General features: G+C 37.8%; 2 protein-coding genes across 10 annotated transcripts; one reads left to right on the forward strand and one right to left on the reverse strand.

Moving 5' to 3' along the window:
* Positions 1-385: 385 nt before the first annotated feature.
* IDE (insulin degrading enzyme) lies at positions 386-66,671 on the reverse strand. 9 transcript variants are annotated; one of them, XM_060682928.2, is made up of 27 exons: positions 65,600-65,691; positions 63,146-63,280; positions 60,454-60,621; positions 49,576-49,760; positions 49,122-49,329; positions 47,320-47,489; positions 42,731-42,853; positions 41,299-41,411; positions 40,908-41,070; positions 36,970-37,062; positions 35,644-35,735; positions 33,666-33,746; positions 32,538-32,641; positions 28,943-29,045; positions 27,870-27,992; positions 27,235-27,317; positions 20,625-20,769; positions 16,907-17,017; positions 16,066-16,186; positions 13,711-13,802; positions 12,423-12,534; positions 11,544-11,711; positions 9,376-9,648; positions 8,482-8,543; positions 3,906-3,978; positions 2,913-2,980; positions 386-1,240 (listed from the first exon to the last, which is right to left on the reverse strand). In XM_060682928.2, exons 4-27 carry the CDS (start codon positions 49,733-49,735, stop codon positions 1,145-1,147), a joined length of 2,937 nt encoding a protein of 978 aa, XP_060538911.1. In that variant the 5' UTR covers positions 49,736-49,760; positions 60,454-60,621; positions 63,146-63,280; positions 65,600-65,691; the 3' UTR covers positions 386-1,144. The 9 variants fall into 9 exon arrangements, with proteins under 9 accessions (XP_060538911.1, XP_087727821.1, XP_034286331.1 ...); XM_087871695.1 differs by lacking the exon at positions 65,600-65,691 and adding an exon at positions 65,406-65,523; XM_034430440.3 differs by lacking the exons at positions 63,146-63,280; positions 65,600-65,691 and adding an exon at positions 65,858-66,671.
* Positions 66,672-78,732: 12,061 nt separating this feature from the next.
* KIF11 (kinesin family member 11) lies at positions 78,733-102,501 on the forward strand. The gene is made up of 22 exons (XM_087871704.1): positions 78,733-79,526; positions 83,162-83,291; positions 86,662-86,759; positions 86,835-86,913; positions 87,091-87,276; positions 87,368-87,492; positions 87,702-87,792; positions 88,347-88,589; positions 89,363-89,458; positions 89,642-89,730; positions 91,660-91,747; positions 92,894-93,082; positions 93,669-93,876; positions 94,051-94,223; positions 94,810-94,932; positions 95,960-96,118; positions 97,711-97,850; positions 98,607-98,886; positions 99,996-100,218; positions 100,388-100,542; positions 100,721-100,831; positions 102,180-102,501. The coding sequence occupies exons 1-22, from the start codon at positions 79,459-79,461 to the stop codon at positions 102,303-102,305; spliced, it is 3,180 nt and encodes a 1,059-aa protein (XP_087727830.1). The 5' UTR covers positions 78,733-79,458; the 3' UTR covers positions 102,306-102,501.
* The last annotated feature ends 18,436 nt before the right edge of the window (positions 102,502-120,937 follow it).

Here is a 120,937-nt window from a genome sequence, read left to right on the forward strand (position 1 = left end):
GCAGATGAATGATTGGGGGAAGTTCAGCTTCTGCATCATTAGACTGATAGTTACTGCTGACATGCATGAACTCTGTAATTGTGTATTAGTTCCCACTTTCTATTCCTAGAAAGAGTTCTGTGTGGCAGGAGAATTTGCAACAAGTCTTAATGGAGAAAGGTGCAGACTGAGTGTAAGGCTGATTGTGCTAGATGATCACATTTGATGTTCACACAGTGTGCAGGGGATCTAGGCAAATGTAAAATTGTGAGTTTCTGATAAAGGAGGAGTGTTTGCCTACAACTTAAATAACTACCAAGAATTATTGATGGCCTTTTAAGAAGATACAGTACACCCAAATCTCATTAGATTTGTCCTAAAACAGTACATGACAACTGGAAGGAAAAAAATTGCCATAGTAATTTTATTTATAAGTCAAAGAAACATTATCAGTGCAACCCTAAGAAAACGTAAAGTTTATAAACATAAACTAACACTCTTGGCAAGAAAAACATGGCTACCCAAGTGTTTCCAGCATTTTACTAGTCTGTATATAAAATCTTCTCAAACAGATATAAAGATTAAAACTATTTTGACTTTTCTAATAACTCTTCAAAGATATTTGTTATTTTTTTTCCTCCCCCTTTCCACTGATTTTTACATAGAATCTAAATGGCTGCTTCCAAGAATCTATTTTTTTTAAAAAATGGTATCACTCCATGCTTCCCTTAAAAACATCAATATGGCCTTTTAATAATATTTTCTTTCTTGTCCAGTAAAATATGCTTCCAAAACAGTTGATCTTTTAAAAAAAGCAATGATTTGCAAGTGAAGATCAGACTGGTATGGAAACTTCTTCACAATCCATGCAAACTAAACTTTTAAAGGGTCACATTATTGTAAAATATACCATTTACCTACACATATCTTCATATATACCACTTAATTTTAGTTTCTGGTAGTGGCTCTATGACAAACATATAACACATAACTAGAGCATACTTGCTTAACTTGCTGTATCCCTATTGCAGCATTGATGCTGGATGAACCTAGAAGGAATCAGGAATCCTGGATCACTTATCCTAAAGGATAAGGTTTTTGTCCATTATGAAAAGCCACTGAAGGCATATTAATCCTCTTCCAGTTCTTCATCCAGCAAGATTCTTCACAGTTTTGCGGCCATGAAATTGATATGAGGTTTCACCAGAGGGAAAAGTGGTAGGCTGCGTTTGAACTCAGTCATGTTTTCAATCACAATCGGCTGTAAACAAAGCATTTTACAAAGATAGCCATTGAGAACCAAGCATGCTCCTTGTGATATGCTGCACAAGAAAGGCAGAATCATTGAAAGCTGAAAAAGGCACAGGTTTTAACTGCAAAACTGTCATTAAAAAACAAACCCAGAAATCAGACTTGGACCCAATTCTTCTTAAATAAGATTGTGTATTCTATTGTATAAAAGTTCAATGCAACAATAAGGTGAAAGCTGCAGACAAAAACACTCTATGTGCCAATGTGAGTGAAATTAAGCTCTATGTAAAATGTGCAATATTACTATCAAAAGATGGATTTGAGTCAACCAGGAAATCAGCTCAGGAAAAATTGCTGACAGCTTAGAATGGCCAACTAAGAAGCTGACTATCAGCATTTGAATGAATTAACAAGCAGATGCTAAAAAAGGGATTTTAGACAAGCTGAAATCTGAACAAGTGCTCAATTAAGGCAAACATGCCTTAATGATAAATGATAAATTATCTATTGCATTAAACTAACTGTACTGTCATACACTTAGTTACCTAATCAGTATAAATATGTGGATTGGTTGTGCTTGTTTTTTGTTGTTTCTACATTTGGATGACCCGATTAACTTTTTGTCAAGATTGTCTGGTAGGAACTGCTTCTTGTGCTTTTTGTAAGTTCATGCTTCTGTTGTTTAGTGATATCATCTAATCAACTTATTTTCTATCATCCTCTTTTTTGATTATTTCCATTTTTCAATGGTTCTCTCCAATGATTCTTGCCTGCCCGAGTGAAGTGGTCACTTCATCTGATACTGAAGTGAAGTGGTCACTTCATCTGATACTGAATACTGAGTCTTTCGGGGCCTCAAAATTCTAACTGCTTCTCTTGGTCATCATAAATATTCTTTCGTAGGCACTTGGCATGGTGCATTTTTCTAAGGTCTATTCACAATTTGTAATGGTCTATGTAATCAAAAGCTTATATATCCATGATGGCGAACCTGTGGCACCCAGAGCCATATCTGTGGACACGCGAGCATTGCCCTAGCTCAGCTCCAGTGCAAATGCGTGTGGCAGTCAGCTAATTTTCTGGCCTTCCGGGCCCACCGGAAGTTGGAAAACAGGCCGTTTCCAGCCTCTGGAGAGCCTCCGGGGGGCTGGGGAAGGCCATTTTCATCCTCCCCAGGCTCCAAGAAAGCCTCTGGAGCCTGAGGAGGGCAAAAAACAGGCCTACTGGGCCCACCGTACCATCGCGTGCCAAAAGCGTGGGGAGCGTGGGGGGGTCACACACGTAGGCGCGGGATGCATTGAATTATGGGTGTGGGCACCCCCGCACTCCCCCTGCTTTTGGCACGCGATGGCAAAAAGGTTAGCCATCAGTGCTCTATATAATCCATTAAGCAAAACTGGGTGTTCTTTTGGAATTCTCTTGCCTTTTCCAGAATCCACTGGGGATAAATATGATCTTGGGTGCCTTGTTTTCTTTGAACCCAAGTATACATCTCATAATTCCTGTTTCATACATTGTTGAAATCTGGATTGCAAAATCTTAATCATTAATTTATTAGCATGTCAGATAAATGTAACTGTTTAATAATTCAAACATTATTTAGAACTGTACAAACCAGATGGCATTTTGAGCATTTCTCTTTTAGAAATAGTTATGAAAGTATCCTTTTTTTTTTTTTTTACCTGTGGCAGTGGTGGTGCTGGTGTTAGACTTATATCATTTTGGCTTGGAAACTCTCCTACAACAGGACCTATTTAATAATAATAATAATAATAATAATAATAATAATAATAATAATAATAATAATAATAATAATAAATATTTTAAAGACTAATAAAGAACTCTATGACATATATTAAAAAGATAAAAGATATGCATTGCTTCCGTGTACTTAGTAATCCTTGCTTCCTTGTACTTGGAAATTTGCAGATTTTTATCAAAATAACAGTCACAAAGGATTGTTGCCTGCTTAAACTCATATGCAAGGCAATGTGTAATATAGCAGAATATCTTTCAAAAGGAGACAAACACAAGTCTTTCACTATTGAACCTGTTGGTAACAGGATACTGTTGACAAAACGGTACATAGATATTCCCTCAGCTGTTTCTAGTTCTGAATTGTGACCAGATTGTGGCAGAATTTAAGGAAAGGATTTTGCAATCAAATTCCAAACTGAATTTCTAGTTAGAGCTGGAAACTTCAAGAAAACTGTTTTCTGCCAGCAACTCACAGTTCAGAGATATGCTAGGGCATTCACCCTAATGTAATTTCACCATGAGCACTTTACAACAGTACTGTTGAATCACTATTTCCTATTCTGACTTCTACAGAAAGTCTTGCATCAGCACTCTACAGCATTCACTGATTACAACAGCTACAACAGATCACAGCTGATCTAATTTGGGCAGTACCAATTCTACAAAATATGGTTACTACTTTCATCTGATAATTATTTCCATGTACATAAATGGATTGTAAATGGTGTATTTCAATGCAATTGGTTCCTTCACTATCACATTTATAATTTAAGTGTCATTCATGTAAGTCAATGAATATATTTCTATTCATCCATTAAAGGTCACATGACAGCATGTTTGCTCTACAGTACAACAATCTTTAGGGGCCAACTTGAATAGAGGTCATTTGTGAGAAGGTATATGCATTTGGTACTTACAGGAATTCATTTCCCTTGCTAGTACATGGACCGATATTTTGTGTCTTCTTTGGGCACCTACTGCCAACAATTCCTAAGTATAAATAAATTAGGGTTAATTATTCCTGTAAAAACCAAGAAAAAAATCCATCTTTGCAATGGTAAGAAATCATGCAAATGAGCTAAACAAACTACACCCTGAAGCAAAGGGTTTTCGAGAAATATTAATGCTAAATCAAATAAAATCAAATTTATCTAACTATGGTAAATGACCAACCAGGTAAAAAAGAAAAAGGAAACAATGACTAAATATAATTAAAGCAGTATAATAGTAATATAAAACATTAAAAAAATAGACTTAAAACCAGAGAATGAATAAAATAATAATGTGTAAAACGTAATATAAAACAATGGGATAAAATAAAAATACAATAATATAACAGAGTAAAGATGGTTCATTATATCATCGCTCCAAAATTAGGACATATTATGTCTTCCTATAGAAATTCCTGCAGAAAGAAATTTAGCAATTCTACTGCTAATGGTGGGGTTCCGGTCTGTGAGTAGGACCCAGACAGCCTCTCCCTCATTGAAAAATCCTAGGCTTTTGTCAAAGAATGGCAAAGGTATTTCTGCATGTATATTGATGTTAAAAAAAGATGACAGAAAAGTACATGTGAAGGGGTCTCAGGTTCATTCTGATCTCAAGGACAGCATCTCTTGGTGAATGGAGTCCTATGGTACTTTTCCTCAAGTCCTGCCAAGTGAGGTGAGATAAGAAATGGCTCTACAAATGAGTGAACTTGTCAAATAAGGCTAAGTAAATAGTTTGCCAGTATAACATTAGGATAAGTATGAGAATACAGTCAACCAAATTAGATGCAATTGATTTGGTCACTTTACTGCAGACATCATGAACTGAAACAGGTTGCATTGTAGCCCCTATCTATTATCAAGGCCAGTTCAATGGGAGCTGCTTTAACCAAAAATAATTTTGAACCTCTGAAACAGAGTGACAGGTATTCAGCAGCAATACAATGATGGGAAAGCAATTATTTTGCTCACAAGAAAAGTCTGCAGGTCATAATGGAATTCTATAAGGAGGTAGAACTTACGATAAATGGGTCTTAAAGCCAAAATTCTGGTTTTTTAGGAAGGCCTAGTCACCTAAACACCAATGGCTAATTTAGAGCCATAAAATTCAACATGTTTTTATCTTTCAAACTGGCATAAGATTGAGCGGGAACAAATTAGTAGCATTTCTAAAAAGCCAATAGCAGGGCCCAGGCAAGCTTTGGCTTTTTTTTTCCCCCACTCCAAAAGGGGTAGATGCATACTTGCCACCATTAAGTTCTTTAAGGCCAAAAACAAATGCTGCATGGTGAATAGATTGTATGCACTACAATTTAAAGCCCTTAGACACTGTACGGATTAGGTTCTTACACGCACTGTTCCACAACTCGTGCTGTGTTTAAAATACTTTAAATCTTCACGGACTGATGATGATTCCACTGGAGTCTGTGTTTGCAGACTCTCTTAGTGTCTTAAACTCCTGTTTTCTATCAGTTCACTGATTCCATTAATTCCCCTTCATAGGTTTTCATCAAAGTGGAAAGAAAAAAAACTTAGCTGACCTCCATAATGGTATTTTTCCCCACCTACCTCTTTGCTGGCCCTAGGTTTAGAAGAGCTAAAGCTGAAATCTACCAAGGAGCCTTTAATATTGCATGACGAGTGATCTGGGTGCTACCATGAATACTAACAGGAAGAGGTAGCTATGTACAAGGCACAAGATCATCACTGCATCTGATTTCGCTGTACAAGTTATATTATTTAACCTCATGATGTAGCTTTATTTTTCCTAACTAAGGCCAATCCTTCCTACTTTCTTCAGTACAGCTCCTCTACTAGGAAGATGTTCAGATTCAACACACATTACATGAATACATGAAATTCAGAACAAAGTTAGTAAATGACCTACAAGACAAAATATTATAAGAACTAATAATTCTTCTCATCTTACTTCCAAAAACATGTACCAATGCTTAGAAGTACTAAATACATGGTAAAAAATAAATCTAGCTTGCATCTCATCAAAAGCCTCATTAAGTGTTTTAGCTGGGAAAGGAGTAAATCAGAATTATTCACAACTGTAAATAGACAATCTAACTAAACACACATTTTAATTATTTTTTTAATTCTCTGGCAATTAAACGTCTACTATAAATAATAGTAGTTGGCATCTTCACATTTTGTTATCACTACTTCAAATAAAATGAGCATTCATAATTTAAAGCAATTATTGCAAGGTTTCTCTATTCCTAAGGCTAGAAAGAAAAATTCATTACAAGCTCCTTTTAACTGCAGTCCCCCTAAATTACATAGCCAGAGCTTCAGTAATACAACTGAATAACAATGGTCTATAAAAACAAGGCACACATTATCTTGAACTTCCACGACAACTTCCCCGGCACCTGGATGAAGCTATCTATCTGGACCCGTACCAGTCGGGCTTCAGGCAGGGGTACAGCACAGAAACGACATTGGTCGCGTTGGTGGATGATCTCTGGAGGGCTCGGGACAGGGGTTGCTCCTCTGTCCTAGTCCTATTAGACCTCTCAGCGGCTTTTGATACCATCGACCATGGTATCATGCTGCAGCGGTTGAGGGGGTTAGGAATAGGGGGCACCATTCTGCGGTGGTTCTCCTCCTTCCTCTCCGACCGCTCGCAGTTTGTGTTGGCAGGGGGACAGAGGTCGACCTCGAGGCATCTCGCATGGGGAGTGCCGCAAGGGTCAGTCCTCTCGCCTCTCCTGTTCAACATTTATGTGAAGCCGCTGGGTGAGATCATCCGTGGTTTTGGGGTGAAGTGTCATCTGTACGCTGACGATACTCAGCTGTACATCTCCACCCCAGACCACCCCAACGATGCCCTTGATGTGATGTCCCGCTGCCTGGAGGCCGTGCGGGCCTGGATGGGGAGGAACAGGCTCAGACTCAACCCCTCCAAGACCGAGTGGCTGTGGCTTCCGGCGCCCCGATATAGTCAGCAGGTGCCATCGCTGACTATTGGGGGTGAATCCTTGCCCCCCACAGAGAGGGCTCGCAATCTGGGTGTCCTCCTGGACGCACGGCTGTCTTTAGAAGAGCATATGACGGCCGTGGCCAGGGGGGCCTTTTATCAGGTCTGCCTGATTCGCCAGTTGCAGCCCTTTCTGGATCGGGACGCCTTGTGCACGGTCACTCACGCCCTTGTCACCTCCCGGTTGGACTATTGTAATGCTCTCTACATGGGGCTCCCCTTGAAGAGCATTCGGAGGCTCCAACTGGTCCAGAATGCGGCCGCGCGGGTGGTTATGGGTGCAACTCATTGCGCCCACGTGACACCCCTCCTGCGCGAGCTGCACTGGCTCCCAGTGGTCTTCCGGGTGCGATTCAAGGTGTTGGTTACCACCTTTAAAGCGCTCCATGGCATAGGACCCGGGTACCTTCGAGACCGACTTCTGCCACCAATAGCCTCCCACCGACCAGTCCGCTCCCACAGAGAGGGTCTCCTCAGGGTGCCATCGGCCAAGTTATGTCGGCTGGCGACACCCAGGGGGAGGGCCTTCTCTGTGGGAGCCCCAGCCCTGTGGAATGAACTGCCCCCGGAAATACGTAAGATCTCCGACCTCCGGGTGTTTCGCTGCGCTCTGAAGACCCTGTTGTTCCGCCAGGCCGGGCTATTAACATAACATTTTAAATTGGGGTATTTTAAATTTCTGGGATTTTAATTGGAGCCTAATTATTTAATGATTTTAAATCTTAACTGTTGTTTTGTTTCTGTGTTTTTAAATAGGCTGTACACCACCCTGAGTCCTTCGGGAGAAGGGCGGTATAGAAATAAAATTATTATTATTATTATTATTATTATTATTATTATTATTATTATTATTATTATTGTTATTGTTATTATTATTGTTATTGTTATTATTATTATCTTGATTCTGTTTAGAACATTAACCTACAATTAATTATTACACTGATAACTATTTTTATTTTCACAGGATAGATGCTATAGCACCTCTGCAAATCACAAAAATGAACACGCAAAATAAAAATAATGTCACCTTCAGATCAAAATATTCTGTCAAGTCTTCGTTTAGAAAATGCATTCTGAATATACCAACACATTGTCATCCAATATTGATTTCTTTGCTGAATAGTTAACCTTTTACTAGAATCTGCATAGCTTGCTAAAGCTCTTGAAAGAAGCAGTATAATAAAGCATTTATTAAGAACCTTATCTATTAACATCTAAATGGCAATTATTAGATAATTAAAAATGTGGAATTAATTGTTTGGTATTCAATGTTTCCTATATATCTATTTACAAGCCATTGTATGTTTCCTTTATATAATGATGATAATCAATGAAATAACTGTTAATAGGCTATGTTATGTGGAGTATAGAGAAGAATTTGCATGCCAATATTTAATATTTCATCCATATGATCTTAAATTACCACAATCTTTATAAAACTGTCAAGTACATTATATCTTAGTATTACAAATATGTCTTTTAATAATAATTTAACCAGAACCTGGATCAACTTACCTTATAAAACTGCACTATATTATCCTTAGTAAGGGTTTTGAGATATGCCACTTCAATGTTATCTGGACAACAAAATTAATAAATTTAGTATGTAAAAAATACGCAAGTTTGATGAGTGCAATACATATCCATGGCTAACAAATCTTTTAAAATAATCCAATTTGGCTCCTATTGCCATAACTGCTGGCAGAGAATGTAATGTTTTAAATGGATAACCTTGCATTTTAACACTTTAGTCTAGATGATGTTACCTAATTTGGCAATAAAACATTTGCAAGAAAATCACTAAATTCAGACAGCACCAAGGACCCCAAAGTTAAGCCCTGTTATACAAGTATTCCATCGGTAATACTTTATCCATATTATCTATGTCCTGCATGATTTTATAAACCTCAATCCTGTCACTCTTTATCCTTCATTCCATCCTAAACAACCCCAATTGCAGTATGGAAGCTGTAGGCCACTAAGTATTTACAATCCTCTCTTGCATAATTTTTGTAATAATTCAGAATTGTACAAAATGTTCAAAGCGTAAAATAGCAATAGCACTTAGACTTATATACCACTTTACAGTACTTTACAGCGCTCTCTAAGCAGTTTACAGAGTCAGCATATTGCCCCAACAATCTGGGTCCTCATTTTGTCCACCTCGGAAGGATGGAAGGATGAGTCAACCTTGAGCCGGTGAGAATTGAACTGCTGAACTGCAGCCAGCAGAAGTAGCTTGCAGTACTGCATTCTAACCACTGCATCACCACGGCTCATATTCCAGTATTGAGACTGTCACTAATTTTAAAACTATAATAGGAATTATCATGGAAGGTGGGATTTCAGTTGATCTCTAATATTTTTGTTTCCAATTGGCTCATGGTAAGATTAGTTTTTTATTCTTACCTCTATCAAAGTTATATTGCTGGGAAATGATTTCATCCCAATATTTTGCACACTCGGCAGATAGTTTCTTTGGTTTGTCAAGGCGGCGAATTGCTAAAGCCTGGATATGTTTCTGGAACGCTTCTTCGGACATATCTTCTATAGATTTCTCCATGGTTTTTAAAAAGGCTTCCACCCTGCTTTCTAAGTAGTGTGGGGGCTTTTCTGATTGGATGATGAACCGCAGACCTTGGACACCATTAGCCCTCCGTGGACCACTGAACACAATGTAACCTGGGGGGGGGGGGGAGTCAGCATATCAGCAATTGTAATCTCTTGCAGTTGTAATCTCTTACCATTTTTTTGTCAAGAAAATAAGGCTTCAATTTCTTTTCTTGCATCCTGACCTTTAATTAAAATTTTAATTTAACATTGAATTTTAGCATAACTTTTTAAAATAGTTATTAAATTCAAACTGTTAACTGGACTTCTGGTGAGATGGCGACACGGGAGATTGCATTTATGTGAGCTCCAACTGATAATTTTAAATTTTATTCTATAAATATTAGTAGGAATTGGGTTTTTTTAATGAAGCACACAGCATCATTATCAACTGTGGCTTGACTGTGACAAGCTAAATTTACTGTTGAATTTGGAGGCAAAACAATATGGTACTTCTAGATTGTTTTCCAGAACAACCATTGATAATAGAAGGATCTTCTGATTTATAATTTATGTTAAAAAAATAAAATGTTGTGGAGGAGGAAGGAGTATTTTGTAAGTTTGTTGCTTTGACAAAGTAATAAAGGCAGGATTTAAAAAAAACTTTAATAATAAACTATTTCCACAAACACCTTTTTCTAATTCAACTTTCTGTTTCATACTAGAGTTTAATTTTTTGAGAAAGACCCAACCTCCATACCCTTCACAACCCATCCTACGTTGCCAGGTAAGATTTCCCACTGGATACAACCAGTATTTGTGTTATTTCAAGCAATTAATGTTTGATATTACGTTAAAGATTCATTAACAAAGAGGAGAGCCACTGCACTACAAGGAGTAGAATTTTGATCACTGAGCAAAGCATTTGTTAAGCAAGATATCCATGGGACTGCTTCACTCAACCACTGTAATCCCAGCACTCCTGGTTGTGGCCATTAAGTGATCACCTCAGTCATTAAGCAAACAGGGCAAAAGAGCTACCTGCTGAGTTCAGCTCCCTACCATGTGTGGAAGTAAACTGCTCTGGCAGGCTGTAGGAACAGAGCTTAGAGCTGCAGGATCTGAGCTCCGTTTTTCCACCCTACTGAAAATGTTCATCTCCCCTCCATGTGTAGCCTCTTTTGGAGTTATATACTGTAATATTCTTCAATTTAATTAGTCTCTAATTTTGATAATAAATATGACATAAGTGATAAATCTTGGTTTGAATGAGAGCTTCTCAATGGTATTGCCTAGTTTGTAGAGAAGTTGTCCCTAAAGATTTGGTTAGTCCCAAATTGATTGCCTTCTAGTTAAGAGGAAGTTGTAATTTTTACAGAGATTACTTGCGGTTCAATTATTATGCTTTTGGTATGTTTTATTTTTATTTCAAAGCCAGGAAATTGTGAGTTCTAGTCTTGTCTTATGCATGAAAGCCAGCTGGGTGACTTTGGGCCAGTCACTCTTAGCCCAACCCATCTCATGATTGTTATGGGGAAAATAGGTGGAGAAAGGAGTACTGAGTGCGTTTGCCACCTTGAGTTATTGATAAAAATAATAAAAGCAGAATATAAATAAATATTACTTTACCATTGATATTTTAATATACATTGGCTTACAATTTATTTTTAATGTAAACTATTGCAAGACTGCTATGAATCTGGCAATATGAGAATCTGATTAAAAAAGCATCCATTGCAGAAGAATCTGCTTCACGCTATTTCTTTCAGTTTTATTGAGAACCAAACACGATCACATTTTAGTTTACAGTGTTTTGTGAGACCTTGTGTTATACAAATGCAGCAAAATCAGTTAAGTGAATAAACCACACAGCCCTAAATAGCTGATTATAAATCATTTGTTCTTTAATCACCTTTTGTGCTATAGGTGGAATTTTTAATGAAAAGTTACAACAGTAAATTAGCTTATAATAATTGATTTAAAATATATAGTGATTTTAACGGAGACACACATAAACAAAAGCTCACCTAACTGTTCCTTAGTGCGCAGGGTATTAAAGCAAGGCTCTGAGACAATTTGACAGAAGAGCTCCAAAAACATATTCTCCGAAGTGCTTTGCATATCTGTTTGATAATATATTTCTATCCCACAATTATTATGAACTTCATTTCTCTGTTGATAGACGAACCATCCTCCTAAGAAAAAATGATGCATGTGCAAAAGAAATGGAATTTAGGCTGAAGGAGAATCTTATGTTCTATTTAGTGTAGGCTAGCAAAGTAAGCACTGTAGAATATTATTTAATATAAATATCCAAGTCCAATATATTTATTTGTTTTGTGCAACCTGGCATCTCCTAAATATATAATCAGTTTTAGAATTCCCAGGCACCTTGGGAAAAGACAGGCTGATTGCAATTCTAGCATCAATGGTTTAAACCCATCTCAAGGTGCCAGATTTAAAAATGTTCCTTTATTCTATTTGTGGAATAAAAGCACATAACCACAGTACTTTTAGTAGAATCAATTGATAAGATGCACAAACATTCTAAACAAATGCCAAGGAAGCTCTAGATATACAACAGTTTCAATCTGCACATCATCAAAACAAGTGTGACTGCCCTACTACAGTATACACCACTATCAGTTTAAGTAAGCTGAATGGTACCCATGTCATTCCCCTCTTATACCACACTGAAAGAGATAAGTCTCATGATTAAGTTTTTTTTAAGGAAGCAAATCATGGTGTTGATTCTCACATATCTGCAGCACAAATTTGAAATTAAATAAATTTTGAAAAACAAAACTAGCTGAAGACATAATTGTCCTTCTTTATTGCAAGCTATAGTATATGCACTATGAAACTTTAAATGAAGCATTTTATAGCTGATAAGCTAAACCACTTACTATCAGGCAGCTGTACTTCCCTATATCTTACTAGCTGGCTGGGAAGCAGAGGTTTTGTATGAGCATGCTCAATGAGTGTGTCTTCAACCATTTGCATAACTCCTAATGCAGCCTGGAAAAAGAAGAAATTCATTGCAGATTTTATTCACTGCATGATCGTTCTTCATCTGTCTGTGACAACAGCAGAAGGGTAACAGATTTGACCGCAACAGCAAAATTAGGAAGGAGAAAGGAGAAGTTCTCTTGTAAATATTAAATCTGAAAGCTGAAACCATACATATGAATGCTACTCAGCATTCAGAAATAAAAGGGAGAATTCTTCATTATATCTGCATTATATTTAAAAATGTAAAAAGTTTAAAATATTTACACACATTCATTGCATACTTAATTTCTGTTTTCAGTTTCTTAATAATTTAAGATGAAATTGTTCTTTGGTTCATCATCCTTTTCATTTATGATAAACCTGCCAATGTTTTCCTGCTTCACCCTCCTTGACTTGCATGAGCTGTATCATTTTATACTGCTCTGTTTCTCCCAGTTTTGTGCACAGAGCACTTTGCAGATTAAATTTGAATTAACAATTCCTTAAGGTGCTGGCATTGCTTAAGCCTCATGCCTGGATCCTATTTGCTTCATGTGAATGGGATAGTGTAATACAGACAGATGAATGCCAAAATGCCTTTTATTTCACCATGCAGAAAAGCTAACAACAAAATGGTTATATAAATTCAGAATCAAAAGTACTTATAAGAGAAACAAGGTATCTTAAAAGTTACAAAATAAAATGAAGATATAATAAGATGCATGCTAAGATTATATAGCACCAATCTGAGAAACAGTAAATAGTCTGACATTACAATTTTATTATAAAAAAGATGAAACACCTCACATTTCAATTGTGTGTTTATTTGGAAATAAATCCTATTAAATGTAATAAGCTTTAATCCAAATGAATGGATTTTGCAGAAATATTAGAAAAACTAATTATCGCATATCCAAATTGTCGTAAAAGATGAAAGCATATGTAAGATGCAAAACAAAAATAATTGAAGTTAGCTACCCTCAGCATGAAACATATAATACCCATTTTGCAAAATATGTATCCTGTGCCAATACTATATAACTATCCTCCAATTTATTGATATGATAAATTTACTGTTAATATTGCAATATTGAACATTAAGATAATACACTAATAAGGTTATTATTTAAAATTAGAACAAAAAGCTAAGATTTGGGGAATAAATAGGTAATAAATATCCATTAAAAGCACATTAAAACCAACCTGTTTTGTTATATTGCCATGGAGAAGTGCTTCAATATGTAACCGTGACAACAGTTGTGAAATAAAGGCCTTGAGGCGAGGAAGAGTGACATCTACAATAGATATGTAGGTATTTAAAATCAAATGCATTTTCCATTTGAAGGAGAGAGAAAAACGCATTATCTTAAAATACAATGTATTTCATAGCTTAGTAAGTAGAAAGAAAAAAATTTAATAATAAAAAAAAAACAGCGAGTGTTTTCTTCACATATATTCATATTTGGGAAATGTTCCAACTCTCTCTTGCTGTGCTCACAGTATGCCTTGTTCAGAATTCATATCTGGTTTGACCCAGATTTCAATATGGAAATGGCAAAAAAGGCAGCTTTCTGTGCAATCAAACTAAACACACATCCATCTTCAAAATTAGTCATTCACATGATGCTCGAAGACAAAGTCTAAGCTGTTACTGACTAAAGAATGTAGCACTCTTGAAAGGTACATAACTGCCCTGACATCTTCATAATAGTGATTAAAAATGGTGGTTATTTTGATATATTTTTTAACTCACATCTGTATGCTACAAGTATCTTTCTACATCTGAGAGTATCTCATTTATTTTGGGTATCAAATGCCAAAATTGAGAATTATCAGAATGGTAGTATAATGTGTCTAGAAGGCACGAAAATGAACAATGCTATGTTACAGCTATTACCTTTAATTCTGGCACATTCATGCCTACACAGGTATACACCTACACACCTTTGAATCTATCTATCTTTCAGACAGACGCAGACAAACATTTGGTGTAGAGATTAAGGCATTAGACTGGAAATCTACAGACCATGGGTTCTAGTGCTTCCTGAAGTATGAAGGTCATCTGGTGACTTTAGTTCAGTCATTTTCATTCAGCCCAACTCATTAGACTGAGTTGTTGTGGGAAAAATAGTAGGCCAGAGCATAATGCCTTGAGTGATACTAATATATGCCTAGAGCACCACTTGAACACAATCAGCATTGACAAAATCACCATCATACAATTGCAAAAGGCAGCTTTACTTAGAACAGCTTACATCCTGAGGCCATATCTTTAATATGATTAAATGACATCTTCCTATCCCAGGTCCCTAAGAAGGATTCAGTAGGTGGACAAAAATGCCAAATCCAGTGAGGCTGACTGTGTAACCAATCATATACATTTCTATCTGGATGCTATTTACTATATACTGCAATGCATTTAGTGGGATATGCATTTTAATACCAATCTTTTCACACATTTTGAGAGAACCTGTTTTATGTTAGACCTCTAACTACAGATTAAGTTACCCAAAGTAATCAGCCATCAATAAACAGACAAAAGATGGTATGCATAGTCCAGATTCACCAACTTCCTATTTATAATAGACATGCATAGTGGGAAAGGTAGAAAAACTAAACTAAACACAAGCTAGGTAGAGAAAAGAAAAGAAAGGAAAGCTATCAACTCTTTTACTAAGGAAATCCTGTCTTTCTTTCTCATAGAACTCTAATACTAAGATGAATATGGGATGCGATAGCAAGAGAAAATTGTTGCATTTTGTAAATCATGTTTATCATGTAGATTCTATACTCTTTTCCTATACATAGTAAGGGGACAACTATACATCAATCCCAATTGTAAAGGAAAACTGTATTTAAATAATAGCTAAAAAAGCAAATGGGCACCAATATCCAAAATTAATTTTAAATTTTGAATTTGAATTTGTATTGTTGAAATACATAAATTGTTTTCTATAGACTTATTGTCACAGCCATGAAATCATCACAAAATTTGCCATTGTTTAGTACTTTGTACCTTGCCACTATATACATAATTTACACTGTGCACTTTATGTAAACACTGTTCTTTACAAAAGGATGCTTCATGTTAAGTGGTAAATATAAGACAGAGAGAGAGGTGGGGGGAAGGAAGGAGGGAGAGAGAGGGGGGGAGGGGGAGGGAGAAAGAGAACTTGTTTCCTCGCAACTACATGTATCAGACGTGAAGTCTGCCAGAACCTTCTTCCTGAAGCTGCACATACAATATTTGACTTGTAATTAGAACTCTATTTCGATAATTTTGCTAAACTTCCCCATCTATTTATTCTAGATACTTAATTGCTACGTTAACCTCCAGGAATAATGACTTTAATAATTAAGAGTCATCTAAAATTTAAATTTGGAACTTAAAATCCTCAGTGAGAAAACAGAAAATTCTCCATATTTGTTTCAACTTCCTCACAACAATCACAATGTCCAAATACTCCACAGGACCTTAGGGCATATTTTCTTTAAAGTAAACCAAATTAACTTACCAAATAACCGAAAACATGCAATTTAGTTTTGGCAAAACCTTACCATCTAAAGCTTCTTTTAATTCATTTTTGGTCCATGCAACTTCTGTCATTAAGAGCCGAAGGTAATACATTGCATGCTCATGTGGCTGTTCAGCTCGAAAGTTGTTAAGTGATCGCATATACTATTAAAAACAAAAGCCAAGGCAAAATTATGTAGTTTTTCAATAACCTCACTGATTTAATCACTTTTATACTCAAAATAAGCATTTAAATAAAATATAGAAGGAACTATGGTTCCTTCTTCTTCAAGACATAAAATCAGAAAGTGAGATTAGTTAATAAAACAGCCTTAAAATTGGACAAAGGCTAGCATTTAATACTGGGGCTCAATAATTGTAAGCAAATACTTGCATGACTAAGCAGGTAGAGCTTGGGGAATGGGAAATGAATACCGGTACATTGTTTCCCAGTCTTTCCACCCACTCTCTGAATCAGAGTAAAAACCAAACCAACGCAGAACATTTTTAATGGTCAAAAAGGTGTGGCTGGAGAATCAGGATATCACTGCAATGAGTGAAAAATCCATCCCTAATAAACGGGATGGTGAGCATTTATTTATACTATGGATTCCTAGCCTTTTGCAAACTGAAGGGTTAAGGATCACAGCTTACATTGTCTACTCATAAACAAGTCACTGATTAGTGAAGATCACTCCCTATTAAATGTTCAGGATTCTAACTTTAATTTAGAATTATGCATTGTGCCCACCCATTGTCTTACCCTTTTCTACAAATGTTCATTTTTATGGCAAAGAAATAGAACAATTCATGTTTAATGCTTTTCTTTTTTTTTATATAGGGCGTTTCTCATTCTAATAGGATCAAACTTTTCAGACAGCTTACCGCCTCCTTGATAATTTCAAATCGCTTTTCATCAACCTCGAAGGTAGCCATTTTCTCAATGATCTTCTTCAGCAGAATATGTTGCTTATCATTATAACCTTTTACAGAAAGCTACACAAAGAGAATACATAAGTAGTTGTATACTTTAAGCAGCCCTTCCATCCATTAAAAGAAAAGATCTCCAATGAGAGCAATAGGCACCAACCAACATTGGGGAATTCTCTCCCTCCAATCAATAGAAATCCAGTTTAATCTTTAATTGCACAGCATTACATTTATGATATTATAATGATCTGTTTCTTTCTCTGAACTCTGAACAAGTTGAGTTAAACATAGTGAGATTTATATTACAATGGAAAATATATTGTACCATGTTGCAAAGCAAAGTTTAATGTGGTGGTATGCAATTGGTTTGTGGGGAAAAAACAGTATTTTTAAAAAACTACCTTGTTTCCCTCAAAATAAGACATCCCGTAATAATAAGCCCAATCGGGCTTTTGAGCGCATAGCAATAAGGCCAAGTGCTTATTTCAGGATTCAGAAAAATATAAGACAGAGTCTTATTTTCAGGGAAACACAGTATATTGATATGGTCTGAGAGAAGAGTAAACAAACTTAGCTTTTTTCTCTTCATGTAAAGACTAAAAGTACTCTCTTATTATTACAGAAAAACATGGAAGAAAAACTTTCCACTCAATGTTTCTAACACAGAACAGTTCACAAGGTTCTTATTAAGGTAAAGCAGAGTATCAGAATGCTTAATTCATGAATATGACGGATTACTAAACTACAGTACTTCATAAAGTAGTTAATTGCAAACCATATAAATGTTTTAACACTGTCATTTAAAGTTATGTTAATAATATATATTATCATTACTCATCACTCTGAATAATGCAGTGTTTGCATACATAAGTGAAGAATGGATGTTTCCTTCTTCTAGTATGCTATATTATGTTATTATATTGTAATACAGAAATAATTAAGCATAAAAACTGAAGTATAACTTTTAATAGAACACAGCTCCAGTCTCTGAATATAACATTTTAAAATGAATAATTATGATACAAGAAAAATGAAAATGTCATGGTAGATGAATTAAGAATCAATTTTATCTTTATTGATCCCAGTTTGTGATCCAAAAATATAAGATACAGTAACACTGAAGAAGCAAAGTAGTTGCCTTACTGGGTACAACCTTTCAAGTTTAAATTGAAACTAAAATGTTGTTTAAACTGTTTTTTAGTTACAAAAGAAGAGACTATTATAGCTCAAGGTCAAATTGTTAGTTTTTTGGGGCTAAGGTGGTTTTTTTTCTTGCAGATATTTCATTGCCAGGCTAGGGAACACCACTAGCCGGGGATAGGTTTGCTGGCTGTTTATATACATTGTAGCTTGCCCTACAGTGGATGCTTCCACTTTGATTGTTCTTTAATTAAGGTAATCTTGGAAGCTAAGTATTCAGCCATCTCAGCCTTCAACAGACACAAACAGCCTAAAACACATGCCGTCTAACAACCAACACGCAGATAAAGCAGAAAATAGCACCACATAAATAGTAAAGGAGGAAATAATATCCCATTCAAGAAACCATCAAAGAAAAAATCACACACACTAGCAAAAGTGCCTGAGCAAGCTACAAACAGCCAGCATACTCCATTCTTCTTTGCACTGCTTTCTAGCCCAGTAATAAAACGTCTGCAAGAAAATAACTAAGCTCAAAGAGCATTGAGAACCCAATTTTTTACTCAATTTTTAACATTCCATATTATACAATATTTATACAATACACACTTCTTTCGAAACATCTTTTCTTCAGATAATAACATTAAACTCTTTAAAGTGACAATTAAAATATTAAAAACAGATATTTTATATTTAACCAAAAATCTCAGGAATTGATGATATATAAGAAATTGTTATTTGTAAAAATAAATAAGCTCAATTTATAATACTCAAGTTGACCCTTACAAGCAATTTTTCTACAGCCAATAATGCAGTTAGTGGTATTTAGTTCAGTGAAATGTTTAACAAAGTAGACTCTACTCTGCAAAAGCTCATGCCTCAATGAACATGTTAGACCAGGGGTCCTCAAACTTTTTAAACAGGGGGCCAATTCCCTGAGACTGTTGGGGGGGGCGGACCAACTGGGTGGGCAAGGCTAGGTAATCATGTGACTGTGACTAGGTGGGCATGGCCAATTTAGCAGTCCATTAAACAATGCACACAAATTAAATTTTAATTTGTTTTGCTCCTGGGGGTGTTTTATTTGCTTTTGTTTGCATGTTGCTCTTTTGGTTGACTTTTCTTTTTACTAGATCGTTTTTTTCAGTTGTTTAGGAGTCTAGTGGTCCACTCCAGGAAACTCAGTTTTGCAGCAATTCTTCTCAGCCTCAAGGAGCTTACAATCAACGTCTCTCTCTCTCTCTCTCTTTCTGTCTCTCTTTCTCTGTCTCTCTCTCTCTCTATCTTCTGGAGGCGGGGAAGGTCACAAATGGGGCGTGCAGATGCCCTGAGAAATCTCCGCGCACCCCGTTTTTGACCTCCTCCACCTCCAGAAGCACTCTGCAGGCCAAAAAGCTTGGCCTTACCTTCCAGTTCCAGCCTGAGGGGTTTGCGAAAGTAAGTTCTCCGCTTGGGCAAAGGGTGGGGGCCGGCGGGCGGGTGGGCCGATGTGGGTAGGGCAGCCTTGTGGTCCTGCGTGGGCTGGTTTAATGGCTTTGGTGGGCTGTATCTGCCCTGCGGGCCATAGTTTGAGGACACCTGTGTTAGACTACCACCCCTGTTCATTTTTAGTATCTAAAGTATCTAAAGTATCTAAAAGACTGATAATCTAAAAAAGTCAAAGTAATACTTTCTAGGATATGAAATACATAAAGATGCAAATTAGAAATGTATTACAAAGCTCTATATGGCCACAAAAAAGCACTCCAATCATAGCTAAATCAAGTGTCTTTTTCCAGACACTTCCAGACAAGAGAGATGCAAGAGAATACTCAACTGGTAACTGGTATGCAAAAAATATTGAAAAAAGCAAGCATTTTCCAAGTGCATAACTCTCAAGCCATCTCACTTCTTTCTGTTCCTCCATCTTACTTACAAGTATTGCATTCATTGCTGATGCAATGAAATAGCTCAAACCTGAGAGGCGTGCTGCATATGTATACTCTTTTAAATCATCCTTCAACAACCTCATTAATAGGTATGTCATGTTGCAATGGAGAGGGTCAACATAAAGATAGCGACTAACAAAAAGAAAAAAAGGATGCTTTGATACTTTGTGACATGATAATGGATGAAGAAACATGACTGAAGAGTATGTATATGCAGCCTCATAACCAATATTTCTGGGAATGAAATACTAAGGTAAAATAAGGAAGTTGTTTCCTCGTTAACATTAATGATTTAACTTCTGGAAGAAAGAAGTAGAATCTGAACTCCAATTTGGGCTAAATTTCATTTAATTTCATTAATTTAATGAATGATATAAAATGAAATGAAAAATCTGAATATGAATGGGAATCTTGAAGACTAAGAATACTTCATGTAAAATCCAAATTATAAGAAATTAGAAATCAAGGTTGAAAAAGGAATTTTAAAATTAGATCCGCAATTGGGAAAATCATTTTAAAAATGCTTCCAGCAAATCAAATTGTTTCTTGATTCCTGGAAGTAAATTTAAGACTCTTAAAAGAGTCTTCTTGATGTTGGTACTTACATACATCCCATAGATGGTATTTTGGAGCTCATAGTTCAAGTCAGCTAGTTCTGCTGCATATGCATACTCGTTGAGGGAGTCTTTGAGTAGTTCAAGGTACAAATAGGCCATGTTACAATGTAAGGGATCCACGTAAGCAAATGGGCTGGAAGAAAATGTTAGAAGTAAAATATTTGATATAAATAATTCTACAGAACCTCAATACTGGGTCTCAAGGTACAATGTTAAAAAAAAAAGTTGGCACTTCCTGTTATGAGTACCATTAAGACAATACATGAATAGAAAAATACAAAAATGGAGGATTGGTAGCATTGCTACTCTAGATGTGTAAGGGTGAAACTGGACTTTCATCTATTCTGAACATGTTTCAAATTAGACTTCAGTTAATTCTATACTATTCTATTCAGTTAATAGTATGTTTTTACAACCATTGATCATGGTTTTTTGTTTTTGCTATTTTTTGTAATGTACTGAGTTTGGTCATGTCCAAAAGATGTTTGTTAAATACTAATTTGAAACTATATTTTATTTTCTACACTATTTATTAGCTATATGAAACAGTTAAAATAGGTCATTTTAGATTTTGGAAAACAGTATCACTAATAGACAGACTTTTGTCATTCAATACTAAGGAAACAAACAATATTCCTGAACTTGACAACTGGCTGAATGTGGATGAAACAATCCAAGGTCATAAATAAACAAGATGGAGGTGATGCTGGTCAAGTACTTAGAATAGAAAACTGAATCTGTTCCAGAAGCAAATAAATTTCCTTTGAAACATCCATGTTGTGATGTTGAAAGAGATGCACTATGTGCTAATTATTCATCTGATCTCAAATCAAACTATTGATCTGACTTCAAAGGTCCAACTCCTGAATGGCTTAAGAACTCTCCCATCTAAGAAATTATTGGTGTTGTGCAATTGCATGCTGCAATTCTTCATGATCCAATGGACTAATCTGCCAGGATGGCCTGCAAATGTGCTGAGTTCTTCTAAATTCATGCTTGTGATAAACAGATTAAAAGTCTCATTTTATATTTGTCCTTGCAAAGACTAATTTGCTGGGCATGCATGAAATAGCTTTAAATGCACAAATAATACAAAACTGTGGAAAGCATTTTAAAGTTATGATTTATGTATTTATTAATTTTATATACCGCCCATATCGGTGTTTGGGGCAACTCTAGGACGCTTTTGTAAAAGTATGTATATTTTAATGTTACAATTATCAATATTTTGCAGATTTTATAAAATGTATTAATCTGCTTTTCTAAATCTGGCTTTTGAAAGCTGCTTTAGCAGCTCATTATTTAATTGCTCTTTTTTAATTGGTTGTTCTACACTTCAATGGTTTTTTCCAAAAAGAAATATAAATTTACATTTAACTTATATATCACCTCAGTAAAACCTCAGTAATTGGATTCGAAGTGTAAGAAAAATACTTGTTGTGGATTATTACTAAAATACAACCATCTTCTATTTTAAGCATACAAGATATGTCTTTTGTTCATCTGTAGTACTTAAAAAGTTTCCAATATATTTTTGCAATAACCAGAGAGATAAAATAGTCTGCACAGATAGTATTATGATAAAGACAACTCAAAGACTCAAGTCATGTTTCAAGCAACAATACTTCTAAATACCAAGAACTTGATGTGGATTGAGACAGTTTATTGTACAGAGAAGTCTAATTTCTACTTCTTATTTGCATAGGTAGCAGTTAAGAGAATACAAAGTTGTCATATTGAAATTGTTATAAAAAGTTTACGGAATAATTTCTCTATCACAAATAAACAAACAAATAAAAGAAACAAGATGCACAATTTAATACTTATTAAAAATAACCGAGGGCTGGTAATATGCTTCAAATTTAAAACATTGTAACATTTTAACATTTTTAAACATTTCAAATCGTTTATCTAGTATGTTTTTTTCATTTTTAAGAAAAAATGGAAATGCCTTGAAAGTCATAGGAATGTTGCCTCACTCACAAATGTCTAATGGACAAAACTATTCTACGTTTAATAAAAATTAATCATCTTGTACATAATGGGACTTCCTTTCAGAAAAGCTTGAATAGTGTTACAGCTGTGTTTCTCAAATTTACGTTGTCATGCACCAAGTAAATGACAGAACATGCACTCAATTAAACACTCATTCTTAACTGTCAGCCCAGAATAAGAAACCAATGCCACATAGGTCAGTACTACTTTTATTGTAACAGGGATAGAGGAAGAAACTTGCAAGTCTGAATGTGCTTCTCCCCTTCATCACTTTATGCCAGTGTGAAACAGGGAGGGGCTTGTATGAGACAATTTATAAAATTACTTTCTTGGCCCAGACTCTGACTGATAAGAGCAGTCAGAGCTCTTATCTGATCATTGTTTTGGAAGGATTTCTTTTTAATCTATACACATTTGGAAGTTGGACTATACATGCATTCTAATCCAGAAGAAGAATTCCTTGCTTTTGAATAATTGATTGTGATCACAGGCTATTCACATTTACTAAATCTGTAATATATCTAATTAGGTAAAGGTTTCCCCTGTCGTGTTTGACTCTAGGTGATGGTGCTCATCTCCAGTTTCTTAGCCAAGGGAGTCAGAGTTGTCCAAATACACTTCCGTGATCACATGGCCAGCATGACTATATGCCAAGACGCATGGAATGTTGTTATGTTCCCACAGAGGTGGTACCTATTTATCTACCTGCATTGGCATGCTTTCAATCTGCTAGGTTGGCAGACACTGGGGCAAGAACAGGAGCTCATTCCATCACATGGTATTTGCGCCTTGAATTGCCAATCTTCCAATCAACAAGCCCAGGTCTTAACTACTAGGCCACTGCACCTCCTTATTATACTTAATTAGCAGCTTTAAATAGACAAAATGTATGTTTAGTAAATGTAGAGCTTTACTGTGCCTAACTAAGTGGACCTAGGCAGGTTACACATTAGTTGATGTGGGCAATCTGAAATCCCAAAATAGCTCTTTGAAGTTTTGTATTAATCTGATTGATGAAATAAAAAAAACATGTTCCTTTTCCTAACAGCAGATGAGATCTTGTTCAATGGTTCAATATATGGAAGTCAACAAGACATTGATGCTCAATGTGGAAAGTCAAGAGAGAGACAGGTTACAATCACAGAACCTATTACAGACAGGTAACCCATGGAAAGGAGGCACACCTACCTTTAAACCTGTCATATCAATAGAAGCTGGAAAAAACTCAGTAGATTGAATGGACAGTAGTTTTGTGGGTTTTGCAACCATATGATGACTACTTAATGGTTACCACTTAGTAGTAATGTATAGGCAGTACTCAACTTACTGCCCCAATTGCGACCAGAATTTTTATAGTAAATCGGTGCAGTCATAAAGCAAGTCATCAAGTGACTAAACCCAATTTAAAATCATTTTTACCCTATTTCTTGCCAGCTGGATGAATTTTGGCCAGACACTCTCTCTCAGTCTAACCCCCCTCACAGGGTTGTTGTTGTGGGGAAACTAGGAAGAAGAAGGTGTATTGGATATGTTTGTCGCCTTGAATTGTTTAAAGGCAGGATATAAACAAACAAAGTGGTCATTAAGCAAGCCAGCTTTGACATTTTCCATCAGAAACCAGCCGGGAAGACTGCAAATTGTAACTATCTGTCTGCAGGATGCTGCAATTGGTAAGTTAATGTGAGCCGGTTCCCAAGTGCCTAGATTGCAATCCCATGATTATGGGTAGTGCAATAATTGTAAGTGTGAAGATAGGTTGTAAATCACTTTTTTCGAGGCCGTCGTAACTTTGAACTGTGATTAAACTAACAGTTGTAAGTAAGGATTACCTGTATTAAACCATGATATTCTTTGTTCAAGTTCCAGTTAAAGCTGCAACTATCTCATCTTCTAATATATTTTTCATCTTGCCCATTCCCGCACTACATTTCACACAGAGATCCATGACTTACAACCACAATTGGAACCAGGATTTTGGTGGTAAGTTGTGATGATTGTAAGTCAAGGCATCCATGTGATCGGACACAATTTTATGACCATTTTTACAGCACTCATAAATCTGAATCACATAGTTGTCAAGCAAATCGTGCAGTCATAAGTGACAACCTATGCCAACTGGCAAAAAAAAAAAAAACACGGGAAACTGGCAGAAAAGTTGCAAGCTGAGTTGCGTGACAATGGGACACTGCAAGCAATTATAAATGTGAATGGGTTGCCAAGTGGCCAAAATGACATAATTTGACTATGGGGGGCGGGGGGGGACCACAACATTTCACAATGCCCAGAAGCACCCTTTTGAAGGCAGTTGTAACTCTGTATGGTCATTAAATGACCAATTGTAAGTCAAGGGCTACCTGTAGAAATACTATTTTCTCTTTGAAAAAAGATATTGTGGACAAATTGATTATACTATATAAATACACAAATACATGCATTCACTTTTACACGAGCTGTTCATCAGTCCAATTCTATCTTTCTTATTTAGTCAATTCTCATTTAAACTACTGAGGTTCTTATAATCTTAACATTTTTCTTCTTTTGTAAAACCACAAATATTGGGAACAATAAAAAGACTACTCAGCAAAAACTTACTCTCAGTTTAAGGAATAGTTTCTATTTCTGTTTTATGTCTTATTCGAAAGACAATATATTGTAATACAGAAATTACCATTTCAGGATGTTAAATCATCTAGATTTCTTTTCTAAATTTCTTCAAAAGCAAAGATCTTAAAAATGGGCAATATCAACTTTTTTGAAAGTTAATAATTTTTCTAATTTTTCCTGGGAGACAAAGTAAGCTTATATTAATAAATTCTGAATTTAGTATTCAATCACTATATAAATGAGGCAATGTATTAGAAGATTGGTTTGCTACATCTATGTGTTGGGAACTATAAAACAATTCAAGTATACCCAGCAGGGAGATAGAACAGAGTTATTTGTTCTTAAAAAAGTTCACTGGAAGGAGGTAATTTCAAAAAAGTAGATAATGCAGATACACAGGAGGAACTGGACATTCAAAGCAGGGTGAATTTGATTTAAATCAAGTCGATTTAAATCATGATTTAAATCAGTAGTAAAAAGGCTTGATTTAAATTAACTCAATTTAAATCATAACTTTTAAAGAGCAACTGTCATCTCTGTCCCACAGCGGCTCCTCCTCTGACCTGCTGTTGACTCACTGACAGTCCTAATATTGCAGAATGTACAGCCTCATGCTACATAACTAAGCTCCATTTCATGCTGAATAAACTAAATTATTAATGTATCTTAAATAGAAAACTATTTAAATAGAAAAATCTATATTTAGATTTTTACTCCAAAAGCATTTTATTAAAATAAATTTGATAAAAATAAAATCCAATTTAAATTTAAAAAATCCATTTTTTTATTTTTTAAAAAAATCATCTATTTTTATCCACCCTGATTCAGAGACTTTCAAAATATTGTAGCATTTTCTACCATCCAATGAGCAATTTTCTTGCAAGCAACCTGCAATTTTTGAAGTATTCCAAAACCTCTTATTCCCAAAGACAGCACAAAAATATATTTTCTTCTCTCTGAAAAATGATTGTCTATATTAATGATGTCCAAATCTGAAGCAGAACTTTGTTCATTTTTCCAATGTTATTTTACTGATTTTGTCAAGTTGTTTTTTTTTAATCTATGCATTTGTTGTATGCAAATTTTTCTATCGCAATATGTTTTTCCACCAGGAATGCATTTTATATAAACTTTTCCCTAATGTAAACAGTTTAGCAGAAAAGATCAAGTACAAATATTTAAGTATAATTGTCTTTCAATTTACATATTGGTATAGGCAATAAAGTTAGAATTTCTTCTCTATGCCTCCCCTTTACACACCAGTAATAAACCAAATGGAATTATTATATTAATTATTAAATCCAGTAGTTTCATATTATTACTCTTTAATGAATGCATGCGTATGTATGTATGTATCTATGTACGTTTGTGAAAGATGGAAGCATTACTCTTCTGGACAAAGAACAGCTAACATAACAATAAATTATTACACATTATTAATTTGTAAATTAATGCTTTTACATTTGCATAATAAGGTCAATCAAGATGTCATTGTTAAGTAATTAAGATCCCTTGAAAAAATCTTTCAATAATCTCTGAGGATGAAAAAATTCTAAACAATAAACCAAATTAAGGCAGCAATTACAGTGGCTGCACATCTATCCTGTTGTTAAGAAATCTAACAAAAGATATATCTATTTGCAAGCAAGTTCATATACACATTTCCAGGATGAATTTTTCATCTGCAGAAAAGCTCTAGCTGGGTATTACTTACTGTGACCTGTTTTGAAGGGAGAGAAGAATAGAGAGGTCTGAATTCAGACCTCTGCTTTCAAGTAAAAGCTCTTGGATCATGTTTTCATCCTCTGGGAAAAGCTACACAAAATTAGGCCAAGACTGCAGATATCAAATTCTGATTTGAGGCAGAAGGTAGGGATAAGCAATGTTGGTTATACAAAGAAAGCAATTCCATGGGGGTTCCAAATTACATAAATTCTGCTATATGTATATCTTACCATATTTAATGTGAAGAAATATAAACATAAACATGTTTGCCTACCTGAAAAATTCGAAGTTGAGACAAGCTTTAGGAAGGAAAAATTTGTCATCCTGCTTGAACCATAGTTTGCACATAGCAGTATCCTGCATTTAAGAAAACAGCACATTTTCTATTAAAAGAATTTTCCAGCCTGTGGGGCTCCCACTGCTCTGCTCACTGTGGCTGCCAATAAAGATAAGGCCGATGGCAGGGGAGAGAGACCCATTCTGGGCCTGCCGCGCTTGGCCAAAGGGCACGTGCCCCTGTCCCTTTTCCTCCCGACAGCCAGACAAACTTAGGCAAAAAGCCAACCAGTGGCTGGGAGGAAAGAGGCGAAGGGCGGGGCCAGCTAATGATGGGATCAGCCGGTTCACTGAACTGCAGAAAAAGTTAGCTACCAGTTTACGACTAGAATTCAGGATTTCCTGTTCCTATTTCAGTACCATTATCACTAGACCAAACTGGCTATCTGCATTGTATAATGGGATTGTGCAATTTGACCTGGAACTAAATTTTAAAATTACATTAGAAATTCAAATTAAACAATTTAATGAATATGAATGGGAGCTGATGATTCACTACTAGCCTACAACTAGCCTACAGAGCACTAGTGTAAAATCGCATTCACTATTATTAATTATAGAACACAAATATACCTTAATTAGAGTTGGGTACTGTGGTGCTTCCTTCTCCAAAGATACAATTTCAAAGTTAGTAGGAATAAATTCATTTTTCATTGGAAGCTTGAATTTCCCATTAAGGTCAGCATTTTGCCATTTCTATGTAAAAGAAATGTAAATAAGGGAAGTATTTAAAAAAAAGAAAAGAAACTGCAATGAAACCATGCTTATTATCACCTTTAGATATTTGTGTTCCTCAAAATTGTAACCAAAATTAAAACTGGTAAGTAACATAGTGCAATATTTGATATATGATTGTTACTGTCCACAGTCCATTGTTTTGATTTTTTTGTAATCATAATACGGAATATGACATGCATAAGCTGAGGATTGTTTCCATACTATAACCATTACATTGGATTACTAGACTGTTCCATACAAATATTACCATGAAAATAGTTGTCTTTTGTCAGCTTCAATTACACAAATTCTTTTGGGTGGTTAAAGACATTAAAGGTATATAAGTTTATATTTTATTTGTATCCCACCTTTATTTTATAAATAATTCAAATGGCGAACATATCCAACACAGCTTCATCCTCCTATTTTCCGTACAAGAACAACCCTATGAGATGGGTTGGGCTAAGAGAAAATGACTGGCACGGTTGCGCACACGCACACACACACACGCTAGATGGGTAATGCAAGCTCAAACAACAACATGGATTTAAAATCACCTTTTAAATAATGGATACAATTGTAGTGAAATTTGTACTTTCAGTTCTTTGCATTGGACTACATAAGATCAAAATAAGCAAATAACGTTTTTGATAGACCAGTTTAGGAAAATAAATATTTTACATTTTTATATTCAAATATCTAATTTTTAAAGAAAGAAACTCTAGTAAATATACAGAACAAGATCAACATAATGCCATAAAACTAGATAAAGTTGGTAGAGAAAAACTTCAAATTATTCATTGCACTTATACAAGCGACAGCTAATATTTATATTCAAAATAGTTTCCTTTGCAGTAGTGTAAATATTTTTTAAACGCATATTTGGGTCTGTTACCACTAACAAGACACTATCACTGCTCTTAGCATACCTTAATGACTTCATCAGAAATCTTTTCTTGCTTGTACTGGGTTCCATACCACCGTTCTTTTTTATCAGTTTTTCCTTCAAATGTCTTAGAGACAATTGCAACCCTATAAATAAAAATATATGTAACTATATAATCTATGTAACTAACCTGATCAAAATTTACTGCTTTGTCACAATGAAATTTGCATTAGGACAGTTTAATATTCCTGTTGAAATGTATTGTCTGTTCACATTCATTTTAAAAGAATTATGTTAATTCTTAGTGTTATATTAATACTCTGATATTTGAGTGAGCAAATTAAATTATAATAGAACAGTGGCTCATACATTGTTTGACTACTCCTTTTCCAGTTTCAGATATCACTGCTCTCACAAAAAACCCACTCAGTTATTTTATACAACAGTATATTGTATCTTTGATTCACAAATAAGTAATTACAACTTGCTCCAATATCCAGGATATGCCCAAATTACTTCTTAGAGATAATAACCACCATTTTAAAAACCACTGTTCTAGAGCATTTAGTAGAGACTTACGATTTTTTGTCAATTCAAGGGAATAACAATTCATAATTTTATACCTGAATTGAATTATAAAAATGGAATAAAATCCCTAAGCTATAACTATAGCCTGAAATTCTATTTTCTTAGGTGAAAATCTGCTAAGAGGAACAATATTAGAATTTGTATAAAGGAGAGAAGATCAAGACAAAAAAAACTGCACAAAAGAGGGGATTGAACTAGATGGCATCTGAGAATATTCTATAAAAGAACCCTTCCCACCCCTAAAAATATCTGAGCATTGGCTTAAATTAAAGGGTGATTTCTGAATTTTATCCTCAGCTGATATAAGCTTATGCAACGTTCAAGTTTCAATTCAATTTCCAGCCGTTTTAAATAAAATACTTGGGGGGGTGGGGGGGAAGCTTCAGGCCTTCCATGGTAGAATCTCTCTCTGCCATATTCCAAACCGCTTTAATAAGTAAGTATCTCACCAAGTAAAATGAGGAGATTCTATTTTTCTTTCCAGTTAAAATAAAGAGGCAATTATCAATTATCACTATCTTTGCAGCATATTACACGCAAGAGAAATTATTTACTATCAACATTGTTCTGCATTTCAGAGACAAATAGTTCTTAATTGGAAAACTATAAGGCACTTTGATGGACAAAATATTATCAATTTAAACATTAAATACAAATTAAATCTTATAATAATGGCCAGAACTACACAAATAGTGGAACAATTGTTTGATTTAGACTTGTTCTTTCTTGCCAAATAAAATATCAACATGCATCTTCTGTGCCATAAATGAAACAGTTCACATAGCTTTTTTGTACTTTATGTATGAATACAAAGCACAATAGAGTAACATGAGAAGCTTTACTTCCCTTTGAAATTAGTTTCCATGGTAACAGCTCCATTACTGACATTGATAGAATGCTGCTTATCTAAATGTTTCTAGTGCACTCCCCCCCCCAATCAAGATTTTAGCAATAAAAGAGAGAATAAATTATTTACACAACAGCTGGAAGTCTATCTTTATAATATAGATGGCTGTTCTACAAAGACTGTGAATGTTAAGATAACACAACTATCATCATTCCCTATATAAATTTATTCATTGCCAATGAAAAAAAATTGTTGCCAGTAAGCAATTGCTGGTTTTTTGTTTTTTTTTTTGGGGGGGGGGGTTGACCTTCATTCAGTTAATTATCGAAACTGTAGGACAAATTTAGAACAACATGTTCTATTAGTAATGCTAATGTAACTGAAGCTAAGCAAACATCAAATCAGTTGATAGCAGTGGTGAAATTGAGCCGGTTCTATCTGGCTCAAGCGAACCGGTATTGCCGGCGGCATTTTTGACCCTCTGCACATGTGCTGCAGGCTCTGCACATGCGTGGAGGAGGCACGAACGCTCACATTTGTGAACCGGTAGCGAAGGTAAGTAAATTTCACCCCTGGTTGATAGGGGTATTTTTCTTCTTGTATTACAAACTGGAAAGAACCTCAACGCCACAAAGGAACAGACCATTTTTTTCTTGTTTTCTGTTCCTTCATAAATCATTTGTTGGAGGCAGCAAAATGAGCAGACTGCACAAATACCGGTAGAAGTAAAGATCAATAGGCACTCTATCTTCACACTTTTTTTTTTCTTTCCAATACCTGTTTCTTTCAAGAAGCGGGCTGTAGGAAGGAACAAATACTTCTTACCAGGGACAAACAAGTAGGGGTTTTTTGTACTGGGATATTTTAAACAGCAAAATTAGTGTTTTAAGAGTTGTTAAGGTACCAATTTCACCTTTTAACGCTTCTTACAAACACACACACACAAACCAGAAACATTTTGGAATGTGTCCCTTGACATGCTACACAGAACTTGGAGGAGACTCAAGCTGGAAGAAGTGATGTACTTCAGCTCTAGAGCAACTGTGTGAAAAAGGAACTCATAGTTCTCCTTTGTCAAAGAGATGTGATGACTCAGTTCAGATGATCCTCAAACGAAATCTGGTGTAATGCTTAAAAGAAGGAGCTCCTGGGGAGACTTTGGAGCTCTCTTCCAACCCAATCTACCTCAAGGTTTGCTCTTGTGAAAAAAAATAGAAGAAGGGAGCAAGAAATTAAATTCCCAACCAAATTGGAAATCGACTTCCAATTATATTCCCTGGTTCTGACTTGGAAGACAAACACTAATCATAATAAAAACAAGAAAAGCAGATTCATAAAAGAGGAAGGCAGGTGCTGCTTATTTTGAGTCTTCTCAGGGTTTATTCAGACACACCTCCTAATCATACCTAACAGTGAAAGCATTATGACTGAATGCAAATTAGTATTATGCGGAAGGCGGGAGGGATGCCTTTGAGTCAGTTTTGACTCCTGCTGACTATCTAGACAAGTGTGTGCAGTTTTCTTCGCAATGTTTTTGGATATGGTTTGCTTTTGCCTTTTCTCTATGGCTGAGAGAAAGTGAGCCAATTGGCTTCCATGTCTCAGCCAGGACTCGTTTTCAGATCGTCCTCACTCCTAGTCCAGTGTCATAACTACTAGGTTGAATTCCCTCTCCATAAGTGCATAAATAGTGATGAATTTATTTAGAAAGGCAATGCAATGCTCTCAAAAGGTGCTTCAAAGCCTGCAGGAGTGGAAATGCATGCAGCACCTGTAGGCATTTCATTAAAGCAGTTATATCTGCTTCCTGGAGCTCTTGCCAGTTGACAGGCACTGCATTTGTGATCACTTGTGTTTTAGAAGCATCTGTCTGAAATCAGACTCAAAGCATCATACAGCCCTACTATTAAAACTGAATGACAATCCCTCCCTTTAAAAAAAATCACATTTGAAAAGCATGTAATTCTCATTACAATATAAAAATTACTACTAAATTTTGCTCCTAATTTATTATTCCATGCAATGTCTTCACAAAGACATCTAAAGATATTTTAAAATGAGGCAAACTTCACGTATTAGTTTAGAAAGTATTTGCTAATCCTTGTTATTTAGGGAAGAAGTATAATCCGTATCTTTCAATAAGCAACACAATGTACCATTTATGAATCACAGTAATACATCAGAATATGGCAATACATCTTACCGGACATTTTCAGGTTTCAGTTTGTTCAATACCATTTCTATTAAATCTGGCCTAAATTCTTCAAGTAAATATTCAGCAGCAAGAACTTCTTCAATAGGATAGTACTAAAATAAAATGTTACACTTTTAGTTTAGACTGAAAATGATTTTAAAAGTGCTCAATAACAGTTAAACAAGGAATTGGTGCCACTTAGAAGATCTATTAACAGAGCTATTAACAGATCAGAAGGAAAAACATCCATTCTAATATAAGCTTGACATTGAATAAAAAGAAGTAAATGCTGACCCCTAGAGGATATCTCTGCAATTGCAATCGCACACCCACCCCAGCTCCGTGAATGGGGAAAACATCGCAAAAGTCACGTGACAGCAACATGATGCTGTGAATTTGACACCCATGCTCTAGACCTTCAGGCATTAGACTCACATTGAGAGTACTAAAATAATATAAAACCCAATACATAATGCAAAGAATAATGAAAAAATGTAACCTTTTAACATCAAACTGTTTAAGCAACAAATATTTCAGTTCACAGTAAAACTATGCTATTTATTAAGCTGGTAAACGTATAAAATCAAATCACCTCTGATTGGAAAAGGAATGTTGTAAAATTGTTCAGCAATAACAAGCCAGTTCTCTTAATCTTATTTCATGATCCTCCATGTGAGGACATTGGTCACTGTACCATCAACAACTACCACTTTTTATAATAGCAACCCTGATTTAGTCCTGTACTTAGCTGAACAAAGAGAGGGTTGAAGCCATGTGAAGAACCACACATTGCCACTGGCTCTTCCTCTCTCTCACCTCTACTTCAAAACATATACTCAGAGAACCCAGATACAACACAGTCCATTGACCCCAACTTTTATTACTGGAGCCCTGAATCCTGCAGAGATGGATAAGCATTCAGAGTAACACACAGCCTGCTATTGTCTCGCCTGCTGCCAATCTTAGCAACCTTTGTCTACTTGAGGTACAAAAGCAAAGCTTTGCTTACAAGTCCCATTGTTACTAATAACTTTTTCTCAAAAGTCCCAGAAATATTAGGAAGCAATACAATATTAGATACAATATTCTAAACTATATACTAACATAAATAGTTCTATACTACAAGTTGCAACTTACATGAAGCATCCCTGCAAGTTTTGATGTATAACCTCGGGGTCTTTCTTTATCTTTAAATCTGAATGCTACAGCATTTAGATCCTAGCAAAAGAAAGAAAATAAAATACTCTTGCAGATACAGATTAATATTTTAAACAACAGAAAATTCTTCTTAAACATAGATTTACGGTAGTTTGATTTCTAATATTCAGAATTAATCACATGAATGGAGCTGGAAGACTGCTTACGTTATTATGAATGTTCCAGAGTGCATAAAAATATGATTCTTGCATTATATGGATACAAAGAAAACATCTCATCAATAATAATGATAAATAAATACGAGGTTTGAAGTGCAAGTTATTTTAAAGCTGAAATAAACACATGGAACCAATTCTCTGAATCACCTAAAAAAGTACTATTTTTCAGAATTAAAATAGGATCATTAACAGTTTGATAAACTATATATATATTTATATAAATACCATTTTCTTGAAAAATATTATTTCATTATTATTTTTGTCTTCCTCAATTCTGGGCACTTCTGAGAACTATGGCCATTGCTAAAAATTCTTGGATTTTAAATCCAAACATCTGGAAGGCATTTAGGTTGGAGAAGGCTGTATTAGTTTATTAATACAGAACAGCTACCTAAAATAGTTACATAAAATATTACTTGGGAAAATGTTTCAAAATAGTTATGTCTATATATGACAGAGTCACTCGTTCAGACTATGTTTATAGGAATATCCAAACTAATGTATGGGTAACCACCATTGAATTCAGTAGGGTTTACTATATATTTGCTTAGGTTATACTTACTGAGCTCAGATTTTCACAAATAAATTCTTTCTCTGGATATATGAGCATTTTTTAATATGAGATAATAGTAATAGTTATTCAGTTAATTTTTTTTTGCCCTGGCTGTGATCTCTGGCCAGATCTCTGACAATCCTTATTGACAAAGATAGTATTCTTGGGCAACATGTTGACAAGTTGCCTTGTCTTAACTGCTGCCACAATAAATGTGGTTATCAGATAGTGGCTTCAAGATTTGAGGCTAAAAGTAAAAACAGGGTATATAATACATCTGTTCTACTAGGGAAACTTAATAAAAGGGGAAAATCTAATGCCCTGTTGAAGATCCTTATACTGTAAGAGTTACAATAGTAAACGACATGTTAGATTGATCAATTTCCCTGGAATCGCCAGTCAAAAGTGCTGACACAGGAAAGTTGGCATTGCTGATAAATAATGTTGTGAATAGGAGGAGGCTGTTGTTGGCCCTGAAAAGGTCCTTCCTCAAGCTAGAAGAAGATACTTGCAGATTCCCATTTCTGGGCTGCTTTCAGGGCTCAAGAGAGGTAATTAAGTTTGGAATGACACTCCATGTCATCCAACTTTTGTATTACCAGTTTTTTTTAGCTGAGCATTGTCTGAATTTGTAAGGAATCTAGAGGCACTCCAGATGTTCTTAAATTTTTGCTCTATTACTTTTTTTCACAGTGAAATTTAATTTTTAATAAGGATTGGCTGTAGCAACACTGTAGGGGGGGAAATCGGATCTTTAACCAGTATGCCACCAATCTCCATGCTCCAGTACAATTTTGGACACTGCAGACTCAAGCCTGATACTATCTTGGGGATATCACATGGTGCCATAAAAACCTTTAAAAACTTAGTGTGTATTGTCTCTAAGTGTCTTTTTCTTCATATATAAGCCCTCTGAGCTGTGTAGAATATTTGGGCTAATGTTTTAGCTTCAAAAAGCTTTAATACTGGACATGACATATCAACTCACCTCCTTGGGAATAAAAAAAAACTTTTAATAGCCCTTGTAGATTTTGATGTTACTTGATTAATATTCTATTCATGATAGGTTTTCTAAGATTCACTATCATGAAATGCCAAACCAAAATGTTTAAGGTACCTGTTCAAATGACAGACTTTTATTATTCTCCTTAAGCCAATAGAAAATAATTTCGTAAAGATATCTTACCTTACATTCTTGAAAAACCCATTCTTGAGGTCCTTCTGTGCGTAACTTTTGAATATATTGAAACATATGCAAAATAATATCTTCCACATGTACTGTACAAGAAAAGAATACAGGATTTTTAGTTTTGTCAGGTTAAAGCAAAAGTGGTACCAAAGTTCTAGAATTACAACTCCCATATGATGTTGTTACTGTACAGGCAATCCACAATTTACAACCACAACTAGGACCAGAATTTCCATCATAAAATAATGCAGTTCGAAAATGTAATGTCACATTATTGTATTACTCAGTGTTGGAAATCCTGGCAGTTGTCATAACCTCAGATGCGCAAATCTGGAAGTGGAGAGAGTCCAAGTAAGGAAGACAGGTGTGCAGCAGTGGGATTGGGGAGGCCTTGGGTGGCCTGATGCAGTTTATGTGCGAATTGGGGGGTGCTGTAGTGTAGCACAAGCTCAGGAAGGCTAGGGAAAGAAGGTGTATGCATGCATGCATAGCTTCAGATAGTTTTCAAACCAATTTGATTATCAGGAGCTGTTTTACTTTATAACTGCCAGCAGTATTTAGAACAGGGGTGTCCAATCTTCTGGATTTCAACTCACAAAATTGAATGGCTGGCTGGGTCATTCTGGGAGTTGAAGTTCAGAGGTCTTAAGGTTGCCAGGTTTGGATACTGCTGATTTAGAACATGAGGAATTATCACATTTGTAAGATCAGGAAAAAGCACACAGAACTGTTAGCAGCATTCTGAGAAATAAGAAAATCCTTCTTGCTATAGTACAGGTAGTCCACAACTTATGACCACAATTGAGCCCCAAATTTCCACTGTTAAGGAAGGCAGTTGTTAAGTGAATTTTGCCCCATTTTATGACCTATATGCTACATTTGTTAACAATTGAATCACTGCAATTATTAAGTGAATCAAGCGGTCATTAAATGAATCTTGTTTTCCCTGTTGATTTTGCTTGTTGGATGATCACATGAACCTGGGACAATGCAACTGTCATAAATACATTGCCAGTTGCCAAGCACTCAAATTTTGATTATGTGACCATGAGGATGATACAGCAGATGTGAATGTGAAAACCAGTCATGTCACTTTTTTCACTGCTGTCATTAACTTTGAACAGTCACTAAATGAATGGTTGTAAGTCAAGGACTACCTGTCTCTATGAAACTGAATGTGAGTAAAGCCTTTTAAATGTTTACATTTTACTACACTACAGAATATTTTTCACAGTGGGATACACAAAAGGTCTTACAAAAGAAGTGACATTTAAATGATATTTAAGCCCTAGCATAGCAAAATGATTGAAGGGATCTACTTACACAGTCCTTCTTCAGTAAGATCAACATTAATGATAAAAAACATAAAGCCTCGAGCACCTTCTTTCTGTCCACCAACCAGTGTGCTTACCCAGCCTATGATAAAAGCATATAATACATACAATATTGTTTGCATTTTTAAAAAAGTTATATTATTTTTAAGCAAACACTGATAATTTATGTATTTTTGGTTAACAGCCTTCACACATTATGACAGAATATCATAAATGGAACTCATAAAATGTGACCGTTAGAGATAATGAATTTCCAGAAATTTTGTTAGCAATAACACTTCTATAATGACAGATGAGCCAATTTTGTCACTGCGTTTTTTGTATTTGTCAGCTGGGCTCCCATTCTGAGACTTACGGTAGACTGACTCTTATCTCTGAAGCTACTGCGCATGTCCACATTCTTTCACTTTCTTCTAACTTTCTTTGTTCGCCTGCCAAGAGGTAAGGCAGGAACGCTGCCAAGATGTAATTAATTAGCTAGTAAGACTGTTTTTTACTTCTTTATAATAAAATGTGTTTTATTAGAATATATCTCGGGTTTTATTTTCTTTAAAAGTATTCTCCAAGGAAAAGCCACGATCCGTCTCTAATTAAGGTGCAATTACCCCAAAGCGGAATGGGATTAATTGCCACCCTGACAAATTTTGAATATGAAACATATGTTCTGAAGTTAAGGCAAATCCAAACATGAACATTAAGACACTTAGTTTTTAAAAAATATTATGTGCAGTATTCCTTTGGCATATATAGAGTTAAAATGTCCACCACATTTAAACAAATAGAAATCTGATTTAATATACTTTAAAATGTTTTAAACTATTTCACAAACAAAAACTTGAAAGAAAGAAATCAGCTTGGTTGTAGTGTAATTCAAGAAGCTCTACAGCATATTGTATGTTTAGTCTTCTACTAATATATCAAAAAAAAAAAAATTAAGAGGGAATCAAGGCATAGAAATTTTGCTACATGAAATTTTGACAAACTTAATTTGAAGCAGAAGCATCAACCACTCATCCTTCCGAGATTGGATGGAATCAATTGTTGGAGACAATATGCTGACATTTGTAAACCGCTCTAAGAGTGCTGTAAAGCACTATGGAGCAATATATACCGTAAGTCTAAATGCTATTGCAATTAGTTTAAGACTTCTATCGTGTTCATGGGATTTTAGAGAATCAGCATTTGCCTGAACTGGGACAAGCTTGCTCCTTTTCAGATGTTCATTTCTTTTTTTGAACCATTGCATTTCCCAAAAAATAACCAATTGCTTTCACAATACTTTGTGAATTACTTTAAATCAAAATATTACAAAATACTTTATTATCCTTTTCCCCCACCTTCTGCCATTTTAAAAAATACACAAAAGTTTTCTTTAGATATAGACACATTTAACTATGCTATACATGTATTAGATTATGTGATCTGCAACAATAACCACTGCATAGATGCATAAAATTTTACAATTGATTTGTTGTTTATAATTTTTCATTTGACAGATAAAATAATATATATAATTGTGTCTTATAACACAGTAAAGAAAGACTTCAAACAACGTAAGGCTCCAAGAATCCATTCTTAACAGTGAGTGAGAACAGCTTGTTTTACCAAATGTTTTTTAAACAACCATCTGTGGATTCCCATATTTGTCCTACACCTGCACAAAAATTTAATTGGAAATTTTAAACCAAAAGTCTATCCTTCTGAGTACACTTTAAGAAGAAATGTTGGCTTTCCTCTCGGTTACCTAGGATAACATAGCCCTGCAATCAGGGATTAACTGAGATATGTGTGTGCACAGGAAGAAATAATATTTTCTAGGAACGTTGTTTAAAAATAAATAACTGAAGATATATGTTGTGAATGGTTTGAAGAATTCTGTGCTTTGAAGGAAATACATTACATAGTAGCAGGTTATGTTATCAAATCCATTCAGGAAATATTTCATCATTGGATAAGAAAACATGGAATGGTGTCTACTATTTTGTGCACAGCAAAAAAAAAAAAAATGCTTTTACAGAAGAAAATTCTAAGTTGCTAAGAGACAGCAACATTTGTATGTACATCTGTAAAATGTACGAAACAGCCAGCTATGGAAAAAGCAAAGCTGAAAAAATAAATACTTATTATGATACCATGCTATAATGTCAAATATGGTTTATATGACGTGGCACTAAAGGATGAACTCAAAAATTTAAGGTGCCTTTATTACAGTTTGAAGTTGAAGACAACTGATATGCATGTTCCTCAGAAATATGATGATTTTACTTTACCCTTAGGAACCAAGGATATCATGGCATTTGTATATTTTTGTCTGATCAACTTGTCTGATCCTGGTCCCTTCTAAATCATATAACTTTGCACGTAGTTTCTTCAGTCTTGGCAGATCTTATCTATGGAGAATTGATTTTTCTATTTTTAAATTGTAGAAACCTACAGAGTTCCTGGATATGGATGATTTAGAAGCTCCTTAAATTTTTTTTCTTTCACTGTTCTCCTTATAACAATAGAAGTCAAAGATATTATCAGATATTATCAATTTAAAAAGTGTTATCATCAATAGGTGGTATATATGTTTTTGTCAGTACTTTCATAAGCTAAAATCCATTTTTAGTCCTCTTTTCCTTGATTATTTTAATTCTGTTACTTTCATCCAATACATTTCCATAACTAAATCAGCCAGATTTAAATTGGCCTCATTTCCAGAATTCAATGACATTAGAAAGTTTCTGAAAGAGTCCTGTATTATAAAACTCAACATGGTGTTAAGTGTGATGCCACTGATGAGGGAGCCAAAACTGCAACTAGTCATATGATATTTGATCAGTGTTCTTCAAGCTGCAGGCCATCGCAAAGATGTTATTGCCAGTTCTTTATATTCAAGAAGATGGGGAAGGAGCATTAATACTTTCCTAGAAGAAAAGCTGACTGTCCCCTAATCAAGATTGTTGAACTACAATGCAGAAAAAGGGCAGAAGGCTAGGACGACGTTATCTCGCTGCATTCAATATTAGATATATTTATCATTACATCTATTTCCTTTTGGTCCTGTGAAGCTCCAAGAATGGAACTCAGCAAATTCTCTATCTTGATATTAAAATATAAATGAATATCTTATTTTGCTCTAAAAGGGAGAGCCACAACACCACATTTTAGCTATAGGCAGATTTTGAAAAAGCCAGGGTTCTTAGTATTAGGAAAAGTAAAATCAAAACCAGACTAGGAAGGCAGATACAATAATAGTAGGAAAATCAAAGTGTTGATGATGGATGACTAAAGTACTTCTGCATTTTTCTTTTAGAAATATCAAACCCATGTGGAGGAAGAACCTTTTGCTTCTTCAGTTTGTTTTCTGGTAAGGCAAAGCACCTACTGATCAACTTACTATAGGCAAGCAAAGTCCTACAGAGGGAGTGAGAACCATCTAAATGATTCTGCACGAATCTGTTGATATACAGGATGCCTCTAATAACTGGGCCACAATTAATGGAAGTCTGGAGCGAATCAAGATAAGCGTAAGAATATTTGCTGAGGAATGTGATTATTCAATAATCATAAATAACATTTCCCAAGGAAGTGCTCTCAGAAGAAGATTGATTGCATCAGGCTTGATTAATTCATTTTTGAGAGCGGACGCAAATTTAATATTCTGACAGCCAGTCAAACATATTAAGCATAGAAATTTGCCTATTTGTGGACAAGGAATGTCAATTAGAAAGATACAGGTAAGCTTTTGAAAGCTTTTTTTGGTGGATCCTAGTCTCTTCTTTTAATACTTCTAGACCTCTGTTAATACTTCTCAAACCATAGACCCTACCCAAGGGCAAGAGTGATAAAATGTGTTTAGATCATGAAGGCAGAATGCAGAAGCATTTTCACAATAACAAGTTTAATGCAAGTAGCACATCAGCTAATTTTGAATGACCTTACCTTTAGCTTTCAGTTCTGATAAAAGACTTCCTGGACCTTCATGCCCAATAAGGTGACCAAGATAGTGGCCAGGATTTGATTTGTAGTACTTTTGAAGATCTGGTATTGGAAATGTAACATAAAGATTTCTAAAATCTTTAATAGGTACCACCTTGTAAAGTTGCTGTAAAATTTCAAAAAGAAAACAGGAAAGCCTTATTTAATTTTTTTAATCATTGTAAGATAAAGATTAAAGATAACTTTAGGAACAGTTCCTATAATTTCCAGAAGTAGATGGTTAAACTTGCACACAACCATCTCTGAAAATCATAAGATTTTCAGAGAATATCCAGTACTATCTTGTTCCATCTACTGTTTAATAAAAGTGTAATCTTGAAAGTTTCAACCCCACCCGGAGATGTTCTTCCTGGAAGGGATGCTCAGGGAATTCCGGTATTGGAACATTTTTATTCTTCACTTCAGAAAATAACTTCACCACCAGTTTGGTTAGTTCATCTAAAGTTTCTGCAAAAAAGAATGAAAAGAAATCACTAATAGCACTAACAGCAGCATTACTTACTCCAGGTCCTTTAAGTGCGTTGGATTTTAATTTCCAGAATTCTCGCCTGTTGGGAATTCTGATAATATAACTGTTATACATTAGAAGATATCTTATTGGAAAAATATACAAAATAAGATCATTTATATATGTTTTCAACGAGCCATAGGAGGCTATCTTTTAACCACACATCTAAAAACGTATTGTACATATTTCTTATTGCAGAAATTCTATATCCAGAATCCAGTCAGTGTATTTTACAGTGCATAATAAAAATAAAATCAGATCTCAAGAAGGAAGGAGGGATGTTAAGGAAAAAAACCCACAGAATTTAAAATGTTCATATAACACCAAGACCACCTATTAAGAGTACATATACAAACTCTTAGAATGACACAGAGACAGAACAAACCAAAAACTGTATGACAAAATGGAGGCCAAACTTCCAAACACACTACACAGGATGGTGAACACTTTATAGTTTCACTTTTAAAGGGGTCTGAATGTCTATAAATATTGCAATGATTAACGAATGTAAAAAAAGGTGCAAATGAAAAACCAATAGTAATAGATTTTATTATTATTATCCTTTTTCTTTTCTTTTTTTACTTTTCAGATATTTTATCTTTATTAAATTTGATTTGCCTATCTTTTTTCCTTTTATTAATCTATATCTATAATATAGCAATACAACAGAAATTTTAATAAGTAATTTGTTTAAATGACTAGATTAAAACTATTACATTAGATTAATAATCACAATAACAATACTTTGATGTGAGTGCAGTGGTTCTTGATTAACATGAAAAACCGAATAGTTTTACACTTATAATGTTGATATTCTAAATTTTACTGAATATTGACAGAATTGTTTCTTTCCTTTCCCTATTTTCAATACTTTAAGCTACCCAATTAATACAATGTTAATAATCTCATATAAACATCGCTGTATTGAAACAATACAATGAATCATGATTGATAATCATACACTAAAATTGGTTTTTTTTAAAAAAATGGTGATGTGACATGAACTTAGAGAAAGAGCAGTAATGGTAATAGCCACAGAAGGCAGAAAAGAATAAATCTGCAAAATAATAGAGTGCTTTGCATCCGTGTTCTAATATTTTTATGTTATAACCAGGATGTGATCAAAAATGTGATTTTTATTTTACTCCTGAACATGAAGATTGCCTTTCTTTAATTTCCTAAATGTTTTATTATTATATAAAATATTAATAACATTTAAATATTTCAAAATAATTCTCTCAATGCTTGCCATTCTTACCCCGTCCTAAAACACAAACAGCCATTAAATTTGATGAATAGTAAGTGGAGTGAAACTTCAAAAGCTCTTGCCTTACATCTATTCCGTCTTGGTTTGGTCTAGTTTCCAAAGTGTACTTGTTCCCTATAAAGCGAGAGTAAAATAAAAGATGCATTAAGAGAAAAAAAGTTCTAGCAGAGAAAGAGGCATATATTCTCATAAACTGTACAATCATATGGGAAGTTGATGAGTATATTTTTCAGCAGATCATCCCATAAACCTGGGTATCTCATGGTCAATAGGCATGGAGTTCCTATGCAAGTTTCCCCTAAAATCGTGGTGGTTCTGTTAGGTGCATTAAATTTATGTGATATGAATTGGGAAAAATAATTTGTAACTCAAAATGTAGCACTCAATTTTTCACCAACAGAAAATAATAGAGATCTTGCAGTGATCACTACATTACTCATAGAGATCATTAATTAGCATCCTCAAACCCAGATGGAAGAAAAAGTATGATGCACGTATCATGTCAATCAGTCTTCCTAATTCAAAAAAAACATGGTTTATTACAGCAAACAAGAAGAAATTGGCTAATGTTTCCTTTTTACGTAGGCAAACCCTAGTTTGTTAAGCATATTTATCAGGGTATATGAACTGTGAACCTATTGTTAAGCGTTCACTAAAAATCGAGATCAAGCTATGCTTTGTGATCCTAATGTGTTGAGAAAATTTGTACCTATAATTTGGTAATTTCAATATTTATTTATTGGATTTTGATACTGCCTGACTCCAAAAGCACTCTGAATGGTTTAGGCTTTTTAAAAAAAAAACACTTAAAAGATATAGGACCACCTGGACAAAGCCGTGTAACTTTAAAAAAATGGATAAGGCTCCCCAAATTCCTAGATCTGGGAATATCTTTAAAAAACTTTGTTATTATGAATGAGTCTTTTCTTAAGCCAACTAAGTGAAATTCCTTCCCAATCCAATGCACTGTAATCTCTTGGTTAAGAAATAGTGGAGGTTAAAATTAAAGGTTCTTCTGCACTGGTGCCATAACCTGTTTGTCTCCTATGTTGCAATCCACTGGAAATGGAATTAGCTTTAGAATCAGTATTTATCTGGATCCATTCTTCAGCTTTGTCCGCAATGTATGGTAAGAAGGGAAAAAAAAGCCCTGAAAACACTACAGTTTCTATTTTTATTTCTGTCTGCTAGACCAGAAGGATAAACTGGGAGAACTGTTGCCAATGTCATGCAGTTTGTCAGGAAAAAGTCCACTATTGCTGGAAAAATCTTCACTTAAAAAGTCTTAATATTGTACAGTAGTTTTCAACTGATGAATGTAATTTTTTTTTTAAAAAAGTCTGCTTTTTATGATCCTCTGTGGGAAGGTCCCTTCTGATTAGCCCCTAGGATGAAATGGAAGGCAATGACTAGAGAAGGATGGCTGGGGAATAAACTGTGGTGGGATATCCTTGCAGCTCACTCACTTATTTTTGAGCAATGATTATTTTAATTCTTCTGTACTAATGCAGGGAGAACTATTTCTAGAATTTGGTTTAAAAACATATATTGTCTAAATGTGAAACTCTGTAATATTTCCAATTTTCTGGCAGTGAAAAAGAGAAACCAAGGCTACAAGAGCCTTAGTGGCGCAGCAGACTAAAGTGCTGTTAAGTAGCACCAGCTGCCTGCAATTACTGCAAGTTCAAATCTCACCAGGCTCAAGATTGACTCAGCCTTCCATCCTTTCGAGGTAGGTAAAATGAGGACCCGGATTGTGGGGGCAATAAGCTGACTTTGTATAAAAAGAACACCGCTTGGGGGGGGACGAACCTACTAAGCAGGTATATTCAAAAGTATGAAGGCTATTGCTTAACGCATTGTAAGCCACCCTGAGTCTCTGGAGAAGGGCGGCATATAAATCGAACAAACAAACAAACAAACAAACAAACAAATAAATAAATAAATAAATAAATAAATAAATAAATAAATGTCTATTTCCAACATGTTGTCTTAAACATTACTACTATATACAAAATAAACCTATCACTCCTAGATGATATACTATAATAATGGTAAAGCTAAAACAAGAATAAAATAAATAATGTGGAGACAACTTTCTAAAATAATGACAACACAGAAATATAAAACAATTAACTTTGTTTATGAACAGTTGTATTTATATTCAAGTATGAATATAATTAAGAACAGTTATTAAACATAACTCATCAAGCCTTCACACACTTTGATTACAGACTGCCATTATAATAACAATATAATGACCTGCAATACAGGTATTTAGCATTGCTTTGTTTTTGAAAATGCAAATATTAAGAAATAAAATTAAAAATAACTTAAGAGTTTTCCAAATAGCATGCACAACAAAAATGAACTTTTAACCAATAATACTGAATGTAGGCAGTGTAATTCTTGACCTGGTATCTAAAGATTACAAGGGCTGGATGTGGAAAACCAGGATGACTTAACCCAAGAAGGATACAGTGGCAATAGATTCAGACTTTCTTGACTCCAAGATAGTACCAACCTTAAGCCCAGAAGGAGCTCATCCATAACTTTGGGGGACTCCTAAATTAATAGCTCCTACCAAAAGAGCATGTGGAAATCATAGCCAAGAGAACCTTTTACTTAATTTTGGCTAATGTCCCAATTAAATCTATTATTGGAGCAAGCACTAAAAGCAAGTCACTCATGCCCTTCTCACTTCATGTTTAGCTATGGTAATATAAGGGGTTGTAGTGGAAGACTATCTGGAAACTGCAACTGGTACAGAATGCAGTTGCCTACTTGTTAATGAGAACAATTCAATGTTATCACATCACACTAGTGTTTGGGTCACTACCCTGATTGCCAGTTTGTTTTCAGGTCAAACTCAAGATGCTAATCATAACCTATGAATCCCTAAACTTACTCCCACCAGAATCTGCACACTCAAGACATGATGGCAGAGGATGCATATCAGAAACTTAGACTATGGTTTAGATCAGTGGTGAAATGTAAAATTTGTTACTACCAGTTCTGTGGGCGTGGCTTGGGGGGATAATGTGACTGGGTGGACGTGGCCAACAGTTTTTTTTTTTAACTTTTAAAAGCATTTTTCTACAAACTCTTTGGCCGAAAAGGCTGTAAAAAAATGCTTTTAAAAGTCTCTGACAATCAGACAATTCAGCTGGGCATTGGGGGGGCACGGATTTTTGCTACCGGTTCTCTGAACCGCCTGCTACCATCGCTACCAGATCAGGCGATCCGGTCTAAACCAGGAGCATTTCACCTCTGGTTTAGATCCTTTGATTTTGATGGTTTAGTAGTTTGTCCTGATATAATAAATAATGCTGATGAATAGATGAATATCACTTACTACATGTTATTAAAATTACATATAGCTAGATATTCCTTCCATTTCTCATTCTCTTCCTTTTTTTTCTTACTTTCATTGTCAGTGAATCAGCAAGAAAATGGTAAGAGAATCTGATCTTGATGAATATAGCCAGCATGGGTTTGTTAAAAACAGATCATGCCAAACCAATCTTATTTCATTCTTTGACAAAGTGACTAAATTAGTAGACCTCAAAATGCTGCGGACAGAGTATATTTAGTCTTCAATAAGGCATTTGACAAACTAGACCACTATCTACTTCTTGGTACGCGAGAAAATTGTGGGATAGACATCACCACCAGATGGATTTATAATTGGCTGACAAACTGTACTCAATCAGTAGTGCTTAATCTACATGGAAGGAAGTAAGCAGCGGGGTACCACAAGGTTCCACCTTAGGCCCAGTATTCTTCAATATCTTCATAAATGACTTAGATGAAGGAATAGAAGGGGAACTCATCAAATTTGCAGATGACGCTAAGCTGGCAGGAATAGCAAACATCCCAGAAAAGCTCACAAGACCATGCCTGGAATACTGCATCCAGTTTTGGTCACCACATTACAAAAAAGATGCTGAGACTTTGGAAAAAAGGCAGAGAAGAGCAACTAAGATGATTAAAGGCCTAGAGACTGAAACATATTAAGAATGGCTGCAGGAATTGGGTCTGGCAAGTCTAGAGAAAAGAAGGACTAGGAGTGATATGATATCAGTATTCCAGTATTTTAGGAGCTGCCACAAAGAAGAGACTGTCAACTTATTTTCCAGCACCAGAAGGCAAAACAAGAAAAAATGGATGGATACTAATCAAGGAGAAGCAACCTGGAATTAAGGAGGAACTTCCTAACAGCGAGGACAATTAACCAGTGGAACAGTTTGCCTTCAGAAGTTGTGGATGCTTCATCCCTGGAGGCTTTTAAGAAGAGACTGGACAGCCACTTGTCTGAAATGGTATGGGGTCTCCCGTTTGAGCAGGCGGTTGGACTAGAAGACCTCCAAAGTTCCTTTCAGCTCTATTCTGACAAGTCAGTTCTATTGCTGAATCAAGGAAATTTAATTACCATAATTCTAAAGGCTGCATCATCAATAAGATTCTACAACATATGCCATATATTTTTATTTGCATGATAGCTGAATGTTTAGAAATATGAGGAATCATATCCTCATAGTGAAATAGACCAAATAATGTAAAATTGCATTCTTAATTACCTGTCCCAAATTTGCTAAATGGGTGGTTAGGATTTCCAGTAGCCTTTTCTAGCTGAAATAGTCTCCATGAATCATTCATTAAATTCTTCTCGTGCTCAGAATCAACAGCATTTACTTCTCTATCTTTGCAGCTTTCGTCAAAAAGAGGGCCCAAGAAAAATTGGGCAAACCTATACAAAGGAAGTCCCATATTTTCCAAATTAATGTACTGAAATACAACAACATTTTTAAAGTTTAAAAGAACATATATAAGTATGGAAGTATACAACATGGCTTTAGATTTTCGTTCATGATGGATAACTTTAGTTCATCCTTGATTTTTACCTCTGCTTATGTCTCTATTAATTTACTCAATTGGACCACTGCAGCTGTAAATCACAGTAAGCTCCATTGTAATTCACTTTGTGGAACACAAATTATTATCTATTTAAGAATTTAAGTTACGTTAGAATGGGATGGGATGGGCCTTTGCAACCCACATGGAGCATCCCAGCATACATTTAATGAAAAAAGGACCTGGGTGGCATACAAAAAATGGCCTGCGTGAAAGATATCCCCAGCTGGGCCACCATGAAAAGACTGTTCTTTTGTGCACCAGCCAGGTGTGTACCAGCCAGGTGTGTTGCCCAAAAGAACAACTCAGCCCAAGTGCAAAAGGGGACCTGGTTGGCACACAAAAGGAAGTCTTGACAGGTGCAGCACACACCCATCCACCTGTAGCTCTCATCTGACAATTTTTGGGACATTTCCATAGCACCTTCTCCACGTGAACCCAGTGGAGACAGGAATGTGGTCAAAAATGTGGATGGGCCCAAATTTTGCTCTCATATAATTTTAATGTTATTTCAGGATTACTTCAGAAAAGCAGAAATAATCCAAACTCCATAGAGGCTGTCCCTTTATTAGATTAACTGAATTTGTACAAATTGTGAAGTTTTAAAAAAATTTCACTCTGCAACTTGGTAAAGAAAGCAAAAAGGATGAAGCAAATTATGAAGTAATTCATTCTGTATTAGTTTACCTTGTAAAATATAATGGTATTTCATACATACAAAGTTGAATTTAGCAACTGCAGATTAGTTTCATATCAATATTTTCCCAAAACTTATTATGAAGAAGAAACATCAAACATTTCTAAGTTTTCAGATTTGAAAACCTAAATCCCTGTTGTCAGAATCAAAGTAGCTTCTATCCTATTTGTAGACGCATAAAACCTGACCAGTTGAAAAACCAGAAAGCAATATTGAAATATATATAATAGCAAACCTGGGATTATTTGGGGTTGATTTTTTTATCTAACAAAAGTCAATAAAAATTAAACTAGACAGGGTTGCCTAGTGATAGAACACAATCTTGAGTAAAGATATCTTCCACAGTCCATATGACAGCTTCTTGTAGTAACACTAAATTTAATATTGCAGGATCCAATTTGAGTCGGTCACTGGGACCAAAATATTATTCTTCCAAACTTTAGGGCTTGTACTGGAGCCCATCCTCCCATCCTTATGAGAATGAGCTTCAGCACATGCCTGAAAGCTTGGAATAATAAACGTTTGGTTCTGGTGATCAAGTCAGATTGGATCCTGCAACATTATCTTGGGATACATATATTTTCCTTCATTTGCAAAATTCAATATTTTCCAAGTTGCATGAAAAGAAATTATAACTATATTCACTTAAAATTTCAACTGGCCTAATAAAGGTTATGCTAGAAGTAGAGTACATTAAGTACAACTTTTATTCCAAGTAAAAATCACACAGTGGTTAACAATATACTTGCTGAATAATTATGATATGCTTACCTATCAAGAGCACCTTCTAAGTGTTCATGTGAGACATCAAAATAGTAGTTGGTGTGTTCTCCACTGGTAAAAGCATTTGAACTCCCTCCATGTTCACTGAGAAATTGGCTGTACTCATTTTCTTTTGGGAATTTTTTAGTTCCCAAAAATAACATATGTTCACAAAAATGGCTTAATCCAGGAATATTAATGGGATCAGATAACGACCCTTGTGGAGAGAAAAAATATATAACAAGCCATTATAAATGTTTAAGTTTTATTGAAGAAATACTACCAAACTTTTACAATTAGACTGATTTTTTTAAAACAGGAGAGTTGTAATTAAATCAATGTGGTATAAGAAACTATTTATTTCAAAAAAGATCAACATATGAAATCAATTAAGTAGATTTATTTACTCTGTAGCTAAGTCATGCAAGATATATGAGCTACTACACAATATTTGATTAAATACCTATGTGCACATCAAGTGTAGCTGAAGATTTGTCAGTAGTGGGATCACTGATAAGCATTGCTTTGATGCCATTTGCCAGTTCTAATCCACGATATTCTCGTTTATCTTCAGGTGATTTGATAATTTCATTTGTTATTCTTTTGATAGCAAGATCATTCATTTTGTAGTATGTTTCTTGTGGAAGCCTAAAGAAAACAGGAAGGATATCAGGAAAAGTTGAATTCAAATAATTTAAGATAATATTACGAACGTAAGAGTGACATCAGGCTAATTCAGCAGTCTGTTCTTACGAGAGTTAACCAATTACACAAGAAAATCCACTAATCTCCCAAGAGATGGCCTTCAGAGGCATTCATGCTATCACCACAGGCTAATAGCATTGATCCCCATTATTTCCATTTATGAGGTCCAGTCCTTTTTGAAGTCAGCCAAGCTAGTAGCCAGCACCGCAAACTCTGATAAATACATTACTACAACTTCCAAATACAGTTCCAGATAGAATAGAATAGAATTCTTTATTGGCCAAGTGTGATTGGACACACAAGGAATTTGTCTTTGGTGCATATGCTCTCAGTGTACATAAAAAGACAAGATACACTCGTCAAGAATCACAGGCCACAACACCCAGCGACAGTCATATGGTACAATAAGCAATCAAATCATACTAGGAAACAATCAATATCAATATAAATCGCAAGGATACAAGCAACAAAGTTACAGTCATGCAGTCACAAGTGGGAGGAGATGGGCGACAAGAGCAATGAGAAGACCAATAGCAATAGTAATGCAGTCTAATGTGAATAGTTTGACAATGTGTTGAGGAAATTATTTGTTTAGCAGAGTGATGGCGTTCGGGAAAAAACTGTTCTTGTATCTAGTTGTCTTGGTGTGCAGTGCTCTATACCGTCGTTTTGAGGCTAGGAGTTGAAACAATTTATGTCCAGGATGTGAGGGGTCTGTAAATATTTTCACAGCCCTCTTTTTGACTCGTGCAGTATACACGTCCTCAATAGAAGGCAGGTTGGTAGTAATTGTTTTTTCTGCAGTTCTAATTATCCTCTGAACTCTGTGACTGTCTTGTTGGGTTGCAGAATCAAACCAGAGAGTTATAGAGGTGCAGATGAAAGACAATAGTTCCTCTACAGAACTGTATCAACAGCTCCTTGGACAATTTGAGCTTCCTGAGTTGGCGCAGAAAGAACATTCTCTGTTGTGCCTTTTCTGATGACATTTTTGATGTTAGGTGTCCATTTTAGGTCTTGAGATATGATAGAACTTAGAAATTTGAAGGTCTCTACTGATGATACTGTGTTGTCTAGTATTGTAAGAGGTAGAAGTATGGAAGGGTTTCTCCTAAAGTCTACCACCATTTCTACGGCTTTGAGTGTATTCAGTTTCAGATTGTTCCGGTCGCACTACAAGGCTAGTTGTTCAACCTCCTGTCTGTATGCGGATTCATCATTGTCTCGAATGAGACCAATCAGTGTTGTATCATCTGCAAACTTTAGTAGTTTAACAGATGGATCGTTTGAGATGCAGCCATTGGTATATAAAGAGAAGTGGAGAAAGCACACATCCTTGGGGGGGGGGGCATGTGCTAACTGTACAGGTATCTGATGTGATTTTGCTTAACTTTACCTGCTGCTTCCTGTCTGTTAGGAAGCTTGTGATCCACTTAAAAGTGTGTTCAGGTACCGCTAGCTGTTTTAGTTTAGTTAGAAGAATGTCCAGTATGATGGTATTGAATGCTGAACTAAAGTCTACAAAGAGCACCCTTGTGTAGGTCTTTGGAGATTCAAGATGTTGTAGGATGTAGTGCAGAGCCATATTAACAGCATCATCTGTCGAGCTATTTGCTTGGTATGCAAATTGCAGGAGATCTAACAGCGGATCTGTGATGGTTTTCAAGTGGGACAGCACTAGCCTTTCAAAGGTTTTCATAACTACAAATGTTAGAGCAACTGGTCTGTAGTCATTCAGTTCCTTGATGGAGGGCTTCTTTGGCACTGGGATGATAGTGGAGCATTTGAAGCAAGAAGGATGGCAAGATGGCACATTTCTAGTGATTTATTGAAGATTCAGGTGAAGATGGGGGCCAACTGGTCAGCACAGACTTTTAAGCAAGGAGGAGTTATCTTGTCTGGACCTGGTGCTTTTCCTGGCTTTTGTCTGTGAAATAGATCTTGCACTTCCTTTTCTGTGATCACCAGGGGTTGTGCACCCAATGGGATGGGGTCAGTTGTAGGCGGTTTGACTGTTGTTGGTGTGTCTGAAATGGGGTCAGTTGCAGGAGGCTTGGCTGTTGTTGCTGTGTCTGAGATGGGGGTTGTGAAGATAGGTGGCTGTAGTTTCCTTTCAAACCTGCAGTAAAACACGTTCAGGTCATCTCTCAGTTGTTGATTTCCTTCAGTCTGGGAAGGAAGTTTGCCGTAACCGGTGATATTTTTAAGAGTTTTCCACATGTTTGCTGGTTCATTTGTTGAGAACTGATTTCTTAGCTTTTCGGAGTAGCTTCTTTTTGCTGCTCTGATCTCCTTTATTAATACATTTCTGGCCTGATTGTACAGCATTCTATCACCTTTCCTGTAAGCTTCCTCTTTGGTATGACATAGCTGCTTAAATTGAGCTGTGAACCAAGGTTTATTGTTACTATATATTCGCAAGTTCCTGGTCGGTTCACATAGGTCTTCACAGAAGCTGACATATGATGTTACAGTATCTGTAAGTTCATCTAAGTCTGCAGAGGTATTTTCGAAAACATTCCAATCAGTGCAGTCAAGGCAGGCCTGTAGCTTTAATTTTGCCTACTCAGTCCAGGTCTTCACTGATTTAATTGTTGCTTTCGTGATTTTAAGTCTTTGTACTTTGTAAAGAATCAAAAATGCTTTTATCCATGGACTTAAAAAGATCATAACGGATTCAGTTTATTAAGGTAACTCATTTTCGAGACTACAGATAATCTTCGATTTACAACATATCATTCATTTAGTGACCATTTGAAATTACAACAGCACTGAAAAAAGTGACTTATGACTGTTTTTCACACGACTGTGGCAGCATCCCCACTGTCATGTGATCAAAATTTGGATGCTTAGCAATTGGCTCATATTAATGATAGTTGCAGTGTCCTGGGGTCATGTTATCACCTTTTGTGACCTGACAAGCAAAGTCAATTGGGAAGCCAGATTCATCTTAGATCTATGTTATTAGCTTAACATCTCCAGTGATTCACTTACCAACTGTGGCAAGAAAGGTCGTAAAATGGAGCAAAATTCACTTAACAATTGTCTAATTATTTTACTGTAATTTATCCTTAATTGTATCCCTGCTATTGATTAATAATAATAGATACTGTTTTCCAGACCTAAATTCTGAGTTAAATTCATATTTTGATAACCTGAATACAATTTGATAGATGATAGATAGATAGATAGATAGATAGATAGATAGATAGAAAGATAGAAAGATAGAAAGATAGAAAGATAGAAAGACAGAATTAGGATTATTGTGGGTGTGGGTGTCTCTATGTATAAAAAATATATAATGCAGGAACAATGATAAAAATGAGAAGAATACAGTAATGTGAGGCTCTTCTTCCTTGTTCATTACTGCATGATTTTGTTTTATTTTGGATTAACTTTTAAACTACAACTCTGAAGAAAACAGCATATCTTCTTCATCCTATCACTTAACAATATTAGCATACCATAACTGATTTTCCTAAACTAATGTAATGCCTAAATTACTTGTACTTCCATTTGCAAAGTGCTGAATTATTTGTTCCCAACAGCTATCTACTTCAAGATAGCAGCACGCCATCCTGAAATTTTAAGACAAATGCAAAATGCATCAGCTTTCTAGAGCAGAAAAGCAATATATTATAACTGTTCTAACACAGTTATACACAGTTTTTCCACACAGAAAAAAACCCTGCTCATATTCCATGACACTATAATCAGAGATATAAAGAAAGAATCAAAACTTGCATTTTAAGAACTGTACTGTTCCATTACAGTAATTAAGAAGAATCAAGAATTAAAAATAATTAAGAAGTTAAGCAAAAAGAAAGCTGGGATAAATTGGAAACAAAATGGTAAATTTCATCAGCAGTAATAGAGCAAAATATTTCATGGCTAAAACTAGATGGATAGCAAATTAAATTCCATATTCCTACACTCTACTTTCACTAGTCAGAAAATGATTAATAATTGAGTACACAACAAAGAAATCTATATTCTACTGTTTAGGCTCTTCATTAGATCACATGGACTCCACACTGTACTATAGGTGACCCAAGTATATAAAACAGACCTTGGCTGTTAACGCTAGAGTTCTATGCTTAAAAAAATCACATACACATTTTTTCCCACCTAAACTCATTTTGGCTACATAGTGAATCAAACAATAAAGCAAAATTCTTTCTCCTAATTTGTCTAGTAAATAATTTACAATGACATTTTATGCCAGCCAGTATGGTAAGAGATATGAGAAAGAATCAAACTGAGAAGGGAGTCAGATTGCTATAAAGTTAAAGAGCTGCAATAATAATAAAGGTTGCCATAATACCAGTAGGATACACAGAGCCATTATATCCTATCAGCATGTCATTTACTTCACACATTGAAAGCACAGCAAGCTCTCAATTCTCAATGATTTTTCTTTCAAAAGCACAATTTTTCCCTGGCTGCCTTTGTGGAGGTTCTTCATAGCTTTCAGATACTGCCCAATGCGTAGACCTTAAAAGTTGCCATGGTATCAATTTTACATGTGCTATGTCATCATTATTCAATACAGTATGTCATAACAATCCATTTCCGGAAACATCAACTATATAGAATTAAAATCTAAAACTATGGATCTTCAATCTATTTTTCAACCATGTAATCTGACATTTTCCTGGTTACTAACATAGGTTCCTTAGGGAAACTAGGTATGTCAGCATCTTCCAAAAGAAAACAAGAATCTTGTGAGACATCTCTACAGAAAGTTTATATAATAAACATATTAATTATTAATCCTCTAAAATTTCTATAAATACTGAAAGCCACTACAAGAGCCAGAAATCACGGTTTATTAGTTTTATAAAATTGACTACAGTAGATAGACTCAATACCAACTCCCAATCACTTTCCTGATAGTTATGAAAATCAAGAAATTTTTGGTTTCTTTTTTTGGAAGAAAAAAAAAGTCAAGTCTAACAGCCTGAAGCGAAGAAAACATGCTTAAAACTAGTATGTTTAAGACCCAAAATTAGATTTTTAAAAAATGATAGCAACTGGGCTTGAACTCTATTGTTATCAGATGTTAAAAATACATGGTGTTTCTAGCAACTCTTCTTCTTTTGCTGTTATGAATTAGTATCTCATTCTCATACTAATCAGAGTACACTGCATTACACAGCACTGTTTGTCATGTGCCATAGACCAGAAACTGTGCTATAGAGAATTTTAGCTGTTATCATGGTTTATACTTCAAAGGAGTTTCGTTGTAGATCATAACATAGATTACAAAAAAAATTCAACAAAAGTTTGAGTTGATTCCTAGATTAAAACCAATAATACAACACATATCTAACAACCCGTAATACACAGTTAGTTGGGTGGTGGTGTGGCTGCCATTAGGCTGTACTCAATAGAGCCTTTTCTGTTCTGGTGCCCAACTTCTGAAATCTGGAGGTCAGATTGGCCTGATTCTGCTGGCTTTCCACAGAGCCTCAAAAGTTTCGTTCTATTTTAGAACCTGGGAGCCTGAGTATTGGATAGATCAAATTTCCTGGTTGTGCTGGCTGCATGTCTTTGGTGATTTTCTCTTAGCTGCTGTTTTGTTTTATTTTGAATATGGTTTCATTGTTTTTAATATTATTAATTATCCAGAATCATTTGATAGGCAGCTATGAGGATTCATGATAAACTAGATGTCTCTTAAGGAACAGGTATGTCATTGCAGCAGAGATTGGCAGCCAGATGGTAAATTTTTGGCCAATGAAGTCTCTCTGGGAAAAAGAGAGATCATTAAAATAATCCACTACTTCAAAGAACTGCTCCTTGTGAGCAGAGTGCAGGAACTTAGGCTTTTTGGGACGGCTCATGGATGAGCAGCTGGGAATTGAAATTTCAATCCAGTTTACAGTCATAACGCAGTCTGGACATAAGGTTCACCTACCCACATTTCTTAATTACTTTCAGAAATTGCTTAACTACTTTCCAATTATTAGGAACCTTTAAATTGAGTGACTTAACTTGATGAAGTCTACTTCATATCATATTTGGGGAAGAGAAGTTACACAGACCTCTATAAGACTGGCCTTATTGTGGAAGCTTCTATATTAGATCCAGGGATATCTTACAAATTTAGCTGGTACGGCAAGTAAGATAGCATGATGATGAAAGAAACTCAGAAGTGTGGAGAACCACTAATTTATAATAGTGAATAACACTAACATTCACAGAAGAGTTCATTCAGGCAAGTGAAATTCAGGATGGCAGCAAAGTGGGTCTGCTCAATGTCATACACTGGTGCTTAGCATTCTTATATGAACGCCATTGATCTTAAATTTCAAATACTGAACTAAAGAATTATCACATCAGCCTGAGGCACATGTAAATGCGGTTGACAAAATTGAATTCTCCACTATCAGAAACTCATGAAAACTTTGGGATTCCAAAATATCATCCAAGAAATATATTAAATGTCCTGGCCAATGCTTGGAATGAGGAGCTAAAGAAGATGAGTGACATAATGACATTTATTATATATGCATTCCTCTAATCTCCTAAATCTCCTAATCTCTACAGCCAAGAAATTAAAAGACGCTTGCTCCTGGGGAGGAAAGCTATGGCAGTTAGACAGGATACTAAAAAGCAGAGACATCACCCTGCCAACAAACGTACGTACAGTCAAGGCTATGGTGTTCCCAGTTGCAATGTATGGCTGTGAAAGTTGGACCATAAGAAAGGCTGAGCGTCAAAGAATTGAGGCCTTTGAACTCTGGTGCTGGAGAAGACTCCTGCGAGTCCCTTGGACTGCAAGGCAATCAAACCAGTCAGTCCTAGAGTTCAATCCTGACTGCTCTTTAGAAGGCCAGATCCTAAAGATGAAACTCAAGTACTTTGGCCACCTAATGAGAAGGAAGGAATCACTGGAGAAGAACCTAATGCTGGGAATGATTGAGGGCAAACGAAGAACGGGACGGCAGAGAACGAGGTGGCTGGATGGAGTCACTGAAGCAGTAGGCGTGAGTTTAAATGGTCTCCGGGGGATGGTAGAAGGCAGGAAGGCCTGGAGGAAAGTTGTCCATGGGGTCGCAATGGGTCGGACACGATTTCGCAACTAACAACAAATAATCTCCTAAAACTAAGCTCCTTGGACATTGAAGAATCCTTGGAATATGAATATTGTTAAAAGTAACTTGAATAGACATAGCAAAAGTTATCCTGAATTCAGAACCCCTTGTTACTCAATGAGATGCTAGCAATGAATTTTATATTACAGTTAAATAATAGCAGCTGAATTTTTTGGGTAGCATATAAGAGCCACTGTAGGATGATGTAGCAAATGACAATTCTGCATAATCCTTTACTGACTAAAAAGTTTAGTTTCAGTCTAATCCGGTTTGCGTCTATAGCTAACATATTTATTCAAAAGGTGATTATTCAGAGTTTAAAATGACCCCTCTAAAAGGAAAGGAAGGCAGTAAACAATTGTTAACACAGACGAAAATCCTGTATAGTGTCCATTTTTTTTCCCATCCTTTACCCCAAAAGTGTATACTTGTAAATAAATGAAGCCATACCCCTCCCCCCCCAATGGCAATCAGGACAAAAATATTTTATTGCTTGATTTAATAACAACTAATTAAAATTAAATGCCTATAAAATAAGGTGCTCAATTTACAAAATTGATTCCCAAGGCATTTTCCCATTTTTTCATACACAATTTCACATACAGAAATGCAAGTACACATTTACAAATTCCTCTTTGTCCAGTAATAGCATTCAGGAAAAAACAAGGCAGAGAAGCTGGTGAAACTGTGACAATAATTTCTTAATTAGGAATGAAAAGACAAAACAGGCGGACAAAACTGGAAGGAGATAAATCAAGAGAAAGAGAAAACTGGTAATGGAAGGAAAAAGAACATCTATTTAGATTTTATAATAAGCAGGCAACCAATATCTCCCAAGCAACAACTAATAATCTTGAAAGATGCTATAGAGTGGCTATGTTACAGCCAGTTGTATGTCTTTTTAGTTCCTTTTGTTTATAGCAACTTCTTTTATTCCTCTATCAGCAAACATAGGGACAAATATTTTCCTATTAAGAAATAAATAAATAGTAGTGGGGTGTGATGGCTATCCTACATTTTGAAATGAATCCACACATACCATGGCTGGCTACTCCAGTAATATTGCTATGCAAGACTCCTCTTTAGGTAAATAACTATAGTACACTAATGTTGAATATGATTAAATGAAACAATTTTCCTCCATTTTTCAAAGCCACCAGACTAGTGCTCCTTCAATCACTTGAAAAGTGTATTTAAAACAAATACAGAAAAGTATTTGTTTTAAAAAATGAAATCCTGGGCTTTGCCCAAGGTAAGACAATCCATAGCAATTTACAATAGCTAATGATAAGACAATAGCTATAGACAATCCATCGAATATTGTTTTAGAAGAATGAATGCTGATATTCTCAAGTCTGGCAAGAGAATCTGCTGATGGGATACATATGGGATCTTTCAACCTGTATGTAAACCTCATTTTTTAATTAAAACAAGTCTTCAATTAACATAACATAGGAGAGTTATATACATTGTAAGCAGAAATTAAATTGCTGATGTATGAGAAATTCCTGAAGTTGACAAAAGAAATACAATGCCTTTTGAAGCCAATAAAAATCATTAGCTTGACTTAAATGGAAACTAAAGTTTGGGAGCATTTCATTAGTCACAATTTTATCAAATTAGAGTCCTTCTAAATACCAGTTCTTCTACTACAAATTACCAGCTCATCTTGGAAATGATTCTTCTGAAGGTGAATACTGAATTCATTATATATTTCCCAAAATGACAATGAAATTTCTGCCATGTCAGTCAATAAAAATTATTTTTTTTCTCATTACTTAAGAGTAGCTGGTCTCACGAGCATATCTATCTGCTAAAAGTTCCAATTTAATGTCAACTTTCTGATATTACTTATAGCAATTTACCACATGCTCCTTAAAGAAGTTATCTTTGGACCCAATGATTTTTGATAACTATCATGCAGTCTCCAACTTTCTCTTTCTGGATAAGATTGCTGAGAAGGTGATCAACTGGATAATCCTGGAGGAAATAGATTTGGTTAGGTTTTAGGTTGAGACTTAGTATTGGGAAAGTTTTGATCACACTTCAAAATAATCTGAGCCAGAGAAAGGATGGGGGTGGTGCATTTATGCTCTTTGATATTTTAACAGTTTTTCATACCATTGACCATGGTATCCTTCTGAGACAGTTCTGTGGGTTGGGAATCAGGGACCATGTTTTACAGTGGTTCTCTTCCTTTCTCGAGGTCTGGTTCTACTTATATTGGTTTGGGGGGGAGGGATCATTTCCCAAGCCTCCTTTGTATATTTTTAACATCTGTATGAAATTTTTAGGTGATATCACCTGCATGTTGGAGCTTTGGTGTCATCAATATGCCCAGGATTTTGAGGACGACGACTGAAGCCCTCTTAGATTATCTGGATTCTTTTTTGTTCTTTGGTTTTATCATTTTCGCCATCTTTACCTTTCATTTTTGTTTTTTGTTTTGTTTTTAATGTTTTAAACAATTTCTAAATCACCCAAAGTCACTAAGAGACAGGCAGCATATTAATATTACCCGTGTTTTCCCCAAAATAAGACCCAGTCTTATTTTCTTTCGGGTCCCCAAATAAGCACTAGGTCTTATTTTTAGAGAAACAAGATTTCAAGGTAATCAGCCCAGCTGGGGACCCTGCGCTCCCGGCGCACACGAGGGGACCAATGGTATCCAGCAGCAGCTGGAGCCCGCCGGTCCCTTGGTCGGCACACTCTGGGCTATACAGAGCAGAAGGCACGAAGCGAAAGGTAGGCGATCCTGAAGTGCAGAGTGGAAGGCATGCGATCCTGATGCGCCGTGTGGGCTGCAGGCAAGCTGAGAGATGCGAAGACGAGCCTCCCATGGCTGCCCGCTGCTCCAGCCCATTGCTGCTCAACTTTCCCACAGCCCATGCGGCGCGTCAGGATCGGCTACCTCCCCCACACACCTCAACTCATCTGTGCTGCGAGGGCTGCGGCTGCTGTTAGACACCGTCAGCCCCCGCACGCTTGCCACTTCCTATGCTGGCTACAATCACTCCCCTTCACTAAGGCTTATTTTGGGGTAGGACTTAGATTAGGCCCAGGCATGTAAATTGAGCTAGGGCTTATTTTGGGGTAGGTCCTATTTTTGGGAAAACATGGTACTAGTAATAATCATTAAATGGTGAAAACATCATTAAAGCAATTAATACTTGGGCAATCCATGTTATTCAATATGCAGCAGGAATAACTGATTGGACCCACATGGAACTTGATAACTTGGATTGGAAGATAAGAAAACGAATGACAACTCATTATGCTTTGCACCTAAAAAGTTATGTTGATAGACTGTATTTGCTAAAGGCTAAAGAGAGCAGAGGACTTAATTGTTTTTAATGAAAATTGCATTTTTTCTGCAAAATCATAACTATCTCTCTGATTCCATGAGTTCATAACAAGAAACAGATCTACCTGCATACCAGTGGTATTGAAAGAAACTTGCTTTTATCCATTAAAACCTACTCTAATTTGAGGGAAATAGTCTTTCAAGCAGATATAAAAGTTACACTATAGAATACCTTTATATTTCCTGGCAGTTTCACTATATAGTACTGTTAGGCAACAATGAATCAGTTGGCACTGTAACACAGGAAGTTTTTATGGGGAGACACACTGTTGAGCTGGTAACTTCAATTGCTTCCCATTTAACATTTTAAGACATATGGCCCTCTGCAACCACTTCACACCTAAGGAAGAATCAAATGAGAAGTAGTGAACAAGTGAGTATATATCACCAAGTTATTCCTAAGTAATGTATAGAAATATTCTTGTCACAAACATTTATCCAAAAAAGTTATTTATATTACTACAATGTTTTGCGATATAATAAAGCACAATCAGATATATGTTTAATAAGCAACAATGCTTGTATGGAGTTTGGTCAAACTAGCATTCTGAATGTATTTTTAAGGTTGACTGGCATACAAGAAGCAATTTTCACAGAACATAGGAGAAATTAAATAGGACAATACAAATGCAGTAAGTTAGAAAATCGGGACATAGTCCAACTGCAAAAGAAAACAAAAAAGTGATTCAGTACGAGTGTGTACACAAGGAAAAATGCATTACGCTTCACTCTGAAAATATGTGTTCATTGCTTTCATCTATAATGCAACAATGCAGAGATGGTCATTCACAAAGTCCACAATTCTCTGGCAATGGCTTTATGGGGGAATATAAAGCAGGATAATTTATTGGATGTAGCAGGGTTCGCTCCCACAAAATTGCTATGTGTATCAAGGTAAATAGAAATTCCAAAATTATTCAGTAGTATCTTTTGCTGTTTTATGAGTGAGCATATATGGTTAATAATGGTTAATAAAGCAGAGTGGCTAACCCAAAAGTTACAATATTCTTAGGGTGTGGTGTAAGTTAGGAATCACATAAAACCATAATGTAGTTTATCTTAGGAATGTTATATGAACACAGGCATTATGATTAATTGTTTCAGCTCTGATCACAGAACATACTCTAACTGAACTGAAGTCTCCCAAGGGTGGAGATGGGGAACTAAAATTCATCAACTGTTAGAAGAACAGCAACTACCAATGTCACTCATCACTAATCATCCTGACAGTTACTGCTGGCTATTAGTTCAGAATAGCTGGAGGATGAAAACGTATTCCATTCTTATATACATTCAAGTAAATTTCACCCATCATGAATAACTGATTATCATGATCCTGATGATACACATTAAAATAATCTAATTTTGCCTGAAAGTGTTGAATATTTAACAAGTGAATTTAATCTTGTGTTAAATCCCATAGTTTCAGCAAAACAGGCAATAGCAATCCTATCAAGCTACTATCCTGTATCACTGATATTGTCTCCCACTTCCTCCATATAATGTTGAAATGCAATTATGCAAAGGGGTTTGAAACTTTGTTCATCAGCAGGATACTCTCCAATTGAATTCTTTATTGGCCAAGTATGATTGGACACACAAAGATGTGATATGGCAGAAGAAGTTGGCAAAACAAAGTTCCAGTTAAAAAATGGGACAGATCCATTTCAAGACTGCAAGAAAAACATTCCAGGGGGGGAAAAACAATACTTCCCTATGGAAACAATTAAACAACAGCTTTGAATACTACCCACTGTATCATTCTTAAACTTACATAACTTAATCACATAACTTAAAGGGGTGCTGCTATTAAGGAATTGGAAAGAATTCTGCATAGTTTTTCTGCTCTGTTGTTTCATGACCTTGTGTTCTATACTTTCTGTAATAATCTCTCTCCTTCCCCTCCAAGAAAATATCATGGACCCAGATTTTACTCTTGAAATACATTTCTTAATTATACTTTCCTTACTTAATATTTTACACTTTCCTTACAACATTTTCTGTAGTTTAATATTAGATTCCAACTACATCTCCTTAATTTATAATTTTTCTGTTTCATTAATTGCAATAGAGCCCAATTAATTTAACATTTCAATGTCAGAGGATGAAACAGATGTTCTTTCTAATGGGGATACTGTTTACAATTGCCTTTTCTGTAGGATTTCAACCACTTATTTTATAGCATTTTTTTCTTCCTAGTGCTTTTCCTGCAAGTACAGAGTCTGCTTTTTTATTTATCAATAATTTAGGAAACAAAGTCTACAACTAAGAAAGTGAGAGAAGACTATGTTTAGGCCTTCATTATGGCCATCTAGTCAAAAAGTAGGCTGTAAATCAGGGGTGGCCAACCTTCTGGCTTGTCTGAGCTATACTAAGTGAAGAGAAATTGTCTTGGACTGCATACAAAATATATAACACAGTTAATACATATCAATCACAGAATAAAATTAAATTTATAAACTTGTGGGGCCGCATTACCAACTGTTGACAGCCACATGCAGCTGTGGGTCATGGGTTAGACACACCTGTCCCAAATAGAAAGTGGTCAGTGATCTATATTAATTTTTTGTGTGAATACAAACATATTATATCAGATTTTCCAATTCTGTCCCTAAACCATTAGCAAAAATCCTACTAACCTCTTTTCCAAACCTACTTATACTTTGACAGTGTCTAAACAACAATGAACAACTTCAAACGTCTGTTGCATGACACCCCTTCAGACAGTCCAAGGTGTCCACATGTTCAGTTCATTTGTTCACCTAAGCTGAATAAAACCAGTTCCCTAATTTCAATCTTCGTATAGTATTGTTAAAACATTTTCAAGTAGTACTAATGTTTTCATCTCCAAATTCAACACCTACATTTTCATATTATCAAAATATTAAGTTGAGCAAATGCTTGCCATTAGGTTGGCTCACAATATTCCAACACCTATCAGGACTCTGACTGGCTGACCAAGAAAAGACATTTGAAGCATCCGAGTTCTTCTGCATACACTGAAAAACAAAGGACAACCTAGTGACATTTTGCAGGAGTGATTACCTTATGACCTACCAAATATTAAAGACAACTCTCAGCATTTCTCAGTATCAGCAATGCTGTCCAGAACTCCTGAGGATTTTAACTCAAATATCTAGTCCACAGCTTTTCTATATACCTCCTTGTCAATATTTATAATGGCATAAGATTTGGTGGACTACAGTTGCAATTAGTTATGCACAACAAAAGTATTGAAGTATCACAACCCTGCTACTTCTTTCAACATGAGTGTTAAGTGTAATTAAACCCAATGTCATTAATCCATACTTAACTGTGGGTGGGATCAAGCTAATTATTTCTGGCAACTCCTTGGTAATTACACATTCAAATATTTCACTAACAGATTATCACATCTGCGCTTATTTTCCACTTACTACAAATAATATTTTAATCTTTATATTTTTGGTGCATGACAAAATAAAATTTTTGCAGTCCGAAGTAATAGTTACTTTGTAATTCACCAAATTCAACACAACCTCTTTATGTGTATTAGAATACCATGTATTCTAATAGTATTACCATTAGTATCTTCATTCTCAGGCCAGGCACTTTTGTTTGATACCATTTCTATTCTTCCTCACCTGCACTCTACTAAAAGCAAATAAACTTCCTAATGTTTACTTCTTTTATTACACTTAACCAATGTACAGTCATAGATGTATTCAAATAAGAAATCAAATGGGCCAAAAACTGGCATTTAAATATACAATAATTCAACTGTCAGCATCTACAAAAACTTTTTATTCACTGGATTTGCAGGTTGCACAATTGCATAATGATTTGGGGTGTCTTATATTTTCAAACCGAAAAATAATGAAACGAAAGCAGAGCTTTTGGATAACAATATCCCACTTAAGCAGCCACTCCACAACCATTCTACTCAAAGGGTGCTCAACGTGGACTCCCCTGGAAGTTTATGATTGCAAACCCACTGAATTTAACAAGATTTACTTCTTAAAATTTGTTTCAGAGGAGCAATGACATATTTACATTTCTAACCTGTCAATCACTGGAATTTTCTGAATTTAGAACAAGTATAAACAAAGAAATAATACTCTTCAAAATGAACAACTGCTGTTAATAAAGGTAAATAAAAAATGTCCTGAACATTCTTAACATATGTAAGGTTAAATTAACAGTTTTTAACCGTTTTACTCCTTTTTAATGAAGTTGTCCAAATTACGCATATATGTGAGAGATATACAAGTATGCTATTAGAACTCACTCTTCAATAAAGTGAGCCAATATCAAATAAGTACCCCATGAAGAAATAGTTTCTATCCACTCCGCAGGTAAATAATTAAGCTTACTAAATCGTATAAAATTGCTGCACATACTCTAAGAAGCATAACTAATTAGAAAAAGAATAACAAAACTCTTATCTGGAAAACCAGTTTCACTTTAGACACCGGCTTCGATTATACTGGCCTGAAAAACAGAAAAATAAATGCACAACAGCAACAAAAAAAGCGGACACTTTCCGGTCTTTTACCTCAGCCTCGATTTCTGAGGCAAGAGAAATCTACATCTATACCGACACCTTTCTACAAAAAATGAAAAGCAAGAAAGGAAGAAAACACTTTTGAAAGCAGCATTGAAATCGGATCCCTTTGCTGGCCAAGTTCTCCTCAGTTAAACCTGTTCAGCATGACGTTCGCTTCCTCCCACAAAATGTGACTCCGGGCGGCAAGGCGCACAGCAGAAAAAGCAGAGAAGCGACTTCAACACACCGAAGGGAATCACCGGGATTTCTCCCTTCTCCTCCTCCTCCTCCACCCCTTATATCGCCTTTACCATTTCTTCTGCCCCCCACATATAAACACGCGTCGCGGTTCGCACCCGCCCACTGACCTTGCCTGCCTGGCATCCCACCCATTTTGTCCGCAGAGAATCGCTTCTCCGGGGACGGTGAGGGGGAGAAGGCCGACGGCCGTCCCTCCTCCCCAACTCCCATTTGAAGCATTTCGGGGCCCGCGGGTGGGGAAGGTACGGGAATGTCTTCCCGTCTCCCTCGGCAAAGAATTAGCATTCACGCTGATTCACCCCCTTTCCAGGCAAGGGCTGCAACTATCACACTCGCACCCGGAAGGTCGGTTACACAACCCGGGAACGGGCGAAAGGAGAGCCGCGAGAGACCCAGAGGCGGCCACGGTTCCCTCTCCCATCCACCACCAACTCCTTCCTCAACCGCAACCAAGGCGGGAAGACGCTCGCGGACCACCACCACCACCCCGCCTCCCTCCCAGGCCCAACTCCCGGCCTCCCCGCGGCGGTACCCGCAAAGGAAGAGGTGCTGCTGCTGTCTCAGGAAAAGCCGGCGCGCTGAAGGAAGCGGCCGCAGGGAGGCCCGGAGAGCAATAAGCCGGGAGAGTCGCTGCCGCATCTCTGGGCCCTGCCTGCTGCCCCCGGGCCGGCCTACTTCCCCGGCCGGCCCCTCCCTTCACAGAAAACAGCGCCCAAGCCAGTTCTCCGGCCGGCGGTGGCGCCATTTTGCGCTCCCCGACGGAGGCCTGGAGGCGCTCGGAGGATCCTACCTGACGCCGAGAAGCGCTCCGCCCGAGGAGAGGAAAGAGAGCCGGCTTCGGGAAGAGCGGCGTGAGGTGCCGGCAAGAGCGACGACGAGAGGCGGCTTGCAGCCAAAGGGGTGCCCGGTGGCAATGTCCGGGCAGCGCCTGTTGCGGCGGCTGCAGTTAAGGAGCAAAGGGCCTCTGGACTGTACACCCTTCCTCCGGGGAGTGTGTTTGTGTGTGCGCGCGCGTATGTGTCCGTATGTGTGTGTGTCTGTATATATATGTGTGTGTGTGTGAGTGTGAGTGTCTGTATGTGTGTGTGTGTGTGTGTGTGTGTGTGCAAGGGGAAGAGCCAGCGCGCGATCCTGTTATGACTGCTACGAAGGCAGCCGCCCTTTGCACACCTTAAGTCCGAGTCACTTGATTTACTTCCGAGTAAAGCTATACATGCAAACACTAAGCCACCCTGGCACCCTCCCTATGCCCGCGAAACGCAAAAGGCGAGGACGCGGCGAGGCTCAAATGATCCAAGTTGCATCCGCAGAGCTACTCGAGGCGCAGCTAATCTAAAAACGGGCCCCGTGGACACCCGTCCCGATTGAGGAGCGTTAGCAGCTCGAGGGCCCCGATTTCAATCCTAGTTCCACATTCCCTTAATTTGGAAGAGGATTTACGGGGCCATAACATAATAGAGCTCAATAGTTTAGTATGATTTCCCATTCGTTTTTCCCCCGAGCTCCTGCACTACAACTGATGAGGGTGGGGAGAGACTCAATTCAACCCCTCCTGGTGGGCTTCAGATGGGGACTGTTAATTAACTGGTGTAATTTTTTGTGGCAGGGGGGTGTTAGCTGCTACTTCCTGGCCTCTTGATGCCTTCAACAACCCTGTGTAGTCTTAAGCAAGGTTAACTATCTCATTGGGTTTGAGCTGCTTAATTACATAGGGCTGATTTAATAAATGATAAGAGACGCTTCCTGGAAAATGAAATAAATGAAATGTAATAACTTAGAACATGAACTGCTACTGAGCATAAACTTCACAGGTTTGCAATTTCACACTATGATTACTAAACGTTTGGCTTGGAAATTTGTACAGCCAGCTTGAAAAATAAAAGCTGAGGTCAAGTTTCATGTTCACTTTTGTAGAAAACTAATGAAAACAATTACATACATTAAGTGTATACTGTTTTCAAAGTATATTGGTATTCATAAAATGAAAACTCAAGTGAATCAAATATACAATTCATTAAACAATATGTTTCCAAAATATGTCAGACCCTTTGTCTCTAGTTATCTGGTCCTGAATTGCAGTTTGCTTTTTACAGAATTTGATTTGAGCACAGATGAATATTCAATCTAAGCCTAAACAGCTGAACATATAGATAATGTCTCATGAAGAGCTAATGATGTTTCCACAAGACAATCGTGGAAGAATCAAGCAATTTACACAACCAATACCGTAGAAAGGTTTTTAACACAGACCTAAAACTTTTTTTAACTTTATGCAAGACACTAAGAATTATTTTATTAATGAATTGAAGCTCATGAGCACAGTTGATTAAAAAAAAAAGGTTATAAATGTTGCGGTCTTCAGGGAACATCTCAGAAGCCTTAGGATATTTTGGATCTTTGCTGCCTCATAAAGGATTTTTCTCCATAGAGAATTAAAGCACTATCCATCCTTTGAGCTGGCACTGATTAATTCCAGTGTAAAACTGATTGTACCCATTGATTGTACCTACATGGCATGGGCCTGGGGTACTTGCAGGATCACCTCCTACCGGCCTCCCACCGCCCAGTGCGTTCACATAGGGCTGCCCTCCTCCAGGTGCCATTGGCCAGACAATGTCGGCTGGTGGTGCCCAGGATTAAGGCGTTCTCTGTGGCCGCACCGACCCTCTGGATTGAATTACCCACTGAGCTCCGGACGGCCCCCGACCTCCACTCTTTCCGCGGTGGCCTGAAGACATGGCTTTTTCAGCGAATCGCCTGATCTGCTGGGAGTTTTTAGTTTTAACTGTTGGGGGTTTTAATTGGATTATTTTAGCATTAATTTATTGTTTTGTTGTTTTATTGTTGTGAGCTGCCCTGAGTCCTTCGGGAGAAGGGCGGCATATAAATATTAATAAAATAAATCTCTATTTTGCTTCCAGTAATGGGAAATAAACCTGGGGGAAAGCAATAGGCCAGAAATAGTCTGAAAGAGGAGAGAGGCAGCCTCTCCTATGATTATGCAACTGACAAAGTCCTGGAGAAAAGAAAACTGAAGCTAAGCAGCTGCTGTGCTATTCTTACTTCATAGAACAGGAGAGAAGTGATAGAGACTGACCTTCCAAATTTTGTAAACACTGCAGTGAGACCAAATAAGGCTGCTATCTTTCAAAATAAGGATCTGCAATAACACCATGTCGGAATACAGTACTCTTAATATGGCACTAATATGTAGGAAGAGAAATAGCTCTGGTTGTGGCTAGGGATCAGAGGGGAGAAGGGTTCTCTACCTTTCAGCTTTTCGATGATACATGAGAATTAATGTAATCAAGAGGAAAAGGATTGTCAGGGCATGTTGTTATCACAACAAACTGCAAATACTGTAGACAGAGAGTGAGAAAGGAATGTACCTTACAGACAGAAACCTAACTCTAGCAGCAAACAGCAGCCTTAGCCACCCAATCCCGAAGCTCCATTAATAGAAACAGGATATATGCTTTTATGAGATGTAATAGAAGGCTTGGATCTATAGGAACCTTACTTCTATCACTCTATTAAAGTCATTCAGAAACTGGGAACAATGTGTACTACTGGTATATCAGACTCTTATGTTAGGATGTCACTCCCATTGCAACAAATGGGAAGGAACTTCTATAAGGAAAAAGTGTACACTGAATGTATCTCATGTACAGTATTTTGTGGCTTCCTGATTACAAATTCTTTCAGGTATACCAGCTCAAGGTATCTGATTGAGAAGCAGGACAATTGTGGTTTATAATCTACAATGGCTGGTGTCATACAACAGGCTAAGCAAATATCAAAAAGCCACTTTAAGATTTAGTGCAATATGTGAATTCAGCAATGTACAAGAGATACCAGATACTGGTATCCTCATCAAAAGTTCACACAATGGATATTTTTTAAAGAATTAAAATTTATTCCCACATATTCTGTTTCCACAATAAATAATAGCAAAGCTCCAGAGCACTTTAGCTTTTTAATTTTCTTTTAATTTTCTATTACTTCATTTTGTGCTCCCACCAGCTCTTGCCTGCAGGCAAGTGTTACTTCAGGCAATGCACCATTGTTGCTATTTGTCATGCCATTGTTTGTATTCAGTCTGTGAGATCTTGCAGCAGCTAACTAGGTGGCCTGATATTTCTTCAGCTTCTTTGCCGAGATGACATTTGTTTTCTATTGCTATCTTATCAATTCTAAATTTTCAATCATTATTATTTTAGACGTATTGCCTGTTCAATTCTAACATACAAAATATGCTCTTATTAAGTACAAAGGAAAACAATTTTGAATCTAGTATGGTCAAAGACTGAATACTAGGAGATAGTCCTATTTAAAGGATACTGCATCAGATTGGGGAACCATTTCTTAGCTGAAATGCAGTGAATCAGTTTGGAATATTTGAAAAATATCAGCGTGGATATTTTATCAATTTTCTTCACTATAAGGACAGCCAGTTGCTAACTGTGTGCAGGTATGTCTTACTTTATGTGTAATATATTATGCTTATCAATCTCTTCACCTGAAGAGATTGTGATCTGAATCTGTCAATTGCCATTTAGTGCCATTGGGTTGGAAAGCTAATCAAATTACCTATTGATTCAGCTTCTTCTGAACAGTTTACAGGCTTTCCTTTGGAGTTTAGAGGTGGATATTTTTCAATAGGTAGAAATTCCTTGCTCCTGAACCTCTCACTCCTTTGTGCAAACAAGACCTTTCCACCATTTTCTTGTCCTTTCCATTTACTCTGATGTGGAACTTTACTGTTCCCCTGCAAAATGCCTATTTGAGATTTTCCACCCCATTGGTTTTTTTTCCCTTCCAGGAAAAAAAAAATGGGGAGAGAGCACCAATTGGCTTTCATTTTTATGTGGACTCACTAGCTGGCTGGAAAGAGAGGTGGCCACCTTTGCAAGAGAAGTACATTAATTTGGATACCACTTTATCAGTGGTAGGATGAAGCCCAGTGATGAAATCCAATTTTTTTTACTACCGGTTCTATAGGTGTGGCTTGGTAGGCGTGGTGTGGCTTGGTGGGCATGGCTTGGTGGGCAAGGCAGGCGAAGGATACTTCAAAATCTCCATTCCCATGCCACTCTGGGGCCAGCCAGAGGTGGTATTTGCTGGTTCTCCAAACTGCTCAAAATTTCCGCTACCGGTTCTCCAGAACCTGTCAGAACCTGCTGGATTTCACCCCTGATGAAGCCCATTGCAGTGGCTCCAAGGATGTGCCCTTAGTTATATCAAAATAAGTTACAACTGGATAATATAAGTAGAAATGGTTACTGAATGTTTACTTTGTCTTTTAAGCATTTCTATGCTTGTATAATTAGCTTATGTAACATGAGCGCCACATCAAGTTGATTAAATTTCAACAGGTAACATGCATCAGTGAAGAAAAACAACACATACCTTAAAGGTAACAATTAGTATTTAAGTAGGTCAACAGTTTGGATGGGCGCTGTGTGGGCAGAGAGTTCAACAGTGCTGAAAATATAATAATCGGGTACAATAATTTATTTTAATCGCTAAAAAAATTATTGGTGAAACACACACTCCCGGATGCAGTGCTTACTAAGCTATTGTAGAACAGGCATAGCCCACAACCTGCATGATACATGAACATCCTCTGACCCATTTCATAAGTCCTCAGAGACCTGTCTTATGGCCACATGTGGTAATAAAATGGCAAGGAGAGGCACAAAGTAATAAAACCAAGTGCATCTTAGGCAAAACAAATTAACAGGCCTTATCCTGTAGCATACGTTATTACAAATGTTCCTTTGCTTTTTTAAAATAAAAATCCTATTAGTAGCATTCCTATGTTTTCTACCAATGTGAGATGTAACTATTTGCAATTAAATATTTAATAATGTGTTCCATAAGGTCATCTTAAGGGATGGAAGGGAATGGGGATTTCTAGAAGATTCATGATTGCTTCGGCATCTGTTTTCCTTCCTGAGGTTCAATTTTGTTAAATGTACATAGAATTGGGTTTTTTTTCTATAAAGAATGCTAATCTGCCTTCCTTCATAAATACAAATATAGGAAAATATTTCTTTCACCGTGAAAGCAAATACTGAAAAATAAGCAAGGGGGGGAAGGCTTTTAATAGTTCAAAATGTAAGAATCCCAGTGTAAAATAAATAAAAAGAGCACATGCACAAAACTGTGAAAGATATGAGGGAATGAATAGAAGAGGGTTATGCAACAGCCATCACTGGTGATATCAACATCACACTCTCCAAAACTGAGGGGCGCGAAGAACTATAGAACATCTGCATGCTTTTTAAATTTGTATTTCTTACTTCTGAAGTTTAAGATATATTAATTTTATTGGAGGCTCTGGATATCTTCCTTCTTTTGCTTCCACTGGAAATAATTGGGAATTATTTAGGAATAATTATTATTTGGGAAAGTAATTGGGAATTATTTAGTAAAAAGTTAAAGGTTCTCCTCGCACATATGTGCTAGTCATTCCCAACTCTAGGGGGAGGTGCTCATCTCTGTTTTGAAGCTGAAGAGCCAGCGCTGTCCAAAGACGTCTCCATGGTCTTGTGGCCGGCATGACTAAACACCAAAGGCGCACGGAACGCTGTTACTTTCCCACCAAAGGTGGTCCATATTTTTCTACTTGCATTTTTTATGTGCTTTCGAACTGCTAGGTTGGCAGAAGCTGGGACAAGTAACAGGAGCACTAGGGATTTGAACCGCTGAACTGCCGACCTTTCGATCAACAAGCTCAGTGTCTTAGCCATTGCATCCCTGTAGGGAATTATATAATTATCTTTTAATTATAAAAGCACATCTTGAAGCCTCCAAAGAAAGCAACTAGGTCTGCTGACTGCCAAACCATGTTCTGTCGAATGTCTCGCCACTGTGCCAGATTGACTTTGAGAATGATCTTCAGCTTGTTCATTTGGTTTTGCTTAATTTCTGAAATAGTTCTTTTGGTCTTAGGCCTTCTTGAACAAATATAACAAGTTTTGCGCCAGTGCATATAGAGCATATAATAGCAATAGCAACAGCACTTAGACTTACATACCACTTCACAGTCCTTTACAGCTCTCTCTAAGTGGTTTTACAGAGTCAGCATATTGTCTTCAACAATGTGGCTCCTCATTTTATCCACCTCGGAAGGATGGAAGGCTGAGTCAACCTTAAGCCTGGTGAGATTCAAACTGCCAAATTGCAGCCAGCCAGATATAAGATGTATACATGTTTGTCTTTTTTTCCCCATACCTTTTGAGATGTCAAGGATGATTCAGTTCCCCACAGATGAAAATGATTTAGTAAGAATGCGATTCATACACGTCAACAAACCCACACATCCTTCTCTTGTTATGCTCCTAATGCTGTTCTTCTACCTTCTCCCGCATATAAGCTCCCATATTGGGAGAGGCTGCTATAATTAATAAACTAATTAATATTAAGAACTACGTCACTTAGATTTAAGTGCTCCAGATATATTTTCTGGCCAATCTCTATTCACACTGCATGGTTCTTTGGAATGTCATGTCTTTAGTCCTGAGTGTCTAGGGAGATTCTCTGTCATCCAAGTAATGGTTGTCCCAAAGGTCCTTTTTTTAAAAGGCAACTGGACTTTGTTTTTTCTTGAACACATTTTCCTTCTCATCCAGAGGTGAAATCCAAATTTTTTCCCTATCTGTTCTGTGGGCGTGGCTTGGTGGGCGTGGTAGGGGTAGGATATTACAAAATCTCCATCCCCACCCCACTCCAGAGGAAGGATACTACAAAATCTTCATTCCCTCCCCTCCTGAGGGAAGGATATTGCAAAATCTCCATTCCCACCCCACTCTGGGGCCAGCCAGAGGTGGTATTTGCCGGTTCTCCAAACGACTCAAAATTTCCGCTACTGGTTCTCCAGAACCTATTAGAACCTTCTGGATTTCACCCCTGTTCTCATCCAAGAAGCTTCTTCAGTTCTGACTGAATCATGGAGGATGGAAGGATTTATATTCCTTGCAGTCATCTAGTCGTTAGCACTCTTTCTCAGAGTCGTTGAGTCCACTTCAGTCAGTTCTTCAGTCAGAACTGAAGAAGCTCCTGGATGAGAAGCGAAATGTCTTCAAGGAAAAACAAAGTCCAGTTGCCTTTTGAAAAAAGCACCTTTGGGACTTTAGTCCTGAGGTGCAACAGTGTTGACTAAAAATTTATAGATGGATATTCAGCATTATATAAGATGGCTGGATCCTGGGCTTCCCCCTAAAAAAATCTGATGACAGATCTCCCGCACATCTTGAAGCCTCCAAAGAAAGCAACTAGGTCTGCTGACTGCCAAACCATGTTCTGTCGAATGTCTCGCCACTGTGCCAGATTGATCACTGTGCCAGTACTAATCAGAGTATTGGACTGCATTACTGATTTCAGTTATTCAGGTTCTCTGCTTGTCAAGTATTTTAAAAATCCATTCAACCTTCCAAAATGTAAATCCTTATAATTCCCTTTAAAGCAGGGGTGTCAAACTCATGGCGTCACGGCAGCATCATGTGACATATTGGGACTTTTTCCCCCCTTTGCTAAATCGGACCAGGCAGGGCCGGCATGTAACGCATCCGGCCTGCAGCCTGCGAGTTTGACAAGGACTTGTTTTTATATAAAACTAATCAAACAAGTTAAGCCAGGTTACTGAAAGTCCAAGCTTTCTGCTCAAACTGAGATGAGTAGGAAGGCTAGAGTAACCACCCTGAGTCACTTTGGATAGTGAGATGGGTGGCATATAAATTTAACAAATAAATAAAATAAACTGCTCGGTGAAGCATCTCCAGCTGCATTATCCTGTTTTCTGTGTTCTTTAGCCCATCTTCTCATAAATGTACAGTACATCTGCAAAACAGGCACAGAAAGAAGATAAGGAAACTGTCCAGGAGCATGGATTTTAAAAAATAATTGTTCTTAACTGTAATAAAAGAAAATATAGGAAGTCAAAATTGCAGTGGTGAAGAAGGATAATAGATGAGAGTTTCTATAGTATAACTAGAACATACTTTAGTTTTCTAGTCTGGTACCAGATGAATTTCTACCGAGGCCCCCCAGCCAAGGCTGCTACCTAATCTACAAACAAGCTGTGAGTCAGAAGTATCAACAAATCACACACCAACTTATTAAACATCTCTCTGGTACTTAATGGGGTCAAAAACCCAGATCCATTTTGTCTTGCTGGAATTCTGGCAGAAGCAGTTCCAGACCTTCACAGCCTCCAGACACTAGCTAATCACCTGAACGGCATTGCCTGATGAGGAGGAATGAAAATGTGCAGCTCAGTAACTAATGATACTACTTCCTGTGCCCCCAAATGACTTTGCACAGTAGACTTTACTTGACTTTCATGTAGACTTTAAAAAGGACCAGTAAGAGACCTGAACTCCGAGGTACCCCACACAAGATGGACAAAGCTGATTTTCTCTCCTGTAGCCCCTCTAGATATACCAGACCCAAGAAATCAACTCCACAGGGAAAGCTAAACTATTTTTTGTTGAGATTGGCTACAATAGCAGAGTCTTGCATGTCTGATTGTACTGTCCCTTCTCCTCCTTACTCTCCAGTGAATTAGGGAGGTACTGTATCTATCTGAACCATTTCCAAATGTTATTTCATTGTTCTAGGCTTAAAAAATATCTACCTCTTTTACCTAGTCCTAGGCAATGGTTCCTGCATATTTCTATCAGGGTCATCTTTCTTACTGTCTACACACCCCATCATCAAATGAAACTGGCCATGAAGGGAGAAAAACCACTGCAAAACAGTGTCCAGCATTCCCAACAGCTGAAGCTGATACTATGCTGATGATATCAAAAATCACCAAGAGATCCAAAAAGGCCAGGACAGGCATCAACCCCACACTAAGCCTTCCAGAGGTCATCCACAAGCCAACCATGCCACCTCAGTACTATAAGAGCCTTGGTCGCGCAGCAGACTAAAGCACCGTTAAGTAACACCAACTGCCTGCAATTACTGCAAGTTCAAATCTCACCAGGCTAAAGGTTGACTCAGCCTTCCATCATTTCAAGGTAGGTAAAATGAGGACCCGGTTTGTGGGGGCAATAAGCTGACTTTGTATAAAAAAGAACACTGCTTGGGGGGGGGGGGGGCGAAAGCCCTACTAAGCAGGTATATACAAAAGTATGAAGGCTACTGCTTAAGGCATTGTAAGCCGCCCTGAGTCTCTGGAAAAGGGCGGCATATAAATTGAACCAATAAATAAATAAATAAATAACCCAGCCTGAATCCTAACCAAAAAGAGATGAGAATACCCTTCAGATTTGCTTAAATGGATTACAATCACACTAACTACTGATACTTTTAAAATAACCACCAGATAAGAACAATCAGGACATAATAAATTCTGGCTCTTCTACAAATAACTTTATTTTAAAAAATACTGTGTGTCTGAAGTATCAGTTTGAAGATGTTGAACTGTTTATAGCCGTGATGGCGAACCTATGGCACACGTGCCACAGGTGGCACGCAGAGCCATATCTGTGTGCACGCAAGCATTGCCCTAGCTCAGCTACCAGCTCACATGCGTATGCCAGCCAGCTAATTTTCTGGCCTTCCGGGCCCACCGGAAGTCGGGAAACGGGCCATTTCCAGCCTCTGGAGGGCTTCCGGGGGGCTGGAGAAGGTCGTTTTCGCCCTCCCCAGGCTCCAAGAAAGCCTCTGGAGCTTGGGGAGGGCAAAAAACAGTCCTACTGGGCCCACCGTGACATCGCATGCCAAAAGCAGGGGGAGCGCGGGCAGGTGCGGGGGGTGGGGCACATTGAATTATGGGTGTGGGCACTCCCCCTTCTTTTGGCACGTGATGGCAAAAAGGCTAGCCATCACTGATTTATAGAGTGCTGAACTGTTTATAGAGTGCAGTTTTGTGGTTTGTTTTAATAAGCTGCCTCTACACCCAGGTGATTACTGATTTGCATCACTTGCTGCTGTTTGTCATCCACCCATGTCTGTTGCAGCAAACTTCAACAGCCTTTGCCCAATAACTGTGAGCCTCGGTCAGTTTCAGCAAGACAAAGGATCTATATTAATATTCTATTAAACGGATTCAGAAAGCAAGAGTGGGGAGGAATATGCATTTTAATTAAGCGAGCCGTATACTTTCTGCCCTGAGCTCATTTTGCATACAGTAGCAGTCATGCAGGTGAACGTACAGAACTAAAACATACAAGAGGCCCAAGCAACGTTGATCAGAGCCAGCCTATAGAACAGAGCAGAAGTCACCAGTAGGTCAGGTGAAAACTCCTGTATGTTACCACATCTACATTTCCAGGGGATCTGGTGTAACTCACCTGTGTGGGTAGGCCCCTGTTGGTACTCACTAATAAATTCCTCTCTCATGTCACACCTCTTTGCCTAATCCTGCTGTCTTCTATGCACATGTTTATGTGTGATGTATGGGAGGGAATGAGAATGAGAGGTTTTTTATTGTGTTCACACACTATTTATATTAAACTTGGGAATTAATATTGTGAGGGGAAGGGCAATAATATCTGTATATATAAATAGTTAAATAATTAATGTTATTAAAAGTGATATTAAAATTCAGTGAATGGGTTCCTGTAGTAATATACCTACACTTGAAATATGTTTATAATTATATAAATTGCATAAATTATATCAGGGATGAAATACTCCCGGTTCGGACCGGATCACCCGATTTAGTAGCGATGGAGGTGGGTGGTTCAGAGAACCGGTAGCAAAAATCCCTGCCCCCCAGCCCCATGCCCAGCTGAGCCGCACAATCATCAGAGGCTTTTTTTTTACTTTTAAAAGCATTTTTTCTACAACCTCTTCGGCTGAAAAAATACTTTTAAAAGTAAAAAAAAAAGCCTCTGATGATCGCGCGGCTCAGCTGGGATCGTCAAAGGCTTTTAAAAGAAAAAAACCCTTTTTTTCTTTTAAATGCCTCTGACGATCCAAGCTGAGTTGCCTGATCGTTAGAGGCATTTAAAAGAAAAAAAGTCTCTGCCGTTCAGGCAACTCAGCTGGGATCATCAGAGCCTTTTGAAAGCATTTTTTACAACCTCTTCACCGAAGAGGTTGTAGAAAAAATGGTTTTAAAAGTAAAAAAAAAAAAATTGGCCACGCCCACCCAGTCACATTACCCACCACCACCACCAAGCCACGCCCACAGAATCGGTAGTAACAAATTTTAGATTTCACCCCTGAATTATATACATTATGTCAATATTCCTGAATCGGACAGGGGGTTGCAGCAAAATATCTCCTACGATTCAATTATCAAAGGAGAAAAAAATCTCCTTTTGCAAATAGATTTCCAGCATGCTGTTCAAAGGCTGATGAATCTTGCTTCAATGAAAATTGCACCACGCCTCTGCTATTAGAGTATAAGGCAGGGATGAAGCAATAACTCATGGTGGCATTCCAGCTGAAACAAAACAGAACAAAGTCTTATAAATGCACGTATAAATTAGTTCCAAGTTCTTGTAGTATAGTCGCTTACTTTATTTCTTGTAAACTACTTGGTTCATTACATGGACACCTTCCACGCCAAAAACTTACATTTATAGCTACACCTAGAAACTACAACATAAAAATATAATAAACAATGTAATTTTTCCATGCAGGTAATTTTTCAATTATGTGCCTTTGCGCAACTGTGAGTTGTGTGCCAGTTACCCCCTTTCCTGAATCAACAATTCTTGCTCACAGCCACTCACGCCTTAGTCATCTCCCATCTTGATTATTGCAATGCATTCTACATGGGGCTGCCCTTTAAAAGTACCTGGAATCTTCAGTTGGTTCAAATACAGCAGCACATATAGCTTTGTGAAAGCCTAGATGTGCTCATGTGTTATCTCTCCTGCGGGAGTAGCATTGGCTGCTAGTTTGCTTCTGCATCCAGTTCAAGATGCTGGTTGTTACCTTCAAAGCCTATATGGCTTAGGACCAGGTTATCTGAAGGACCATGTTTTCCCGCTCACAACTCCCAAATCCACCAGAGTAGGGAGATGCTACCAGTCCCCTAAGGAGGTTCATTTAGCACAGACTTGAGCAATTTACAGTCTGCAGGCCACATTTGGCTTGTGGGCAGTCCCAGTCTGGCACACAATGTCAGTAGTGAGTGTCAGTGGCAGCATGAGGGGGACCGGGGACATTGATGCACATTGGTGGCAGGGGCAGGGCAGCATCAGGGGGATGGGCAACAGTGTCCCAGTTTCTCATGTGGCCTCTTGGGAAAATTAATTGCCTCCCCCCTCAAAGGGTTTTCTCCATGGTGATTTCCCTCACGGTGGAACATCATCCCAAAGGAGATAAAATTGGGCCCCAATCTTGCATTCTTTTGCAAGGCCCAGAAGACCTGTTCATTATATTTGTATTGGGTTTTTATCCTTGTAAGCTGCTCAGAGTCATTGAGAATGAGTTGGATGGCCATATACCTAAATTTTTATAAATAAAAAAAAAAAGTAAAAAAAAAAAAGTAAAATAAATTAAAATAACGTATGGTTCAGAATACAACATAGCCATTAGAGTCGTGATGGTGAACCTATGGCACGTGTGTAGGTGTGGGATTCAGTCGGTTCGGACTAGTTCAGGTGAACTGGATGCTAATTTTACATCTGGTTCGCTGAACTGGTAGTTGCAAGGACTGGCTGGCCCACCCACCCCCTCCCCCTCCCCCTCCCAGGAGTCTCTACGCAGCCCGTTTTGGATGCCAGGTAAATGCAGTGCCCACACGGCTTTGCTGGCTGAGGAATTCTGGGAGTTGAAGTCCACAAGTCGTAAAGTTGCCAAGGTTGGAGACCCCTGCTCTATAACGTGCATTAGAAAGATTCCTATGGCTATAAGACCTGGGTTAGAAAGATTGCTATCTGGTTTTTCCCCCGATGGTCATTGGCCAGCCCTTTTTCTGCTTTGTCTTCCGCGAGCGAGGAATAAATGAATGAATAAATGAATAAATAAATAAATAAATAAAAGCAAGACAATTCGGACACCTATTTTTTATACAGGTCTATCTATCTAATCAGCAGAATCCCTTACGTCGCCTAGTGATGATGTCATCAACCCCCGCAGGCTCCCATGCATATTTAAAAAAAAAAAAAGTCCCATGGACCTCTGCGAACCTCGTAGCTTCCCGCCGATTGGCTGACACGCCGCGCGAGCTATTCAAAGTGGTCGGCTTCGCTCTTGGCGCGCTCCTCCCGCGGGGGTGACGAAGCGGGGGGGAAAAGACTATCTGAAGCGGTTTCCTCTTTTTCTCTCTCTCGTCTCTCGAAGGGATCCCTTCGGGAGTGCGGATGCTTCAGACCTGCCCCGCGCGCTGTGGGTAAAGCGCCGGTTCCCTCCCCGGCTTGCTTCTGTCCCTTGTCCCCAGCTCTCGCCTTCCGAACTTGATCCCGGGACGAACCGACGATGAGTTCGTTCGCCTGCGCCAAGAAAGAGGACAAAGGCAAGAACATCCAGGTGGTGGTGAGGTGCAGGTAAGTCCTGACGAGGCAGCATAGCATCCTCCACCCTTCGCTTCGGTCCTCCTTCCTCCCTCCCAAAAACCTCCCTCTCGGTTTTTGATCAGAATTAACCTCCGGGCTATTCCTGCAGCCGTGGATATTTTCTTTACTTGGCCTGGATTCGGCTTGGATCGCGTTGAAGGAAGGACGAGCATCTTGCTCCTCGAAAGAGTCCAGAGTCGGGATGGAGGAGTCGCGCTCCCGAGGGTGGGTGGGTGGCTGCGTCAGCTATGCTGTCAAGATGAGCCAATGTTGGATCTAGTTCCTCCCCGGTCGTAACAATCGAAATGCCGCTTGTTGAAAGAGAATAGAATAGAATGGGAATGGGAATGGGATAGAATTAGGAATAGGATAGAATAGAATGGAATAGGAATAGGAATAGAAATAGAAATAATAGAAATAGAAATAGGAATAGGAATAGAATACAATAGAATAGAATAGAAATGGAATAAGAATAGGAATGGAATAGGAATAGAATTAGGAATAGAATAGAATTGGAAATGGAATTGGAATAGGAATGGAATTAGGAATAGAATAGAATTGGAAATGGAATAGGAATAGGAATAGAATACAATAGAATAGAATAGAAATGGAATAAGAATAGAATAGGAATAGGAATAGAATTAGGAATAGGAATAGAATAGAAATGGAATAGGAATAGGAATGGAATAGGAATAGAATTAGGAATAGAATAGAATTGGAAATGGAATTGGAATTGGAATAGGAATAGGAATGGAAATAGGAATAGGAATGGAATTAGGAATAGGAATAGAATAGAAATGGAATAGGAATAGAATTAGAAATAGAATAGAATTGGAAATGGAATTGGAATAGGAATGGAATTAGGAATAGAATAGAAATGGAATAGGAATAGAATTAGAAATAGAATAGAATTGGAAATGGAATTGGAATAGGAATGGAATTAGGAATAGGACTAGAATAGAATAGAATAGAGCTGGAAGGGACCTTGGAGGTCTTCTAGTCCAGCCCCCCCTCCCCCCCCCGGCTCAAGCAGGAGAACCTATACCATTTTAGATAAGTGGTTATCTAGACTCCTTAAAAACATCCAGTGATGGATGGAGCGCCCACGATTTCTGCAGACAAGCTTGAGTAGGAGTAAAGTCCCCTTAGTTACCAGGTGTTCTTGAACAATAGTTCTACCCACAGTGTTCATTACCCTTCAGGAAGTACCTTCCATTGGAAACAATAATAGGGTGTATTCATCATTAAGTACCGTATATTCCTAAACTTCACTAAAGCGGGGGGAGTAAAGCCCTATTATCATGCATCTTGAACTATGGCTCCATGTAGAGTATGTATTCAGAGTACCTTCCATTGGAAACAATAGCACTTAATTCACCATTAAGTGTAGTCTTCAGCTTCCCAAAGGTGGGATTTTATTTATTTTTTAGTTTTTTTATTAGAGTTATGAAGGCAGCGGAATCAGTCTGGGGAGAACATCTTTAGCTTGACAAAAGATTATTGAGCAGACATAATTGTCCTGCTATGTATGGACTGAGGTTATTTCATGTACCGGTGCATGTCTTCTTTATTTGGATGTATTTGAATTGGGACCAATGACAGACTCCTTTTTACCCTCACGCTCTATAAAGATGTAAAAAGCTAAGGTAATAGTTGTTGAAGACTCTAATTAAAAAAAAAGCACAGTAGTATTTAGGCTTTTTAAAAAAAAATGATATGGTAAATGCTTGAGCTGGAAAGTTTTGTAATGATTATATCATTGACTACATTACAGGATGGGCAAACAATTATCACATTTAGGTGGCTGCCAATCAGTAGATATTCTCTAGGTAACCTACTGAGCAGACTAACAATACAAAATATAAAAATCAGTATAATCTAATATGGGTAAAGATCTGTTTTAAGAGTCTCAAATCATATCGATGTCTTTGGGCTAAAACAAGAGCCTAATTAATTTGCTGCATTTGGGGGGCACTGGTATGAGGCTAAAGCTTGAATCTGAAGAGAATTTATGTGGAGTTATGCAATATGAAGTGTAAGATCTTTGTTGTGATGTGATTTTTGCTGATATTGATATAAAACTTTCCAGCTCAAGCATTGTACCATATAATTTTTTTAAAAATGTAAATGGTACATATATTTTAAATGAACAGATTTTGGTTAACTGAGTCTTTGATGAACCATGCCAAAGAATTATTTTTATGCCATGATTGTATCATGAAGTACAAAATCAAAGTGGTTGTAGTATGTTCTGTGGGCAGAATTGAAGTAATTACAGCTATGCTTTTTCTTTGAAATTAATTGGTGGATGTGTCGTCTATCTTTTGAAGGTTATTAATGTTATGATAACATCCAAAATGGCCAGATATGTTAATTTTTTGGCTCAGGCAGTGAAGATAGTTGCCATCTATAAATTGATCCTAATTTCAAATGGCTCATATGTAAGGATTTTCAAAATCTAAAAATCTGTGTTTCAGCTCCATTACTTTGCATCATGGAAATCCTAAGTGTCTTTCACTGCTGTTGTTTGACAATAGTTTTGGGTGGGTTTTATCTGTAAAGAATATTTAATGGTATCGGCCCCTTGCCATCCACATTATTGTGCCGTTATAGCATCAAATGTAAAAATGTAACTAATGCTTCAGTATACAGAAAGTTATATGCTGTTTCATGGTGGTTCCAGATAAATCCCATGTAACATCACTAGATCTGTTCATTCTGAATTTTGGGGCCAAGATATATTTGTTTTTATATTTGTAATGATTCAGTCTTGTGTTGATACTTTGTGATTTGATGGCTTCATGTGGATCCCATCTAAAAAATAAGAGCTGCTCTGTCAATCTATGCCTTAGATGTGAAATTTCATACAGTGATGATTGGTTCCTTGACTGAATACAGGTAGTCCTCGATTTACGGCCACAATTGAGTCCAAAATTTATGTTAAGTGAGACATTTATTAATTGAGTTTTGCCACATTTTATGACTTTTCTTGCCACGTTTGTTAAGTGAATCCCTGTAGTTGTTAAATTAGTAACACAGTTATTAAGTGAATCTGGCTTCTCCATTGACTTTGCTTGTCAGAAGATTGCAAAAAGTGATCACATGATCCCAGGACACTGCAACCGTCATATATGTGAGTCAGTTGTCAAACATCCGTATGTAAATCTCGTGATGATGGGAATGCGCTATGGTTATAAGTGTGACAAATGGTCATAAGTCACTTTTTTTTACTCCTGTTGTAACTTTGAACGGTCACTAAATGAACTTTTGTAAGTTGAGGACTGCCTGTAGTTCAAACTGAAGATTTTTGTGATTTGATGAAGTTTCAGATGAATTATGTATAAAACCTATCCTCAGATCCATGACGATCCATATTGTATAGGAACAATATCGGAACAAATGAAGCCCAGTGTGGTATAGTGGTTATGATGTTATACTAGGATCCTGTTCAGTTCCATCTTCAAGCAGGAATACTAGATTCCAGGTTTTGGAATCTTATGGTACTGCATGCATTTCAATTAAACTTAACTCAAAAGCAAAGGAAACCGGCTTATAAGCCTTGTGCTGATTTGAAACTAGGCTTAAACAACTTACTTCAAATAACATATGGGAAACTGTTTTTAAAGGCCCTTCAATGTATCTGAGCGCAAAGCTAATTCCTACTCTATAGTGGAATGTGACAGTGGCAAAAAAGAAGTTATTGTTCGCACTGGAGGAATGGCTGATAAAACAAGGAAGACCTATACATTTGATATGGTAAGTCTTATTTATTGCTTAGTAGGAATGTTTAGGGCCCTTTCCCCCCAGTTTGGCAGTTTAGGAGCATCATGTTTACAATTTCCAGTAACTACACTTGCATAAAAGGCTAAGGCAAAAATGAACCATAGATACTGAGGGGTGATCAATAAAGACGTCGTTTCCATGTTCAAGCCCTGGCACCTTCACTAACAAGGAGCAAGTAGTGAGCAGTCAAAAAGACGTGCTGAAAGCCCGAGGAATTGTTAGGAGTAGAAACTCATGCTAGTTTGGCATTGAATATATTATCAAGCTAGGCTTCAATGTTATGTTTATAGCCTCAAGCTCTTCCTGTTACCATTTTGAGTAACTGGAGCTTTCCGATTAGAATTTCCTTTTCATTTTAAAGGATTAAAAACAAGCCAGGCTCCTTGATGTGTCTCAATTGGTAGTATGTGAAAGGATGCACTTCAGCTGAGATTTCCCTTCATCTCAGTTCTGACCCTATTAGATAGCTTACAAATTGAACAGTAACTTGCATCTTATGTATACAAAAGATATAACAGGGGAGGTCTCTTTTAGAATAAATATCAAATATGTGTTATAAGAAAGATATTTATTAGAGAAACAAAAAGAAAAAAAACTGTACATGTTGATATAATTTCACATAAAGCTCAATATAGCAATCTTTATCCGAAACAGAAGTTTGGATTTCAATCAGTGCTGAAATCCAGCCGTATCTATCCAGCTCGCACGATCCAGTAGGGCTGGCGGTGGGAGGTTCTGCCCACTTGCCCAGACATCATTATGTTCTGTTTTTGACCCTCTGTGCATGTGCAGAAGCCTCTGCGCATGTGTGGAGGAGGCGTGCATGAGCGTAGCGCGCGCGCTCACTCACATTTGCAATCCAGTAGCGAAGGTAAGTGCATTTCACCCCTGATTTCAATGCAAATGTAGAGTTAGTTGCAGAGATAATGAGGAACATCTTGGTAGCATCAGAAAGATGTATTGAAAGACAATATTATTGGAATTGAAGACCAGTAAAGGGAGGATTCTTAGAGGAGGCCAACTTTTTTAAATTGTGAAATGTATTCAGTTTCTGACATCAGTGGCCCATTTAATTAAATGGATTACCCATTTTCTTAATAATTCTGAACTTAAAAGAGTTTCCTTGTTTGGACTTGGCAACTTTAAGACTTGTGGACTTCAACTCCCAGAGTTCCTCAGCAATCTTTGAAGTCCACAAGTCTTAAAGTTGCCAAGGTTGGAGACCCCTGTTCTACAGCATACCATAATAAAAAGTTAACTTTGCACATCTATTCAGAAAAAAACCTCAGAATGGACATTTAATTACTGAAGGGGTACGAATTTCCATCATTAAGTAGAGAATCTAAAAGTTCCTAAAAAACAAATCACATAGAAATTAGTTGCTGCTTCTTAGCATGGTTGCTATAAGTAGTTTGGAAGCAGCCAGTGCTGTTTATAATCAATACAGATTTTTGTCTAAAACTGGACAGAAAGTTCACTTTATCAGTTCTGCTGAGGGACTAGCTCCTTTTGTTGCTTCTTCATCTTGAACTGATTGGCTCCAATTAATTGCTTGAATTTGTTTCCCTGCGCATGTCTCTATGTTAAATAAGATGATTACAGGCAAATATTGTCTTGATTTTTATAAATTATAAGTACTGGTAGTCTTTTTGGCTATAGATTTAAATACCAGGTTTTTGGGGAGGGTGGCGGGTTGTTAACCTTAAATCTTATATTTAGCAATAGCAATAACACTTAAACTTATATACCACTTCATAGTGCTTTTACAGCCCTCTCTAAGCGGTTTACAGAGTCAGCATATTGCCCCCAACAATCTGGGTCCTCATTTTTCTGACTTTGGAAAGCTAGGTTAATCTTCAGCAGGTCAGGATCCAACTTCTGGCAGTGGGCAGAATTAATCTGCAATACTGCCTTCGAACCACTGCATCACCATGGCTCTTTAAAAATAAAAGCAAGAGTTTTCAGTCTCATTCAGCAGGGAGGAGGGATTGCACATGACCAAGGCTGAAACACATGGCTGGAGTCATGCATCATTGTTTTCAAACAATGGTTTGTTGAACAAATCATAGCAGCTTGGATCATATAAAAAGAAGCCTTAAACTAGAGGTTAGTGTGTGAGGTTGCTCACTCTTGTTATAAAGTACAATTTGTAAAATATGGATCAGTTAATGCATTATACTAAACCCAACCCAGACAAGCCACCTTAAAGCTTAGTGGAATGGGTAAACAAAGCACGTGTTAAAATACCGTATTTTCCGGCATATAAGACGACTTTTTAACACATGAAAATCTTCTCAAAAGTCGGGGGTCGTCTTATACGCCGGGTGTCATTCTCCTGTAACAAAATGGCTCTGACGATCCAAGCTCTGACCATCCCAGCTGAGTTGCCTGCTAATCAGGCAACTCAGTTGGGATCGCCAGAGCCATGTAAAAGAAAAAAAGTTTTCCCCCTCCAGCTTGCTTACTTTAGCTGCTAGTTGCAACGCTTGCCTTGCTTCGCTTGCCTGAATCCATTCCATCAGCAAGCAACTCCCTGCCTGCAATCAAGCAATTCTGGGAGTTGTGGACTTCAATTCCCAGAATTCCTCAGCCAGCAAAGCAAAGCTGGCTGAGGAATTCTGGGAGTTGAAGTCTACAAGTCTTAAAGTTGCCAAGGTTGGAGACCCCTGTTCTATTGGGTAAGTTTTTTCCCCTTTGGGAGCTTTAAAAAAATAGTTAATTGGGGTTTTTAACCATTTAAAGTTTAGGAAGTTTTAAATTTAGCTTTCATATAAAAATAAAAATAAAATAATATTTGTGCAGCTTTCTGAGATTTAGTGTGTTTCTGTAGTGTTTCACTCTAACTACACAAACACACAAAATCTCACAAAGCTGTATGTGGAATTTTGTGTGTGTAAAGTGTGAAAGTTGTTTTTTTGGGCTTTTTGTGACTGTGTGAGGTTCCTGCTTGTTGCAGGGGCCATTTTGGGTCTAGGACAGCTGCTTTTACATTGTGGGTGAGCCAGTTGATGTTTTTTAATTTTTATTTGGTGTGCGTTGGAAGAGGGGTAGTCTTATACGGCGAGTATAGCCCAAACCCTATATTTTAACAGGAAAAGTCGGGGGTCGTCTTATATGCCCAGTCGTCTTATACGCCGGAAAATACGGTATAACTTTTGTGTCTGAACAATGCAACTATTGTGTCTGAACTTCTCTCTAAGGAAACTTCTGAATTATATTCATTTTGCAAAGTTTTAATCTGGTACGCTAGATTATTCCAATTCAGGTAGGAGATAGTGTGACTTCAGTCCATTTTTATGTCTGGTCTCAAGGTAAAAACAGTTTCTTTTATTCAATAAAACAGGTTTTTGGAGCCCAGGCCAAACAGATTGATGTGTACCGGTCTGTTGTATATCCAATTTTGGATGAAGTACTTATGGGCTATAACTGCACTGTCTTTGCGTGAGTATTGTGTTTATTTTTTGTTGTACTCTAAAATATATTATTGAAGCTAATTTTTCAAATTCCTTTATACAGTTATGGTCAAACCGGTACAGGAAAGACCTTCACTATGGAAGGGGAGCGATCACCTAATGAAGAATATACATGGGAAGAGGTAAAAACATTTTAGTCCCTTCCAAGTATAATGCCGACACATTCTTACGTGCTAACAGGTACCTCAAATCCCTGATTTATTTGAGTATCTGCTCATACTTATTTGCTAACATTCTAAGGCTGAATTCCTGGATTCTAAATCGAGTCAGTTAATACATGTGATATTATTTTTCTATAGGATCCACTTGCAGGTGTAATTCCACGTACCTTGCATCAAATTTTTGAAAAACTGGCAGAGAATGGTACAGAATTTTCTGTGAAAGTTTCTTTGTTGGAAATCTATAATGAGGAGCTGTTTGATCTTCTGAGTCCAACTCCAGATGTTGGGGAAAGGTTGCAACTGTTTGATGACCCACGTAACAAGGTTAAAAAAAAAAAAAGCATATGTGTCTCTTCCTTCAAGGTTATGAACTTCTGAATTAGAATGTGTAACTTCAACATTTTGCTTTTGACAGAGAGGTGTAATAATCAAGGGCTTAGAAGAAATTACTGTACATAACAAGGATGAAGTCTATCAAATCCTAGAAAGAGGAGCAGCAAAAAGAACCACAGCTGCTACTTACATGAATCAGTATTCCAGGTAAAGAAACAAAATATTTTAGAAAGCCTCAACAGCAGGTTTTACATAAGCAGTTTTGCCATTGTTAGGCAATCATTTGCTTAGTGTCATTCAAATATTGCAGGATACAAATTCAGTAAGAATGATACAGAACCTTTGGAACTATTTCAGCTGCAAATAGTGGGGTTCATTACTGTGACCTCCTAAGACTCTGTTATCTCAATTTATAGCAGGTCCCATTCAGTGTTTTCCATCACATTGCACATGAAAGAAACAACAACAGATGGAGAAGAGCTTGTGAAAATTGGAAAGCTAAACTTGGTGAGTTTCAACACATGGTATCGCACCACATCAGATTATGCTCAATAATACAGAGATGGCAGAATATCAGATCGTGTTATTTTGGCCACTGTCTGAAGGGAAGTTACATTGCAATAGTAAACAGACTGTCACAAAACCAAGAAATGGATTTGTTATGATTTTAAAAATGCTAGTGGATGTCCTGCCCTTTAGGACGATAGAGAGAACAGGTCTTTCCATTTGAATTCCATTTTTGGAGATTTGACATTTTAATCCCATATTCTGTATCATCAGATTTCTGCCTAGTAATGCAGGCACCTTTTCCTCTTACCTCATGGTGTAATAGAGGGCTTGTTGGGTTGACTGCATATCATAGCATCCTAAACTATGGGCCACATTACCTATATTTGTTGGGAATTGTAAATCCAAATACCCTCAGATGTAGTTGTGTTGATTTTCAGCTGGTTAGTAGTTAGCAGTAATCGTTGGTTACCAAGCTGAATATAATTTATAGACCTCTCCTTGTGACTATACATACTGATTGTGACTCAGACAAGTTGTTTTTTTATTTATAGGTTGATCTGGCAGGGAGTGAGAACATAGGTCGTTCTGGAGCAGTTGACAAAAGAGCTCGTGAAGCTGGAAATATCAATCAGTCTCTGTTGACGCTGGGTAGAGTTATTACTGCCCTTGTTGAAAGAACTCCACATGTTCCATACAGAGAATCAAAACTTACCAGAATCCTACAGGACTCTCTCGGAGGACGCACAAAAACATGTATAATTGCAACTGTTTCTCCTGCGTCAATCAATCTTGAGGTAAGGTGTTTTCTTTCAGGTAATGTGTTATGAGTGACATCTGTCGGACTTCCAGATGAAATTACATTTAGAAATTTATAAGATTTAATAAGCATTATGAGAAGACAGATCTCTAGAGAATAATTTGAACAAGTGGAAGGCGAAAGAAGAGAACAATCAGCACTAAGATGGGTGGATTCAATTACAGCAGGGATGGCTGTACCATTGGAAGACTTGATGGGACAAGTTGGGGACAGCCTATCTTGGAGAAAAACTTATCATTTTGCTTGCAAGGGTTAAAACTGAATTGATGGGACATAATGATAAAAAAGTCAATAAAAATTCTATTACTGGGGTCCTGATCTATTCTGGTTTATAGTATTATTATTAAATTTTCTGCACATCTCACCGTTGGGCAGTTCTGAGCAGCTTACAACAGTAAAAGATTATAAAAAATGTAAATAAAACAATAATAAAACAGTGAAGCAATAAAAATAAATGATGAGAACACAGCAATTCTGAGTTATAGGCCATCTTTCAGAACAGTGTTTTCCCAGGGCAGAAAAAGAGTTGGTAGAATGCTTTGTAAATCACAATAAATGCCATTTCTCTATAGAGAAACCCAGCAAGATATTTCTGAAGTGAACTTCCTTGTATTTTTCAACAATTCATTTTTCTTTTATACAGAAGTGGCTACAAAAAGATGACTCGCTCAGCATTTTTTACTTTTAAAAGGATTTAAAATTAATTCTGTTTTCACATATTTTTAATTTATTTTGTCTTTTGTACCACAGGAAACTCTGAGTACTCTAGAGTATGCTCACAGGGCAAAGAATATCATGAATAAGCCTGAAGTGAATCAGAAACTCACAAAGCGGGCCCTCATTAAGGTTCAGTATGCCTTCATTAAGTATAAATGCTTTCTAAATTTTCCCTGCTGCCTTGCAGTGTGAACGCATGATAGTCAATTGGATTTTTTTAACTGGCCAGGCCAAAAATATAAGTTTATGGAATTTATGGATTCCAGATGCTTCAGAAGATACATTCCACCATTGTGCTGATATTTTTCACAGGAATATACCGAAGAGATTGAACGCTTAAAACGAGACCTTACTGCAGCACGAGAGAAAAATGGTGTCTATATTTCTCTGGAAAATTATGAGTGAGTACTTGGTTCTCCACAAAGACTGGCAGCTTAGGGTAAACATGACCAATTTTACAATCAATTTTATAAAATAAAAATAAAAATAAGCACCATCTCTCCCCAGTCAGGCAAGATCACGCACTGTTGTGTTTCCTTTGTAGGAATCTGGTAGAGCGACAGGATGTTGCTCAAATGTCACATTTGAGAGAACGTCCTTTGCCTCATACATCATTATTGTTCCAAAGCAAGCCTAGCTAGCATTTCTTATTGAAAAAACTTGGATGATGCTAATCAGGGCCACTTTCAGAAGAGTAGAGCAACATTCCATTATGAGCAGATTTATAAAAAATAATTCCTTCAGTAACATAAGCTTAGGTAGTGAGTTGTCGATTGAGAAATGAGGTTCTAACATTTTGGAGGAAAACCCTGAGGTATATTGAAATACAGTAATATTTTTTATTTTTTTTTTGGAGGGAAAAAAATTTTTTTTTGAGGGAAATCCCCAGTCATTGTGAGTTAAGATACTTGGTGACTATAGAATACTGAATATTATTTGGAAAAGAAAGGAAAGTCAAAGGTTCAAATGTAATGGAATTCCCCAGAGCATAATTTGATAGCAAGCTAATTGGGTTTTAAACCTTTTGGATGTCCAGATAAAAACCAGAATATTGATCTGTCCCCGTCCACACACACACACAAACACAGCCAGCCGAGGGTTAAGGAAGCACTTGGAACACACCCAGGTCTTTATCTCCAACTTGGCAGCAATATACACACCGTCTGCCAAGTGCTTTTATTTCCACAGAAAACAGAAAGATAATATACTTAGCGTACAAGAGTCCAAGAATTATTATTCCTCTCAACAGTTTCGGATGAGGCTTTAGTGACTATCCAAGGTTTACTTTTGTTCGTCACAAGGATCACTGGCCACCACCCTCTATTATATAGTCTCTGGGGTGTGGTCCAGTGACTCAGTTCTAATCCCTAGCACGCCTCCTGAGCTGCTGCAATCGTTTATCACGCCTTCGGAGGTGTGCGTCCAGGAATGATGTCTCTCCCTCGCTTTCATCCGAGCCACCTGTCTCCCTGCTAATCTCCTCTCCCTCGGCCGGCACCTGAGACAGTGCCAGAGGGGAGGGGCCTGGAGAGGGAGGCCTGGCTGACTCCTCTTCCTAATGCTCGGAGCTTTCTTCCTCCGATGGGACAGGCTCAGAGGGCGGGGCCACAACAAATATATACTGGTTGGTCCCACTTATTCCTTCTTTAATGAACTGAGGTGAGGAGCAACAAAATAAGGTTTTAAGCATGGTCACTCAGAGTCAAGGGAAGTGGCGACATGATTAGATAAAATCTGATATTTGGAAAAGGAAAAAATATCTGGATGACGGAATGTGGCAACATGAATAACTATAGAATTTTGAACATAACTGAAACAAAGGATAGAAATGGGGGAATAAGTTGACTGTTTGATAAGTCTCTTGGCTCAAAGCATCTTCAGGTATAACTAATATACTGCAAGATTTATCAATTAAACTGAAAAGAAATTCCCCTTTATAGAAGGCCTGGTATAGCTAAAAACAGAATACAGCTCCTAGCTCAATTGTTAAGAGGTAAGTTATAGGATCATTTACACTTGTATAATATCATTGACTTTAGTGTAAATGGTCAATTCTGTTTATTGTGAACTGCTTTTAGATTTTTAATAAGCAGTAGCTAATGTGTTAAATGAATAGCAATAAGATAAATTCATAGTTCAGGCAGAAATGGCTATCAAAAGTTAGCAATATGAAGAATTTTCAAGCATCAAGCATGCTTGAAAAACAAGAGAACCATCTAGTGATCAGAAATGAACAGCTATTTTCTCCTATTTGCTCTTAAAATTATTTCATTGTTTGGCTCGGGATTAATAAGACTACATCATTGTTAACATTAACTGACCTTTTTTAGTGCTCTTCATGGGAAAATGACAATTCAAGAAGAGCAAATTGCAGACTATACTGAGAAAATCACAGCCATGGAGGAAGAATTGAAAAAAGTAAGTGAACCCAGTACATTTCTCTTATCTTTTGGGATGATTTTCAGATGGTTAGGGAACTCTAGCATGCTCAACTTTTCACAAAACTAATAATGTGAAAATCTTCCAGTTGTAGATGAATTTCTTGAGTGGCTTTCCTTTCACAAGAGCCAATGATTTAACCTTTGTTGCCAGTTCTGTCACCTTACTAAATGTTCCTCTATAGTAGGTATCACAGGGTATTTCCAGCGCTGAGCATATAGTCGTGCCACCGTTAGATATAAAAGTAAAACGTTGTGTGATTTTTCCAGCACTTTATCCATTAAAGCCTACCATTAACTCTTTGGTCTGAACTGTATATTAATTTTCAAGATTATTTGAATTAAATTATTAATTTCAATCCAATATCACTTAATTTTTTTTTGTAGGTCTACCAGTTTGAAAGTCATTACCAAGTAGAAACAATACAATTAACAGAAATATGAAATAGGGGTGGTAATTAAGATGGAATATTGCTTCAAGCAGCTGTAGTACCTTTAAAAAAACATGCCAGCAGTCAGAAAAACTACTACAGTCCTCAATTTACAACAGTTTATTTAGTGACCATTCAAAGTTACAATGGCACTGAAAAAAGTGACTTCTGATCGTTTTTCACACTTATGATCATTGCAGCATCCCCACAGTCAGGTGATCAAAATTCAGGCGCGTGGCAACTGGTTAACATTTATAACAGTTGCGATGTCCCTGGGTCATGTGATCCGCTTTTCTGACGTTCTGACAAGCAACTGTGTTACTAACTTACTGTAACAAATGCAATGATTCACTTAACAACTATGACAAGAAAAGTCGTATAATAAGCAAAACTTACTTAACAAATGTTTCACTTCACAACATAATTTTTGGGCTCAATTGTGGCCTGAAGTCTGTACTTTCAGGACTACCTGTAGTTAGAAAAGCATTATTTTACTTACACACATGCAAATGTATAATGTATATGTATGTATGTACGTACTACATATATGAATGAAAAAGCCATGTCAGCTTTTGGCAATTTTTCCTGCACGATCAGTAGGAAGGAAGAGTTAGCAATCATACAAAAGCCCTTACAGGCCGTACTTGGACTGCAGGTGGCCTGTATCTTTACAGGTATATTTTGTCTTGACGCAGGTTACAGAGTTATTTACTGTACAAAAAGGTGAAATGGAAAAGTGCCAGGCAATCCTACAATCCAGGGAAATGGAACTGGAAGTTACCCAGAAAGACTTGGATATCACAAAAGTTCTTCTTGCTGAAGAAGAATACGTGGCCTCAGCTTTAGAGAGCTCAGAAGAAAAACTTCATGGCACTGCTACCAAGGTCAGACCATATGACGTACTAATATTGTTTTTTAAAAATAGATTGGTTGCTAGATTAAAACAATTGTATTTTAAGTAGAGATAGACCATTTAAGAGTTTCAATAGCTCTTACAGTTCTGAAGGAATATTGGACTTTTTAGTGTCATTCTTGATGAAGTCAGAATGTCTTTGTCAATCAGAAAAGAGTACATCCTATGAGGGGCGATATGGACATTTTGTAGAAGCTTTTTCAATTAATAGTTTAAAACAATGGTCCCCAACCCCAGTCCGCAACACGGTACTGAGCCGCAGCCCGTTAGGAGCCAGGCACAAAGTTCCATTTGCACAAGTGGTGGACACATGAAACCACACATACACATACACCACCGCTGCTACTGGTCCACGGAACTGGAAAGATTGGGGACTCATGGCCTAAAAAGATACAAAAGCCAAAACAGGCAAAATTTGGAAAGAATATTTCTGTAACCCCCTCTCTTAGTTTATACTTTAAAATGTAATGGAAAACTGTGTGTGTGTGTGTGTAAGAGAGAGTGGGGGAGGGAGGGAGGTGATATTTAAAGACTATCAATCTTTTTTTTTGCCTTAGCTGCTTACTACTGTTAAAGAAACTACCGGGGATGTGTCCGGTTTGCATGCAAAATTAGATCGGAAGAAAGCAGTTGAGCAGCATAATGTGGAAGCTCAAAAGACCTTCATGGATCACATGAATATACTTTTTGACAAAATCCAGAGCTCTGTGAGAAAGAACTATCAGAATCAACAAGAGATGCTAAATTCTTACACCTCCTCAGTTAGTAAGTATTTCTATTCAACTTCACATGCCAATAAAGTCAACACACACCTATACCTGACATGCCAAAACCTTGATTCAGACTTGTTTGAGAAATCAAAACAGTTACCAAATCACTGTTGCCTTCTACTAAGAAGGGACTGGGCTAAATTGTTATAACTCGTCTTTTTCTTGTTAGATGATCTTCTATCCACCAGTTTTTCAGCATTTGGAGTTACCACAGCAGCTATAGATGCGGCATTCACTTCGGTAAAGGAAATGGTTTCTACTGAAGTGTCCCTAGTTGCTGAAAAAATGCTGACTCAGGACACACTGACCTCCAAAAATAAAAATGACCTGCAGAAAATGATCGTAAGTACAAGTGACATAAAGTAGAATAATGTATTTGCTGTTAAAGTATAAGCCAGAAACAAAAGAAGGATCCGATTACCCAGAGTTGGAAGTTCCATGTGGTTTTCAAATGAAGACAAGGTAGACTACAATACTATTATGACTACAATAAGACCGATTTTGGCACACTCTTTCTTCATCCAGTGTCATGAGCATAAAAGCTAGGAAATTTGATGATTAGAAACTTGGGGCAAGTTCCTATGCTACAGCAAAATGCAAATAGAAATAAAAATGCTGTCAGAATGCAATTCTAAAGAAGGAACAGAAAATTGTGTATTTGGCATATTTGTGAGTATTTTTGCTTATTGTCTTCAATAAAGTTTCACTGGAGATTTATTAGGTGCCATGTCAGCTCTTGGAAAAGCATCTTGCATTGGAGGAAGCTTGGGACTAAATTGATCTTATTGATTCCTAACGTGTGAGAAATAATAACTAATTCGGAGCAATTATAATGTCTTTAGCCTTTCCGCAATTCTGTTTTCTGATTGGGTTTCTAATGTTTTCTTCGTTGGAATCAATGAGTTCACTATCTTGTCTGTTCTTCTAGGAGGAACATGCATCTGGACTGGACCAGGCGTTAAGTAGTCTGACTCCTGTTGTGCAACTTGTGCAGAGTATAAACTCTCAGCTGCAGGAACACTTCAAGAAAAATTCATCCTTGGCAGAAATGGTAATAAACATACCTTGAAGTACTATAATTGTTGAATGCTAGCATAAGGATTAGGAACCTTGGGAACTTTAAGATATATGGACTTCAACACCCAGCATGCTGGCTGGGCAATTCTGGGAATTGAAGTCCACACATCTTAAAGTTCCCAAGGTTGAACAAAACACTGCTTTAGCCTTTCAACCTAATCCAATCCATGAGAAGAACCACCAAGTTGCCAGCCTTCATTGGGGCCCTTTTTCCCTCTTGCAATGTAAACCACTTCATTTGTATTCCAGTTTCAGCAGTTTCATGCTTTGCCCCTTTAGGAAAGGCATGAACAGTCACGGTTGTCTAGAGCGATGGAGCTTAGAGGTGATTAAGATGGAGATCCCTCAATCATATGCTTGTCTTTGGAGAAATTGCCATTGATGATGGTATAAACAGAATTCTTCCATTTACTGACAGGAAAAGCCAAGGAACATTCCCTATTTTCTCCTGCAGGCAAAACGTTTTCTCCCGCATGAACACTTTATAAACAGGCAGTGCTTTTGAAATGAGCTAGCTGTCTGCCAATTCCCTGCCCTGTCTGCCTCTTGAGCATCTGGAAGTTGGATCCTCTTTCTTACCTGATCTCGAGGACAGCTTGTGTCAATCTCAAACTCTCCAGCTGGAGTGAACTAGAACACCTGCCCTGATATTTCTAGATCATCTGGATAACTCCAGATTGAAGAAGACTGAAATATCTCAGATCTGCTCATATGTGTTTGGCAGAAGGATGAGTGGTAAATGTATTATTGTGACATCACAACACAAACCCTGTGACTTACATACTTATATCTGGAGTCTGTTATGATATTATCACACATGCCTTGACATGTTATCATGCAGTGACACCTGTACTCCCTCCTAAATGAATAGAACTTGCCATGTTTCTTTTTAAAAAAACTTCCAACACATATATACCCATCAGACTAGTCTTGTTTAGAAAAAGTCAATCAATATCAATGTGCCCTTGAAAACTGATGTGACCTCTTTTTCTGACTGAAAGATTACAGGCTACAAAGAAGACCTGGCTACCTTCTTCCATGAGCATTCTCTTGCTTTGAGTAAACTACAGAAAGACAGTTCCCAAATGTTTTCTCAACTTCAGAATAGTTATGAGAGCCTGCAAGAACAAGTGGAACTGACCAAGATGGCACAGAAAACGGTATTTCTTCCATTTGTAGCCCAAGAATGATCCAAGTCAGTGTCCATAGGAGGTCCATAGTGCGCTAGAATAGAAGTGGGTGGTGGGGTGATGATCTTAGAGAAATATGGATTGCTATGCTGTTGAAGGAACACTTAGGTTCTGCTGGCTCTGCTGGGCATTGTTCCTTTCTTTATCCTGGTGATCATGATTGCATGTTAACATATGGTCCAGTGTGACCGTCTTAAGAGACAGATAATTAGTTTTCTGGACTTCTGCTGCTGTTATGCCCAGTTGACATTACACAAGATTGTGAGAATTGCACTTGAAACTAATTGGAGGACAGTGGGTTCTCTACCCTTGTCTTAGTGCAGTGATGGCTAACCTTTTTGTCATCACGTGCCAAAAGCAGGGGGAGTGTGGGGGAGTCATGTGTGCATGTGCGTGCCTACACCCATAATTCTTCCCCCCCCCCCGCACATGCACTCATGACGCTCCCGCACTCCCCCCGCTTTTGGCACGCAATGGCCCGGTAGGCCTGTTTTTTGCTTTCCCCAGGCTCCAGAGCCTTTCTAGGAGCCTGGGGATGGTGAAAACAGCCTTCCCCACCTCCCCCAGAGACCTTCCGGAGGCCAGAAACAGTGTGTTTCCTGACTTCCGGTAGGCCCAGAAGGCCCGAAAATCAGCTGGCCAGAGCTGAGTTCGCGTGCCCACCAATATGGCTCCGCGTGCCACTTGTGGCACCCGTGCCATAGGTTCACCATCATGGTCTTAGTGGCTCTTTGAAACATTATATTTCTGTTTCCATCACCGACACAAAAATTGGCTTGCCTGCAGGCTTCTAGCAATGAGTCCCATAGTAAACAGTATACATAGTTCTGATCAGCTCCATTTTATAAAAGTTCAGTTGTTTGTTTTGATTTTCCACTTATATTTTCTATTTCTACTTCTTTTATTGTAAGAACAATACTTGCAACCAAACAAAGAAGGATGAGAGGAAAACATGGGGATATACATTAGCTTCATGTGCACAAATGCCTTCTAGTAATATGGATGTTAACATTGTTTGCATTTCTTCTTAAAGTCACATAATACATGCCAAGTCAAATGTGTTCAAGTAGATCAAGGAGAAATGTGAATGTGTCATTTCTTGTGCACATCATGTAGGAGCGGAGAGGAATTTAGCTGTACCTAAGGAGGAGGAAATCTGCTTATTGAAAAAGGGCTAATCAGGATAAGCAGTACTATATTTCTATGTTTGTTTCATCCTTCATAGTAACTCGGAGGTAGAGTTGTGGTTATCTATAAATTCCATTTTAGGTTTGTGAGCCTGCTTCTTCCAGGAAGCAGATTGGATAAAATTGACTTTTGCCGATTTCTAGCAGAATCTTTCATCCCATGTATCTCCTGAAAGGTGGATTTTTTTTTCCTGAACTGTCTCTAAAATAAAATACTCAGATGTATAAGAGTTATTGTTCTGCATTAACTATTAACTGAAAAATGCATCTGAAGTACATTTGAATAAATGTGAGTTTCCTGCATGCTTTAAAACTATTTTACTAGTATACTTTTCCTTAGTAATTTTTTTTTCAATTTTCCTTGATTCATACTAGGGTACAGCCCAACTTATTGCTTTGCTGCAAAATCAGCTAAGCCTGCTCGATCACCACGCTCAGCAGAACTTCAACCAAATCCTAGAGAAAGGTGGAAACCTAAAGAAAAATATTAATGATGTACAAGAGAATATAATTGTGTAAGGAAGCTTTTAAACTTATTTTTTCTGAAATATGTTTGAAAGATTATTCTAATATTCAGAACGTATGCACCAAGACAAATTCCTTGTGTGTCCAATCACACTTGGCCAATAAAGAATTCTATTCTATTCTATTCTGCAGTTCTTGGGAGTCAGATTCATTCCGATATTTCTTGGGTTAAAACTCACATTCCTTATCATAGACTCAAGCACCTGTAGGGCAGCCCTGCTTCAGACTAAACCTGCATAACTGTATTGTCAAGGTAGACATTGGGAAATCAGAATTTGAATTTTATTTCATTCAATATCAATTGAAATAAATAATAAAATATATTTTTTGCTAATCCCCTTTATTGACTATCAATTTTAGGAACTGCTACTGCCTTTATGCATTATGCATGGCTTTGATCTCCATCTCAATAACACTTCTGACAATCAAAGGCAGGGGTGGACATCTTTGAGGGATGGGCAGCACTTTAAAAAATATTTCAGGGTGTTCAAATTAAAATAAGGCTTGCATGCATTTGCTTTTAGCATTTTTATTGGGGGGAAAATGGCATACCTTATGTTTCCCCACTTTTATGCCAAAATAATGCCATAGCAGACTCTTCCAGAATGATTGGACACTTTAATAAATTTTGGTGAAATTAGCAGTTGAGGTATAATGCTGATTTGGCTGCTGCTTCAGTCTTAGCCTACGTGATAAAGCACAAAGATTAACGCTTGAATAATCTGTGGCTAAATCCTTTTCTTTAGGCAAACTATTGGCCTTGTCAACTCTACCACTTCTCAGAAGAACAAGATGATTCCAGCTCTGGATGACCTTTCCCAAGAGATCAGACAGTCCAGCCATGATAATGTTAAGATACTTCTGGAATCAGACAACCACTCTAAAAATCTGAGCAGTAGTTTGAGAAACACATGCAAAGAAACAACTTGCTGGGCTGAAATGGCAACTGCAGAGATAGGCTGCGTAGTTGATCAACAAAGAGCTTTTCTCAAAAGCCAGAACGAGCACCTACAAAACCTGTATAAGGTAATTCTAAATTTTCCAACCTGGTGACACCTAAATCATCAAAGACCTTTTAGACATAGAATTTTATGGCGGGTATATCCAGATAGTCCTTGACTTGTGGCCATAATTGAACCCAAAATTTCCATTGCTAAGCGAGGCAGTTGTTAAGTGAGTTGCGCCTCATTTGACGAACTTTTTTTTTTGTCACAATTGTTAAGTAAATCACTGCATTTGTTAAAGGAATCATGCAGTCATTAAGCGAATCTGGCTTCCTCCCCAGCTGAGAATGTTACAAATGGTGATCGCATGAACTCTGTGACAGTGTAAACTAGGGGTGTTAAACCGACCTGCGGGGTGCTTAAATCTGATCCATGGGGTCAGCCTGGAAATAGCAAAGGATTGGCTTGCGGTGTCTCTGGCAGCGAAACTGGGACATTTGGGTGGGGGGTCCCGTTTTGACCGGCAGGGGGCTACAGGAGGCATCACCCTTGGAGAACTACAATGCTGACCTGGCCCTCAAAGAAATCGAGTTTGACACCCCTGGTGTAAACTGTCATAAATACATGCCAGATGCCAAGCATCCAAATTTTGATCATGTGACCCTGGGAATACTGCAACGTTAATAAGTGGAAAGACTGATCACAAGTCATTTTTTTCAGCGCTGTTCTAATTTTACATGGTTGCTAAACGAATGGTTTTAAGTCAAGGACTACCTGTATATAATTGTTTAGACCAGGCCTGTCAAATGGGCGCCCTGTGGGCCAGATGCATCGTGCACAGGCCACGCCCACCCCTGCTCCGCAAAGGCAACAAACATCACAATACGTCATGATCCGGCCCATGACGCGATCGAGTTTGATACCTATGGTTTAGACCATATGGTACAATGTATTCTCCCAGGAATAGCTATCGATGGCTTTAATCAGGGAAGCCTGGAAGAAGGACCCAATCCATGTTTTCCCACACCCAAAAGTCTCTTTTCTACAAATAATGATGGTTCATATACTTGGAAGGGACCATAAATTCTTGTCATATATTGAGTACAATAAGTTTCATTCAGTCAAACCTGCAGTTTATAATATTGAAGATCTGGTTTCTTAACATAATACCTTAAGATGTTTTGCTTCCAGGATCTCCATGACAAGTGTAACGCATCAGAAGCCAAAGTGACAGACCACATAAAGAGACAAAAAGAGGCTGAAGATGTCACTCTCAAGAGGGTTCTTGACCGCTTGCAGAATGACCGAGGGGTGCTTACCGAACAGAAAAACCTGCTCCTTAAAGAAGCAGAGGATGGTTTAACTCAGATTAACGGCTTCCTGACTGAGGATCTGAAAACGGATCTCCCCACAGGTATTTGGAGGGGAAAAATTAGGCCTGCAGACTTTAGAGGGAGTCAAAAAAAAGAGGAAGAGCTACCTCAAATCAGTTGTGAAATCCAATAAGAAAAGGGTGGCTTTGTGGTCGTAGGGTGGTGTAGTACAGTGCCTTAATGATCTCTTAAATGGATCTTTTACTAAAGGAAATACTCCACAGCGGAAGGACTACTGTTACCCAGTGACGGTAGTGAAAACAGAACCACGCGATCTCCTGCTTGAAAAATTAAGGCAAAAGCAGATGGAGCTGACATCTACTCTAAAGGCTGCTGAAGCCATGAAGACTGACGTCTTGGATGAGGTAACTACAAAGAGTAAAAGATGGAGAAATAGTTTGCTTCTCCCAATGGTGGTGCTTAAACTGTTAGGTTGCTGTAGAGTGATTTAACTGTACAGAGGATTGCTCCTGCTCTATTGTGTAGTTAACATGTAGAAATGGTTTATCTACACTGCCACTGCTAACTGTTGTCTGTCCCAAGGATTCTTTGGACGAAGAAGAGATAAGAGAAACTAATGAGAGCCTTTGCAGTGAAAAATCCTTCTTGGAGACTAGCTTGCGTATTCAGACTAATGGTGTGCCTTTCTTCCAGGTAATTTATGTCTTTTTGTGTTGACTGTTGATTGGGACATGTATATTTTTTTCAGTAATTTTATTAAGAACTATACAGATAAAACTAACAAGGAACCTAATACAAGAATGTTTTTTTTTTTTAAAAAAGATAAAGTGTAGAAAGGAAACACCACCAAAAATGGTAAGAAAAGAAAACTTCCCTCAAAATCTGCAGCAAGATACTATTCAACATTAATAATTTATTGCTGTCTCTTAAATAACAACCAAATCTTCATTCCATGCCTCACCCCATTTTCTATAGCTAAATCTTATTCATTAATAAAGATCTAAAAAAATTAATAAAAATACCTGTCAGTATATTACTGTATAATCCTTTCCATTTAGTCTAAATCCTCCTCATCCCTCTCTTAATAATTAAATGTTACAAAAATAGTAATAAAAATTGAAAGCTATTAAACAAACATCGTTTGGAATGAAAACCTCTTATTTAGATATTTTAAAAAATGGTAATCTAAATATTATCAATTCATCCATTACACCACTGAACATTTCCAAAAGAGAAATAATCCAATCCAGATGATCATCAAACACCACCAAAGATAGCAACTCATTATTTTACCATAGTCATATAATCCAATTTTATCATTTTTTTCCTACTTCCTCTCAGCCATCCTTAAATCTCTTGGATAAAATTCTGTTTTCTTCTAGTTTCTTTGCCCTTCTCTCAAAGTTCTTGTCATCTTGATCTAAGACCATTTGTACTTTCCATGAACTAACTCCAGTAAATGTCTTATATTTCAGTTTAAAAGGATAGTTCACATTGTTCTTTGGTTACATTATTTACATGTCTTTTTTTATTGGTGACTGATTATTCAATTCTACATGTAGATCCGGTATTGCCATCTCTTTCTTGTAAGTTGTAATTTTTAAGTCCACCTCCAAGTCCGATTTAGTTGTCTTCAAAGGAATTTGGTCATCATCTTAAATGTTTTCCAGCAAAGGGTTAAAAAGCTCCATCACTTCTCACGCCCACAGATCAGGTTTTCTTTAAAGTAGCCATCATGTGCTTTAGTAGTTGACCCTTCAAAGATGTTTTGCCCTGAAATGTAAATAAAACAGGATTTTCCCAAAACGAGAGGATCTTTCTAATTAAACTTTTTTTTCTAAAAGTTTTGTTACTGAAAAACTTTTGGTGATAAGTCGCTTTGACATTTCTATTGCTGAAGAGTATTTCTGTTTGCCAGTAAACTGTCTGAGGCTATGTATTTGCCAAAACGACGACACAACTATAAAATGGAACCGATATAAAGCTTTCCCAGCACTTAGTAAAAGTAATAAATAATAACGCGAGCTCTTTAACTTTACAGCATAAAAGAAGTGTCAAAAAGGATAAAGAGAACAAAGCAGCATTCTTCCTGGAAAAGGCCAAGGAGGAGGATTCAACCACTCCATCTCACCCAAAGTCAAAATATCCATTAAGAGTCCTCAACTAATGTACAATATCTTGCTTCTATTTCTTTCCATCCTTGCCAGCTTTCTTAGCTTGAGTTATTCACATGGCTTTGTAGTCAGTGTCCCAGATTGCATAGGTAGATACCTCATCAACATGGGATGCCTTTTATAAAAAGTACTTTGCTTGATATTTGTGTTTTGCAGATTTTGAAATGTAATAAAGAAAAACTAACATTATTTAGTAGTCTTGGTTTTATTTTTCTTTTGTAAGATCAGGTAACACCCAGAGTTGGGATACGAGCAGAGATCTCTTAAATGTGTCTTATATATGTCGCTTACTTGTAGTAAGTGGGGGCGAAAAACTACTTTATAATTTATGACAGTAATGGAGCCTGTCCATTATGGTTGCAAGTCATGACGGTCATTAAGTGAGGTGGCTACATGATAGCCTCACTTAACAATCCTTACGCCTGATCTCCCCGATAAGTCATTAGTAGTGCACGGAGTGCCTCAGGAGTGGGGGAAGGATCTGGCAGGCCTGGCCCAAGCCCATACTGCAGCAGCACCTTGAATCTCATGTGGCCTGCCCAGGGCCTCCCAAGACCTCCCCTATCCGCTGAGCACTTTATGGTCTGCTTCCCACCCCTCAGGGTCCCTGCAGGTCTTGGGCCTGTTTTCCCACCCGCCTCTGTCTCCTTACCATGTGGATCTTGGAAATAGGTGTCTTCTGGGAACAGCTACAATAAATTGTGGCAACTCCAAAATGAAGCCTGCTTCTAGGATAGTGCCACGTAACTAGAGGCAGAGCAGCCTTTTCTGTTTGTCCACCATGAAGTTAGAGTTGGGGGCTTTTGCACAACTTCATGTTGTACGCTGGTTGAACCCGTTCCTGGATCGGAAAGCTTTGCTCAGTTGCTCATGGCCCAGTCACCTACCTTTGAAAAGAATCCAGAAGCAGGGCAGGGCGGGGCTGACATTGCGGCGACACGATGCATCTCCATGGCACTCCGTGAGATCGCGCCAAAATTAAAACTGCAGGAGGTTCTGGTGGACGTAAATCACCTAGGAGAGGTGATGAAGTAAGAGAGCACACTCCGTTGATCTCAGGGAGTTCACAAGCTCCCTGATCGATCCGGAGAAGGCTCTCAATCTGGCAGGAAGAAAAGGATGGCCATTGCGTGCCTGACTGAAGCTGTGGCAGCCACCGATGAAGGAAGCGTGAAAGACTGAGGAACAGTGTGAACAATCTGGGTGAGAAATTTCTAACTTTTGACTTCTATTGAGAAATGAGCACCCATTAGCCTGGGTGAAAGTGGGACCGTAAAAGGAGGAGGTGGATTTGTTTTCCTCCCACTTCCCAAGAAAAGCATCTCAAAAGGAAGAAAACTACATCATCAGCATTAGCATCTAGTCCAACAGGCCAAAGGTCATTGGATGCTATGTTGCAGCACGAGAAAATGAATGTGATGCATTTAGAGATGAAAGCTATGATTCAGGCCATGCATGAAGACATTAAGGAAAGAATAGGAAAAGTAGAGGATAAAATAGAGATTTTTCAACAAATAATGGCTAAAAATGAATAACGCGTTCAGAAAGTAGAAGGGAAAGCTGAACAAACAGAGAAAAGAATGGAAGAGGTTGATTACAGATTTACCCGGGCAGACAAAAGTCATGAGAGAATAATAATATTACTTGAGATGGATAAGGCTGATTACTACTTGTGATTCCAGAATATTGAGGAAGAAAAGAGAGAAAATTTGGCGTAGATAATGCAGAGCTGCTGGCAAACCAGTGGTGGGTTTCAACTGGTACATTCCATTTCAAAACAGCTGAGGCGCAGCAATCTGCTCTGCCACACCTATCAGCTGGGCTAAAAACGAATAAATATAGGTAGGTATAGCGCAGGGGCGGGCGGGAGGGCCCAGCTGACAGTCGGAGCGAACCGCTTTGCTCTCACCTCACCATCGCCATTACTGGATCGTCCGAACCGGTAGCAATCCACCACTGTGGCAAATGCTTTAGAGGTGACCAAAGAAAAGGTGCTTGCTGAGATGGATGAAATATTTAGAGTTCACACTAGATATGCGACAAGAAATAGACACCCCAGAGAGGTACATGTGAGATTTACTAAAAAAGCAATAAAAACAGAGATACTACAAAGAGCGAGAGATGACTCTTTAAAATACAAAGGGAAAGAAATAGTAGTTTTAAAACAGAACCCCAGAAGAGTAAGAGAAATAAGAAAGGAATATCAATTTCTGACAAGACAGCTCATTAAGAATGGAGTAAATTTCAGATGGCTGATACCAGAGAGAATATTGGTGACCTGGATGGAGCAAAGATATAGATTGGATTCCATAGAAAAAGCAGAACAATTTTATGAGCACTATTTTGGACCGCAAGAGGAAATAAGAGTAAGAGTGGAAAAAGAGGATAGACAACAAGAGGTAGCCAGAGGAGAGAGAGAAATGCAACAAAAAGAAGATGAGAGTTAGAGGAAATAGCAAAGAGAGAAGGCGAAGGCAAAGCCAAAAGATCAGAAAGAGATAAAAGCAACCAGAACAACAAAACCTGTCTAATAAGTAAAATCATGGAGGAAGAAATAAAATTACTGTCAATAAATATAATGGATTGAATTCAGTAAGGATATCAGTCTGTAATTTTTATCTGTTTTTTTTTTTTAATTTGATTTATATGCTGCCCTTCTCCGGAGACTCAGGGCGGCTTACAGTGCGTTAAGCAATAGCCTTCATACTTTTGTATATTTTTTATACAAAGTCAGCTTATTGCCCCCACAAACTGGGTCCTCAATTTACCTACCTTAGAAAGGATGGAAGGCTGAGTCAACCTTGAGCCTGGCAAGATTCGAACTTACTTTAATTGCAGACAGCTGATGTTAAATTACAGTGCCTTTGTCTGCAGAGCTATCCAGGCTCTTTTTATCTGTTGTAAATCTGAATCTTCTTTCGGTATGAGAGTAATATATGCTCCGTCCATGAATGAAAGCACTGATTCACCCAAATGTTATTAACTTGGAAAATATTGTTAGGTACAAAGATATTTTGAATGAAAAGGAACTCAGAACTAAATAAGAATTGAGCGATCAAGGGATTAACATAGCATGGTACTCACAAGTGCAGATACATTCAAGATATGAGAAAGATGTTAAACTATATGGATTTTATAAAGAACAGAATTAGACAAGATATTAACAGGGACAGAAGAAAAATTGATAAAGAAAATGTACAGCTACTTATTGGGCATTAAATTGTAAAATGAACAAGTGAAGGAGACAATGATAGTATGGGCAAAAACTTTGGTTATACAAAGGAGTTAAACAAATGGCAGAAACTGGGACAGGAACTATAAATTAACAATGTCAACTGTATATAAAGAAAAGTTGTACAAGATGTTTTATAGATGATGTTTTGCATCAGCGAGGTTGGCAAAGATTTTTAAAAATAAGTCAGCTAAATGCTGAAAATGCTACCAGATACCTGGGTCATATCATATGTGGTGGATATGCTCAAAGGCAAAAAAATGTTGGACAAAAATACATATGTGGCTGGAAAAAATGATAAAGCAGCATATTGATTTAAAGCCAGAAATATTTTTGTTGGGGATACAGTAAGGGAAATGCATATCTAATTATCCATATACTAACTGCAGCTAGAATCGTATTTGCACGAAATTGGAAAAGTGAAGAGATCTCCACAGATGAGAATGTGATCAGGAAAATATTAGAATGTGCAGAAATGAATAGAGTAACACTAGCAATTAAGGGAAAAGAACAAACTGAATATGATATGACATGACATGGGACTTAAAATAGGCAGCGAGTATTAAACCTTCCGTTTCTTTCTTGATGGTTCATCTCTTAAGCCATGCCTATGTCAAGTTGTTATCACACTTTCAATGTTTTTCAAGTTTGGTTTTCCATCCATCATCATCATCATCATTATTATTATTATTACTATTACTATTACTATTATACTCAGGGACAGTCAGCTACAGCTTGGCTTGTTCTTTTTTTTCAGACTTCAACTTTAAGCTTTTTTCAAATCTGCACATAATCTGAACAATTAAGGTAAGTCTGTAACCTTGCCGACAAAGATCATGTGATGATCTTGACCAACAATTCTAATAAATATCCTTGTGTCATCATTGCCATCTGCCTGTTTGACATTAATAACAGTCATGTTTATGTGAACAGATCAAATCTTGTACCAACCTGGATTATTCTTTTTGTTGAGAAAATATGCTCCTTAAACCAAAAGGTGCCTGCTATTGGCTTGGAGGTTCTTTCAATCCTCACCTGTTGTTGTGGCTATGTTTATATCCATTTAATATTATTGCTTGATAACCCTAATGTGTAAATAGCTCCGTATGTCAGGATCAGAGGCCAAACTACACACTGGAAGCGATGGTCTCCAGCCACAAGATACTATGGGTTGTCAGGCAACAGGTCGGCACATGGCGCATAGACTCATTATCTTCTTCAATACTGATTTTTCTACCTTGTGTTGTCTCTGCAACTCGTCATCAAACAGTGATAAGGGTCAGTTCAGCTAATAATGAGGCTCCCCTTTTTTGGGACCTTATTGTGGAGGAGCAAGTCAACCTGTCATGCACCATTCAGACCCGGTTGACTCCATAAGAAGGAGTCCCCTTTCAGAGATGTGTCCAGATGGATTTAGGGTTTGAGACCACTGAGAAGAGGGGTAGCAGTTGTCATCCAGAAATCTCTTAGCCTTCAGGGGCCATGCTCCCTGGGTTTATGGTTGTGAGACCATAATCTTGAAGCTGGGCATGTGGGATCAGTTGGGTCTATTGCTATTGTACCAGCTTCTCTGATGTTTAGCAACCTAAGCTTCTGAAGGCCATTTCAGGGTTGGAGTGGAATTCCCCAGGCTGATGGTCCTGGAAGATTTCAATCTGCCATCTTGGAGCTGGCGTCAGAAGCAGCTGAAGAGTTCATGGCAACCATGGACCTATCCCAGATCATCCACCCTTCCAGTTGGGTTTCCGGCCTAGTTATGAGATAAATACAGCATTGGTTGCATTTGTTGATGATGCAACAGTACTTAGCACTTAGACTTAGGCTGGCTGTGGGATTTAGGACTGGGCAGAGCAGTTTTGCACTGTTTTGGCTCCTTTCTCTGAGGTTGCTCCCAATCAGCGTTAATAGAGAAGGAGAGGCAACTCGCTTGTGGTCTGCTGCAGGGCTCGATACTCTCTCCACTCCTGTTTAACATTTACATGTTAGCTATGTATGCTGCATTGGTTGCCAGTTTGCTTCCGAATGCAATTCAAGATTTTGGCTATCACTTTTAAAGACTATCATAGCATGGGCTCAGGAATTGCCTCACCTCAATGGGATTGGCCCACTTCACCCATTCCAGTAGAAGGGACATGCTGCAAACCCCATCGGTCAAAGAACTTTGGCTGGAGTCTTTTTTTTCCTGCTGTGATCCCCACCTTCTGGAACATCATGCCACTGAAGGTGAGACCTTCCCTACCCACTTAGCCTTCCAAAAAGGGCCCCAAAACCCTGCTTTGCTGGTTGGTTTGGGGCCCCGATGGCAGCATTCCACCCTAGAGGTGGATAGTAGACAAAGAAAAAAAGATCCCACTTCCTTTCCACTCATGTACTGGCTCTTAGTTTTATCTAATCCCTTAATTTTTATGTTTTTATGTTTTTATGTTCATGCTTTTGTTGTGTTGTAAGCTGCCTAGAGGCTTACTGCTTAGTAAGACGGATGGCATAAAAATTTAATAAATATATAAATATAAATTCAGGGCACCAGTGCTCCCCTTTACTGAGAGTATCAGCTTGCCTTCACTACATCAGAACTGCCTTCACAAGTCACCATAACTGTAGCCTGGATGCAAAAATCTATATTTTCTCCCTTATGGGATTGTTATATTCCACAGTAAGGAGAAAGCAAAGATTCCTGCTTTCTTTTCTCACTCCCACATTCTACTAAGCAATTGAGTGGCTTGGTTAATTTCGTCATAATGTATGGTGCAAATCCAGCCATTATGAGTTGTAAATCATATCATATTGTTTACTGTTTATTTCATCGCAGTTTGTCAAATGAACCACTGTCAGTACTAAAACAATAGAGTAAACCACACCACTTGCAAGCAAAGTGGTAGCTTTATATGACATGCTGTGCAAATCCAACAGATCAACCACAGGTTAGCCTGATCTGTCCCTAACCATAAAACACCAAAAAGATGAAATGTGACAGCTCCATATCAATTTGTTTTTACTTTGTAATGTCAAATGCAAGTATAATTAAACCTGGGAGAGGAATCCGTGGTCTCCAAGGGGTTATTAAATGATGTCAGCTAATTTGAGAAATGGGAAGAGACAGTAGATGTTACTTCAGCAGTCTTGGTGGAGGACATAGGAACATATCCTTCTCTGCTTAATTTTTTAAAAAATATTTATTTATTAAATTCATAGGCCACCTATCTCTCCATCACGCAACTCTGAGCAACCTATCATTTGATAAAACAATATTATAAATGATTAAAATAGTGTAATAATACTGAAAAACAGAAATAAACAACTTTCCTTCTTAAATATTTTGGGAGGTTATAAACTTGGGTTAAAGTTGATGAAAGGCAACATCAAAAATAATGTCAGTCCAGCAGTTCCTTTGATACTAACATATGTTCAGCTTCAAAACATTTTTTCAAATATACAATCACCCTAACAACAGTGATTAAAAGTGAATTAGTTTATTATAGAGCATCATCTCAAATAAAGGAAGACATAAAAAAAAAAAGGTTGAATACAGGAGACATTTTATTACATTTGATTATGCGGAAGCTAATCTTATTCTTCATAAACTGAAAGAGGCCCATTTTATTAGATGCTATCCATAGCTTATGTTGACAATTGATTTTCACTGCCGCACTATGACATTTATTATCTGCAAGTTGATAAAGATAATTAAATTGAATTATAAGCATGGCTGCTGTCATAAATGTTGGTGTGCAGCTGTAAGGCTTACAGAAACCACTGGTAGGACTGCAAATGTAAAAAGTGCAGAAATGATCTTATTATATATAGAAACGTGAAGGATTTCTTTCTTCCTTTTCCTCTTTACTTTTTCATGTTGCAGCCATTTCCTTCCAAATAGTTATTTTGCTTAATAACAGACATGTATTTCGCTTGCAATAAGATTTGAAGAAAAGAGTGTAAAGAATCTCTTCTATTATTCTTTGCTTTTGTTTGCCACACTGCTGTAGTTGGGGATCTACAAAAGATTGGGAAAAGCCTGCCTATCGAAATAGAAATCTCTCTGTGTATTTGGTATGTATATACCGTAGGTGCACTTTACAGTGGAGGTTTATAGATTCACAGATTAACAGAATTGGACGGGACCTTGTAGGTCATCTAGTCCAACCCCCCACCCAAGCAGGAGACCCTACACCATTTCTGACAAATGGCAGTCCAATCTCTTCTTGAAAGCCTCCATGATGGAGCTTCCACATCCTCCGAAGGCAAACTGTTCCATTGTTTGATTGTTCTCACTGTCAGAAAATTTATCCTTATTTCACATTGAATCTCTCCTTGATCAACTTCCATTCATTATTCCTTATCTGGCCTTTGGGTGCCTTGGAAAATAGTTTAACCCCCTCCTCTCTGTGGCAGCCCCTCAAATATTGGAAGACTGCTATCATGCCTCCCCTGGTCCTTTTCTTCACTAGACTAGCCATTCCCAGTTCTTGTAACCTTTCTTCATATCTTTTAGCCTCCAGTCCTCTAATCATCTTGGTTGCTCTTCTCTGCATTTTTTCTAGAGTCTCAACATCTTTTTTATAGTGTGGTGATCAAAACTGGATGGAAAGTAAATTAGGCATAAGTGCAGGAGCTCAGTGGAGAAGGACAAAATTTGGAGATTGTGATTGATCGAATTGAAGCAAAGCCAATTTGACTTACTATACATTCCGGCTTTGGGTTGTCTTCACTTGAGCAAATTGGATGGCCTCTGTTGCCACTAAGCTGGCACTACTTCAATCCTACCTAGTGTCATTTGCAAAAACACAATTACCAAGACAGTAAGGTAGGCCTGTCCCTAAATTCTCATAGAAAAAAACAGCAAAATACTTCCCAGATCTTCCATCACACACAGGATTCTTAGGAACTGGGATAGGTAGTTTTTTCCCATGAAAAAGAGCTTGGCCAAGTGGAGATGAGCGATCCAGGAATGTGGAGACTTCCCAAGTTCTAATAGGACCCATTTGTAAGCTTTGCTTCTAATGTTTCTAATGCTTAGAAAATAGCATCTGGGATGACTTACTGCATGTTATTTTATTTTTAAATATTTATTTATATATCTCACAGAGCAACTCTGGGCGGTGTGCAATTAAAATAAAAAAAATGTTATGTAAATATTACACTCCCATGGGAGGCAATTAAAGCAGGAATAGAATGATTAAAATGAAAAAGTTAAACAGTTAAAGTTTAAAAGGCAGGAGGAGGCCCTTCAAGGCACTAACCAACCCCAACAGCTGTGTGCTCCTCTGGGCTTCTCACATGTGAGGCCAAAGAGCCATGTTTCCACTCTTTTCTCGGAGGCCAGGAGAGTGGGGGGCACCTCACCTCTGAGGTGGGGGAGAATATCCAAATGGCAGGAGTGACAGCAGAGAAGGCCTTCTTCCTTGACCCTGCCAAAGTTCTTTAACTGACGAGGTCCACAACATACTTTCCTTGCCTGACCAGAGGGGACTGGTCTATATAATGGGGCAAAGATAGTTCCATAGGTAACTTGGCCCCATGCCATCTAGGGCTTTAAAGGTCATAATCAACACCTTGAATTGGACCCAGAAGCAAACCGGCACCCAATGCAATTCACACAGTATGGTCACATGCGTCTCTGTCCTTGGGACATCCTGTACAGCTAAATAGTAACTACAATACTTCTAGTTTAGTTTGTTGAATAAGACATTACAATGTTAGATTCACACCATGCACTGAATGAAACCTTGTTTGAGCCAAAAGATCATGCCAAGGTTTCGAAAAATATGACTCAGCCATTGTGATGATATGTAAGCCAGCCCTTAAATCTAAATGGCTCGAGTCAACAAGCTTTGCTTTAGGAAAATGGAGTAAGTCAGCCAAGATTTTAAGGTGATAGTACAGGGGTGATCCGGCCTGCGGCGTGCTTAGGTCTGGCCCATGGGGCCGGTCTGGAAATACCAAAGGACTGGCCCACAGTGCCTCTGCTAACAAAAATGAAGAAACAATGAATGAAAAATAACCTTGATTGTATCTGGCAGCCACTATTACCTCTAATAGATTCCTAAATTTCCTAGCTGATTCCTCTGTAACTATATATGTAATCACCTTTAAAAAAAAATAATTAACTGGGCTAAATAAATCAATAAAATGAGATGCAGCCTGATAACAAAGCACATTTTAGCACATTTGAAAACTTAATTTACTGTACAATCGATATAATGTAACCAAAAAATTGGAATAATTAAACAAATCATGTATACTATCAGTCTTCAGTTCAGTGTATTATGCAAACATAGCTAGGCTACATATATAATGCTAAAAAGACAGTAGAGGTGGGTTTCAGCAGGTTCTGACCAGTTCTGGAGAACCGGTAGCGGAAATTTTGAGTAGTTCGGAGAACCGGTAGTAAAAATTCTGACTGGCCCAGCCCCCATCTATTCTCTGCCTCCCAAGTCCCAGCTGATTGGCAGGAAATGGGGATTTTGTAGTATCCTTCCCCTGCCACGCCCACCAAGCCATGCCCACCCAGCCATGCCCACCAAGCCATACCCACAGAACCAGTAGTAAACAATTTTGAAACCCACCACTGAAAGACAGGTACTGTAGTGTTAAAAAGAATGTCTAACAGTTTTAAATTACAATAGTCTGAAACATATTTCTTGCCAATCTAATGAACTGATGCCTAAGTACACTAGACAATCAAACTAGTTCATAATTGTCTTAATTATCCTGGCTTTCCCCAAGAATCTTAGGATTTGGAGGTTTGTCCTAATAGCAATCCTATGTCAGAAGTCCTGTTTGAAAAAGTTATACCATGTTTCCCCGAAAATAAGACCCTGACTTATATTTTTTTGAACCCTGAAATAAGCGCTTGGCCTTATTGCCATGCACTCAAAAGCCCAATTGGGCTTATTATCAGGGGATGTCTTATTTTGGGGGAAACAGGGTAATTTCTAGAATTCATGTCAATCTGATTTGACAGCTTTCATGGCTATATGGTCTACTTTGTAGCATAATATACGCAGGTAAATATATATTTTAGTTTTAAAAAACAGAAATGTAAATCAGATTTTTAAAAGTTGAACATCTCAGCAATTAAGATATATCCACCAGGATTGTCTTTGAAAGAAGTGGTCAAAAAATCCAGGTGGTACCTGCGACGGTGTGATCAAAAGCATGGTTGAGGAGAAGTACAACGAGAACCTTGAATAAAATATGCAGAAGCCGTAACAAAATACCAGAATGCAGCAGTCTTGACAAAACATCATCTTAGTCCTCTCAGATAAAACAAGAAACTCTCCTTTCAGGCTTGAGGTTAACTAAACAGAAGCTTTGTTTTACAGTCTTCTTAGCAGCAAAAGTTTGTGCAAATACATGTATTCTGTTCCCTCAGTGGATCTTTTAAGTCTCTTCTGGACCATCCAGTTCTGGGAGAGATGGCCAATTGCTCATTTCTGCTTCTGGAAAGCATTTTCTCTTTAGGCATTCTTCCAAAGTGAACCAAAGGAATAGTATCTGGCCTCACTTTATAAAAGTAAAAGCTACCACCAGAGGTCACTCATGTCTCCACGGAGAGAGATCTTTCCAGCAGAGTCCATGCTAATGAAAGCAAAGCAAGCAACACTCCCATTGTAACTATCAGTGGCCAGCGAGGCTCTCTTTGTTTGGTAACCGTGTTACCATCCTCTGAGTAACGCTACATGGGAAAATCAGAAAATGATTTGTTTCATTTTCCATCCTCTGAGTAACGCTACATGGGGAAATCAGAAAATATTTCCCTGTGTTCTTAATGGGAAGTCACTCCTGGGAGCAACCAATGAAGGCATTTGAATTTGAATGTCTTCCAGATATTGGAACTTGACTCCCATGGATGCCAGAATTGGTTATTAAGTGGGTTAAGAGATTGCACTAATTCATAATATGGCTTGTCTGATTTTAGCTTAACCTGTTACACGAACACAGCCAATTGTAGCTTATTCCAGAGACATGATTCACAATTGATCTTTATGGGGAATATTCAGTCATTCAAAAATTCCACATAACTAGAAATAGATAATAAACACATAACTGGTTGAGTCAGTGGTGAAATCCAAATTTTTTTACTACCGGTTCTGTGGACGTGGCTTGGTGGGTGTGGTGTGCCTTGGTGTGGCTTGGTGGACGTGGCTTGGTGGGCATGGCAGGAGAAGGATACTGCAAAATCCCCATTCTCTCCCCACTCCTGGGGGAAGGATATTGAAAAATCTCCATTCCCATCCCACTCCTGGGGGAAAGATACTGCAAAATCGCCATTCCCATCCCACTCCTGGGGGAAGGATATTGCAAAATCTCCATTCCCAGCACACTCTGGGGCCAGCCAGAGGTGGTATTTGCCGGTTCTCCGAACTAGTCAAAATTTCCACTACTGGTTCTCCAGAACCTGTCAGAACCTGCTGGATTTCACCCCTGGGTTGAGTCCTATTCTGTTTTGTTATTTTTCTTCTCTTTTTTCTGTATATCTCATCTGAGCATGCTTCCAGTTTCCTTGGGCTGGAGGAATGGTAATAATTTCAGTGGGATTCTGCCCAGTGGGACATGATAGAAGTATTACAGTATTTGAGAGGCTGTCACAAAGAAGAAGGGGTCAATTTATTTTCCAAAGCACCAGAGGGCAGGATAAGAAACAATGGATGGAAACTGATCAAGGAGAGAAGCAACCTGGAATTGAGGAGAAACTTTCTAACAGTGAAGACAATTAACCAATGGAACAGCTTGCCTTCAGAAGTTGTGAGTGCTTCATTACTAGAGGTTTTTAAGAAGAGACTGGACAGTCACTTGTTTGAAATGGTATGGGATCTAGAAGACCTCCAAGATCTCTTCCAGCTCTATTCTGATTCTCAATTCTTTTTAACCTTTGCAAATATTCCCCTCCAGCCATCTTGAGGGTCAAATACAGGGGTGAAATCCAGCAGGTTCTGACAGGTCCTGGAGAACCGGTAGCGGAAATTTTGAGTAGTTTGGAGAACCGGCAAAAACCACCTCTGGCTGGCCCCAGAGTAGGGTGGGAATGGAGATTTTGCAATGTCCTTCCCCTGCCACGCCCACCAAGCCACACCACACCCACCAAGCCACGTCCACAGAACCGGTAGTAAAAAAGTTTGGATTTCACCAGTGGTTAAATATATTATCTGCCTCTGTTGGGGACTGAACTGCTAAAGCCTGGCATTTACCTCTGGCTATCATGTGTATGAGTGGTAGGAAAAAAGCTGATGCAAGAGAGCCTTTTTGTCTGAAAGAAAGAGAACAAACTATTTTATAACCGACTCAATCTCTTAGGCAGTACTTTCACAAATCCCACACCATAACAGGAAAGTTCTGATTGAAGAAATACTGACCTTCTCTTCCAATTATATTGCCCAATTAGTTGACCATTTTGTCATTGTGCGTGCACATGAGCATACACCTGGTGCCTTCGTTTATTCTGCTTTTAATCTGAGATGGATTGAGATGTTTAAGGAGCAAAGCTGATAAACCAGCAATTATAGGAGAAAGTCAACACGATGAGTTGGCACCACCTAGTCAGGTGGATTGTTTGCTCTGGGAAGGAAGGGAGCCAGTCTCTGGACAAGATAGGACCTAAACAGCAAAGATAAGAGGCTTCCTTTTTTTGACAGAGGCCCCTGAGCTGGAGTTAAAATGATCTTAACAGATAAACTGGCATCCTTACTCTATAAATATGTGAAAATGACTGTCTGGAAAGACTGGCCATTATTTGTGAAAAACAAACAAACAACCCTTTCACCCTCCTTTTTTGAAAGTTTAGAGCAACTTGGCAACTTTAAAATGTGAGAACTTTTAACTCCCAGAATTCCCCAGCCAGCACGAACCTTTAGTACCTAAGTTTGGGTGATCTAGATTCACAGATTTTATACTTGTAATGGTAGGTCATAATTGTGCTTATTTTGTTTATACTTCTATTTGCTTGCTCAAATTTACTACTTTCTTCTTTCTGCAGAAAACAATACAGGTAGTCCTAGACTTAGAACAGTTCATTTAGTGAAGTTACAACAACACTGAAAAAGTGATTTATGACTGTTTTTCACACTTACGACCGTTGCAGCATCCCCATAGTCAGGTGATAAAAATTCAGATGCTTGGCAATGACTCATATTTATAATGGTTGCAATGAGGACCCGGATTGTGGGGGCAATAAGCCGACTTTGTATAAAAAAGAACACCGCTTAGGGGCCCCCCGAAAGCCCTACTAAGCAGGTATATACAAAAGTATGAAGGCAATTGCTTAACGCATTGTAAGCTGCCCTGAGTTTCCGGAGAAGGGCGGCATATAAATCGAACCAATAAATAAATAAATAAATAAATAAAATGTCTTGGGGTCATCTTTTGCGATCTTCTGGCAAGCAAAGTCAACGGGGAAGCCAGATTTACTTAACAATCATGTTACTAGCTTAACAACTGCAGTGATTCAATTAACCGTGGCAGGAAAGGTTGTAAAATGGGGCAAAATTCATTTAACAACTGTCTCAGCAACAGAAATTTGGGGTTCAATTGTGGTCATACGTCGAGGACTATCTGGAAAGGGAAAGGAAAAACCTTAGCAAGTTCAATCATGACGTGATTGGTTTGGTCTTTGCTTGGCTGATTATAGAAGATCAGCTACCAATCTAAAGCACAGTTTATGGCTTAGCATGTTGTGTGAGCCCATGCAATTGAAACACAATGCTTATTAAAAGAACAGTAGCACAAGGAAAAACATATGAGAGATACTAGTTGAACTTGAGTAAGCCGCCCTGAGTCTCCGGAGAAGGGCGGCATATAAATCAAATTTTTTTTAAAAAATCTTAAAATGATAAGGAGGGCCAGTTCTTGTTAGTATTTGGATGGGAGACCACTAGGAAATTCTAGGGTTGTAGGCTTGACTGGGAAGTGAAAAAAAAATCCTTGAAGCAAGCATTGAAAGCCAATTCCATATTAGTTACCCTGAAAACTACATAAACTCCAGAATAAAGAGTTGACTCAGGGATGGCTTTTCCTCACCTCCCCCTTTTTTTCTTCCTTCCTTCCTTCCTTCCTTCCTTCCTTCCTTCCTTCCTTCCTTCCTTCCTTCCTTCCACCTAGAAACTTGAACTACAGGTTTCCTCAAGTTCAGGATGATGGCAGTTTTAATCCAATCATCTGCAAGAGCAACAATCCACTACTAATACAGGACTGTCCTATAAATCTTCACTTGTCACATGTATTAGTAACTTACTCCATAAAAGTCCATAAAATAAGTCCCATAATAAGCCAAAAATCTAAGTAACAACTGCACAGTAGTGTACTGTTTCCGATTTTGGGGGTTATCAATTTTTTTTAACATTTGGAATTTATTTTTACTTTTTTTTTCAGAAGCAAGAGAATGTCATGAGGTTCCAAGGTATGAATTGCCATCTTCTTTTTAATCTACAAACATTTCTCTTTTCTATCTCTATTCCCAAAAAAGGATACCCTGAAAACCTTACGTTTCAAAAGGTTACCTGTTCTGGCTAATCAGTTTTCCTTCAAACTTTTGTATTATTCTCTGATTCTTTTACAAGTTTTCCTAACCCTGGAGCCCTGCAGACTGATGGATTTAACTCCCATAGTTCATAGCCCAGAATTATAGAGCTGGTGGTTCAAATATTGAATTAGTACTTAATTATGCAGAGATGACCTCGCTAAGGTGATCTCAGAAGCTGGAGAATGAAACATATGTTCTCCCACATTTAAACAGAAGAAAGAAAAGGGAGGAGAAATGAGGAAGTTTAATTTAGCCAGAATATAATTAATTTTTTTATAGGTTTGAGTATCCAGCAGAGCAAGAATATTGAAACTCCAAGCAGTCTTCTATTTAAAAAAAAAACCCACAACTGTTCAATGTTATGGGTTGTTTGAAGTTGTTTGATGAGGGCCTGTTGACAGAATAGGAAAGTAGGACAAAATCACCGAATTTGAAGAAGAGCAAAAGGCTGTTATCAAATAATCAGACAATCCCGTATAAAATTTAAGACAATTATATTTAAAACTTTCTAAAAGTAACGTTTCTGGATAGTCGGAATTAATCGGATATGAACTTCTAGAAGGAAAAAAAAAAAAAAGAAATGGCGGGAAAAGTTTGGGCTGAAGCAATGATGGGATTAAAAGGCATTTTTATTCTGGGCAGCCCGGAAAACGATCGTTTCGCGCAAATACCCAGAAATGCGTGATTTGAAAAGTTACTGAAAGTTTTCAGTAAGGTTAAAAAAAGGGAGGCTGGCAATCTTCTTCCTGCGTCTATTTGATTCCTATTTCTCCGCGCGGACTGGCGACTCTCCAAGGCCCTCGAGTCCCTCTCTCCCACCCGTGTTTCCCGCCACGGCGAGAAGTGTTGTGGTTTGCTAACTAACACAAGTAAAAGGCATGCTAAGTAAATCAAGCCGCACATCTAACATCTTCCAGAGCAAAATGAAGGCTGATCTCCGCGGCGGAGAAAGAACATGCGCGCTCCGCCTTAAAAGACATAAAGAGAGCAGGCAGAAGCTAATAGAGCCCGTTCCTTAGTGGTCATATTTCCCCGAGGCTTTGGCTGCCGAAGGGTTGATTGATGGATTAGCTCTCTTTCCCGTTTTTGATCGGCAGATGGCAGCACCAATATTGGCCACCACAGAAAGCTAAGCAGAGTCCGCCTAGGAAGTCCTACCAGGACTTTCCAATTCCAGGCAGGAGAATAAAACCAGTCCTCCGAGGCAGCAAAACTCTTCTATTTCATGCACAGATCAGTGGTAGGTTTCAAATTTTTTTACTACCGGTTCTGTGGGTGTGGCTTGGTGGGCGTGGCATAGCTTGATGGGTGTGGCTTGGTGGGTGTGGCAGGGGAAGGATACTGTAAAATCTCCATTCCCACCCCAGTCCAGGGGAAGGTTAATGCAAAATCCCAATTTCCTCCCGATCAGCTGGGACTTGGGAGGCAGAGAATAGATGGGAGCGGTGCCAGTGAAAATTTTTTCTACCAGTTCTCTGAACTACTCAAAATTTCTGCTACTGGTTCTCCAGAACTGGTCAGAACCTGCTGAAACCCACCTCTGGCACAGATGTGTCCATGGTGGTCACCAGGAATCATTTGTCTCAAAAGGAAAGGGTTTTTCTCCACCCTGCGGAGCCACAAAACAGATCATTCCTCCCGCCATTTCTTCCCACAACAACCCTGTGAGGTAAGTTCGGGTTGAAAGAAATTGATTGGCCCAAAATCACCCAGCAAAACCTCTGTGGCTGAAGATGGCCTTGAATCTGGATCTCCCAAGCCTCCCAAATCCTAATCTAACATCTACCCAGGCTCTCCTACTGATCTAATAGTAATCTAACAGGCTGCATATCACCACATCAATGATAAGGTCATAGTGACAGGTCAACACTGCCAAAGATCAACGCTGACAGAGCAAGCCACTGTATAAAAAACAAGGAGCAAACCTCACTCCTTTCTAGCACTGATGATGTTGCCTAACTGGGTAATGAAATGTCTGCAAAAAAATAACCAACGTCAAAGAGCACGAAGGATCCCACAATGGCATAATGCCTGCATCCATGGTCATGGGGAAAATAGCTTAGAAAAAGGAGTGACACTCTCAGCCAGTTGTGGCCACTCTCATGGCCTTTTTGTGATATAGGGGTACCCAGAGGCTGTGGTGAAAAAAAATTAAGAAGGTGGCCTCAAGCATGTGATTGTACCCCTATTATGATTGTCCTTGAAATCACTAGTGAGCGAAGGACCACAGAAGTTAGAGAGAGATACAGAGAGTTGTTGTCTCCTCTCCTTTTTGGGGCACAATTTTTCCAGAAATAAGACCTGGGGAAGGGAGCAGGGTGTTAGGGAAGGGTGATTATCCTTTGCTAATCTGCTGGAGCTGCAAATTTATTCAGTCAATTAAAAGAATGACTTTTTTAAAAGCCACAGAAGAGGGGAAGAGCCACTTAGGTGTAAAGCTCCTTATCCTTGAATGAAGCTGGCTAGACAAATTACAGTATGTTTGGCTGGGTTCTCACCTCACACTAAACAGGAATATGGTTTGTTTGGTTTGGGCTCCACGTGTTGGGTGAGTCTCTATGGATTGGATTAGGGGTTAGATTCATTGTGGTTGTGGATCAGGCCCTAAAAAGTGAGTTTCCATAGGAGCAGATTTGCTTCATTAACCAGAATCACTGTCTCAGTCAATATGCTAAGCACAAACCAGGCAAGACACAGCCTAACATAGTATTTCTCAACTTTGGGAATTTTAAGAGGGTGGACTTCAATTCCCAGAATTCCCCAGCCAGCATGGCTGGCTGAGGAATTCTGGGAATTGAAGTTCACCCATCTTAAAGTTCCAAAGGTTTGAGAAACACAGGCCTAGCACATTAAAAGAAAAAAAGTCTTTTGAATTGGGAGCAACCAGCTGTAAAATGAACCAGATTCCTTCAGATCAAAGGCACTTTTGGCCTGAGATAGGAAGATGATGCATAAAATTCCAAGCTAGCTGCAAAACACATGTATCTCATCTCCTGAGAAAGACAACACAAATTCAGGACTTCAGGACTTCATCAAGCTTGGCATGGCATGCCAAGGGATGTACTGAGAGTCAGGTGTGTGCGTATGTGTGTGTGGGGGTTTATGACTAAAATGAAAGAAAATGCACCCTTTGCACCAGTGGTGGGTTTCAAATTTTTTTTACTACCAGTTCTGTGGGTGTGGCTTGGTGGGTGTGGCATGGTTTGGTGGGTGTGGCAGGGGAAGGATACTGTAAAATCTCAATTCCCTCCTCAATTCAGGGGAAGGTTACTGCAAAATCCCCATTTCCTTCCAATCAGCTGGGACTTTGGAGGCAGAGAATAGGTGGAGGTGGGACCAGTCAGAATTTTTACTACCAGTTCTCTGAACTACTCAAAATTTCCACTACCGGTTCTCCAGAACTGGTCAGAACCTGCTGAAACCTGCTTTGTACTCTCCAAATAGCAATGCTGAAAAAGCTGAAAGGAACCCCTCTCCAATAGAGGAGTGTTATTTGTAACTCTTGAGTTCTTGGTGCTCTTTGACTTTGGTGGTTTATCTGCAGACATTTCATTACCAAAGTAGGTAACAAAATCAGTGCAAGTGAGCATGGTTTTTGCTCCCTGTTTATATACAGAAGCTTACTCCCTCACCCCATCCCCACCTCCCCCCAAAAAACATCCTGCCAGGGCAAGAAATCTGCAGGAACCACTTTGTATTGTGCCCGAGCTGGAACTGGATATTCAGGCAGACCTTTCTGAGACTAACTGGGTTCCCACCACACCCTGAATCCCACACCAGCCAGCTTTAGTCCAACATGTTGTGTAAACCTCATCCCATTCAGTATGGCTAGTTGAATGAACCAGAAAATTGGGTAGATCATATTGGGGGTAGACCTG

The sequence above is a fragment of the Pantherophis guttatus genome, chromosome 6 (assembly GCF_059756535.1).
Source record: "Pantherophis guttatus breed Tessera chromosome 6, ASM5975653v1, whole genome shotgun sequence".
In the NCBI taxonomy this organism is placed as follows: Eukaryota; Metazoa; Chordata; class Lepidosauria; order Squamata; family Colubridae; genus Pantherophis; species Pantherophis guttatus.

Bases quoted from the DNA above. Each gene is read 5' to 3' on its own strand.
- IDE (XM_034430440.3), bottom strand. From the start codon at position 49,735: ATGAATGATCTTGCTATCAAAAGAATAACAAATGAAATTATCAAATCA. The intron at 33,747-35,643 runs GTAAGATATCTT...TTCTTTTGCTAG, and splicing joins GGGTTTTTCAAGAATGTAAG to GATCTAAATGCTGTAGCATT. The intron at 17,018-20,624 runs GTAAGTACCAAC...CTCTTTGTGTAG, and splicing joins ATACCATCTATGGGATGTAT to CTTTCTGTAAAAGGTTATAA.
- KIF11 (XM_087871704.1), top strand. From the start codon at position 79,459: ATGAGTTCGTTCGCCTGCGCCAAGAAAGAGGACAAAGGCAAGAACATC. The intron at 86,914-87,090 runs GTAAAAACATTT...ATTTTTCTATAG, and splicing joins AAGAATATACATGGGAAGAG to GATCCACTTGCAGGTGTAAT. The intron at 87,493-87,701 runs GTAAAGAAACAA...CTCAATTTATAG, and splicing joins TACATGAATCAGTATTCCAG to CAGGTCCCATTCAGTGTTTT.